The sequence below is a fragment of the Podarcis tiliguerta genome (genome assembly GCF_965153285.1).
Source record: "Podarcis tiliguerta genome assembly, chromosome: 12".
Classification (NCBI taxonomy): domain Eukaryota; kingdom Metazoa; phylum Chordata; class Lepidosauria; order Squamata; family Lacertidae; genus Podarcis; species Podarcis tiliguerta.
The window spans coordinates 14,497,255-14,601,728 of record NC_139545.1 but is presented as its reverse complement, the minus strand read 5'-3'; the positions used below and the strand labels follow the sequence as shown (position 1 = coordinate 14,601,728).

Here is a 104,474-nt window from a genome sequence, read left to right as displayed (position 1 = left end):
TGTCGCCTTATTTAATATGGTGAGCAGCCAGATACTCCTCTGCAAATAACCACTGCCAGTAGTTTTGCTATATTATTTGGCTAGCGAAGTTGAGCTTGTGATAAGAGGCAGGGGGACTAACAGATGTGAGGGGAGGGGGATGAAAGAGAGGGGAATTCAGCATTCTGACCAGCATTGAAAAAATAATAATTCACAAGAAACCAAGTTCTTTTCTATCCAGCAATTTGCAGTCCAGTTGCACAGGGTGGAAGAGAGGAAATCCCCTCTGAAAATGCCACTATGGCCTTTGACTGTGGATTCAGAGATAATGATGCAGTAACCAATATCAAGGGTGGGTGGTGCTGCTAGCTTTTCCAGGGAATTTGTGCCAATTTGCTGCCTTGGGAGAGGATTTATGGGATGTTGCTGACAATGCTCCTCATAAAAGGGGCCAGTCTTTCCTGAGCCACTTTGCGGTTGACGAAGTTGTGCAGATACCTTGTCAACTGGTAAGTGTCTTCATTCATTGCTTGTCAGGGGTTGCTGAAGTTGTTGAGATCAAAACCCCAATTTTTTTAAAGTTACTGTTTTGTCAGAAGACTTTCCTGGGGTGTAGATGTTGAGGTGGCTTCCCCCCCCCCGCCCCCCCTTGACATGATATACTAAAGAAAGACATTACTGACTGCAGATTTTACAGTCCAATTTGAAATGAGAGGTCATGACCGTATGTGATTGCTTCAAAGTGTTCTTAGAAGCTCTGAATGTTTTTAATTGTTCCCATAATTATTTATTCAGTTTACATCCTGTCGTTCCTCCCAAAGGAGCCCAGGCTGTTTTAGAATTTTTAAAATAAGTTTGAAATGTGCTTTTATTTTGTTTAAAATTATACTGTTTTAATGTTGCCTTAATAAATACTCTCTCTTTCTCTCTCAAAACTTAAGCTATTGCATTCTGATATTGGAAACCTTTGTTTTAAGTATGCATAACTACCGGTAACTCTTGTGCCCAATACCTGTGTTCAGTACTTCACTTTGATTTTAAACAAAACAAAAAAGTGCATAGCGTACACTTTTGAATTTGAATCTTAATTCTTCGTTTGTGATGCTGGCAATATTTGCTTTGTGGATAAATATACCATTCTTTTCTAAGTGTGGCATCATTCTGATACCATGCTCATTCCTTTCCTTTCCCTTCTGCGCAGTTCTTGAATATTTCACAAGTGCAGAAAAAAGCATAAATAAAATACATATCCTCCATGGATGTAAGCTATTCACCGCTAAGCACTTTTTAAAATCCTACTGATTTCCTAGGAGATTTAAGCACCTATTTAACTTTCCCTGGATGACATTAGTTTAAAGGTACTAATCTATGACTGCTCAATGTAACAGTAACCGCTGCTTTGTGATCCTCTTATTCTGCAAAATCTTGGGGAGAGGGAAATGAGATTATTGCTGGAACACAACATGACTGTTGACATCCATTGTTTGTTTCTGTACGAATTTTCTTCTAGTACTGAGCATTTTATTACAGATTTGTCTATCGGTTGGTGCATACTGTCAATTCCCCTCAAAATTAAGTCCCACTGAGTCTATTAGGAGTTACTCCCAAGCAGAGACTGCAATTCTGTGCCTCCTTAACCTGAACTAGCCCCATTGAAATCCATGGAACTTCTGCGTAGATTGTGCTGTTAGCCTCTAGTGCAATTTCTTTTAAGTAAAAGCGAGCAAACTAAGCGCACAGCAAAACTTCCCCACTCAGTCTGGAAGTTTGTTTGGGCAAGGTATTCCAACAAAACACACAATTAAAAATACAGATTCCGGACGTATAAGGAATAATGCAGTCGGAAGCAGTGTCTGGGCGGAAATCGCAAACAATGTCCCTGAAATGTCCCATCTCTGCAGTGCTGTTTTTGGCGATTTCCCTTAAAAATAGCTCAAAAGCTTTATTTTTTGTGTGAAATTACCCCAAAATTGGCAACCTTAATTTAGTAGATCACATCACAATTCATTTCTCTCCTCCCCTCTGCAATTATTGCTGTCACTGTGTAATAGAAGCAGAACTTTCACATACAACTATCATCAGAGATTAAATGTGAGCGTCTTAATAGTAAAGTGAAAGCACTTGATTTTCATTTTTTGCTATATATGGTCCATTCAAAAGTAAAACCAACTGAGTTCCTTGGGGCTTACTCCTAGGAACCCGGGCAGTATGCTGCCCTGCATACTGCTATCTCCATATTTTTCCCTGTCAGAGGACTATAAACGCAAGTTCCATTTGGTCCAGCATTCAGTTTTTCACAGTGGTCAGACAGATCACAGTTCTCTCCCACTGAGAAGGACCATCATTCAGTGATAGAGCACACGCTTGCTTTGTAGAAGATCACAAGTTCATTCACCAGCATTTAAAGGTAGGCTTGGGAAGCCCTGCAGAACCTCTGCTAGTCAGTGCTGCTAGATAGATCAAGAGTCTAACATTCTCTGTGCAGTAACTTTCTATATTACAGAGCCAGTGTGGTGTAGTGGTTAAGAGCGGTAGTCTCGTAATCTGGGGAACCAGGTTCGCGTCTCCACTCCTCCACATGCAGCTGAAGTCTCTCTGAAGTCTCTCTGAAGTCTCCCAGCCCCACTCACCTCACAGAGTGTTTGTTGCGGGGGAGGAAGGGAAAGGAGAATGTTAGCCGCTTTGAGACTCCTTCGGGTAGTGATAAAGTGGGATATCAAATCCAAACTCCTCCTCCTCCTCCTCCTCTTCTTCTTCTTCTTCTTCTTCTTCTTCTTCTTCTTCTTCTTCTTCCTCATCCCCACCCCAATTAAACCTGGCAGTCAGAGAAGTTCCTTTTGGCCATTGTGGCTAATCACCATCAATAAGCTCATCCTCCATGAATTTCTCTAATGCTCTGTTAAAACCATCTAAGCTAGTGGACATTTCTACGCATTCATTGCGAGAGTGTACCCTTTTGACTGTCCTGAATGCAGTTCCTGTCAGTTTCTCTGGCTGACACAAGGTTCAAATATTACGGAAGAGGCAGAAAACATTTCCTCCACATCGTGTACAATTTCATAAATCGTTATCATGCCATCCTTTTTAAAATTAAAAAAAAATCCTCAAAACCTTGTTTTAAGGAAATGTGCTAAACCTGCTTGATTTTTTATTATTATTTCCTGTATGTTTTCCAGCTCCGTGATGTGCTTTTGGAGTTGCAGTGACCCAAAATATACAGGTAAGTCTTCTTCCTGCTGCTGTTTTCTAACTCTATAAAATTAGTGGTGGGGTGTGGTGACGAGAAATATATAGGCACTTCTCCTTCATCATTATCTGATGCCTTGTTAGGAAATTGGGTCAGTTTTTTCTGTTTATGACTCCTACTTTATTTATTTAAAGTAATAAATATACCTTGAAGCCAGATGTTGCAGCCAGATGTTCTACCTCTACCACCCAGGCCCCCCTCTCTTTTTCCCCAGCTGAAATTCAATATACTCAATGTTTGTTGGACTGTTTGGTTATTGGGCTTAGCCCTGTCCTTATTGAACTGGAGGGTTTTTTTGCGGGGGTGTAGATAAAATAATAATAAGGAGAAAAATGTGTTTGAGTGGAGAACTTCAGGCCATGTGTCACTGAAGCATCCTTTGCAAGGAGAGACTTTGCCCTCCCGTTTCTAGTGGCCGCCTGCCATCACTAACAAAAAGTAAATGTACTTGTAAGTAGTCACACATGTCTACTGTCAAAAGCCTGGCTCAGTGCCTAACTGCGGGCAGACTTTCTAGGCTAGCCAGGACAGTGTTTCTTGGAATGTAGTCCAGGCAATATCCAGGAGGACAATGCGTGAACTTCTGTAATGACGTTCTGGCTCTGCAGTACGAAGCCCAGAAGATACACCTTGATCGTGGACTCCAGCTGTCTAAAGCACTCCTTGGGTGCTGCAGATTGGGGAGGTTGCCTCGTGAGGAGAGGCAGAGATCGTGAAAGCACTAGCTGTGAAGTCTCTCCATCCCTATGCTTGTCACCTAACACATGGAAGGTGATTGCCTTGGGGAGCCTCTTGTATCTATGAAGGCTCCCCATCGTCTTTAGAACTTAATAATAATAATAATAATAATAATAATAATAATAATAATAATAATAATAATTTATACCCCACCCATCAGTCTGGGTTTCCCCAGCCACTCTGGGCAGCTCCCAACAGAATATTAGTAATAATAATAAAGCGAAAAAACATCAAACATTAAAAACTTCCCTAAACAGGGCTGCCTTCAGATGTCTTCTAAAACCAGCTTCTGCAGTTGTCCCATGACAGGAAATGACAGGAAAGTGGGAGACAACCAAGAGTAGCCGGCAAAGCTGCATAATCTCAGCATGAAGTTATTGGGATAAATGACCGATAAACAGAGAACATCGTATAAACCCATTGCAAGTTCAGTACAAACATGTTAGCATAAATGCTAAAAAATAAAGTACAGTGGATGCTCGGGTTGCAAAAGTGATCCGTGCGGGATGCACATTTGCAACCCGCAGCGTTACGTCTGCGCACGCGCAGGTTGCGATTTGGCATTTCTGCGCATGCGCAAAGCGCGATTTAGCACTTCTGCGCATGCGCGACCTCCGTAACCCGGAAGTAACCCGTTCCAGTACGTCCGGGTTTTGGCGGTCCGTAACCTGATAACCTGATAACCTGGGACGTGGGTGGCGCTGTGGGTTAAACCACAGAGCCTAGGACTTGCTGATCAGAAGGTTGGCAGTTCAAATCCCCACGACGGGGTGAGCTCCCATTGCCCGGTCCCTGCTCCTGCCAACCTAGCAGTTCGAAAGCACATCAACGTGCAAGTAGATAAATAGGTACCACTCCGGCGGGAAGGTAAACGGCCTTTCCATGCACTGCTCTGGTTCGCCAGAAGCAGCTTAGTCATGCTGGCCACATGACCCAGAAGCTGTACACTGGCTCCCTCTGTCAATAGATGAGTGCCGCAACCCCAGAGTCGGTCACGACTAGACCTAATGGTCAGGGTTCCCTTTACCTTTAACCTGATAAAACGCAACCTGAAGCATCTGTAACCCGAGGTATGACTGTAAAAACTGGTCTGCACACTCCTCAAGGTAGCAGCTGCATGACTTTTCACTGGAGGTCTTCATTCTCTCCTGCCAACTTTGCAAACAGCCTATATATCAGTGCCAGAGACCCCTTCTCCAGAAATCAGAAGGAAGCTGAGGTTCCCCCTGGGTCTTTGCCTCTCCTCTTTCTGCTAACACTTGTGACATGGTCACTGGCTTCCGGCCAGCTAGTCAGACCCTCACTGGGTTCAGTGAGTGAGTTGGACTTGAGATGAAAGAAACGTAAGAAGAAAAGTAAGAGAAAGGGCAGAGCACATCTAATTTAATATCCCCTTTCCTATCTACGAGGGACGGGGTGGCGCTGTGAGTTAAACCACAGAGCCTAGGACTTGCTGATCAGAAGGTCGGCAGTTCGAATCCCTACTACGGGTTGAGCTCCCGTTGCTCGGTCCCTGCTCCTGCCAACCTAGCAGTTCGAAAGCACATCAAAGTGCAAGTATATAAATAGGTACCGCTCTGGCGGGAAGGTAAACGGCATTTTCGTGTGCTGCTCTGGTTCGCCAGAAGCAGCTTAGTCACGCTGTATGCCGGCCAATAAAGCAAGATGAGCACCACAACCCCAGAGTCGGTCACGGCTGGACCTAATGGACAGGGGTCCCTTTACCTTTACCTTCCTATCTACAGATTCTCATGTATAGCACAGTGACTTCCATGAGCACAACTGCACCCCCAGGATCTTTGCAAAGAAATAGTTTGAGATGGGTTAATGAGGCACTGAAAGACGGAAGCAGTTTGAAAGAAAGGCTGGGTTTATAAAGATTCAGAAATTCAGAAGGGCAGTCAGTATATTTGCATGCAAAAGTGCCCAGGTCATCCCTGGTATCACTAGGTAGCAATGGCCTCCTGCCTGAAAAGCTAGAGATGCTGCAGTCAGTGTGTAGACAATATTGAGCTAGATGGATGCAATGGTTGGACTCATCGCCATTAGTGTATCCAAGTTATTGGGACCTCTAATGAAAAATATGCATTTGTGGGAACATTTGCTTGTTCTGCAGAGGACTGAGAATTGGCTCTCGCTTGTGGCTTTTGGTTTCAAAGAAATTTGATTACCATTTGGCAAAGGACTTGATCCCTTACATCTGATAAAAACTCCATACTTCAAAACGGATGGACAAAATAAAAGGTTTATGGATGGATTTCAAATGGGGAAAAAATTATGAAACAGCTGTTGGATTTCGAAGCGGGGGGTGGGGAGAGTGGGACTGATTAGCCACACCAGAAGTATGTTAGAGTAAATAAAGATCAATCCTAACATGGGTGAATAAAATAGAGGGCAAGTTTCAATGTGCCAAATTGTGAGAGGAAAGCTGCTTCTCCCATTCTGCACTAATGACCTCATCTTTGTTTAGGTTCATGTCTTTTGTAATAGACAGTGAAAGGAAAAACCAGTACAGTAAAATGATTTCCTACATCGGGCTTTGCATCCAGAAAAAATGCTGGCAACTGTTAAGTTTTGTTTTTAACGTATTTTTTTTTATTAAAGATTTATCGGTTTACAAAAGTACATTAGCGGATTAGCGCTATTAGCGGTTTAGCGGCTATTAGCGGCTATTAAAGGCTTAAGGGATTAGCGGATTAGCTGCTAAAAGGCTATTAGCAGCTTAGTGCCTTAGAAAAAGGGGGTGGGGAGCGGGGAAAAAACCCCAGGAATCGCAAGACATTTTCGTCTTGCAAAGCAAGCCCATAGAGAAATTCATCCTGCGAAGCACCTCCAAAACGGAAAACCCTTTCGTCTAGCGGGTTTTTCGTCTTGCGGGGCACCACTGTATGTGTAATGTCTCTTTTTTCAAGTTACATTTTCTACAGATCAGTTTCAGATTAGTGTTACCACAGGAAGAAAAGGGGGAAAGAGGTGGAAGGGGCCATAGTGAATAGGGGTGGGGTCAGGTGGTGATGTTTCTATTTTACTTAATGTATGTGTGGGGTTTTGTGTCAGCGCCGTTTGTGCGGGTTCTCTTTACTATTCGCTTGTGCTCCTTTGGTGGTGAGAGAAGTTGGGGTTGGCCTAGGGTGTGGTTGCTTGTTTGTGATTGGCCGTAGTGAACTTCGTTTTCGTGTGTGAGTGGGGTGGGTGGATGTTTTTGAATCAGGTTAGCCAGATTGATTTGTATGCTGTTGGTGGATTCTTGTCGTTGTCTTGTTGGGCTGTGTATGGGATAAAAGGGAGCCATACCGGGGTGAAGGCATCTTCTTACATTTGTCCCTGTTTCAGTTTATTAAGCCAGGGTGGGGAAACTTTCTCAGCCGCCAGGTCAGTTCCTTTTCTTGGCATCTTGGCGTCCACATGCCAGTAGTAGGAAGAGCCGAAGGCAAGAGTGTGCAGAGACGTTCTGGCGCCTGAGGGGGAAAGTCCTGCTGCCACCCCAGTGATGAGGGTGTGAGGCTCAGCAAGATCTGTTAAGGATAATGGTTTAATTCCCTGAAATGGGAATGTTTGCTTATGCTGAATTGCTGTTGTAGCCTTATGAGGCATTGCCCTCGGGTGGGAAAAAGATTGCGCCCGGGAAAGGGAAGTGGGAGTCAACAGACACTCAAGGAATAGTTTCAGAGAAAAAGCTTTATTTCTACCATCCATGAACTGGTAGAAGGAGCAAGTGTGATAACTCACAAAAAGCATGCACGAGTTCACAGTCTACCTTTCCTTTCATAAATGCAATGAGGAAATTGCAGGTCGTATGTAACTGGGACGCGGGTGGCGCTGTGGGTAAAACCTCAGCGCCTAGGACTTGCCGATCATCAGGTTGGCGGTTCGAATCCCCGTGGCGGGGTGCGCTCCCGTCGTTCGGTCCCAGTACCTGCCAACCTAGCAGTTCGAAAGCACCCCCGGGTGCAAGTAGATAAATAGGGACCGCTTACTAGCGGGAAGGTAAACGGTGTTTCCGTGTGCTGCACTGGCTCGCCAGATGCAGCTTGTCACGCTGGCTACGTGACCCAGAAGTGTCTGCGGACGTCGCTGGCTCCCGACCTATAGAGTGAGATGAGCGCACAACCCTAGAGTCTGGCAAGACTGGCCCGTACGGCAGGGGTACCTTTACCTTTACCTTGGACTCCTGAATTGAAGAGACTTGGACCAGATGGCCCTTGTGGTCCCTTCCAACTCCATGATTCTGTGACTCCGCTGGGCTTTTTATGGTTTCTTTTTGTCTGCCTGATTAAGTTCATAAAGCCAGAGGGCAAAACAGAGATGTTTAAAAAGGCCAGATATTTCTCTGGCTCCAAGGAATTGCACAATGAGTTCTGCTCGTGTTTCTCAGCTCGCGCCATATGGCAGGCTGCTTTTGAATCAGAGGGGAGCTTCAGAAACAGCTTCTGATATGCATGGAGGCCTAATGTTCGAAGGAGACATTTTTTTAAAATCCCACTGGTCAAGCTCACGCCCTTAGACTTCCTAAAGTGGCTCTTTGGATCTCAGTTACGACGCCTGAGTCACATTAATGGGAACTGGCTCGCATGCTTGGATGTGTGTATTTTTAGTTCCGGAGTTCTCATAAGTTTTTTTGTGTGGTTCAAGGGAGCTCATCCAGTTGAAGAGGGGGTAGGATACTAAAAGCACTCCATCCTCATTTCGGAGGGAGACCAGACCTGGAAGGATCCTTTAAAAAAAGTCCCATATGCTCAGAGACTTTGCTGTTGTTCATTGGGGGATATAGGAAGCCCAGAGCACTTGTTCTTTAGATGTCCCTTTTATGAAGAGGCACATAGTGAGACCATTGATCCCCTGGCTTTCTCCTGTTCCTTTCTTCTTCTTCTTCTGGTCAGGGACTGGACTGAAGAGGGGAAGGAATGGTGGAGATCACACACCGCCTTCTCCTGTAGCTTCCGGGGCGGAGGAAGACAGTCTCGAATCACAGCAGGGCTTTGAGGAAGATAACATCTCAGAGACAGGCGAACAGCCGAGTGATGCTGTGTTGGGAGGAGGAGGAGGAGGGGGGGAGACATGTTGAATGGTCTCTTTAAATTTGAAGGTTCATTATTGTTCTACAAGATGTGTATTTCTTAAAGGGCCGGAGCAAATAATGTGACCTAGTTTTACAGCTGTCAAGCAGTATAGAAGGTGTTGTTAAGGTGTGGTAGTTTAGCTGTTGGGTATAGTATATAAAGAGGAGCACCTAGCTCTCTCAGTACCCTGGTGGGTGGGTTGATGGTTGGGTCATGCTTATTGATATATTTAATGTAAAAGGAGTTTTTGTTTTTGTTATTAAAATCTAGCTAAAGTTATTTTGCGTTCCTTGTAATGTGTGGTCTCCCCAGCAAGCTATCTACAGCGCACCTAATCTGCAAATAGACAACAAGACAGAGCAACTAGCTGACACGTCACTGGATAGCATAACCGACCCCCTTTCTCCCCAAACGCGGCGTTCATTAAGGGTATGAGAACACTGGACACAGAGACAATTGTCCATGGGCAAAAGCCATAGAGGCAGGTGTTGTTGCTAGAACGGAAGGGGAAGGAGCTCAGTGAGAGCAGCACCATCATTGAGGAATGACTGGATTTCTTGTCTTTCATTGTGTTGGCTGAATAAACTCACACGTAAGAACTTTCTTGTTTCCTCCCTGCTTCTTGGGAGGGAGAAAATTGCTCAAGCCTGACACATCTTCTTCATGTTCACCCTTCACCCTTCACCTTTCACCTTTCACTTTTCACTTTTAACCTTTCACCTTTCGCCTTTCGCCTTTTGCCCTTCGCCCTTCGCCCTTCGCCCTTCGCCCTTCACCTTTCACCTTTCACCTTTCACCCTTGACCCTTGTCGCTTGTCCTGTTTCCCATCACCACAAACCTGGATCCATACTATCTTCTTCTGCAGTAGCCCTGAAAGCCTCTTTGTCAGGAACTGTCCCCTACTTCTCCTCATCTAGCCAGTCCCTGACACTGGGTGACCTCAGGCTTGACCCTTGACCCTTTACCTTTCACCCTTCACCCTTGTCGCTTGTCCTGTTTCCCATCACCACAAACCAGGATCCATACTATCTTCTTCTGCACTTGCCCTGAAAGCCTCTTTGTCAGGCAGTGTCCCGTACTTCTCATCTAGCCAGTCCCTGACACTGGGTGACCTGATGCTTGATCCTTCACCTTTGACCTTTCACCCTTGACCTTTCACCCTTTGACCCTTGACCTTTCACCCTTCGACCTTGGCCCTTCCACCCTTCCACCCTTCACCCTTGACCTTTCACCCTTCACCTTTCACCCTTCACATTTCACCCTTCACCCTTCTCCCTTCACCTTTCACCCTTCACCACAAACCTGGATCCATAGTATCTTCTTCTGCACTTGCCCTGAAAGCCTCTTTGTGAGGCACTGTCCCCTACTTCTCCTCATCTAGCCAGTCCCTGACACTGGGCGACCTGAAGCTTGATCCTTGACCCTTGACCTTTCACCTTTCACCTTTCACCTTTCACCTTTCACCCTTGACCTTTCACCTTTGATCTTTCACACTTCACCTTTGCCGTTTCACCCTTGACCTTTGACCCTTCACCTTTCACCCTTCACATTTCACCCTTCACCCTTCACCTTTCACCTTTCACCCTTCGCCCTTCGCTCTTCGCCTTTCGCCTTTCGCCCTTCGCCCTTCACCTTTCACCTTTCACCGTTCACCTTTCACCTTTCACCCTTGACCCTTGTCCTGTTTCCCATCACCAGAAACCTGGATCCATAGTATCTTCTTCTGCACTCACCCTGAAAGCCTCTTTCACTGTCCTCTACTTCTCCTCATCTAGCCAGTCCCTGACACTGGGTGACCTGAGGCTTGATCCTTGATCCTTGACCTTTCACCCTTGACCATTGACCCTTCACGCTTCACCTTTCACCCTTGACCTTTCACCCTTCGCCCTTCGCCTTTCACCTTTCACCCTTGACCTTTCAACATTGACCCTTCACCCTCGACCTTTCACCCTTGACCTTTCACCTTTCACCCTTCATCCTTCACCTTTCAACTTTCACCCTTCACCCTTCACCTTTCACCCTTCACCCTTCACCACAAACCTGGATCCATAGTATCTTCTTCTGCACTCGCCCTGAAAGCCTCTTTGTCAGGCACTGTCCCCTACTTCTCCTCATCTAGCCAGTCCCTGACACTGGGTAACCTGAGGGCTTGATCCTTGACCTTTCACCCTTGACCCTTGACCCTTGACCTTTCACCCTCGACCTTTCACCTTTGGCCCTCGACCTTCCACCCTTGACCTTCAACCTTTGATCTTTCACCCTTGACCTTTGACCTTTCACCCTTGACCTTTCACCTTTGACCTTTCACCTTTCACCCTTGACCCTTGTCCTGTTTCCCATCACCACAAACCTGGATCCATACTATCTTCTTCTGCACTCGCCCTGAAAGCCTCTTTGTCAGGCACTGTCCCCTACTTCTCCTCATCTAGCCAGTCCCTGACACTGGGTCACCTGAGGCTTGATCCTTGACCTTTCACCCTTGACCCTTGACCTTTGACCTTTCACCTTTCACCTTTGACCTTTCACCCTTGACATTTCACCCTCGACCTTTCACCCTTCACCTTTCAGCCTTGACCCTTGACCCTTGTCCTGCTTCCCATCACCACAAACCTGGATCCATACTATCTTCTTCTGCACTCGCCCTGAAAGCCTCTTTGTCAGGCACTGTCCCCTACTTCTCCTCATCTAGCCAGTCCCTGACACTGGGTGACCTGAGGCTTGATCCTTGATCCTTGACCTTTCACCCTTGACCCTTGACCATTGACCCTTCACGCTTCACCTTTCACCTTGAGCTTTCACCCTTCGCCCTTCACCTTTCACCTTTCACCCTTGACCTTTCAACATTGACCCTTCACCCTCGACCTTTCACCCTTGACCTTTCACCCTTCATCCTTCACCTTTCAACTTTCACCCTTCACCTTTCGCCCTTCGCCCTTCACCACAAACCTGGATCCATAGTATCTTCTTCTGCACTCGCCCTGAAAGCCTCTTTGTCAGGCACTGTCCCCTACTTCTCCTCATCTAGCCAGTCCCTGACACTGGGTAACCTGAGGGCTTGATCCTTGACCTTTCACCCTTGACCTTTGACCTTTCACCCTCGACCTTTCACCTTTGACCCTCGACCTTCCACCCTTGACCTTCACCCTTTGACCTTTCACCCTTGACCTTTGACCTTTCACTCTTGACCTTCGACCTTTGACCTTTCACCCTCGACCTTTGACCTTTCACCCTTGACCTTTCAACTTTCACCCTTGACCTTTCACCCTTGACCTTTGAACTTTCACCCTTGACCTTTCACCCTTGACCTTTGAACTTTCACCCTTGAACTTTCACCCTTGACCCTTGACCTTTCACCCCGACCCTTGACCTTTCACCTTTGACTTTTCACCCTTGACCCTTCACCTTTGACCTTTCACCTTTGACCTTTCACCCTTGACATTTCACCCTCGACCTTTCACCCTTCACCTTTCAGCCTTGACCCTTGACCCTTGTCCTGCTTCCCATCACCACAAACCTGGATCCATACTATCTTCTTCTGCACTCGCCCTGAAAGCCTCTTTGTCAGGCACTGTCCCCTACTTCTCCTCATCTAGCCAGTCCCTGACACTGGGTGACCTGAGGCTTGATCCTTGATCCTTGACCTTTCACCCTTGACCCTTGACCTTTCACCATTGACCTTTCAACCTCGACCTTTCACCCTTCACCCTTCACCTTTCACCCTTCACCCTTGACCCTTGTCCTGTTTCCCATCACCACAAACCTGGATCTATACTATCTTCTTCTGCACTCGCCCTGAAAGCCTCTTTGTCAGGCACTGTCCCCTACTTCTCCTCATCTAGCCAGTCCCTGACACTGGGTGACCTGAGGCTTGATCCTTGATCCTTGACCTTTCACCCTTGACCCTTGACCATTGACCCTTCATGCTTCACCTTTCACCCTTGAGCTTTCACCCTTCGCCCTTCACCTTTCACCCTTGACCTTTCAACATTGACCCTTCACCCTCGACCTTTCACCCTTGACCTTTCACCCTTCATCCTTCACCTTTCAACTTTCACCCTTGACCTTTCGCCCTTCGCCCTTCACCACAAACCTGGATCCATAGTATCTTCTTCTGCACTCGCCCTGAAAGCCTCTTTGTCAGGCACTGTCCCCTACTTCTCCTCATCTAGCCAGTCCCTGACACTGGGTGACCTGATGCTTGATCCTTCACCTTTGACCTTTCACCCTTGACCTTTCACCCTTTGACCCTTGACCTTTCACCCTTCGACCTTGGCCCTTCCACCCTTCCACCCTTCACCCTTGACCTTTCACCCTTCACCTTTCACCCTTCACATTTCACCCTTCACCCTTCTCCCTTCACCTTTCACCCTTCACCACAAACCTGGATCCATAGTATCTTCTTCTGCACTTGCCCTGAAAGCCTCTTTGTCAGGCACTGTCCCCTACTTCTCCTCATCTAGCCAGTCCCTGACACTGGGTGACCTGAGGCTTGATCCTTGACCTTTCACCCTTGACCTTTGACCTTTCACCCTTGACCTTTCACCTTTCACCTTTCACCCTTGACCCTTGACCTGTTTCCCATCACCACAAACCTGGATCCATAGTATCTTCTTCTGCACTCGCCCTGAAAGCCTCTTTGTCAGGCACTGTCCCCTACTTCTCCTCATCTAGCCAGTCCCTGACACTGGGTGACCTCAGGCTTGACCCTTGACCCTTGACCCTTCACCCTTCACCTTTCAACCTTGACCTTTCACCTTCACCTTTCACCCTTGAACTTTCAACATTGACCCTTCACCCTTGACCTTTCACCTTTCACCCTTCACCCTTCACCTTTCAACTTTCACCCTTCACCCTTCACCTTTCACCTTTCACCCTTCACCTTTCATCTTCTTCTGCACTCGCCTGAAAGCCTCTTTGTCAGGCACTGTCCCCTACTTCTCCTCATCTAGCCAGTCCCTGACACTGGGTGACCTGAGGCTTGATCCTTGATCCTTGACCTTTCACCCTTCACCCTTGTCGCTTGTCCTGTTTCCCATCACCACAAACCTGGATCCATACTATCTTCTTCTGCAGTAGCCCTGAAAGTCTCTTTGTCAGGCACTGTCCCCTACTTCTCCTCATCTAGCCAGTCCCTGACACTGGGTGACCTGAGGCTTGATCCTTGATCCTTGACCTTTCACCCTCGACCTTTGACCTTTCACCCTTGACCTTTCACCTTTCACCCTTGACCCTTGTCCTGTTTCCCATCACCACAAACCTGGATCCATACTATCTTCTTCTGCACTCGCCCTGAAAGCCTCTTTGTCATGCACTGTCCCCTACTTCTCCTCATCTAGCCATTCCCTGACACTGGGTGACCTCAGGCTGGTCACAGCCTCTCAGCCTAACCACCTTTGCAGAGTTGTTGTGAGGATGGGAGGAGGAGGAGGAGAACCATGAACAACTTACTCCTTAACTTAAAGAAAACAAAAGAGATTATTGTGGACTTAATATAAATTGAATATTCAGCCACGTATTTTTGAGGAGAAGTGTGTGGAACAGGTCTCGGTGTTTCGATTTCTGGGAATGGAGTTGAGAGCTGATCTAACCTGGGGAGAAAACAGCAAAGACCTGATGAAGAGAGCACAGCAGAGGTTCTATTTTCTGAGTATCCTCCGGAAAAATAATCTGTCAAAGGACCTGTTGATGGCATTTTACCATTGTACTGTTGTGAGTGTATTAACTTATGGTCTGTGTGTGTGGTTTGGGAGCTGCATGGTCAAGAAAAAAACAATGTTGTCCAGGGTTGTAAAGACTGCAGAGAGAATAATTGGGTGCACTCTTCCCACCTTGGATCAAATCTATGCTTCCAGGTGCCATAAGAAAGCTGCAGAGATAGTGCAGGATAGTGCACAACCCAGAAATGATCTCTTTCAGCTTCTGCCTTCTGGAAGAAGGTACAGGGTTATAAAGAATAGGACTAGCTGCCTGAGAAACAGTTTCTATTCAAATGCAAGTTTGGTTTTAAATGCCATGTAAGGTAGCTCCTGCCAACCTAGCAGTTCGAAAGCACACCAAAAAGTGCAAGTAGATAAATAGGTACCACTCCGGCGGGAAGGTAAACGGCGTTTCCGTGCACTGCTCGGAAGGTTTGCCAGAAGCAGCTTAGTCATGCTGGCCACATGACCCGGAAGCTGTACGCTGGTTCCCTCGGCCAGTAAAGCGAGATGAGCGCCGCAACCCCAGAGTCGGTCATGACTGGACCTAATGGTCAGGGGTCCCTTTACCTTTTTAAGGTAGTCTCTATGGGAGTATATTGTATTTAATTATGGGGTATCAGAGTTTTTAGGGGGCTAAACAGGCTGGGATAGCAGGCTTGTTGGTTTCTGAATGTCTGATGTAGATTTTCAGTTTCATTGTTCTGTATGGGATAATGACAATAAAGATTATCGTATCGTATCATATCGTATCATATCGTATCTTATTGTACACCACCTAGAACTCCTTGGAGGAAAAATTGGTATCAGTGAAATGAAATGAAATGAAATGAAATGAAATGAATGTGATTATGATGTCTCCCCCACCTCCAGATTTTTTCCTGGCTCATTTGTGCACAGAATGAAGATGTTTCTAATTTTTCTTCTGGTTACTCTCGGAGCACAGACATCTACAGCACAGAGACCTGGTAATTCAGTATCTTTAAAAAAAAATGTAGCATGTCATATTTTGTGATAAGATCAGTGGTTCTAAATAAACACAATTTTCACAATTTTCAATTGTGTCTATTTAAAGACGCTGATAGCATTCAGATAAATTGAATGGTGTAAATAAGTTTTGATGGATGTAACAATGGATTATTGAATGGTTTCGTTAATGCAAAATATGCAGGGATGTATGGTATGCAAAATGAACCATGGAAAAAGAAGGGAAGTCACTGATTTAAGGTTGTCTAAATGGATATTTTGAAATGTAATTTAGAAAATTATATAAATTTTATTAAATTCTCAGTGATCCTTACAGTCTGCTGGCAATTTAGATCATAAGCTCCTTTCAAATAGATATTTGGTAGTAGGTTTGCAGCGGGGGGGGGGGAGAGAGAGAGACGGAGTTCAGGGCCGGCTCACCCATGTGGCAAGGTGAGGTGCCTCGGGCGGCAGGATTCGCAGGGGCAGCAGCAGATCTGGACTCCAAGGAATGCATCATCCGCTGTTGCCACCACCATTGGCAGCAAGGGCCGGATCTGTTGTCTCCTTGGCAGCCCTCCCTCGATGCCATCTCTACAATAGGAGAGAATGCTGGTCTCCTCACACTCATAGGGAGGAAATGGTCGGGTCTGTTGTTCCCTGGGCACTGCACCCCCCGCCTCTTTTTTTTGCCTCAGGTGCCAAAATATATTGAGCCAGATCTGGGATAGCTACATGTGAAACTTTAGAAAACTGCATATGTATAGTTGGCATCATTATTATCCTTAATATTAAATTATTTTTAATGAGACAAGGATTCAGGGGCAGACAACAGCAAGCCAGTTTTGTTTGTGTGTTGTGTAAATTAGGAGGACAACGTGTGACCGCAGTGAAATGTGAGGCATGTTATAACATTTGGTGCACTTATTTCTTCAAGATATTTTTACACTGCCCTTCATTTCTCTAGAGCAATTTACAAGAAAGACTAAAGCAATTTCAGTGTAAATACAAAGTACAATAAATTGAGGATAAAAGTTCACAAGAGCAATAGATATATTGGTATATTTCTGACACCAGAGTATATTAACAAATAAAAGAGAATTCATGATAAACTGTATAATTTTTACATATTCGGGTTCCACTTCTTTTTATTTATTTATACCCTGCAATTGTCCCAGAAAAACCAGGACAACCTATCTTTTCTCATGAGAGGAAAAAATGGTGGCCACTTTGGGTGCCGTGATCTTGCGCAATTTCATGCTGTGATTTCCCACAGGAAAAGCACTTTGAGGGCCACGATCTTGTGTGGTGCCCCAAAAGGCACCCTAAATGGCCGCCGTCCTCTCACAAGAAAGAAAAAATGAGAAGATGGGGTCCTGGAAGATGGGGTCCCGTTTTTTTACCTTCAATTTGTTGGAAGGTATGTTTATTGTCTGTGTAAAGCCCTGATAAGCTTATGCACTAAGTTTTTATTTTCTGCTTTCTCAGCCTCTGAATCTGCAGATATTGTCTTTTTGATCGACAGCTCTGATGCCCTTGGGAGAAGGGCTTTTCCATCTGTGAAATCCTTCGTTAACAGAATCATCAACAGTCTCCCAATTGGCCCAAACAGGTATCGAATTGCACTCGTGCAATACAGCGATGAAGTGAAGGTTGAATTTCAGCTGGACGACTATAAAGCAAAGAACCCCATGCTGAACCAACTCAAAAAGGTTTCGTTCAAAGGTGGACCTTTAAGGACTGGGAATGCCATACGAAGGGTCCACGAGACGTTTTTCAGAAGCCCGAGGAAAGACAGGAACCAGATTGTGGTGGTCACAACTTCAGCGACGTCGGATGATCCCGTGGAAGAAGCGGCAGCCCGATTGAGGCGGGATGGAATAAAAATAATAGCGTTAGGAATCCAGGAGGCCGTGCCTCAAGCGCTGCAGTCAATAGCTACTCCTCCATTCCACTATAAATTTGGTACACCAAGGGATCTCCTAGCGTTTTCTCATAACATGTCTGAAGTTATTGGAAAGGCAGCACAAATGGAGATTTTCATGGCCACGCCAACACCTGCACCTCCAACTGTGACAGAAAGTGTCACAGGAACCGTTGGTCCTATATCTCCAGAAGGTAAAGAAAACAAGGTAGCAGAATTTCAGAAACGTGGGTCAGAAAATCCCAAACTTGGACCACATTCGCACCAAACTTTGGAAGCGCTATGATACCACTTTACATTGCCATGGCTTCTCCCCAAAGAATTCTGGGAGCGGTAGTTTGCTAAGGGTGCTGAGAGTTGTTGGGCGACCTCTGTTCTCCTCACAAAGTTAAAAGTCCCAGCCTTCGCTGGGATGAAGGATCGGTTGTTAAATCACTGCAGGAATTGTAGCTCTGTGATGGAGAATAAGCATCACCTAACGACACTTTGAGCCTTAACAAACCACAGTTCCCAGAAGTCTTGGAGGCGGGGAAACCATGACTGTTGAAAGTGGTGTCATAGTGCTTGAAATGTATGATGTGAATGTTTCCTAGACGATACATTAACTTCACGTATATATCTAATGTGTCATGTTAGTATTTTAAAAAATGATGCTGGGGCGGCAGTGTGAGGGGACATTCATTTGCCAGAGGGAAAAAGAGGCAAGCAATCTATTTCATCTCTGTGGGTCTCCAGCAAGGACAGGATCCTGTAGCGTACTTCAGGGACAAAAAATCAAACAGAGAAACTTAGCTACTGTCTTGGTGAGATCCTGGTCTCTCCCCTGTAATAAGAAGCGTATAACCTCTGTCTCTGGTTTCCATGTTGGAATACATTTTGTTGTTGTTGTTTAGTCGTGTCCGACTCTTCGTGACCCCATGGACCAGAGCATGCCAGGCACTCCTGCCTTCCACTGCCTCCCACAGTTTGGTCAAACTCATGCTGGTAACTTGGAGAACACTGTCCAACCATCTCGTCCTCTGTCATCCCCTTCTCCTTGTGCCCTCCATCTTTCCCAACATCAGGGTCGTTTCCAGGGAGTCTTCTCTTCTCATGAGGTTGCCAAAGTATTGGAGCCTCAGCTTCAAGATCTGTCCTTCCAGTGAGCACTCAGGGCTGATTTCCTTCAGAATGGATCAGTTTGATCTTCTTGCAGTCCATGGGACTCTCAAGAGTCTCCTCCAGCACCATAATTCAAAAGCATCAATTCTTCAACGATCAGCCTTCTTTATGGAATACATAGATGGTCTAAGAATTGTTGGTGGAGATCATCATACATTTTACATTTAAGGGCCATGTGAGCTAGAGTTTCCACCAGGTGGGTATCGCATGGGCAGATCCTATCTCCTTCTGCCATACCCGCAAACCTACCCCAAAGGAGGTTAGAAAGATTAGAATTGAACCTAGCCAGCAAAAAAGCCCTTCTTTCTTGCGGGTTAAACAAAAATTGTAAATAATTAAGGTTAAATTCCTGCGCCCAAAAGAGTCGAAAATAAAGAGGGGAACATGTTTTTTCCGCAGCTGAGATTAGTTCCTGGCTCTCTTCGGCAGCACATATACTAAAATTGGAACAGTACAGAGAAGATTAGCATGGCCCCTGCACAATGCAAAACAAATTAATCCATTCCAGACTTTTAAAAACAACCCCTAAAACAGCAATTTAACATGAATTTTACTATCTAACGAGACTTTTGATCCATAAAATGAAAACTGTGTGGAACCCAGTTCAGCTACTGATTGATTGATTGATTGATTGTGTGACTGAAAAAATGGATTAAAGCCCCCCATCCAAACAATGACTATCATCAGTGCAGATAGAATTTTATATATATATATATATATATATATATATGCAGGTTTTGGTGTCCTCGGGTGTCTTCCCGTGTAAAAGTTGGGGTGTCTAGGCGACGTTTCGACGAGGTCTCACTCGTCATCTTCAGGCTGGTGCTTTCGGCTTCTTGTTACTGGAACAGAGCAGGATCTCAGTGTTTGAGTTCCTATAAATACTGTTGAGGAGGTGTGGTGTATAGCCTCCAATGTTCTGGGCAGAGAGGAGGTTCCCAGGCTAGTGTGCCTTTTCTTCTTTTGTTCCTTAATTACTTGAGGGATATCTTGAGTGATTTCTTGAGTGATTTCCTGAATCCCACTTAGGTGGGTCATTAGGTGTGGATTAGTTGCTAAATAAAATTCAGTTGGAAAACCAAGGGGTCTATGAAATACCCTGCAAAGTCTGCCCAGCCACGTACATTGGACAAACAAACAGACGAATAAATGCACGGATCGCAGAACACAAGAATGCCGTCAAAAAAGAAGAAAAAACTTCCTCTCTTTTCCAACACATGAAAGAAACAGGACACGAAATTAATTTTGCAGATTCCAAATTGCTGCTCTGTTCCAGTAACAAGAAGCCGAAAGCACCAACCTGAAGATGACGAGTGAGACCTCGTCGAAACGTCGCCTAGACACCCCAACTTTTACACGGGAAGACACCCGAGGACACCAAAACCTGCATTCCTGTACCCGTGAAAATCTACGAAAGCATATATATATATATATATATATATATATATAATCTACAATACAGTCTTATTTATTTTATAGCACAGTCTGAGGGGCTTTAATCCATTTTCGCAGTCACACAATCAATCAATCAGTAGCTGAACTGGGTTCACACAGTCACAAAAACAAATGAACCAAAAAAGCCTCAAAAGCAAAAACGCAAAATAAATAGCAAAAATAAAAGTGCTAAACTTAATCCGTTCCGGAAGTCCCTTTGACTTCCAAAATGTTTGAAAACCAAGGCACAGCTTCTGATTGGTGCAGGCGCCCCGGAAACAATAGCTGACAGCCGCATTGTATGTTCGGCTTCCAAAAAGTGTTCAAAAACCAGAACACTTATTTCTGGGTTTTCAGCGTTTGAGAACTAAGGTACCACTTTAGTTCCATTTCAATAAATGAGCATAGCTAAGTTAGGTCCATTAATTTCGATGGGTCTGCTCTTGAAATTTAGCTGGATATCACCCCAGATGGAAATGCACCAACTATTTATTCAAAGCTGCAGGGCAGAAATCTCTGACTTCTAAGAAGAGCAGGAAAAAAGCTTGGCGGAATAATGTCCCGGTTGCTGATTGTCTTGGCCTGAATCGGCGAGACTTTTTGCCAGCACAGCATGTCTAACCCCCTCTCTGTCCCCTCTCTCAGACTTTGCATCCAACAGTGAAAGCATTTTCCTATCAATCATCTCACACTTCCCTTAATGTTTGTCCCTTAAAGAGACATTGCACAACTCACCTGGCTCTTTCTTAGGAGAATGGAACTGGTCTCCCTGATAAGAAATCTGAAAGGTAACTCGGGGGATTTGAACCTTTCAGGCACGCAATTATCCTATTAGCTTGAAAAACAAACTGCAACTGTTTGTTGCCATCAGAATGCTAGCAGAGATGGGGGCAGAGGCAGGAGGGGGGCAGAGGCTGGACACCCACAGCAAAAAAATTGTGGGTCCCCGGATCCCCAGGACCCCCTGGAGATGGTACCAGTGGGGCTGGCTACCCATTTTCTGATATCTTGCTGACCCCTATCCTTCCAAGAGAGAGCAACTTGATTCTCTTCCTGGTGGAGGGAGGGGGGGTTCAGCAAGTCTCTCCCCCCTAATGGCAGGAATGGCTTTGCTAAGCACATTCCCAAAGCAGTTCAGGAGACGGTGAATGCCTAGGACTGCAGAGTATTCTTTGTGCACTTAAGAAACTTTAGCAAACAAACTGTGCGGTGGGGAGGTGGATTACTAACCATAGCTGTCAACTGTCCCTTATTTGACAGGAAACTCCCTTATCCCAGCGCCGTGTCCCGCTGCTGTCCCTTATTGATGATGTCCCTTAAATTTCCTGGGTTTCAAAGGAAGCAGCTCCTCTCCCTCCCTCCCTACCGGCCAGGGAGGAGGGAGGCTCCAACTGTGTTGCTTGGCTGCGTTGCTCACCCAACAAGTAGTCTAAGAACGACTGGGGGGTGGAGCTTGCATGCCTTGTGCTGATCAAATCGGCCGCGTTGCCTCGGGACTCGCCTTTGCTCAGCGCTTCCCAGCAGAGAGGTGACGGTGGTTTTCCTTGCTGCATCCCCTTTGCCAGGTTGCTGCGCTGTGGGAACCACTGCTGGAGGCTTCGTTAGAGTGCTGGCTGGGCTTTCTGCCTTTGGCTTGGAGGGGCTCAGAAGTTTTAGCATACCTGTGCTTGGAAAATCCCTTATTTTGGCTGCTGATCCCTTATTTTCGAGGCTGCTGGTCCCTTATTTTCAAATCTGTAAGTTGACAGCTATGTTACTAACGCTGTGCTATTCCCCCCCCCCCAGCTCTGACGTGCCATGAGGACTCAGTTGCAGACGTCGTATTTATTGTGGATGAGGGTGTTTCACAGGGGAATGCTGAACATATCAGAGAGTTCTTGCAGAACACAGTAAACTCTCTCGACGTGAAGGAAGCATGCATAAGGATGGGCATCGTGACGTACAGCACGGAGGCCAAAGTATTAACTTCTCTGAGAGACGAAACGAAGAAAACGGACATTCTTCAGAAAATTAGGAGCTTTTCCCCTAAAGAAGGGAAATCTCATTTGGGTGCTGCCATTAACATGACCACAAAACGTGTTTTTGGCGACAGGAGAAGGAGTGTAGAGAAGGTAGCCACCATTATCACCCACAGGCCCTCAGATGATGATATAAGAGGGGCGGCTTCTCTCATTAGCAGGGCTGGTGTGACTGTCTTTGCCATCGGCATTGGAAGAGCAGACGCCGCTCAGTTGACTCAGATTGTGTCATATCCGCCAGAACCAAATATTATCGAACTGACAGAATTTTCCGACCTGCCCAGACAGGACAAGACGTTTCACAAGAAACTCTTCAACGAAATAAAACACAGACTCCATGTCGAACCTGAAATGAAAAAACAGCTCCAATCAGGTAAAGACATTGACGCAATCTGGTCCTAGCTTCGGTCTTTCAGCTCTTTGTTTTGAGGTTTCAAATATAATATAATAATAATAATTTATTATTTGTACCCCGCCCATCTGGCTGGGTTTCCCCAGCCACTCTGGGCGGCTTCCACAGAGACCAAAAATACACTAAAATGTCACACATTAAAAACTTCCCTGAACAGGGATGTCTTAAGATGTCTTCTGAATGTCAGGTAGTTGTTTATCTCTTTGACATCTGAAGGGAGGGTGTTCCATAGGGTGGGCGCCACTACAGAGAGGGCCCTCTGTCTGGTTCCCTGTTACCTCACTTCTCGCAATGAGGGAACTGCTAGAAGGCCCTCGGCGCTGGACCTCAGTGTCCGGGCTGAACGATGGAGGTGGAGGCGCTCCTTCAGGTATACAGGACCGAGGCCGTTTAGGGCATTAAAGGTCAACACCAACACTTTGAATTGTGCTCGGAAATGTACTGGGAGCCAATGCAGATCTCTCAGGACCGGTGTTATGTGGTCCCGGCGGCCGCCCCCAGTCACCAGTCTAGCTGCCGCATTCTGGATTGATTGCAGTTTCCGAGTCACCTTCAAAGGTAGCCCCACGTAGAGTGCATTGCAGTAGTCCAAGCGGGAGATAACTGGAGCATGCACCACTCTGGCAAGACTCTGAAAAGACCACTGAACTGTGAAAAACTAACCTGTATAAATGTTTTCTCCTTTCTCCTTTTTTTTTAAATATATATATATATGTATTCTGCCTTCATTTTTTTTAACATTCTGCCTACCATATTTTTGATACCACAGACTCTGTCTGCATTTGGCCTTCTGCCTACATAGCTTTGGATACTATCATGCAAGCCCAATGCTTATCTTTCGGGTCCAAAGTGAGGATGGGGAACTTGTGGCTCTCCGAATATTGCCTAACTACAACTCCCATCATCCTTGTCCACTCACCATGTTGACTGAGGCTTATGGGACTTGGAGTCCAGCAACACTGGAGGGCTGCAGGTCCCCACCCAGACTGTGTTGAATTGACCTCTACTGACATAAAATCTCTCTATATTCTTGTAGGATGTATGGAGACAGAAAGGGCTGATATTTATTTTCTCCTTGATGATTCGTCAAGCATTTCTGTCGATGACTTCAAGGAGATTAAGAATTTTCTGATGGAAGCTATTAAGCTGTTTACTATAGGACCTGATAATGTTCGATTTGGAGTTGTTCAGTATTCAGAAAATACCATCTTACCAATTAGACTTGGTCAGCACACCACCCGCATCAGTTTAGAAAAAGAAATGAATCGTATCAGACACAGAGCACTACCAGAAACAAATACAGGAGCAGCTATAAATTTCACACGGCCATTGTTTAAGGACGCAAGACAACAGTGTCGCGGCAATGTTCCCTGCTATCTCATTGTGCTGACGGATGGGAAAGCACGTGATGACGTGAAGGTAGCTGCTCAGCTGCTGAGACAGGCAAATGTCAACATTTACGCCATTGGAGTGAAAGACGCCATCAAAGAACAGTTGTTTGATATTGCGGGCTCAGCGTCAAGGGTTTACTTTGTGCAACAGTACGAAGCCTTGGAAAAAATAAAAAATGTTGTTTTTCGGGACATATGCAATGAAAAAGGTAAAGAGAAAATCCCTTGGTAATTCTTTCCATAAACAGAATAATAATAATAAAATAATATTTTTTTATTTATACCCCACCCATCTGGCTGGGTTTCCTCAGCCACTCTGGGCAGCTCCCAACAGAGTATTAAAAATACAACAAAACATCAAACATTAAAAACATCCCTAAACAGGGCTGCCTTCAGATGTCTTCTAAAAGTCAGATAGTTGTTTATTTCCTTGACATCTGACAGGAGGGAGTTCCACAGGATGCCACCACTGAGAAGGCCCTCTGCCTGGTTCCCTTTAAGCTCACTTCTCGCAGTGAGGAAACCACCAGAAGGCCCTTGGAGCTAGACCTCAGTGTCCGGGATGAATGATGGGGGTGGAGATGCTCCTTCTGGTATACTGGACCGAGGCCGTTTAGGGTTTTAAAGGTCAGCACAACACTTTGCATTGTGCTCAGAAACGTACTGGGAGCCAATGTAGGTCTTTCAGGACTGGTGTTATATGGTCTCGGTGGCCACCCCCAGTCACCAGTCTAGCTGCTGCATTCTGCAAGGACAGGGAGCCTCTACAGAAAAGGCCCATTCCCATGTTGCCATTCTCGATTAGTTGTAGTTTCCGAGTCAATGCTGTCAAGCAAACCCAAGTCCTTGCATCAATATTTTCATGAACATTTATTGCTTCCCGAACCTATTTTCTGGTTGGAACTACTAGACACTACAGGGTATGCAACTTGTAGGCTGCTTCCGTGACTGCATGCTGTGAAGCAGTTTATTATTATTTGTAAAATAAATTTAAAAAATAAACTCAATTTGGGAAAAGGGGGTGCAATTTCCTGCTCCACCTCAAGCAACAAAATGTCCTCCATCTGCCGTGCTTTAACATGTTTCTTTTCTGCTGAAACCACATAAGCAATGAATTTGGCCTAATTCAAATGTATTTCTTTTAACCTGAGCAATGCTTGCTTTTCCTTCCACAGCCTGTGAGGTGAGGAAGGTTGATGTCATGTTCCTAGTGGACAGCTCTGGTAGCATACACCCTAAGGACTTTGCAAAAATGCAGAACTTCATGGCAGAGTTTGTGAAAAAATCTAACATTGGCCTAGAACAAATGTGTGTTGGTGCTGTGCAGTTCAGTGGCACAACCGAAGAAAATTTTCCCCTCAATAGGTACTTGACAAAGAATGATATCATTGATGCTATTGGGAGTATGTCTCTTATCGGAGCCAACACACTCACTGGAGAAGCACTGGCAAGTATTTCCAAGTATTTTGAGGCTGCCAAAGGGGCACGGCCTGGCGCCCACAAAGTTCTCATCCTGATCACTGATGGGGAAGCACAAGATGAGGTGAAAACTCCAGCCACAGCCCTGAGAGATAAAGGCATCACAATCTACTCAGTTGGCGTTTTTAATGCCAATAAAACTCAGCTCGAAGAGATCAGTGGGAAACCTGAGAGGGTGTTTTACGTGGAGAACTTTGATGTTTTGAATAAGGTACAGAATGAGCTCAGGTTTGGTGTGTGCAACCCTGAAGAGGGTAAGTACTGTTTCTATTGCTCTTGGGTACTTATGCACAGTGTGTGTGTGTGTGTGTGTGAGAGAGAGAGAGAGAAAGAGAGAGAGAGAGAGAGAGTTCTGCAGCAGCAAAATGGCAGTGCTTCAAATGCTATCTTCCAGTAGAAAGATAATCTAAAACTCAGTTTTAGGGCATATAAATCAAATTACATTTCATTATGCCCCCATCACATATTTCTGTGGCAGTTCTGCTAGAGAGGTAGGTGTAATGGTTCTAGGGATTGCTTGTGCGTAAGTTGCCTTTACTCATGGCTAGGTTGCATGGTTGAACCCTTTCTGTCAGGACAGCCTCGATTCTGTGGCTGCCTCAGTCGCTGGCAGAATCCGTCAGTGGGCGTTTCTTAAATCGCTTCCAGCATAGAAGCTGCTTGACGCCCAGTCTCGTCCTCCATTGCCTGCGCGAACGTTTCTGCGCAAGGTGGGTGTGGGCAACGGAGCACTCGTACCCTCTCTGCTGGTCTCCTGCGAAGAGTCCTGGAGCCACCTCTCCGATTCCTCCATCTCCTCCCCTTCTCCACTGGTGTTACCCTGATTACCTTCCCCAGCGGATGGGCTATCCCTCCTCCTACTAGGACCCTCTCCACCATCGTCCGGGAGCCTCCTCTCCGCCTCCCGCTCCGATGGCAGTTCCCTGACAGTAGGGGACGTGAGTGGCACTGTGGTCTAAATCACTGAGCCTCTTGGGCTTACAGATCAGAAGGTCAGCAGTTCAAATCCCTGCGATGAGGTGAGCTCCCGTTGGTCTGTCCCAGTTTCTGCCAACCTAGCAGTTCGAAAGCATACCAGCGCAAGTAGATAAATAGGTACCAGCGTTTCCGTGCGCTCTGGTTTCCATCATGGTGTTCCGTTGTGCCAGAAGTGGTTTAGTCCTGCTGGCCACATGACCCGGAAAGCTGTCTGTGGACAAACGCCAGCTCCCTCGGCCTGAAAGTGAGATGAGCACCGCAGCCCCATAGTTGCTTTTGACTGGACTTAACCGTCCAGGGGTCCTTTTCCTTTCTTTTCTTTTTTGCTAGAGAGGTGTGCCTCTTTCAATACTTTCCCACCTTCAGTTGTTTTGCCTTATGCTGTCTTTTTTAATGTCCTGGATGAAACGCAACGTCAATTTACACTTTTCATCCTGACCATAACTTTGTAAAGTAGATTGCTTGTATTTCACTTTTACTGCTGAGGCTGTTTGATACAGGAAACTGGCCCAAATCCCGCAAAATGTCTGTGTTGAGCTTTCACCGATTCAGCTATAATACATTTCTAACTGCATTGTGTTTCTTCACTTGTCATACCAGGATCCTCCATGCATCATTTACTGCACTGAAATGATAGTTTACAAATAGACTTAATGCTATCATGTACCACTTCAATGATTCTTAAATAGGGGTCTTGAATCTTCTCTATAACGGGTCTGTAAAGAAATACAGATATTTTATGGCTAAAGATAGAATTGTTATGTACACAGCAATTTTCTAAAGTTGCAAATATTGGAGTGCAATGTTGCTAACTGTGCTACAAATTCTGACTTTTTGTTGCCACAAATTCGCTGGGTGGTTTTGGCAAGCGCATCTTTCCATCTCAGGTGACCCACCTGCTTGCACACACATCCAACTCATCTCACAATGTTGCACACTTCATGCACTCTGGGTAAATATAAAATATAACATTGGCACCATCGCGATGAACTCATTCATAATTGCAATAAAGAGAAATATTGCATTCTTTACTTTGCCATGTGCAATGAACTTTCATTTCTAAGAGTAGCAAGGTGTTTGAATATGACTAATGAATATTGATGGTATCTTCTCTCATTTGCTTTCCAGAGTGCAAAAGGCTAGACCGTTTGGATATAGTATTTGTAATTGATAGTTCTGGCAGCATTGGTCCTAAGAACTATAATCTCATGAAAAACTTCATGATTGGCATTGTGAATAAATCTGATGTTGGCAAGGAGCTTGTTCAGTTCGGAGCCCTCAAATATTCAGATGATCCACACATTCTGTTTGATCTCGATGACCACAGTACACAATCAGCAGTCATTGATGCTATCAGGAGTGACACACATTTAGGGGGCAATACATACACAGCTGAGGCTCTTGAACAATCAAAAGCTCTTTTCACTGAGGCACGGGGCAGCCGCAAACACAGGGGCGTTTCCCAAATTCTTATGGTCATAACCGATGGTGAATCCCACGATACAGAAAGACTTGAGGAAGTGTCTAAAAAACTCCGGGATGATAAAATTACTATCTTGGCCATTGGGATAAAAGAAGCCAAACTTCATGAACTTTTGACTATGGCTGGATCAGAAGAAAACCAGTATTTTGTGGACACATTCGAAGGACTGCAAAACATATCCAAGAAATTATCAGATAATCTATGCAGCAATTCAAGGCCAGGTAAGGTGCAGTCTTACTCTTTTGTTGTGTTTACGTGTTGTCGCTTTTCAGTAGTAGGGGTGAAACAGCCTATCCTCATATATGTAGCGTGGTTAAAGTTGGTGTTTCCAGAGACATTTGGGAAATGGAAAAGTTTTTCATGGCAATTCCCCAGTTGCCCATTTCCTTTCAAAAGGTTGCTGTGTCAGTTATAAGATAATGGACTTGTGATAATTTCACTTCACCCATTTGTAATTACATTATATTTTAGTCCTTCCTTTAGCCATTATTATTATTATTATCATTTAAAATGTACACACTGCCCATGATCTGTAGATTTCAGGGCAGCTCATGAGCGTTGAGCTTTGGTCATCAGGACCTCAACTTTTTAATCATGTCCTGTTCTACTCTGTTAAAATAACTTTGAGGAAACATGACTTTCCTACATTAGATTTCATGCCGAATATTCTTTTTCTCACCTTTTACTCCCAGTCAACTTTGATAGAAGGACTGTACATGGTGTGTGTGTGTGTGTGTGTGTGTGTGGACAAGTCTAAATCTGTGGATTCCTTTGAAGCCCAGGAAATGCAACCCCATCACAGAATAATGAAAACACGACTGAGCACAGCAGTCATCTACACATGCAAAGTAAAACCGCAGAACACCTCTTTTACCAAACTAGGAAATAATTCCCCACTAGCCTTCCTGTGGCATCTTCATCAAGACCCACTGAAATGCAATAGAGATCCATTTTTGTCTGCCGGTTTGCCTCAGAAATCTCACAGAAGACCACCAAACGAGATATTGTATGGAGGTTACCTGCATCTTCTTGATGCAGGTTGAAAGAACAGCTCAGAGATGTGTCAAGTTTTCAGCTGGAAAACAGCAGAGGTTTCAAAGTTTAAGGGGGGGCCCCCCTTACCTTCACTTTTTCTATTTTGACTAGAAACTTGTCGTGGTTGGTTCTGTCAGTGGCGTAGCGTGGGGGGTGCAGGGGGGGGGCCGGCCGCACTGGGCGCAACATCGGGGGGGGGCGCACTCGCACTCGCAGCTCTCTGCCCCTACCTGGCTCACTCACTCTCTCTCACTGCAGTGCTGGCTGTGCAAATCCGATCCGAGCCGCCAGGTCGCCGCCCACTGTGGAGGGGGGGTGCCAGGCATGCGGTGCGGTGCGGAGAGAGAGCGAGGGACTATCTGGGGGAGGGACAGTGCAGCGGGGGGCACAAATTACTTGCCTTGCCCCGGGTGCTGACAACCCACGCAACGCCACTGGGTTCTGTTGTTGTTCCTTAAGTGAGGGAGGGAGGGGGGGGAATAGCATTTAGTTTGGTTTTCAGTATACAGCAGAAGGTGGCACAATTCATTCTAAACCCCCAACCCTTTTGGGGGGGCTGAACAAGCATTATCCTTATATCTGAGTACCCAGATAGGAAGCAAGGAGAGGGAGAGCAGATTTGGACTGTGATGCTGCAGAATACAGGTGTGGAATCCCATGTTATTAATAATCACAATCATAATCATAATAAACCTTCTGCACATAGAAGATGCCAAGAAAACTAACATAGAATCCACCACTCTAAGACTTTGTATACCCCACGCATTTAAAGCACATTTATCCCAAAGACTCCTAAGGGATTCACATAAACCAAGACAAGGCAGTTGTACCGTACGGTTTTAAAGTCTTACTGTGGCTACTGACATCTCTTTTTAATAGACAGCTCTTGGTGGACTGGAGTTGATAACCTTCATGGAATAAGTTATTCCATGTGACTGTTATTTTCACCTTTTTTTGCAGTACTAATACAAAAATCTTGGTTTACATTGTTTCCCCCCTTGCAGAATGTGAGATCCAAGCTGATCTTGTTTTCCTGATTGATGGTTCCAGAAGTATACACCCAAAAGACTTCGAGAGGATGAAGGTCTTCCTGAAAAACCTGCTTGATTTAATTGATTATAATAACAACGTGCGAGTTGGTATGGCCCAATTTGCTGACCGATATGAAGAAGAATTTGGTCTGGGCGCTTATCAGAACAAACCAGAACTTCAAGAAAAAATTATTAGCGTTACAATGATGAAAGGTGATAATACATTCATTGGAGAGGCTCTCAAAGAAGTGAAGGCCTTCTTCAACTCCACAAGACGCAGAATACCTAGACACATCGTGCCCAAATTGCTGCTAATCACAGATGGAGTCTCCGATGACCCTGTTGCTGACAGTGCAAGAGCCCTGGCTGCCGATGGTGTCGAGATTCACGCTATTGGAGTGGGAGAGGTTGACCGGTCAAAACTCATGGAGATAACTGATGACTCTGACAGGATATACTCTGTGGCGAATTTCACAGATCTGCCAAGTATTCTAACTCGCGTAACTAAAGAAGTGTGTCAAGATAAAAGTGAAGCAAGTAAGCTCCGTTCAAAAACAACATTTTAGATCTCCTTTCATTATTTATGTAAAAATAGATTTATATTTTCATAAAGGGCAAGGACTTTTTTTCAGCCAGAACTCACCGGAACTCAGTTCCGGTCCCTCTTAGGTGGGCGCCATTGCCGTTACAGTGGTACCTCAGGTTACATACGCTTCAGGTTACATAGGCTTCAGGTTACATACGCTTCAGGTTACAGACTCCGCTAACCCAGAAATAGTACCTCAGGTTAAGAACTTTGCTTCAGGTTGAGAACAGAAATCATGCTCCAGTGGTGCAGCGGCAACAGGAGGCCCCATTAGCTAAAGTAGTGCTTCAGGTTAAGAACAGTTTCAGGTTAAGTACAGATCTCCAGAACGAATTAAGTACTTAACCCAAGGTACCACTGTATAAGAGAGCAAAGAAAGTGTTCATAGTGAGTTCCGGCACCTCTTTTTCTTGAAAAATAGCATTGCACATGGCTAATGCAATATAAAAAGGAATTGTGCGTGTGTAAATTAATTCCCCCAAGAGTTTGTTCCCTTCTCCTTAGAAAACCACTTTTTGTTTTTATGTTGTCCTTATTTACTGTCACACTTGAGGGCCCTTCATTACTTCATTCTTGACACTTGAAGCCCATTGGTGATAATCCACAAAATACAGTGGTGCCTCGCAAGACGAAAAGAATCCGTTCCGCGAGTCTCTTCGTCTAGCGGTTTTTTCGTCTTGCGAAGCAACCCTATTAGCGGATTAGCGCTATTAGCGATTTAGCGGCTATTGGCGGCTATTAAAGGCTTAAGGGATTAGCGGATTAGCTGCTAAAAGGCTATTAGCAGCTTAGTGCCTTAGAAAAAGGGGGTGGGGAGCGAAAAAAAATCGCAAGAATCGCAAGACATTTTCGTCTTGCAAAGCAAGCCCATAGAGAAATTTGTCCTGCGAAGCGCATTGAAAAACGGAAAACCCTTTCGTCTAGCAGGTTTTCCGTCTTGCGAGGCATTCGTCTTGCGGGGCACCACTGTAATGGGACTAGCTTTGCCTGCTAAGAAGGACCTTGATCCGCTTCTTCCCCCCTCTATAACGTTCTTCTGCTAAGTAAGAATGCTAATGTGAAAATTAATTGACATTAGCATTCTAAAAATATTTGATATTAGAGGTGGAACTTTACGTCAGATATGTGTTGAATTTTATTATTCAGATATTAATTTTGTATAAGGAATATTCAAAATAAGATAAGCTGTTTTAGATTTTAAACAAACTCAAAAACAGGGTTGAAACTGCTTTAACTGATGCTAAAGACTGATCAAAAAATCTTAAGGCAGATATTTATCTAGATATCACCTGAGATGCCTAGAAGTAACCATATTTTTCGCCCTATAAGACGCACCAGACCACAAGACACACCTAGTTTTTGGAGGAGGAAAACAAGAAAAAAAGTATTCTGAATCTCAGAAGCCAGAACAGCAAGAGGGATCGCTGTGCAGTGAAAGCAGCAATCTCTCTTGCTGTTCTGGCTTCTGGGATAGCTGTGCAGCCTGCATTCGCTCCATAAGACGCACACACATTTCCCCTTACTTTTTAGGAGGGAAAAAGTGAGTCTTATAGAGCAAAAAATACGGTAAATGGTTCAAGTTTGTTAGAATACAGTTCTGCACTGCTCTTTCTGTATCTATCTTCTTCCAGGGTTTACTTTTAAAATTAATTTGTGATTTATTTATTTATTAATCTTTGTGTTTCCCTAAAACAGTATGTTTTATGGATGTCGTTATTGGATTCGATATCTCATCTCTGAAAGCAGGAGACCATATTTTCAATGAGCAGCAGCTTTTGGAGACTTATCTCCCTGATATTTTAAAAGACTTTACATCTTATGGGGCTGTGAGTTGTAACAAAGGGACAAAAACACAGTTCAGTGTGGCAAATCTAATAGAAAATACAGACACGCCTTTCCTGCGGACACTCCAAGTTGACCATGAAAAAATCCTAGAGGATCTCCGGAAAGTTAGGCTGAACGGCCCATCATATCTCAATGTCGAATTCCTAGACAACCTTTGGAATGTATTTGAAAATGTATCTGGTAATCACATGCGAAGCCAGGTAATTTAGTCTCATGCTCAACAGATGGTACTTAAATACTCCATAAGCAGTATTTTTTATCACATACCTGCCAACTAACCCTTTGGAATAATCCAAATCTCCATCACTGTATCTGCTTTGTAGTCGCCTGTCAGTCTTAACTAAGAAGGAACAAATTTTCTTAGATTCTCCTTTTTCCTATCTTAAATTCAGTTAATCACATTTCTGCATCACTTCAAAAAAAAATAAATTCAAAAGATCTGGATGAAAGTTTGTAATTTAGAGCACATTCTCCTAACAATATTTTTGGATGCAGTTCTTCCTAAAATATGCATTTTTGGAATCATTTTCCCCTAATGAATGTTGGTATATTATTTTCACTAATATATGCGTGGCATATATACATTTTGTACATATTTTGATTGAGGAACCAAATCACAAAATTCAGAAAAGTGCAGCTTTCAAAAGACATTTGGATTATGTACTTAAATGCGCATTTGGATTATGTATTTAAATGCGCACTGAATGAAAGTTCTCCTCCATCCCTAGTTCTGCTTTATCTATAAAAAAAAATCCATTCCCCAGATGTGCGATTATTCTTTCAGTCTAGCTAGCCATTAGACTATTTGATGAATGAAGTTGCACCATACTTTCATATATTTTGTTGCTCTTGGGGTATATACAGTTGCTGTTTCAGTCTTTCCTTTCTAATACTTTTTAGGTTTTGCTTGTTTTCTCCGATGGCTTGGATGCTGACAAAGAAGTACTTAAAAAGAAATCGGAAGAACTCCGAAAAAAAGGTACGTTACATAAAATCAGAATATAATTGTTTTAGCGCAGATAAGTTATAGCTATAACAATAAGGTGTTGTGCAAGGTGACATATGTAAGGCACTAGAGCCAGTGTGGTGTAGTGGTTAAGAGCGGTAGTCTCGTAATCTGGTGAACCGGGTTCGCGTCTCCGCTCCTCCACATGCAGCTGCTGGGTGACCTTGGGCCAGTCACACTTCTTTGAAGTCTCTCAGCCCCACTCACCTCACAGAGTGTTTGAGACTCCTTAAAGGGAGTGAAAAGCGGGATATCAAATCCAAACTCTTCTTCTTCTTCTTCTTCACTAAGAACATACGAAGAGCCTATTGGATGAGGTCAATGGTCCATTTAGTCTAGCATACACTTTTCACTAGTCGCCTGTAGGAAGTTCACCAGCAGAACTTACTCGGGAAGTCTGCTGTCCTGGCACTATCCAAACTCAACCCCACGTAACTTCAGCAAGATTTCTGTGTCATGTGTCTTCAGTTCATCCCCAGAGTAGCAGAACTATTCATATCAAAAGACTGGAGGGAGGAATTCCTTGACATTCAAGGGATAGAAAATGGGGACTCTTCAAGGTAATAAATGACCGAGCGGTATATACAATTTTTGTTGCATTAATCTATAATAACATTCTTATTCCTGCCCTGTGGAACGCCCTCCCACCAGATGTCAAAGAGAAAAAGAACTACCAAACTTTTAGAAGACATTTGAAGGCAGCCCTGTTTAGGGAAGCTTTTAATGTTTAATAGGTGATTGTATTTTAGTGTTTTGTTGGAAGCCGCCCAGAGTGGTTGGGGAAACCCAGCCAGATGGGTGGGGTATACATAATAAATTATTATTATTATTATTATTATTCAGCGTCAAGGGCTGGTCTGAATCGGGAGATGGGGGTGCAATCACAGGAAGATCGGATCCTAACTGGAGAGGAGGGGGAATATTCGCCTACCCTTGCTTCCAGCATCTCCAGAAGCAGGGAGACACAGAATAATAATATATAATAATAATAATTTATTATTTGTACCCCGCCCGTCTGGCTGGGTTTCCCCAGCCACTCTGGGCGGCTTCCAACAAAGATGAAAAATACACTAAAATGTCACATATTAAAAACTTCCCTGACACAGAAGCTGCACAGTTAAGAAAGGAGCTGCCCAGCTATGATATAGTAGCTAAGCAACCAGAAGGGAGGGAGCAGCTGGGCGATACATCAATCGAGAGTGGGGGGGAATCGCTTCCCTTCTGCCAAACTCAGAGATCTAAGCGTGTCAGAGAACAAAGGAGACGCAGGGTGAGAACTTCCATCTGGAACACTCCTTGCTGCAGAAATTGCAAGGAGGAGTCAGAGTAGGCAGCTAATATCCTTGCGGAGAGTTGCCTGTTTGTGCTCATAACAGAATGCTATAATAAAAAGACTATAAATCTACCAAATGCTCATTAATTCTTATCGGTGAGCCACCGGAAGGGAGAGGGGAACTCCCGTACATGACATTCAGGATGTGCACAGCACATCTCGAGCATGAGTTCAGCATTGGACTACTCTGGTTCAGTGTTGCAGTTATGTACCTCTGCAATATACAACGAGCACTGTAGTCCATGTGTTTGTAGCCTTAAGGCTGGGTTACTGCAATGTGCTCGATGTGGGGCTGCCTTTGAGCCTGGTTCGGAAGCTCCAACTGGTAAAACATGTGACACCACAGTCTGCCCATATACCTTATATCCCAGCTTGATCACTGAGCTCATCTGCTGGAGTGTTGCTGGTTGTTCCCTGTGTTGGAAAGCCTCATCTGACAAAAAGAAAGTAAGCCTTAGGGCAGGGGTCGGCAAGGTTTACCTTGCCTGGGCCAGTTCACTCCAGCGGAGATCCCTCTGTGGGCCAGACCGCGCCTGCGCCCTAAGTTTCTCGCATGTGCAGACATGATTTCCCGCATCACGAAAGTGAGTCCCCATGCCACACCACTTTAGCACTGCATGCAGGGACTCACTGAGTGGGTGGCTTGGTTTGGGGGCAGCTCGTGGGGTGGTTAAATGACCCCTGTGAGTCGCTTGTGACCCATGGGCCTTAGGCTGCCAACCCCTGCCTTAGGGTCACCAGCCCAGTATTGTGTGCCTTCTTGTTTAACTTTTAAATACCTGCTGAAAACTTTTCTATTCCGTCAGGCAATTAAGAATGCATCTTTCCATTATAGGTGATTTCCAATTTTAACATTTTTATATGTTTTTAGTGTGTGGTTTCATATATAATTGTTAAAAACCGCTCTGATGTTGTTTATGATTACAGTCGTACCTTGGTTTTTAAACAGCTTAGTTCTCAAACGTATTGGCTCCCGAATGCCGCAAACCCAGAAGTGACTGTTCTGGTTTGCGAACTATTTTTGGAAGCCGAATGTCCGGCGGGGCTTGCGCGGCTTCCAGTTGGCTGTAGGAGCTTCCTGCAGCCAATCAGAAGCTGGGCTTCGGTTTCCAAATGTTTTGGAAGTCGAACCGACTTCTGGAATGGATTCCATTCTATTTCCAAGGTACGACAATAGCTGTAAATAATTATAGATCCCATTTGTTGCATCCATGAGAACTATTTTGGGTGCTAAGATGTTCGAACAAATTCAGAAAGTTAGAGGATTACTTTGCTTCTTTGGTCTGCTGCTAAGTGGTGTCCCAGCCAGAGTTGTAAAAACGAAATGTGAAAAAGGATATATTCTTCACTCTCCTCGTTTTAGTTACCATATCATACATTAGCATGCGAGTTAATCCTTCAGGATAAGGATTTGAAAAATAAGAGGTCAAATAATAGTCTGGGAAATAGATACATTTGACATATTTTTAACAACCAATGTTTCAAATAGGACTGGATGGAATAATAACAGTTGCTCTGGAAGGAGTTACCAACTTTGCAGATCTTCTGGATATTGAATTTGGAAAGGGATTTGGATACAACAAGCAATTAAGCATGGGTACACAAAATATTGCCAGCAGGCTGTTTGCCTTTGTGGTAAGTTTATAAGACATTTAAAGGCTTAAGGGTCCATTCCTTTATGCTCCTTGTCAGCTAGCCAGCTCCATGCGTTGCTGCACTTAGCAGAGAAACACACAATCGCCATAAATTCCTTTCTTTATTGCTTTCTGACAAGATTACATGCAGAATAAACAAAGCGACCCGTCTCTCATGACGCGTTGCTCTAACTACTTTCTCTTTTCCCTCTCCCTCGAGACCAACAGAGCCAACGGCTCAGCCCCTTCCTTCTTTCCCTGTGACGTGGATCCCCCTCTCTCTGAAGCACCCCTTCCTCCCCAGACTCACTGCTCTCTTCTCGGTCTTCTGAGGAGGACTCAGTACTGACCAGTGGAGACCGCTCCCTATATCCCCTAATTCTTTCCTCCCTCGCTGCCTGCAGTTCCCTGACACTCCTCATACCAGAAAATAAACAGGGATGTGGGCGGTGCTATGGTTGAAACCACTGAGCCTCTTGGGCTTACCGATCGGAAGGTGGGCAGTTCAAATCCATGCTGCAGGGTGAGCTCCCGTTGCTCTGTCCCAGCTCCTGCCAATATGGCAGTTCAAAAGCATGCCAGTGCAAATAAAAAATAGGTACCACTGTGGCAGGAAGGTAAGCAGCATTTCCGTGCGCACTGGTTTCCGTCATGGTGTTCCGTTGCACCGGAAGCGGTTTAGTCCTGCTGGCCACATGACCGGGAAAGCTGTCTGAGGACAAACGCCGGCTCCCTTGGCCTAAAGCAGGATGAGCGCCGCAACTCCATAGTCGCCTTTGACTGGACTTAACCGTCCAGGGGTCCTTTACCTTTTACCTTTGACCAGAAAATAAGTGATTGGTATGGGGTGCAGCGATTTCAATTCTCATCACGTTTAAAGCTACAGGAATACGCTAAGAATATATGTTTCATCTGTGACAATTTCCTCTTTTCAAGACACAAATTGCTGAGAGAACATGCTGCTGCAAATTCTGTACGTGTATGCCAGAGGAAGGGCCCCGTGGACCAAAAGGGAAAATTGGATCACAGGTATGGATGTCTGTGCATAATTTAATTTACTACAACCATCTGTGTATGTTGACTCCTTTCCACATGCAGTATCTTTCATGTGGAAGCGTTTACCATTTTCATCATTTGAACATTCAAGGAGTTAATATGCCACTGATAAAATAACTTACATTTTAAATCTAATATTTGGCTTGTAGAAACTTGCCGAATGCTAATCAAGGAAAACAGAAATGCTTGGATTTTATTGTTTATTAATTCTGCAAGTTAAGATTTGATATTTCAAACTACAGTCATACTTTGGCTCTCGAATGCCTTGGCTCCCAAACAATTGAAACCCAGAAGTGAATGTTCCGGTTTTCGAACGTTCTTTTGGAAGCTGAATGTCCGATGGGGCTTCCGCGGCTTCTGATTGGCTGCAGGAGCTTCCTGCAGCCAATCAGAAGCCACACTTTGGTTTCCGAACGTTTCAGAAGTCAAACGGACTTCTGGAATGGATTCCGTTCGACTTCCAAGGTACAACTGTATAGGAAATGAAGGCAGCCTTCCATGCAGTGGTAATGTTTTAGTGAATAATAGTAAAAATAATAATTTATTATTTATACCCCACCCATCTGACTGGGTCTCCCCAACCACTCTGGGCGGCTTCCGACCAAATATCAAAAACAATACAACGCTTTGTGCATCCCAGATAAACACTTGTAATGTGTTGAAATAAACGACAGACGAGTGACAAGTGTCATACGGGAGGCATCTCTCGAGCATGTCTCAGAGAGTCCCTCTTATTGAATATTACAGCATTGCCACCTATGTGCTTGTTGCTGATTGGTTAACACAAAGACAAAGCAAGGGTTGCATATAGGCTGCATATAGGCATTAATCATCAATAGATTAAAGGTTGGGAAAGGAACACAGAGTTAGACAGGTATGAAAACTTCTTATTAAACTATCACGAATGATTGATATACTCCTTTATTAAACTAATGATTGATATAGCAAAACTTAAAAGGATATAACCATTGCATTCATAGATGTGGTCAACCAAGCATTAAGAACAGGAACAGGTCACGGTACGATGTTTCATGAACTTAATATGAACTGAACATTCTAGGCAGAAGCAAAACTTCCTATCAGTAATGTACGAGGTCCCTTCAATTTTAGAAAAAGTAAAAGAGCTTCCAACTTGCATGCAAATATTCTACACTCTAGTATACTGAAGTTGCATTTATTAGACTGCACCTTTTCCTAAATATCGAGCCACTCTTAGAGAAAGCACTTCATCTGAATCCTCCCCAAATTTCAGTATTGACCTTCTTTATTAAAATTTTATTTTCAGGGATCTACTGGTTTGCCGGGCCATCAGGGATATACAGGAGAGGATGGAGAGCCAGTAAGTTATATCAAGGTTGAAATAATTTTTCAGTTCATAGTAGGGTCCTTGTTTCCACTGACGTCGTCTTTCTCTTTTAGGGTTCCAGAGGATTCCCTGGGCCAGAGGGACCCCAAGGCTACAGGGGAGACCCAGGCAGTCGAGGAATGAAGGTAGGAATACACTTAAGCAATTAAAGTAATAATCAAAAGACGGATTTTGTAATGTTTTGTTTTGTCATTTAATGAACACCTGTTTTGTTTTGCTTTCAATATTTCAGGGGCTACAAGGCCGAACTGGAAGAAAGGTGCAGTAAGAAAATGTTGTCTGTGCTGTCTTATGTCTGCAAAAACATAGTGATTGTGTGAAAAATTTATAAACCTATTCCAGGAATAATAATGAGAATGATGACGACAACGACAGTGGACGAGCTACTTATTACATGAAATGAGTGTGAAGAAGCACCATTTATTTATTAAATGAGGAGCAGCCTCAAGAGACACAGATTTTGAGTTAGGGTGTGACAACATAAAGTCCCCCACAAACTGCATTTTCTTCTCAAAATCCCTGCATATGCTTTCCTCCACATAGAGTTCCAGGTGCACACTTACTATCATAGATATAAATATGAAAACTACAGGGGAAAGGGAGAGGCGAATTTGAAGAAGAAGAAGAAGAAGAAGAGTTTGGATTTGATATCCCGCCTTTCACTCCCTTTAAGGAGTCTCAAAGCGGCTCACATTCTCCTTTCCCTTCCTCCCCCACAACAAACACTCTGTGAGGTGAGTGGGGCTGAGAGACTGTGACTGGCCCAAGGCCACCCAGCAGCTGCATGTGGAGGAGCGGAGACGCGAACCCGGTTACCCAGATTACGTGACTACCGCTCTTAACCACTACACCACACTGGAACTGGAACCCACTCACTTGTTAGATATCGGATATCAGAAAAGATTTTGCCTTCTCAAAGGCAAAGGTGGGTTCCCAATCAGTGAGGCAAAGCCCTGCATTAGTGTTGGGAAGTCTTCAGCCTGGGGACTTCAACTGGTCCACCAGGCCCTCTCTGGCCAGCCCACCAGGCCTTTCCCAACATGTCACAGCCACAGTTGGCCATTGGCCATCACACCCCAATCACCAGTCCCTGCTCTGCACTGTTTCCCCTTCTGTTAGCTCTGCAACCCGAGAATAAGTAGCAAATTATGGACTATGAATCTAGGATTCACATCTATAGTAATGGCATAGGAAGATGCAATTCAAAACCTTCTGGTCTCTGTTTTGTATAAGGTTGCCTGAAGTGAGTTATTTCCCTCCCCTAACTGGAAGTTTTTTTTATGACTAGTGCTTAACAAAACAGAATTTTTTCTGCTATGGGCAAAGTAAATGAATGTAAACAACTGGCTCAGTTGCATATTTTATATTTCTTAGTTCTGGGCTGAGGTTAGGGCTTTAGAAAAGGTGGGAAAGGATGTGAAACTAGAGACAGATAACATTGCAGATTTTGGAGTGGATCATAGAGAGACACTGGGTCAAGGGGGGGGGGGCAAAAATTGTTAGAATTCCTGCTCCATGATTGCAGTCATGGGATTTTTGTCTATCACATGACGGTGTATGTTTTGACACCACAAAACGGAGACAGGAGACAGGATGTTTGTGCTACTGTGTTCCGTGAAGTGGGCCTATTGTCCTTTGTTCTTTCTCTTTGCTGTCTGATGCTAGAGAGAGAGGGAGCCATGTTGCAGTGCTCCGTGTGTGTTTATATGTAAATAAAGTAGATTAGCCAAAATGCTGAGTTGCTGAGGTCTGTTACGCGAGCTGCGAAGATTCTGCGGATCCCTAAGTGTGCCAATGTCTGTTGGTATCGGTCACTGTGATGTTCAGGCAGAAGAAAGCTTTTGAAGCTCCCAAACTATTGACCAGGAGGGAGAGAACATGCCAGTCAGGCATGTGCCTCTGCCAGGGTCCTACTTGAGTTTAGGATGAGCTCCTGTCACTATTCATAAAAATCCTTATTAGGCTTTGGTCAGGTGCTGGAGTTGACAAAGATTCTACTTTTCTTGGACTGTTTATGCAGGCTGGTTATTCTGAGTAGCAGTGTAACTCATGGCCTGGTTTTGTTCTCTTAGGGAGAGGAAGGGGATGATGGACATGATGGATTTCTGGGAGAAGAGGTAAGTTATTTTCCATCTCCTTGTGTCACAGTCTTTTTTTTAACTCTGGAAATAATTTAATTTTCAAAATCTTCTTCAAGGGATCACATGGACTCCCAGGACAAAAAGGAGAAAAGGGGGATGCAGGCCTGCAGGTATCTTTTCAAATTCTATCATTGCTTCCAAGTTTGACATTGGGCAGAGTTGGTAAGCCAGTGTGCTGTATAAGTGAGGAACTTTTACATAATTCTCAAAGGAAAGGAATAGGTCTCATATGCACAGACTAGTAAGAAGTTTAGGATAGTTGGGCTTCCTAAGATATTGAAAAAATGTCTATGTCTCATGCATGGGAAGATTGCAATTTAATCCATAAAATGTTGGCACTAAATTTTGACAGGGACACATTGTAGACATTGTGAGCTTTGCGTTTTGCTTGGTGGGCTTCCCAGTTTCCGCATATGATAATCTGGGGGAAATATATATGTCTTTCCTTTTCGGGGGAAAGTTTCTGAACTGCCTGCATTGAGTGGCATCTCCCATCTGGAAAGCTGCTGTACTTTTTGTGACCTTGTAAATATTACAAGGGACGCGGGTGGCGCTGTGGGTTAAACCACAAAGCCTAGGACTTGCCGATCAGAAGGTCGGCGGTTCGAATCCCCGTGACTGGGTGAGCTCCCATTGCTCAGTCCCTGCTCCTGCCAACCTAGCAGTTCGAAAGCACCTCAAAGTGCAAGTAGGTAAATAGGTACCACTCTGGCGGGAAGGTAAACGGCGTTTCCGTGCGCTGCTCTGGTTCACCAGAAGTGGCTTAGTCATGCTGGCCACATGACTCAGAAGCTGTACGCCGGCTCCCTTGGCCAATAAAGTGAGATGAGCGCCGCAACCCCAGAGTCAGTCACGACTGGACCTAATGGTCAGGGGTCCCTTTACCCTTTACTAAATATTACAAAATCTATCAGGTGCCCCAAGCTAACTATCTCTCGCCAAACTGAGCTATTCCACACCAGTTTGATGGCATCTGAAGGCACAAAACCCACAAATGACATTTAAAACAAAACAACAACAAAGAAAAATGTGTTCCACATGGTTTAAAATGGCTTAATTGAGAACAGGATATAATTGTATTAGTTAGCATGTCCCAGCCACCACTGAAAATCATGGCATCCCATAGATAAGAATCAGTCAGCCAAATGTCACCTGAAATAAATGGCTTTAAAAGTACCAACAAAAGGCTGAAATAGAAGAATCTCTGACCTCCACCAGGAGACCATACCATTCCACAGTCTTGAGGGACACTTCAGGGAATGCCCAGCTCCTTACCTTTGATATCTATTTCATGTAATGAATGCATATAGAGCAGTGTGTTACTAGTGGAACAAAGAGATATGGAGGCTCGTGCATGAAGGCATTTAACAGTAAACATCAGCCTCCTGAATTGGGTCCAGAAGCTAGCAGGTACCCAGTGCAGCTGTTGCAAAAGAAGTTGGTTAGGACCTCAGTTCCCAACATTCATTAGCAGTAGCATTTTGTACCACCTGCAGATTCCAGGTCATATTTCAGTGCAGCCGTATATCAAGTGTTGGGATACTGCCAGGGAGACAAAGTCCATCGTGACTCCATGTCGTCTCCGGACATCCATCGATCTCCCGTAGACACGCAGTATCAGCAATTAGCGACACGAGCTCCAGAAATAACTTCCCACATTCCAGAGCCGTGCACGCTCTATCAGCAGATAACGCACAGCGAAAGATGCACTCAGGAGAGCATTATTTACAAGTTTATTTCTGCGTTGATCAGAACAAAGAAAAAACATGACTGCCTGCTTCAATGTCTCCGGCAGAGAGAGAGAGACAAAAACAAAGACACAACAGAAACATCCTGTGAAAACAGGAAATATGCAGACTCTGTGACTCAAAGCCTGCTCCCTTTTAAGGTGGAACGGAAATATCCTAACATGAAGCACATCAGAAAAGTCAATTGTGAAGGTTACAAAGGGCAGCCTCACCGTACAGGAAAGGGTAGCAAGGTCCCAACTCTCTCGGTTTTGAAATAGCCACAAATCCAAACAGACAATCTGGGAGGTTTTCAAATAATTATTTTACATCTCCAGGGCAGCCCAGGACCAATTGGACTTCCTGGTGATGACGGTCAGAAAGGCTTCCAGGGAGATCCTGTAAGTATTCTCCACACTCCATGAACATACTACTACACCATACATCTGGTTGCAGTTTCTGATTGTGTTCATAATGCACTAAAATATATATCAACAGCCCCTCTTAGGGCTCGCCCAGTCTTGTGTTTGTTCTCTGCCTAGAAACCAAGGGTCCAAGCAGTTTCCTACTTGTCCCATGTTTTCCAGGCATGGGTCCAGCTCAAGTGGTTTTGCCCTTGCTCCGCCGCTTTCTTCTGGAAAATCCACTCTTTAGTGATAAATCGGAACAAATGTCAATCCAGGAAAAAAAAACACCTGATTGACATTTGCTCCAATTCAGCAGTAATATGAAAGGGCATTACAATATTCTTGTTATATATAAAGAAAATGCATGCTTCTCAACTAATTAAAAACCTTAAGGGTGGATATATCTCATACCTTGATTACACAACGAACGGCAACTTTTGTGTTACTCTGTGTATTATTCAACACTTTGGTTTTGTCTTCATGAAAGTAAACCTCAGCTTATTTTTTTATTTATTTAGGGAGATTCTGGAGTGAATAATGATGTAAAAGGAGCAAAAGGTTACCAAGGATCACAAGGGAGCAGGGTAACTATTGATAATTATAGCTTTGCTTATATCTTTTTTGTTTCTGAACACTTGAAAGTTCAATCCTTACTATAAGGTATTGATGAATAAATAAAGATGACTACAAGCAAAATGGATAAATTGATTTGATGAATAATTTGATTCATTAATCACAGCTTTAGATAAGAACTTTCAATTCATTTAATTGGAAGAATTTAATTGGTAGCATCACTGTTTCTCTTCTGCTACAGTTCACCTTCCGCCAAAAACTATTGTATTTGTCTCACTACCCACCATGGCAATATTGCATAACTTACATAACTTATGTCATTTACATAATTAATTGAGTAAATTACAAAAATTGTGTTGTGATTATATTATTCTACCCCGTTAATTCAGATGCAAAGGAAGTGAAATGTACATGGGGACAGGGAACAACCAGTTACTTCTCATTTGGGTACTGAATGCAATAGAAACCACAAATGGATTGATTTCTGTACTGGACATGGGACAAATAAGCAAAAATCAGCAATTACTGCTCACGTTTCTATTTTCATCGGAATTCTCTGACAACCCTAGTGGTAAATAATAAAAATTTATTTTTGGTGCCCCAGCCACTCTGTGTGGTTTCCAACAGAATATACAAAAATACAACAGAACACCACACATTAAAAGCTTCCCGGTAATCTTCATATATATCAATTGTTCAACCATTGGTACAAGAACCAGCACAGAGTATCACTTTACATGGATTCTGGGTAGGGGGCTTGTGGGGGTGAGTTGAGAAATCCAGAAACAAAGATAGATGGATTAAATTACACGCAATCAGCTGGAGATGTTTTTATCAAGTAGCAAGCTTGTCACTTGACCCAGTTGGACCATTAAGAAGAAGAAGAAGAGTTTGGATTTGATATCCCGCCTTTCACTCCCCTTCAGGCGTCTCAAAGCGGCTAACATTCTCCTTTCCCTTCCTCCCCCACAACAAACACTCTGTGAGGTGAGTGGGGCTGAGAGACTTCAAAGAAGTGTGACTGGCCCAAGGTCACCCAGCAGCTGCATGTGGAGGAGCGGAGACGCGAACCGGGTTCCCCAGATTACGAGACTACCGCTCTTAACCACTACACCACACTGGCTCTCAAGGGTGTAAGAGTTGCTATTTTTCCATCAGTGACCATTTGATAGTAGCACTGTAGTCCTCCTGCAACAATTGACTCTTGGTCTTCCCTATTTATGTTTTTTATTCCTACTACATCAGGCACGTATACGAACATTACGTTTCCCCACCAAGGTGAACTGTGTGCCTGCTCTTTCTGTGTCTGTCACAACAGAACTGCAAAGTGTGAAAAGCTGAAAGATTAAGAGCCACAATAATTGCTGCAGAAACCGTGATGTAAAGTTAAATTCTCTATCCACAGGGAGAAAAAGGATCGCAAGGTATTAGGGGCGAGAATGGATCTCCAGGAAACAGTGTAAGGACTAATGTAGCTCACCTGGGTTTTCTTAGTAAATAAAAGATTAAGCAAATTCCAAACTAGACCACATCTTCGGTATCCGAAGCAATTGAGAACTTACTTTACGGTCCCTGTTTGTGAAATGTCACATAAATCCTGTCTGAGCATTTATAACAAGCCAACCTCAAAAGGGGCACACACTGGCCTGACTCAGGCTCAAGTACTTCCAGATATTTTGGGTGAGATGGCCACAAGACTGCCTGCACTGCTGCTGTGGTTTGCCATAGCAGCTGAAAAGGCTTTTTAAACTTAGAGTTTATAAAAATAATGAACGCAGAATGCCTGACTTGGCGGGAAGAATGGCCTCCTTGGCGCTTTCTCAAAGCCCATGCAAGGTGAGGCAGAGAGGAGATATGGGCCTAGGACCCTCATACCTACAGGACCTCCTCTCCTGGTATGTCCCATGGAGGATCTTACGGTCTTCAAATAAAAACATCTTGGAGGTCCCGGACCACAGGGAGGTTAAGCCGGCCTCAACCAGCCAGGGCCTTTTCGGCCGTGGCCCCGATCTGGTGGAACGCTCTGTTACAAGAGGCTAGGGCCCTGCAGGACTTGACATCTTTCTGCAGGGCCTGCAAGACGGAGCTGTTCCACCAGGCCTTTGGCCAAGGCACAGTCTGACCCCCTCTCTCCTTCTGTAATTCTCATAGAACTCTAGCCCAATGGTTGCCATTAATTTGATTCTGAATTGATTTTAGAATGTATTTTAATTAATTGACTGTGTGATTTTATGCACACTGTGCTATTTATTTATTTTTTGTTAGCCCCTCTGAGCCCAGATTTGGCCAGGGCAGGATATAAATAAATTATTATTATTATTATTATTATTATTATTATTATTATTAAGAGGCCACAGCTATTGCAATGATACGAAATGTTACCAAAAAAGGGGGATGGGAAGAGAACTGTATGAGGAAGAAGAGGAGGAATAGGGAGGAATGGGGGAGAAGGATAGTGGTCTTGCAAAGTTGGAGGAAGGGGTGGTGGAGGGAAGAAAAGGATGTTGATGGTGCCAAGCCTGTGTTGCTTGGTGGCAGCAGTGTGGAACAGGCCAAGGGCTCCATGAGCTGCTCACTCGTCAAAAAGCAGGCCTGTGAATGTTTGTAGCATCAAGTTAGGACCTTTAAAGTAACAAATATTCCTTTTGTCGTAGGGACCAGAGGGACGAATAGGACTTCCAGGCCCACCGGTATGTCTTTCTTAAATTTACCAGTTTCAGTAAGTATGCTATGAGACATAACCACAGGAACTCATGACTACCCAGGTCAGTATGGAGAAACTGGTTGGAGAGAGAAGAGTAGATTGGTGGGAGATGGAGCTATCTGGCATTTTCATGCCCCCCCCCCCCAATCCTGTCTGAAAGTGTAGAAATTAGGAAATGGGTGGGTGGGGGTGGGATTATATTTGGTTCACACTAGAAGGCAAACCTCCCTAATTTGCACTTGGGTACCGAAACACCAACCGAAACACAGCCATCTTATGAAAATCGGGTCCTCCTTTAAAGAGGGCACATATTGCGGTGAGACCTGGACGACCGACACCGTGTGTTGTGGGTGGGTACAATTGGTCAGCCACAACGCCCGATTGGTAGGTCCCTCGAAGCTGGGTGTAATCTGGCCAATGGGACGCAGTCCAAACAGTTCGAGGGACCTATTTATGCCCATGCACGTGACCCAGAGCTTCCTCTTTCGGCGCGCGCATTTGGAATACCTGCCCACCTCTCTTTATTTTTAGGGCTTGTGCTCTTGACCTTGCTATGCTATCGTGTGTCGTCTGTCATTGGGACAGGGGCATGGCAGGAATTTTCCCCACTTGGCTGATTGGCTGTTGCCATTTGCCGTGTAGCAAAATTTCACAACTTGTAAGGTTGCGGATAGGCTCTGGTTCAGGTGATAGGGATGGGAGAACGCTCTCGCCATCCCTATGTGAAGGGTATTCCGTTAAAGGAATCCAGGGACTCGATGGTTTGGTCAACCCCTGTGAGGGCGTTGTGCCTGTGCCTGAGTCCAGGGGCACATTTGGGTGGCGGAGTTATCCTGCTCCTGGCTTTCCGCTCATCCAGGTGTTCCCCCTTGGCTGACCTATGCTGGAACCCTGGGTCAGCGCTACCTGCATGGCAGGGACCTAGTCGAACCAGAGCCTATGCAACCAGTCACTTTTTGTAATCAATAAAGTTGTGGCTTAAATTCTGCCAAAAACCAAAACCAAAATTTGAATCATGTGTGAACTTATTTGGGGGGGGGGGTTCTGGGTCTGAACACGCAATTAGCAATTCTCTGAATTTTGCGATGCAGTTGTGCAGCCAAGTAATGTTCACCAAAAAATGCATATTCTAATGAAGAGAAATGTACAAAAATGCATTATATTAGGGGAAAGAGCTTTGCAAAAATTTGCATGTTGGACAACATTGCACATGCAACAGTGTATATTAGGAGACAGCCACACTAAAATGTTGCTGAATTTTCATGTTGACTTTAAATATATATATATATTCAGATTTATATGGAAATGTGGGGCACAAGACCGGAAAAGTAAGAAACTGAGAGAAATTGAAATTGACAGTTAAGCCCAACCCTAGATGGGCTCAGAGTTGGCTGGAGGAGGAAGAGTCTAATGAAGGAAGTGTGAGTGTCTGCCTTCTAGACAGAGTCAAATAGAAGAAATTCAAAGGACGCTTGTCCAAACAAAACAAGAGACGCTTTTTAATCTCTCTTCTACATTTTTCACTGGTTGTAAGAAGGCTAATCTTCTCCCTGCTGGTTAACAGGCAGCATGATGAGGTGTTGGGGAGAATAACGGACAAAGTGGACATTTACTAGATATGTAGCATGCAGCTGCAAGTCGAGACTTTTTCTTCTCACTTAATCACAGGCTTGTGATTAATCACAGGCTTGTGATTAAGTGATCAAGGACGATCCTTGTACAAAAGGCAGCACACAGGGCTCCAGCCACATTTGGAATAGAAATCACTCCCAGCAACGTATCTACATATCTAGCAAACATCTAGTCTGACTCTTGGAAGCCTGTGTGCATTTCCCTTATTTCCACCTTGTGGGAATGTTCAGGAGAGGATATATTGTTTATTAATATCCTTCCTAACTTACTTAGCAGAGTTTACATTGCCCTTTACACAGCAGAAAACTAGTTGCAAACTCATGTGAGCTTCTCAAGACAATACGCAATTCAATCTGGCTTGTTCAGATTGAAATGTGTTCTAATATTTTCCTGGTAAGATCCCCTGGTTGGGACGTGGGTGGTGCTGTGGGTTAAACCACAGAGCCTAGGACTTGCTGATCAGGAGGTCAGTGGTTCGAAGCCCCGCAACGGGGTGAGCTCCCTTGCTCGGTCCCTGCTCCTGCCAACCTAGCAGTTTGAAAGCACATCAAAGTGCAAGTAGAGAAATAGGTACCACTCTGGTGGGAAGGTAAACGGCGTTTCCGTGCGCTGCTCTGGTTCGCCAGAAGTGGCTTAGTCATGCTGACCACATTCCCAGAAGCTGTACGCCGGCTCCCTCAGCCAATAAAGCGAGATGAGCGCTGCAACCCCAGAGTCAGTCACGACTAGACCTAATGGTCAGGGGTCCCTTTACCTTTACCATAAGACCCCCTTGAATCCCTCCTAAAAGAATAAAGACACCACAGTCTTATCCATAAGTAACAAAAAGAATTTTTACTCACGATCAGGCAGTGTGATCTCTGAAGGCAGGCTTTAGGTTTGAAGTTTCAAACATATACAAACAGGTTTACCCCATAAGGGAGATTTACCCAGTGACTGCAGGCTAGCAGTCCAGCAGTTCACAGGACAAAAGGAAGATGGAAAAGAGAGAGAGAGAGACAGCATGCCTTGGTCTTTTACCAGGTCTGGAAAGGTCTCGCCCACCCACTAGTCACATGCAAGGAAGCATGCTCCAGGCCAGGAGGAAAAGGAAGTTTCGACTGGCTGGACCAAACATTCCCTTGCTTGTCTGCTCTAGGAAAACAAGGAATGCTGTACTTGACTGCTCCCAGTGGATTACATCCCACACATTTACCCCTTCCTTCTGCATGTTTTTCATGAGCACAAATAGGTGGAAAGCATGCACTGGATAGAAACATGGAAGGCACAGACTCTCCATTTTTGCTGATATCAAGGCCAGTGAACATGCCTATGTGCCAATGTGCGGACATGAGATGGAGGAAAGCACAGCTCTGTGGGGCCCTGTTAAAATCCCCCACATGAAATTTGCGTCCAACATTATTGAATCTAAATGACATTACTGTGTAGCATGAAAAATTGTCGTGGTTTTTTTAAGTCATAGAAACTAAGATGGGGAGGAAGTAAGATCGTTATCATACTCACTGGGGAAAACCAAAGCCAACAAGAATGTTCTTCTTTCAGGGGACAAAAGGAAGCCCTGGCCCCACAGGTCTGGAAGGAAAACAAGGCTTCGAAGGTCAACAGGTGGGTATTAGCACTATTTAATGTATGTGTGTGTTGAGGGAAAGGGTGTAAATAAATGGAAAATCACATAGTTTGAATGCAGATGATCCCAGGTTCAATTGTTCCTGTCAGCTGCTGTTGTGGTTGCTCGAGAGTAACCAGGCAGGACTCCGACCCATCTTTTACAGGCTTTATTTTGGTGCAAACTATTTACAGTGAAGAGTGCCAAAAGTTCATGTCTGGCTCAATCGCTGGCAGAATCCGGGAGTGGTCTGTTCTTGTCCCTCTCCCAACATAAAAGTTTCGTCACCCCCAGCCTTTTCCGCCCCTCCTTGCGCCTCAAACTACTGCGCATGACGGCCGACGGCCAGGGTGTGCTTCCCTCCTCTCTGGCTTGCTCAGTTGCGGTGTTAAGGCTCTTTCTAGCATCCTCTGGTCCCTTCACCTCTTCCCCACTAGAGGTGGGGCTTTCCTCCTCGCCGGAAGAAGAACTGCTTCGCAAGATTTTCAGAGGCTCCCTGTAACACAACTCCCCCTCTATCTGTCGCCTCTGAGCTGATAGCAGTTCCCTGAGAGTTCCCATTAAATAGATCAGGTAGCTGTGGGTATCATAAGTTGCTGAGAGTGACATTTGCAATACAGCGGTGCCTCGCAAGACGAAATTAATTCGTTCTGCGAGATTTTTCGTCTTGTGAATTTTTTTGTCTTGCGAAGCACCACTGTGTATTGACGGTTTCCCATAGGAATGCATTGGCAGTTTTTTTTAAAAAGGCGCAAGACATTTTCGTCTTGCGAAGCAAGCCCATAGGGAAATCCATCTTGCGAAGCAACTCAAAAAACGAAAAACTCTTTCGTCTTGCGAGGCATTCGTCTTGCGAGGTACCACTGTATATCAGTTTGCACTCTACCTTCTCTGTGGGTAAAAAAAATTGTGCCTGCAATTGTTAGGGATTCTGCTTGTCTCCTAAATCAACAGTATATTAAACACACACAGAGAATAACATTGCACAAAGCTCACAGAATAATTGCCCGCCTAAAAACACAGGTGTGTATAGAAACCTTGAGAATTTGCCATGAGAGCTTTTTAAAGGGCAAGTGGTACCAGTGTATACCGTTCTTAAGATATTTGCTCTTTAATTATCCTGCCTTTCCTCACCAAGACACTGAGAGCAGCAAGCACTTAATCAAATATTTAAAATATCTAAACACATTCAAAAACTTCTTTAAAAAGAGTGTCCCCATGCCAAATCACTTTAAAACTTGAGCCAGAGAAAACTTAAGGAACATCATCTATGTGTGTACAGGGATAAGTGTATTTGGAAAGACTTAACCTTGAAATAAATTTGATTCTGTGCCCATCTGCCTGGACTGTGTCAAAAACAACATATAATAGATTCTGGAACTAGCATGGATATATATATATATATATATATATATATATATATGAATGAAATACAAATCTGTCTGCTTATGCTGATTGCAAAAAAGCCTTCCCATCCTGGTTTCCCAGTTTTCAAATTCATATATGTTTCTTTCTTTCTTTTTCCAATTTTTTAAAATTGATTTTCACATTTATCACAGAGAAAAAAGAAAAACATTACAAAACACAGAACAGAGAAAAAAGACAGAGAAAAAGAATTATTACTTCAAATCCCTAATTTCATTACATTGATAACTGACTTCCTCGAGTCCCCTCTAACTGAATTTCATTATATCACCTGTTTAACAGTTCTCCAAACTCATATTTCTAATAATATTAACTCCTTTCATTTACTAACCTCTTCTCCTTTATTAATGTTCTAATCCTTAATATTCACAAGCACATATTCTTATTCTATCCCTAAGCCTATTAATATCTTCCAAGAATTTTCTATTTATCTTATACTACAATATTTAGCTAAATATTCTTTAAATTTCTTCCAATCCTCTTGTATCTCCTCTTCCTTCTGGTCGTGGATTCTTCCAGTCAGGTCGGCCAGCAAACAAAAAGTCCAACATCTTCATCTGCCATTCTTCTGTTGTTGGTATCTCTTACAATTTCCAGTTCTTGGCTAATAAAAGTCTTGCCACTGTAGTGGCATACAAAAACAGTCTAACATCTTTTTTGGGCAATTGCAATCCTATTATTCTAAGTAGAAAGGCTTCTGGTTTCTTAATGAATGTATTTTTCAACATTTTTTCAACTCATTATAAATCTTTTCCCAGAAGTCTTTCACCTTAGGACACGTCCACCACATGCGATAAAAACAAATTCATATATGTTTCTGTTTAGTAGCATAAAGTTAATAAGCTTTCAGTTATACATTTGGGTGAATTTACCAGACTTCATAGATGTAATTTGTTTTCCAGGGGACAAGTGGAATTCCTGGTGAGAAAGGAGAGAAAGGACATTCAGGAAACAAAGGTCTTCCGGTAAAATGGCCTCATGCATATTTCAATGAGATTCATCTTTCTTAATACAGTGCTTTTCAAGCATTCTGAAGCGAGACCCGTCTGTGATTTCGAAAACTCAGCTGTTTGGGATGCACTTATAAACAAACTCTTCCTTTAGAGGATGACCTTTTTTCTCTACAAACAAAAAGAATATTACATCAGTAGTTAACAATGAATACATTTTGTATTGTATTTTTCACTATTCATGTTGATATCTCTTTATATAATAAAAACGTAAGGATGTCATCACACAGCCCCGATTGAGGGATTTGCATGAAGTCAGGGTGGGGGCAGGGAAGCAAAATTGAAGGTAGGTTGTACAACAGCAATGGCCAAGGCATGGAAGTGAGAAGGGAGTGATTCTGCCATTGTTTAAAATTGCTACTTCTTTCCCCTTGTAAATCTATATAGGAAGTATGTACATGAGTAGACTTAACTGTGCCGTACATGGAGAGAGGTGTCTCTTAAAAGAGTCAGCAGTGGTGTATGGTTGGCCTGATGGAACAAAGAATTCCCTGAGAATGGGGTTTGGAGGCCTTTGTGTGCAGTTTTCTCAGGAACATGTCAGGCTGGCTTGAGACATTTTGTTCCTTGTAGCAAAGGACAAGATGGAGCCTCCCGTTCCATGGATTGAATCTGACTAGACTTGCAAGTGAATCTGATTTCAGCACTGGCAATGGAATATCCTCTGCTGTGCCTGAAGCCAGCAGGCTCCCTCAGGAGGAGCAGAGCAGACTAGTTTTAGGGAATAGGGGTATTGCCGCCAATCCCTGGCATCTGCCACCTGACTCACTCTGCCTAATGGTAGGGCTGGCCCTGGCCAGGATGCATTTGTGGGTTGTAATGGACGTGGGTGGTGCTGAGGTCTAAACCACTGAGCCTAGGGCTTGCCAATCAGAAAGTCGGTGGTTCGAATCCCCGCAACGGGGTGAGCTTCTGTTGCTCGGTCCCTGCTCCCGCCAACCTAGCAGTTTGAAAGCATGTCAAAGTGCAAGTAGATAAATAGGTACCACTCCGGCGGGAAGGTAAACAGCATTTCCGTGCACTGCTCTGGTTCGCCAGAAGTGGTTTAGTCATGCTGGCCACATGACCCGGAAGCTGTCTGTGGACAAACACTGGCTTCCTCGGCCAGTAAAGCGTGATGAGTGCTACAACCCCAGAGTTGTTCAGAACTAGACCTAACGGTCAGGGGTCCCTTTACCTTTAATACACAGTACCGGAGGCACTGACTTCGTAACCAATGGCAGCGGGTGCTACAGAGATAAAGCAAAGCAATGAGTATTATCGAAAGGTTCCACACATTACAGAAGATAAGAGTTTTCTTCTTTCTTTCTTTCTTTCTTTCTTTCTTTCTTTCTTTCTTTCCTTCGTTCTTTCGTTCTTTCATTCTTTCTTTCTCTTTCTCTTTCTCTCTTTCTCTTTCTCTTTCTTTCTTGTTCTTTCTCTCTCTCTCTCTCTCTCTCTTTCTTTCCTTCTTTCTCTTTCTCTTTCTCTTTCTTTCTTGTTCTTTTTCTATTTCTTTCTTTCTTTTTCTCTTTCTTTCTTTCTGGTCAAACTTTAAAAGCTTGATATAATGTTTGTTTTGTTTTCAGGGAAACTTGGGAATCCCAGGCCCTAAAGGAAATCAAGGGAAACCTGGACTAAGAGGAAATGAAGTATGTTTTCAAATGTCTGCTATTCATTTTTCTACACAAAGTGTAAAGTCTGCCCATACAGTCTATACATCAGGTGTGACGAATGTGCAGCCCTCCAAATGCTGTTGGATTATAACTCCCATCATCTCTAAACACTGCTTGTATTGACTGGGCCTGATGGGAGTTGGAGTCCAACAACAGTCCAAAGACCACATGTTAGCCACCCTGCTATAAATGATAAGGAGACAATTTCCCAATGCAGATTCTCCAAAATCTTTTTTCTCTCTCTGTGGGGAAAAAAACCTCTTAGCATTTAAATTAGGTTTGCTAACTATTACTTCTTTTTTGACAGGAGCTTTTTGCCATTATGTGTTGCATGACAAAAGACAAGCAGGCATTGTTTTTTCCTGTAATCAGGAAAAATTGTGCCTGTCAATGCTTTCCTTCTATGCTGCTGTAAAAGGCACAGAGCTTCTGCTCCTAAAACGGCAATATTTAATTTGCCTTTATTCAAATAAATAGTCAAAACAGACTTTACATAGACGGTGGCTGAGCCAGTCCCTGTTCAAGGCAAAGTTTGTGCAAACGTGTATTTCATAGTGCACATGTTTTTTTATTAGGTGACTTATGAACTGAACAAACAAACAACGAAAGAAACGAGTATTTGTTAACAGTGAAAGAATGTCTGTGAATTCGAGTCTCTAACTGATAAATCCCAAATTACCTTAACTAAGGAAAGGTTTTTTGTTTTTTGGAAATCAAGCAAATGTCCTGGAAAACTGTCAACAGAGATTAAATCGTGTAGAACATTCCTTAAAAAAAGCTTTGGTTCCCCTAAAAAAAAGAGAAAAGCACAACAACTCTGTCTTGATTTTCACTTTTGGAGCTATTGTAACCCTACCAGTAACTATTTCTCAGTTTGCTACATATCTCATTCTCTGTTCTGATTTTGATTCAGCAACTTTCCATTTTGGTTCACACCTTTGGTTCTCATATGATGTTGTACTCATTTGCCTAACAGGGAGAACCTGGGGACCCTGGAATGAAAGGACCAGCAGGCCCCCGTGGGCCACAAGGAATGAGGGTTTGTTATTTATGTTCATCTTACTCAAAGGGCCTGACTGAAAACCAAAAGTGTCTTGGGCTCAAAGGGTGATGTGAACTGCCCCCATGTATATGACAGTAGGGAAGAAATGGAGGCAGTGAGAGATTTTACTTTCTTGGGCTCCCTGATCACTGCAGATGGTGACAGCAGTCACGAAATTAAAAGACGCCTGCTTCTCGGGAGAAAAGCAATGACAAACCTAGACGGCATCTTAAAAAGCAGAGACATCGCCTTGCCAACAAAGGTCCGTATAGTTAAAGCTATGGTTTTCCCAGTAGTGATGTATGGAAGTGAGATCTGGACCATAAAGAAGGCTGATCGCCGAAGAATTAATGCTTTTGAAATATGGTGCTGGATGAGACTCTTGAGAGACCCATGGACTGCAAGAAGATCAAACCTATCCATTCTGAAGGAAATCAGCCCTGAGTGCTTGCTGGAAGGACAGATCCTGAAGCTGAGGCTCCAATACTTTGGCCACCTCATGAGAAAAGAAGACTCCCTGGAAAAGACCCTGATGTTGGGAAAGATGGAGGGCACAAGGAGAAGGGGACGACAGAGGACGAGATGGCTGGATGGTGCTCTCGAAGCTACCAGCATGAGTTTGACCAAGCTGCGGGAGGCAGTGGAAGACAGGAGTGCCTGGCGTGCTCTGGTCTATGGGGTCACAAAGAGTCGGACATGACTAAATAACTAAACAACAACAATATGACGGTAACCAACATGGTGCCTTTGTTGACCTCTAACTGCCATTAGCATCAGCCAACATGGCCAAAAGTCAGGGGCAAAGGAGGTTGTAATCCAGAAACATCTGTCCCTGGTATGTACGATGTGGTGTCAGAAATCAAAATACCTTACCACAGAAAGTCAAATTTGTGACTTCCACAACAGCCCTGCCCCAAGTTCACGACAGAACAAATATGTTTCATACACACTTTTTTAATATATTCCCTCAGGAATTGACCACCCACTTTTAAACATATCTCTTGCTTGTCTGCCCTAGGGGGATGAGGGAATTCCTGGATATGGTGAAGAAGGAAAGAAAGGATCAAAGGTAATTACTTTTTTTAAATTAAAAAAACCTGTAGATGAAATTTTGAACTTGTTTTTATGCAGTTTGGAATTACTCCCAATTAATTACTGTGGATTCCCTCACATGAGTGCAAATGTCATTATCATCAGTGGAACCTACAGAGTGCATAGCTTTGCGAAAGGAATACTGCCTGGTGTTAAATTGCTGCATTAAATTCTTGTTTTGATATGACTGGGGAATCCTAATCCAAAGGGGTGCACTTCTGAGTCCCACGGTTTTCACAATGAGCATATAAGGATCAGATATTTAGTTGCTGGCTGAAATCTAAAGGGGTTCTTTACATGCAAGAAAAGGAAACACATAAGCAATTTTAATAGGTGTTGTTTTTATATATATATATATATATAAAGTTGGGAACTAATTTTTACTTTGTGAATGTTGAATGTTAAACTGTGATCTACAAAAGTTGTGCATGAATGAACTATGCTTGCTTGGAATAGACTAGAATCTCTTTGTCACTACAAAAACCATCCCCATTTTTTTTTTATTAGCTTTTTGCTCATATCTCGAAGTGATAGCCTTTTCCTGTTACGTTTCGTGATTGTTTCCTTCTCTACCTTACGTTTACACCTATCCTCAGTTTTGTTAACACTTTCTTGATTAAAAAAATAGCAAAAGAAACATCCGTCTGGGAATTTTTAGAATGTTAATTATAAAATATATATTTAAATTATAGGGAGAAGAAGGCTTCCCAGGAGACGTTGGAGAGGAGGTACCCATGTACATATATTCTGAGGGCCAAATCCTGACAAGGGATTCAATCCTAATGCAGTCATTATTAGCATTTCTGGTAATAAATTGAACTGACTGTATGCACTCTGCTTCCCAGTTCAGTGGCCATTGTGATGTCTATCATGGGAAGCCGAATAAGCAGGATATCTTACATTTTGATTTTTCCTTTCTTTGCTAGGACAGACATTTTTACCTTCTTTGTTTTCTATTCAATTCAACAGGGTGAACGTGGAGACCCAGGCCTTCCTGGGGAACCAGGACGAAAAGGCGTTAGTGGAAGAATGGTATGGTGAACAGCAATTTGAGGGTGTCTTTTTAAATAGTATTATTGGTTAGTTTGGTTCTTACATGCCCTTCCTGTAGTACCTATATTTCAGCTTCTGGGAAGATGGGATTAACAGACCCTCCAAGTGTCCCTATTTTCCAGGGACGTCCCTGATTTAGAGAAGCCGTCCTGGTTTCTGATTTGATACTGGAAAGGCCAACTTCCCCTTAAAGGTAAAGGGACCCCTGACCATTAGGTCCAGTCATGACTGACTCTGGGGTGGCGGCGCTCATCTCGCTTTATTGGCTGAGGGAGCCGGAGTACAGCTTCCGGGTCATGTGGCCAGCATGACTAAGCCGCTTCTGGCGAATCAGAGCAGTGCACGGAAACGCCGTTTACCTTCCCACTGGAGCGGTACCTATTTATCTACTTGCACTGGTGTGCTTTCAAACTGCTAGGTTGGCAGGAGCAGGGACCGAGCAACGGGAGCTCATCCCGTCGAGGGGATTCGAACCGCCGACCTTCTGATCGGCAAGTCCTAGGCTCAGTGGTTTAACCCACAGCGCCACCCACGTCCCTCTTTGTGCCATGTGTAGAAACATCTAAAATCCCCCCACTATTCAGCCCTAGCAAAGAGCTGGCTATGACCAAGGAAAGCATCCAGATTTAGCATTTGTTTCCAAAAGTGTGCCACAATGGCTCTCTCTGTGTATATATTAGTAATTGTTCAGCTGCTTTTCTGACGAGCTTTCCCTCCTTAATATAATACTAATTGGGTGTCGTTTCTGATGACGGGAGGTTCCTTGTCTTCTGTTATTTTTGCTGAATATGCAAACGTACCATCTTTTTGATGTTGTACTTGAAACAGATTGTCTATGTAACATTTCTAGGGTACTCCAGGATTAAAAGGTGAACCAGGCGGCCGAGGAGCCTGGGGTCCTCCAGGACGTCCGGTATGTTTTGTTCTATAAACATATGCTGCTTTATATGCATCAGAAACAAGTCTAATTCTCTGAGTTGCTAGATTTCTAAGGCGCTCATCTTCTCAGGCCTATGAAGGGATCTGAGTTTTAGTAAAGTCATGCTCCCATCTGCAGCCAACTGGGGCTCCTTAATGCCACAATTCCCATGATGCTGGTGAAACGCTTAGCAACCTTGATTTCATCAGTCCTATAGAAGCACCTGTGCGCTTTCAGAATCGGCGGCATTCTTGTCTAATAGTTCTTTTCTGAAGCGTCAGACCACTTTCAAAAGGCCTTGTTTGGGAATTTTTATTCTGTCCCATGACATCTACGGTGTGGAATGCCATGGGACTCAACTGCCGCTCACTTCCTGCTACTTAACATTAATACAAAAGCAATAGCAGAAACTGGGGAGAGAGTATTTTTATACCAGCCAAATGGTTTTAAACATTTTATATCAGTCAGTCAAGTAAATGCATAAGCTGTTGCTTTAAACCAGGGTTAGTAAAGGTAAAGGTAAAGGTACCCCTGCCCATACGGGCCAGTCTTGACAGACTCTAGGGTTGTGCGCTCATCTCACTCTAGAGGCCGAGAGCCGGCACTGTCCGCAGACACTTCCGGGTCACGTGGCCAGTGTGACAAAGCTGCTCTGGCGAACCAGCACCAGAGCAGCACACAGAAACGCCGTTTACCTTCCCGCCAGTAAGTGGTCCCTATTTATCTACTTGCACCCGGGGGTGCTTTCGAACTGCTAGGTTGGCAGGCGCTGGGACCGAGCGACGGGAGCGCACCCTGCCGCGGGGATTCGAACCGCCAACCTTTCGATCGGCAAGTCCTAGGCGCTGAGGCTTTTACCCACAGCGCCACCCGCATCCCTATTAAACCAGGGTTAGAAGGCATTAAAACAAACCATGGCTAATGTTCACCTTAGGGTAGGCATAAAGTTGTGTTGTGGTGAATGCTGTAGAAGGAAAGGAGAGATTTGCATCCGTTAGAGAAGGTGGGAAAGATGGGTATGGCTGAGCAGTTAACCATGGTTAAGAGATCAGAAAACGTTGCGCTTGCTCTTGGCTTATAACATTGATGGCATGGGCACCAACAAGACTCTTCTATCAGAAAAATACCACCAGCTGACCTTCGGTTCAACGTATAGTTCTCTGATCCCAACCTTATTCTTCTAGGGTCCAAAAGGCGAGAAGGGCCTGCCCTCATTTTCGGTACGTATACCTGGAATGCAGTATTTATGATGTGTGGATGTTTTCCCCTTCCAGCCTTGAAATGTAGGTCTCTTTGCAACCATAAGGGATTGCAGGATCCACTTTTGTTGCTCACCTGTCACGCCCCACACCGCAGGGATATGATTTCAAAGTGAAGAAACGTGCATAAATATTAAAGACTATTCCAAAAGAAAGTCAATGTGAGCAATAATTAGGAACATAAGAAGAGCCTGCAGGATCAGGCCAATGGCTCGTTTAGTCCAGCTGGTCAGCCATCATGGTTAAGTAGTGTAATGGTTCTAGGGGTTGCTCGTGCGTAAGCCGGTGCAAACACCTGGCTGGATTGCCTGAGTGAACCTTTTCTGTCCGGGCAGCCACTCACCCGTGGCTGTCTCAATCGCTGGCAGAATCCGTCAATGGGCATTTCTTAAACTTATTCCAGCAAAGAAGCTCTTTGACGCCAAGTCTTCTCCTACTCTCTCTGCGCGAAAGCCTTCTGCGCAAGGAGGGCGTAGGCAGCAGAGGACCTCTACTCTCCCCGCTGGTCCCCAGCAAGGAGTCATGGGACCGCCTCGCCGCTTCCCCCATCTGCCCCCCTTCTCCACTGGTGCTACGCTGATTCTCTTCCCCAGAAGATGGGCTGCCTCTCTCAATCCCGGGACGCTCTCCGGAATCCCTCTGGATTTTGCTCTCTCCCTCCGGCACTGATGCCAGTTCCCTGACAAGTAGCTATGATAGTCTTATCCTCTGTGAATTTGTCTAATCCTCTATTAAATCAAGTTGATGCCCCTCACTTTCTGTAATAGGAGTGAATCCAATAGGTTAGCTGTGTGAAGAAAGGCTTTTGTTTATCTGTCCTGAATCTTTAATAATAAATAAATAAAATAAAATAAAATAAAATAAAATAAAATAAAATAAAATAAAATAAAATAAAATAAAAATTTATACCCCGCCCATCTGGCTGAGTTTCCCCAGCCACTCTGGGTGGTTCCCAATCGAGTGTTAGAAACAACACAGCATTAAATATTAAAAACTTCCCTTTGGGAAATTCAGCTTCCTTGAATTTCCCAAAACTCTAGCCAGGGCTGGATTTAGGTTTGATGAAGCCCTAAGCTACTGAAGGTAATGTGGCCCTTTATATGTCCAGCCGTCCTTTTCGCTGTTTTCTGTGTTGAATATATGCTATATGGTAATTTATGGACCTAATAGGTATCTAAAGCCATTTGCACATAACAAAATATGTATTTTATCAAATTTGTTTGTTTTCTATCTTATATTTTGGAAATGTACATCCAGGTTTTTTCCTTTAATTTTTTTGGGGGCCCCCAAGGGAGTGGGGCCCTAAGCTATAGCTTGTTTAGCTTATACGTAAATCCGGCACTGGCTCTAGCGTTGTGAGAAAGGCAGAACAACCATTCCTCTGTTGACTTTCTCAATGCCATGCCTAAACAATTTATACCATTTGTGACCAGAAAGAGCACTCCACAGGACACACCCACATAATGTGCCTTAAATAGGCATTATCAGCATCGCAGCACCACATGTATGAGATACGATAGCCTGAGTGATGATAGCTACCTTGGGCTTACACAATGAGCATCCTTACTGGGAGGGATTTAAACTTGGGTTTTCCCTGATTCAACACCCTAATAATTACATATTGGCTCTCAACTTGCACTTCCTGCTTAGAAATCAGATATTTCTTCTGCTAACAACATATCTCTTTTCATTTTCATTCCCGTGCCACCCCAGCCTTGTGAACTCACTGAGTATCTGCGTGAACACAGCCGTAAGTACTGCCCGATTTTGAATTTTGATACTGAAAGGAGGAAGAACATGCTATACAGAGCCTGGTTAATATATTGACCACTTGCCTGCAATTACAATAAATAGTGGGGCTGAAAACCCTGGTTGGTTGGTTCAGCGTCTCCCAGCTGAAGAGGTTGCACATGATGAGGCCTGAATCCTGATTGGAAGGTGTAATGGTTCTAGGGGTTGCTTGTGCGTAAGTTGCCGTTACTCCTGGCTAGGTTGCCTGGTTGAAGCCTTTCTGTCTGGACAGCCTCAAGTTCCGTGGCTGCCTTAGTTGCTGGCAGAATCCGTCAGTGGGCGTTTCTTGAACCTCTTCCAGCATAGAAGCTGTTTGACGCCCAGTCTCCTCCTACTCTGCCTGCGCGGAAGTTTTCTGCGCAAAGTGGGTGTGGGCAACGGAGTACTCGTGCCCTCTCCGCTGGTCTCCGGCGAGGAGTCCTGGAGCCACCTCTCCGATTCCCCCATCTGCCCACCTTCTCCACTGGTGTTACGCTGATTTCCTTCCCCAGCGGATGGGCTATCTCTCTCCCTACTGGGACCCTCTCCGCCATCCCTCTGGAGCCTCCTCTCCGCCTCCAGCTCCCATGGCAGTTCCCTGACAGAAGGGATCCAAATGCAATCTTTACCTATTGTTGAAAATTAGGGATTAATTTATTTTATGATTTAAATTAAGCTTATTATCCAAATACATAGCCCTCCGGATGGAGGCAGTTTAGGGAAAGTGTGCCATTAATATCTGTGCTTTTCTCTCTTTTAAAGTTTTCAAGGGAATCTAATTTGGAACCATATCTTTTTCTCTCCTCTTTCTGTTTAGCTTGTTGGACGGGTGAGTATCACACCAGTTGTTGTTGTTGCTCCACTTCCAAACTAGTGCTTTTTAAGCATTGCTCCACATGGCAGAATTTGCAGTGGCACAATTCACCTGTTATCATTTCTAGGTAGTAATAATAACAAATAATAATAATTTATTATTTATACCCTGCCCATCTGGCTGGGTTTCCCCAGCCACTCTGGGCAGCTCCCTACAGAATATTAACAACACAATAAAACATCAAACACAAAAAATGTCCCTAAACAAGGCTGGCTTCAGATGTCTTCTAAAAGTCAGATAGTTGCTTATTTCCTTGACATCTGATGGGAGGGCGTTCCACAGGGCAGGTGCCACCACTGAGAAGGCTCTCTGCCTGCTTCCCTGTAACCTCACTTCTCGTGGTAAGGGAACCGCCAGAAGGCCCTCGCAGCTGGACCTCCGAGGCTGAATGATGGGGTGGAGACGCTCCTGTTTAGAGCTTTAAAGGTCAGCACCAACACTTTTAATTGTGCTTGGAAACGTAGGTAGTGTGTGATCCAGGCTGAATTAAGCCCATTTTAATCCCTAATGATTTTAATAGAACAGCTAAACACTTGCTTACATCTCTCTCATTAAAACAAATGGCGTTTCTCAAAAGTATTGATATTTGATTGGCTGGTGCCCTACCTCAATGCAAACATTTAGGGCATCGTTCAGCCAAAATGCATACGTTTTTTGCTTTCAAAATTATTTTTAACATGCTAAAGGTAAAGGTACCCCTGCCCGTACAGGCCAGTCTTGACAGACTCTAGGGTTGTGCGCCCATCTCACTCAAGAGGCCGGGGGCCAGCGCTGTCCGGAGACACTTCCATGTCACGTGGCCAGCGTGACATCGCTGCTCTGGCAAGCCAGAGCCGCACATGGAAACGCCGTTTACCTTCCCGCTAGTAAGCGGTCCCTAATTATCTACTTGCACCCGGGAGTGCTTTCGAACTGCTAGGTTGGCAGGCGCTGGGACCGAACAACGGGAGCGCACCCTGCCACGGGGATTCGAACCGCCGACCTTTCGATCGGCAAGCCCTAGGCACTGAGGCTTTTACCCACAGCGCCACCCGTGTCCACATGCTACTCAATACCTTATTTTGCATTCTAGGAACATTGGAGTGCCCGGTATATCCGACAGACTTAGTATTTGCCTTGGATGTATCTCAAGATACTACACCCCAGATATTTGAGCAGATGAGAGAGATGGTCATAGCAGTTGTGAACAATACCCAAATAAGAGAAAGCAACTGCCCAGTGGGAGCCAGAGTCGCCGTCGTGTGCTACAACTCCGATACCCACTATCTGATCCGCTTCTCGGACTTCCACAACAAACAACGTTTGCTGCAGGAGATAGCTAACCTTTCTTACCAGAGGTCAACCACCAGACGTGACACTGGCGCATCCATGAGGTTTGTGGCCAGGAATGTTTTCAAGAGAACTCTCCCAGGTGCTAACGTGAGAAAAGTTGCTGTCTTCTTCAGCAACGGCCCATCAGACAATGGAGATTCTCTCAGCACAGCAGTCCTGGAGTTCAGCGCCTTTGACATCCACCCAGCGGTCATTGCTTTTAAAAATATCCCTAGCATCCATCGTGCTTTTACGGTAAGAAACTGTTGCCTCTTTCTTCCTTGCATTCGGAACTGTCTCAAGGACTTTAAACCTTTTAAACCTTGAGGAAGTTTTACAGTGGTACCTCGGGTTACATACACTTCAGGTTACATATGCTTCAGGTTACAGACTCCGCTAACCCAGAAATACGTTAGTACCTCAGGTTAAGAACTTTGCTTCTGGATGAGAACAGAAATCGCGCAGCAGTGGCAACAGGAGGCCCCATTAGCTAAAGTGGTACCTCAGGTTAAGAACAGTTTCAGGTTAAGAACGGACCTCCGGAACGAATTAAGTACTTAACCCGAGGTACCACTGTACATGTTGGACTGTTGCGATGAGTGCTGCCCTTTGTTTTTGTAAAACTCCCCACCTGGCACCTCCATACAAGCGTCCGTTTGTTTTGTCGCTCTTTTACTGGTGCGAGAAAATCTCTGTGAAATTTCTTGGGAGGATGCTGGGATTTAAAAGGGCTGCACTGGCATGTTTCTCAGCTACCTGTACCATCCAATAAGCCCATTAGAGGATATCATCAATACCTTACTGTTGTTGAATTCTACTCAATATCGATCCAGAGTAGATTCCAATGTATAGTTAGCAGAGTAAAAACGTAAACACATTGCAGGATTCCCTCAAAATAGACCAGAGGCAATTGTATTTCATTCCAGTAGAGCTTTACTGCTACTGAAGGCAAATGAGCATAATGGTCACAAATCCAATATATTCAGGATTGGCACTGTCCATAAGAAAACCAGTTGCAGTACACTTAAGTTAAACTTACAATAACTTATAATGCGGCTAAAACTTAACACTAAACATACAGTGGTACCTCGGGTTACATACGCTTCAGGTTACATACGCTTCAGGTTACAGACTCCGCTAACCCAGAAATAGTGCTTCAGGTTAAGAACTTTGCTTCAGGATGAGAACAGAAATCGTGCTCTGGCGGCGCGGCGGCAGCAGGAGGCCCCATTAGCTAAAGTGGTGCTTCAGGTTAAGAAGAGTTTCAGGTTAAGAATGGACCACCGGAACGAATTAAGTACTTAACCTGAGGTACCACTGTACTATGTACAGAACACCACACCTGAAGGAAGAGAGATAGAAAGAGAAAGTGAAACCCAGGCTCCTTCTGGCCTTATTATTATAGTCAGCATGACCTTGACAGAAGAGATAAGAGAACCAGTTTAAGCCAGCTATACTCAGCTTCTCTGAAGGAATAACCCAAACATCATGAACCATCTGCTAGTTTCTTTCATGCAGAGAAGCTTCCGGAACCCTCTTGAATTAATTAGAATAGGAAAGATCTCTACACATCAGATCAATACTTCCTGCACTAAGAAATGCAAACTGACAGTTTCATCCTCCTGGGAGCTTTCTGGGAAGCATGGGTGAGAAAGGGGGACTGATGTGGACAGGATCACAACTCTCACCATCTGCCTGATAAGTTATCTATTTAAATCTCATATTCTTTCAGATGGATGACACAAGACTGTTTCAAGTTATTCAACCTGGGAGAGATTATACTCCGGCCTTACAAAGACTTCAGTCGTGTGTACTTTGCTATGGTGAGAGCACATGAAAACAGCATGCGAACCAGACTTCCACCCACAGTTTCTCTTCTCCCTGCACATATTGTATTATTAAAACGACTGTGTTTCCATTTCCAGACAAATGCAAACCAGATAGCTCTTGCTTCCGCGCTGAAACCCCCCGTGCTCGGGGCTATGTGGACGCCGCTTTCATTTTGGAAAATTCAAGGAAAATAAGCCCGGTGGAATTTCAGAAACTGAAAGATTTTCTAAGCGCAGCGCTCGACAGCTTTGACATCTCTGCTGAACCAGAGACCTCTTTGACAGGGGACAGGGTGGCTGTGCTGAGCCATGCTCCTCCAGAATTCAGGCCCCGCACCCAGAGGAGTCCAGTACAGATCGAGTTTGACTTTTTGACTTACGACAGTAAAATACGAATGAAGAGACACATCCAGGAGTCTATCCAGCAGCTAAATGGAGCGGCTGCTCTCGGCCATGCCATACAGTGGACCGTTAGCAACATCTTTTCTGAAGCACCCAACCAGAGAAAATACAAGGCTATCTTTGTTGTTTCTGTTGGAGAAACAAGTCGATGGGACAAGGAAGTGCTCAGGGATGCAGCTCTGAGAGCCAAGTGCCTGGGCTACGCACTCTTTGTGCTTTCATTAGGAGATGAATATGACGACGTGGAAATTGAAGAACTAGCAAGCCTGCCCCTGGAACATCATGTGGTGCAGCTTGGACGAATTCACAAGGCTGAACTTGGATATGCAGTGAAGTTTCTGAAGCCATTTCTACGCCTCCTTAAGAGTAAGTCAGTCTACTGTTGCTGACTTTGCTTTCTATAGAGAGAGAGCTTTGTGTTTACAAGGGAATCCCCTAAATGCTTCCAGATGACAAGGAACCAATTCAGTCCAGCATTTATTCCTAGTGTTTACTGAGGCATCCGGAAGAATCATACATTCTTAGAAATAAAAATTGTGTAATTGAATATTGGGCGAATGAGTGATCTGATGTTGAATTGCAGTTGGCTTTTCAGACCTTTGGCCTAAGTAAGCTTTCCTAGTGACAACAGCTATTATTTAAGGTTGTTACAGCCTGAATGGTTTGTCTGAATATGATTCCCAGGCCAAACAATGCTGAACGGGGGACTTTCAAAGTTTGCCAACAGCATTTCTGCCACTCCCAGTGGAGTCAGAGCTGTGCTGTTCACGAAACCCTTCAGTGAATGAGCCCATTTTTATTTTAAAAAAATAAGAGCTAAATTTAAAGCCACCAATGTTTTAACTTGTTTCCTCCCATCTTGCACCATAATGATGATGAAAAAGAGAAATATAAAGTATCAAGGACATATCCAGGTCACAGGCTCGCTTGAGTTTGGCAGGCCTCGAGATTGTGCTTGCCAAATTTTGGTAAGCCTGTGATCAAAACACATTATAGATTACACAGCCTGTTGAATGCCCCCAGCTTTGTGAGCATTTTACAACGCCAAAGGAAAAGCAATTGTGCAAGTCCCCGACAGATGGTTCGTTTCATTTTGGTTCCAGATGCTGTGTAATCATTTGGGAAATTATTACGGTTAGACATAGCAGTTAGTGGTACAGAACATGCTTTGCATATAGAAAATTCAGACTCTTTCATCTCCATTGAAAGGATCTCCATTAAGGAACTCAGGCAGCAAAGGGCGGGGAAAATCTGTACTGTACTTGAGACCTTGGAGAGTCACTGTCTTTTGGAGCCAATAGTGCTCAGTGAGATAAGCCAGTACAAAAAGATGCTTATACAAAAAGATGGGAGCCAGTGTGGTGTAGTGGTTAAGAGCGGTAGTCTCGTAATCTGGGGAACCGGGTTTGCGTCTCCGCTCCTCCACATGCAGCTGCTGGGTGACCTTGGGCCAGTCACACTTCCTTGAAGTCTCTCAGCCTCACTCACCTCACAGAGTGTGTGTTGTGGGGGAAGAAGGGAAAGGAGAATGTTAGCCGCTTTGAGACTCCTTAAAGGGAGTGAAAGGCGGGATATCAAATCCAAACTCTTCTTCTTCTTCTTATATCTGAGCAGGGGCTGAGCAGGTGTCCCTGCAACAATGAAGGCTGCTTCACACAACTCAACTGTCCCGAATTAAGCAGGACATCATGGATTTGCAGAAGCTGCCGCAGCTTCTGTTTGAAGTCTGTGATGTCTAGCTACTGCCCCCTCGTCTCTTCTTCCTCCTCTGGGACAGCCTCCGCCATAGGCTTCACTGCCATTGTGGCCAACCACCACCGCCATATTCCCAGAAGCAGGTGAAGTGCATCTAGGAGAACACTTCTGGAAGCAGGCGTACCACTTCTGGTGCCTGCGGCGAGGCTGAGTAGGCCGCAAAAATAAGCGGCAAGTAGGTCAAGGCCTAGCTGTGGTGGTGGCAGAGGAGGAGGAGGAGCTGGTAAAGGGAAGGCTGTGGCGGGAGGGGGCAGCTGGGGTGCAAAGATTGGGAGGGGTTGGTGGGAGAAAGAGGGCACGAATTGGGCAGTGTGTGTGTACAAAAAGAGTACACAGACTGGGTGGGGTGTGGCAGAAAGTGTGTACAGATGTCCCCCAAAGTTGGACTGTTTGCTGCTTCCTTTGGCAGGGTGTTATGTACTGAAGTTTTCACCCTGGCCAGCAGGGGGATACTGTAGTTTTCACTCAGGTCCACATATGCAAATAAGGGGTTGAAAATGACATTCAGTGATTGGATAGTTACAGAAAGTGGTTACTGTTGCGTTGTAGTGGAGTTCTATATAAGCAGGCTGGCTGAACCCTTCAGTTCAGTTCTGTTCTGGCCTGTGAATAAACAAGAGCTGTTTGTGTCGTCTGATATGTTCACCCACAACGTAACACAGAGGATGGAAGACTTCACTCAACCTTGTTTGCTAAGTGTTTGTGTGAAAAGGACTGCAGTTCATTTCCCGCATCATAGCTCTGCTTATCATTTCCCACCTATTGTGCCATATGTCTTGACAGGTGAAATGAACAAGTATCCGCAAGCACAGCTCAAGAGAAAATGTACAAGCATTAGTGCACAAAGGCCTCTGTATGGTCCACCCAAACGCACGTGAGTTTGTTTCCAGACATTACTTTTCCACTTTGATATATATCCACTCGTATATCCATGACCTACACTCTTATGGGAGCTGTGCTGGCCTTCAACTAAGTCTAAATGAGTAGCAAGTCTGACTCACATAAGATCGCGTTTGCTTTGTGTGTATTGTTGCACCAGGAAACAACGGCTGATCGTGGCTGTTGGTTTTGCTACACAGAAATGACCGCTCTCCACATTGCCATCTCTTGCCAATTGTGCAGGAGAAACAGAGAAGGATCAATATAGTAGCGCTGGCAGCTGTACTGCAAGGCTTGGAGATGAGCTTCAGCTCTCATGCAACAGCTCTGATCCTGTACCCGTCAGCACCTTACCCTGTATACCCCATTGAAAAAGAAGGGGGATATAACAATTGGCCGCTAGTAATGACCGCTCGGGACGCGGGTGGCGCTGTGGGTAAAAGCCTCAGTGCCTAGGGCTTGCCGATCGAAAGGTCGGCGGTTCGAATCCCCGCGGCGGGGTGCGCTCCCGTTGTTCGGTCCCAGCGCCTGCCAACCTAGCAGTTCGAAAGCACTCCCGGGTGCAAGTAGATAAATAGGGACCGCTTACTAGCGGGAAGGTAAACGGCGTTTGCGTGTGCGGCTCTGGCTCGCCAGAGCAGCGATGTCACGCTGGCCACGTGACCCGGAAGTGTCTGCAGACAGCGCTGGCCCCCGGCCTCTTGAGTGAGATGGGCACACAACCCTAGAGTCTGTCAAGACTGGCCCGTACGGGCAGGGGTACCTTTACCTTTTACCTTTAATGACCGCTCCCCACATTAAACGGGGGGCACACTTTGCGTGGATGCGCGCAGCCCCTGGACCCGATGCGTCTCCATCAGCATAGGCTTGGCTTCGCCTCCCCCTCCCCTGGTGGGATACCTGGAGGTCTCCGCCTACCTCAGTCAGTTGTCCAATCCCAGCTGGTGGAAGCGTTGCCAAGGAGACCAGGCCAGGTAGGGGAGGGACTACCTGCCCACACAATAGAGGGACGATCTTACCTGGGAATCCTCAGTTGACTCCAGAGCTTCTCCCACCCTACCCACCCTCAGTTAAGTCTTATTTTGCAGGTTAACCTTTTCTTCACAGGTATGCAGGCACTGCTACGTCAAGGTCGCTGTTGAAGGGCCGGAAAGGAATTCCCCTGCATTGGCAGGTTTTGCCTTTCCTGTAGCAAAACGTCACAACTTTGGCGGTATCAGGCCTTGGGCGGAATCCTTTAGTCTATCTTCCTGAATGGGAGAGGCGTGTAGCGGTGACCCACACCCCCTTCCTCTTTGCAGCAGTGATATCAGGGTTCCACGTTAAAGGGGTTTTTGAGGGGAGTCTTTGGCCGTACACCAAGAGGTCGTCATTGCTCTCCCCTGCAACGGCGGCGTAATGGGGGCGGCTATCTCTGCTTGAACATATGTTGTCCAGAGCCGGCCCATCTCCCCCAAACACTGGATAACCCTGATGTTCCCTAGATCCCCAGCTGGGGACTGGGGAGGGATAACGCCCAATGCCTGAGCCAAGGTCTACCCACATCTGAAATGTAAGAAAGTTGTGGCCAATTTAATCCCATAACATGTTGTCTTGAGTCGTTATTCCACATGGGTTTGGGGGATTCCGCCTGTCCAAGCAAAATGTTGGATGGAGACGGGAAAAGAGTAGCTTTACTTCAAAGCAATTCTGTGCTAATCCTCTGCATTACATTAGAACCTTTGCACACACATTGATCCCAGACTCTGTTTCCTTGTTGCATACCTAGTTTTGCTGTTGACAACACTATGTCAAATGGAGCTATGCTTCTAGATGCTGGATCTGCTTTTCTGGAGCCCACACCATATGATTTCGTGACCCCTGGAAATCCCTTCAGCAGTGGACAGCAGATCATTGTAAGTAGACTTTCTTTGTCCCATAAAGATGCTTTAAAAAAACAAAACAAATAGAATTATTCTTGCCGTTCCATGTAGCACTGACTGATGACTTGCCCTTTTGGTCAGCCCCCATTCCATGTGCAGAGAGCTTTTTTAAAAATATAATTTTTATTTGATTTTTACAAATTCATTCACAGAGGTAGTATGATTACAAATAATAAAGCTTACACAAGATTCTTCCGAATCTCAAGACTTCCCTCCTTCCCTCCGTCGGTTCTTTAAATAACTTTTTTGTTTTAACTGCATATTATAAGTCCATCTAACTTACACTCCTCCATTGTATCCAAAATCTATGTATCATTGCAAGATTTATGTAAAGCCTGCCAAAGAGTTCAAGTGTTTACAATGGTCTTTAAAATACAATATATTTTTGTCCCATTCCTTGTTGCAGTTCTGATCCTCCTGATTTTCCTGGTCAATCTTGCCATCTCTGCATAGTCCAATAGTTTCATCTCCCAGTCTTCCCTAGTAGTTACCGTATTTTTTGCACCATAACACTCACTTTTTTCCTCCTAGAAAGTAAGGGGAAATGTCTGTGCGTGTTATGGAGGAAATGCCTATGGGTGGCATGCCTACGGATTTTCCTCCTCTAAAAACTACGTGCATGTTATGGTCGGGTGCGTGTTATAGAGCGAAAAATACGGTATATTGTCGTCTTTCCAACCCTGGGTAAGAAGTATCCTTGCAGCTGTTGTAGCGTACATAAACAGTCTTTTCAGTTCTTTTGGAATCTCTGCACCTACAATTCCTAACGAAAAGGCTTCTAGTTTTTTTTTACAAAAGTTATTTTATTTATTTTTAAAATTCATTGCGTATCATGTTCCTTTATCACTTTGCAGTTCCACCACATATGATAGAAGGTGCCTTCCTTTTCCTTACATTTCCAACAAACATTTCCATGGGTAGAGAGCTTTACCTGCTGAGCATCAACTGCATCATGCCTAAAAGTTCAGCAGGTAACATTATTCTCCTTCCCTTTTCAGGTACCTGGAAATTAGCAACGTGTTGGAAACTACCGTTATGCCTCTGCAGCAACTTGTGAAGTACTGCACTTCCATTTCTATTGCCGTCGTCGTTGCTAATGACTTTGCTCATTGATTCATTTGTTCAGGAACTGGAAACAAATCTCTATTAAAAACAAAGACAAATTGAAGACAATTTTGGGAGGGTGCAAAGTGATGGTTCTGACAAGACAGGCTGAAGAATGAAGTATGTTTTCTTGTACATTAGAAGGTTTTCATCTGTGAATCCACCTCCTGCTTGTTTTGAATTTCCTTTAGGAAAGTGAAAATTATGGAGCGTAGAAGCCACAATTCCTTTGTTGTTTCCAGAGGTTTTCTGGCTTTTAGCCTAATCAACGCACAAACTGTAGTTGGGAACTTGCTAACCTATCGAGCACTGTTGAGTTTGCTATATGGAATATGTCCATACTTGCAAGTGTCTCTTAGCGATGACATCATCAGTGATAGTTCCCTCGTTCCCACTTGCTCAGACCTGAACCATTTTTAATAACTCTTCTTAAAAGTTTGTTTTGTTTCCTAATTGTGTTTGTTAGTGTCCTTGGATAGCTGTGCTCTCTGAAGACAGTCCAGCCAAAAAAATATATTGAATGCCAATCTGATGTTGTCATGCAATAGCAGTGGAAGTTTGCATTTTTGGACGGCTGATTCTTTAATTTTGTGCTAATTTTGTACATGGGATGATATGATGTTGTGTGAGGATTTACTCATTTCACTGTGACCCTCGTTTCTAATCTGCACTTTGGACTTGAGGTAACGGGAAACGCATGCCGTGCAAGTAAGAGCTGTTTGACAGTGGAATTTGCTGCCAAGGAGTGTGGTGGAGTCTCCTTCTTTGGAGGTCTTTAAGCAGAGGCTTGACAACCATATGTCAGGAGTGCTCTGATGGTGTTTCCTGCTTGGCAGGGGGTTGGACTCGAGGGCCCTTGTGGTCTCTTCCAACTCTATGATTCTATGATTCTAAGAGTCAAATGGGCTGAGTCAGCACACTGAAACCTTGTCCCCCATCAGGGATGCCTCTTTCACTCTATCCCAGATAGCTCAGAGGTTGTGGATTATAAAGGGGCTACAAATCGATGCAAGAATGTGTGCAAATAAAAGTTGATCTCGGAATCAAAACGGGTGAAATTATGCTTTGTGTACCTGAGCCACTTCTGTGTCTTCAGTCCTATAAGAAGGGACAGCTTGATAGTTAGAACTACCGGCAACAGAAAGTACTTCCGGATGGGCTTTGTGGTGGGATGAGTGTTCCTCATGGTGCTATGTGATAACACGTATCTATTATCTTGTTTTAAAAGAAATAAAACACAACCCAAATACAAAGAGAGATGCCCTTCTTGCAATTCATTGGGATCAACACAGGAACTCCCTGTGCCAATACAAGCTGCACTGTCTGAAGGGCCATAGCTTCCCCCACACCAAAATAAGAGAACACCATAAATGGAATTTTTTTTCTCACCACTGCCAATGCCATATTTTGTGACAGTAGACTTGGGCGGTTGGGGAAGGGGGCAAAGGCGACCTTTTGGAAATTGGGCTGAAAAAGGGCAGGGGATGGTTTCAAACAAGTGGATTGTCTTTTTTAAAAAAACAAAACAAAACACTAATTCTGGAATTTAAACAAGATCATGTGGCTATAAACATGCCACAGGGTCTCCTCCCTCCCCATCATTCTACATGATTTTATTAGATGCGAAATTTAAACTCATACATCTGTTAACATGTCAAACTGGGATATACTTGCTTAAGGGCTCCACCTTGGGATTGTAAAAATCCCTTGAATAAACCAAATAAATCACTGTATCGTTCTGAAGCGTGAAGTGTAAAAAAAAAAAGTTGAGCGGAAGAAGGGTGTTTAATTCCAAAGATATTCACACAAAAGATTTTTTTGCTTCAAACGGCCCAACCGTTCCAGCTCACCCAACTCATCCGAAAGTTTTATTGGACGCCCTCCACCCCTCAATCCCACATCCTCCACTTGATAAACATCCTTATGTATGTAATTGTGCCTTAGCAGGTCACTTTTTATGTGGGTTGGATTTCCACGCCAGATTATAATGTTTGTAGACAGAAACCACACGGATCCAGCAATTGTGAGGAGTACATGGGATTTAAAATATGCTAGGGTTGGTATATTGTGAATGAATGTTTCGCAGAGGATGCTGCTTGTGCAGTCTGCCACACAGCTTTGGCACACAGGAATGATCCAAACTCTTTTTATTTTTTCATTATTAGGTATACAGGGATTTGAATATACATGAACAAAAGTGCAACCATTTTATCGTTCTTTCTCATTCGCTCAAGTAAATAAAAAAACAAAGTCAGTTTACATAAATATTGTTGATGTAACAGATTTCTTCATGTGATAATAAACCATCTTTTAGACTTCCAAAGATAACATGGTCAGAAGTTAAGCGTGATGTCTCCATTTTAAACTGCATTTGCTTGGTTGTTTCATAAAAACGCTGCATGAGTCACTCTACTTTAATACAATGGCAGGTTCTGAAAGGACCACTGGTCACCGTCATGAGCTTTACAATCCATCATTTTATGTTCTCGAAGCAATTCTTCAAAAGATACTCAATCCTGTCCTGTTTCTCTTTATTACCTGTATTTACAGTTCCTATAGGTCAGTGCAACTTTTACTTCCACACTTTGACAATGCCATCTCGTGATGCAGTAACTATAAATCCTTGAGTGGTCTGAAAAGTAGCAATGTCTGTGATAATGTCATGATGCCCAACTGGTAGAGACTCGGGACCCCTTCGAGGGGTTTCATCCGTGGGACCCACCTTCTGCTTGTTTTGAATTTCCTGTTGAAAAGGGAAAATGGTGAAACGTTGATGACTAAATCCTTTCGGTTTCAGGTGCTTTCCTGTTTTGCGTCGTATTTAACTGTTTTTATTGAAAGGTAAAGGTAAAGGGACCCCTGACCAATAGGTCCAGTTGCGGACGATTCTGGGGTTGCGGTGCTCACTTAGCTTTATTGGCCAAGGGAGCTGGCGTACAGCTTCCGGGTCAGGTGGCCAGCATGACTAAGCCGCTTCTGGCGAAACAGAGCAGTGCACAGAAACGCCGTTTACCTTCCCGCCGGAGCGGTACCTATTTATCTACTTGCACTTTGACATGCTTTCGAACTGCTAGGTTGGCAGGAGCAGGGACCGAGCAACGGGAGCTCACCCCATCACGGGGATTCGAACCGCCGACCTTCTGATCGGCAAGTCCTAGGCTCTGTGGTTTAACCCACAGCGCCACCCACGTCCCTGAAAGGTGCTTTCCTGTTTTAAGCCCAACAAGTGCATACTGGATACACTCTTTATTTTGTTACATGCATATCTGACAGTGAATCCAGAGCTGTTGAGTTTGCTATGGGGAATATGAATGTGCTCACAGATAGCTACTGCCTGCAGTGACAGTGGAGCAATTCCCACTTTCCCAGGTCTGGGAATTAGACTTGCGAGCAACTATACCTGAACAACTTCTGTGCCTTCAATGATCTTCCTATAATAAGACACAGATGGGCTGCTTGAACTTCCAGCAACAATGTAGGACCTCTCAGGGTATGCTAAATCCCAGAACCTGCAAAGAACAAAGGCGACAATATAAAACCTAAAATCTTTGACCAGAATCCTTCCAGCCTTTAAAACAGCATTGCAGCTATCATAAGGAAAGCGGTATAGGGTCACATTACAGGCCCGTCTACCCTGACATCAGGTGACTAGAAAATTTTATTCTATAAGGCACTTGTGGTATATTTCTATTTCAAAGCCTTACAGTTTGGTGTTAAGCAGGTTTACACAAAAGTGAGAAGTTTATGTCCCATCTAACAGAATGGCTGAACACACACTAAATCTGGTAGGTTTCCTCCTCCCACCAACCAGTTTGAATCAATATGTTAGTCAAAGAAATTCTGCACCTCACAAGTTTGGTTGGTTGTTTTTTTTTTTACTTCATATGGGATTTTTATGCAGAAAAGGAAACTCTAGCTTCTGTGGTGGTGAGATATCATAATTTCTTAGATTTTACCTTATCTTCATGTCTGAACCTGCTGTCAGTAATATAGGATTTCCATCTGCTGGGCTGCAGTATATTCCATGAACACTATGAGGTGAAGGCTAAAGGGTGGGAAAATAGGTGTGTTTTTTTTCAACAACTGGTGTTAAAGTATGCTAACTTTTAAAAACTGAGTTATCTTAATTAACAATCATGTCATTAAGGAACTAATCCTGAACACCTTCACATAGCTGTAGCTTCTAATGAAAGACATTAAACTTCAAATTACAACTATAAACAATTGCTTTTTTGTTTTCTTTTAAAAAAATCAAATTAATCATTTTAAATTTTGTATCCACACATTTACATTTGATTATTTACTTAATACCAAAGACAATTTACAAGTTATGAAATAAATTGAAATCTCAGGATAGAAAACAATACGAGGAGAATAAAAACAGCTGTTGAGCATTTAGCAAAAGAAAAATATTCAAACAGTAGTAGATAAAAAGTCTAAGGCTGCAACCCTGCATTTATTCACAAGTATGTAAGTCCCACTGGTCCCCATAGGTCTTACACCTGGGTAGACGTGCATAGGTTTGAATGGCTGCAATCTTATGCACACTTTCTCAAGAGTAAGCCCCAATGAGGACAGTGGTACTTACTTCCAAGTAAGCTAGGGTTGCTGCCATATGTCAGGATTTCCCCAATGATTTGGCTGATTTCCCCTCGGACACTGCTTGCAACTGCAGTATTCTAGATCTGTCTGGGAAATTCGGGACATATGGCAAGTCTAAAGCAAGCAAATAGGGGCTAGAACAGAGACAGGTCAGAGTCATAGCCAGGCTTTTATGTTTCAAAATGGGGCTCAGCAACTGCCTCTTCATCCAAGAATCCTATGTGTAATTCAGTGCCTGCAAGCATATAATTCAGCCTCCAATCTAAAAGATTTAGTCTGTAATCTACATCTTCAGACAGAGTCTGAATGCAAACCTTAAGGTTATTTTTTTTAATCCCCTCTGCATCATCTCCCCAGCTCCTGCTTCGTGTTATTATCTTGCCTAATGAAGAGTTCTGAGAAACTGAAAGCTTACATCATTTTGTTTGGTACCACTATCTGGGCTTATTACACTTGCCCTAAGCTACACAGGGCTTTATAAGTTAAAATCAGTGCTTTGAATTGCACCCGGACGTACACAGGAAGCACTTTCAGAATTAGCAAAATGTATACTGCTTAACCCCGTATAGATAATGCATCTCTTCTCAACTGAAAACAGAAAACTTTGGCATGATGGGCATTTAATATCCACCAAAGGACTAAAAACTACATAGGCCTGCTTTATTCTGCTCAAAACTTTACAATCAGAAAGCCAAACCTGATGTTCTGAAAGAGGTGGGGCATTGCTGGCCCATAACGTGAAGCGTCTGTCGCCTGTTTCCATATCCCACATGGAGACTTCATTATTGCCTTGAACAGCTACGGAAAAGCCATGGACAACAGTTATAAACCAAAAGTGCAGGAATGGGGGAAGACTTACATCTTAGGGGTTTTTTCTTGCATTATAGTCTAGCAATATAAAAGGGATGAGGAAAACGAGTTACTTGGCTGCTGACAGCACTCATTAAAATAAATGCTTGTGAAGACTGTCCCTTAGCAACCGCTGGAGAATGCCCTCACTTATTCCGACTAAACCTAAGGAAGAACTTACAGTACAGTGGAACAGAATCCCATAAGAACCTTCCCTGGAGGTTTTTAAGCAGAGGTTAGATGGCCATCTGCCATTTTGCTAGTGCTCTGACAGAGAGAGAAAGAGAGTGAGCTGTACCTGCAATCACCCATGACTGGGAGAGGGGATGCATAAGCAGGCGTCTGATCCGTGCTCTGGAAGGATGGGAATGGCTAGAGATGGGTAACTGAAATCTCATGTCCCAGCATGCCATGGTACCACTGCTTGTACCTTGTAAAGAAAAAGAGACTATCAGCAGCAATCCTAGCCCTACTGACCAAGGAGTAAGCCCCATTAAATTCAATATTTACTTCCGAGTAGACATGTAGGGATGCGGGTGGCGCTGTGGGTTAAACCACAGGGCCTAGGACTTGCCGATCAGAAGGTCGGCAGTTCGAATCCCCACAATGACGGGGTGAGCTCCCGTTGCTCGGACCCTGCTCCTGCCAACCTAGCAGTTTGAAAGCACATCAAAGTGCAAGTAGATAAATAGGTACCGCTCTGGCGGGAAGGTAAATGGCATTTCTGTGCGCTGCTCTGGTTTGCCAGAAGCGGCTTAGTCATGCTGGCCACGTGACCCGGAAGCTGTACGCCGGCTCCTTCGGCCAATAAAGCGAGATGAGCGCCGCAACCCCAGAGTCGGTCACGACTGGACCTGATGGTCAGGGGTCCCTTTACCTTTACCTTTAGACATGGTTAAGACTGAAGTTAACGACATTTTATGCAATGTCCACTGGCCCTGATTATACATATACTGTACCAGTATGCCTAAGGTTCAAAGACATCTTTGCTTTCCGCTAATCACTTACACTTTTTATCTTCTGCAAAGAGATTTAGTGCACTTGCCCCTTGTAACAGCCCTGCATAGCAACTTACTGGGAAACCAAGAAGGAGAGGACATGATTTGCCCAGATTAAATCCGTAACAGAAAATGGAGTTGAAGTCAAATCCACCCATCTCTCCGGCAACCTAACTAAACTGCCCCTCTTGAAAGCAAACATGTTGCAGTCATTCCCCACAAGACCTGCACAAAGATCAATTTTATTTATACAGTGATTCTAAATACATATAATTATTAAATGGGGGAAACACAAAATGCATCTTACCGATACAAAGCCAGCATTGATGTATGTCTACAGCAAATGAGGTTATAAGTCCCAACCGTAAATCATGCTTCAATGTCCAGGCATTATTAGAAGATCTCAGGTCCCATCCCACTAAGGAACCATTCACAGTGGCGTAAGCCAACACTGACTGGGCTCCTGAATTGAAGTGATGCATGTCGACGACACAGCCATCGTCCCTCTGATCTAAAAACCTGAGTAAAGAAGATGACAAGATGGGTATAATTCATTGAAATGTCACAGGACTTCAAATTGTCCACACCTTTGCTTCTTTTGCCTATAGGCTTCCACTCTCCTTTCGTTTTGGTGATGCATATTTGGCTGGAACTACTAATTCTGGATCTGAATGGAGATTCTGTACCTAGTTATAGCAGATACTTGTTTTATCATTCATGCCCCAAGTATTCATTCAGCCCTCTCACAAATCTTGGAAAAGAATGACCTCCCTGGCAGGAAAAATGAGAGGGCAGTGTAACACCAGCAAAATGTTCTCTGCATGTCTCTATCTTCCCCAGTGCCCACAATAAACTCAATATCTGAATGAAGGAACTCAGGTGTAGCAGAGGTGTAGCCAGTGTCAGATTTACGTATAAGCTGAACAAGCTATAGCTTAGGGCTCCACTCTCCTGGGAACCCCCAAAAAAATTAAAGGGGAAAAAACTGGATGTACATTTCCAAAATATAAGATAAGTTCAACAATTACTTTGATAAAATACATATTTTGTTATGTGCAAATGGCTTTAGATGCCTATTAGGTCCATAAATTACAGCATATATTCAACACACAAAAACAGCGACAATTTGTTGTTGACAAAGGACAGCTGAACATATAAAGGGCCCCATTACCTTCAAGTAGCTTAGGGCCTCATCAAACCTAAATCCGGCCCTGGGTGTAGTACCTACACACATTCAGGAGAATGAGGTGGCAAGAGTAGACTATACCATTTCAGGCTTCTAATATGAGCCTGCTAGTGAGCACAGCAGATACCCAAAGGGATGCATCAAAGGATTGGTAAAAACCTGCTTTGTATTGGATGGATCTTAGGAGACTTGGGTAGTTTTGAAGCTTCAATCCCAAGAAGTTGAATAGCTCCGTTATCTGAAGCTACAGCCAGGTAATGAGAACCCTGGCAAAATGTAAGCGTCATCACACGCCCTCCAATCCGGGAATATGTCAAGATTGACCTGTCGTAGAAAGCAGAAAGGACATAGTTCAAAGACTGCTAGATTCTAAAAATCCACACAAATTGAACAGTAAGGCCCAATGAAATATCAAATAGACAACTAAATTTAAAACATCTCTCCTATCATGACGTGTTCTACAGAATCCTGGGAATTTGCAGGAAATGAGCATTTTCTGTTAAGAGATCCCCTTTTCCATCAACTTGGGAGAGAAATTACAAGTTGGGTCACCTGATATAATATCAGCTGAGTTATGATTGGATAGGAATATATTTATTATTTGAATTGGGGGAGGGAGACACGAACAGTGACACAGCAAGTACGTTTTACATAGTAAGCAATCAACGAGTTGTATTTTCCATTCAGTGAAGTTGTTTGTCTTAACCCAACTGGTCCCTGCATGTGTTCAGTAGTCCTTCATACGGTTAGGAGAATAAGTGACTACTATTTTCTGGAATTTTTGTTTCTTTTTCCTTTTTAATCTGGAAGGGATGGGTATGTGAAACAGCTACAGAGTCCCTATATCTGAACATCCCACTTTGCAGCTCCTTAATTTATGTTGCTGCTGGAGAGGAACAGCATTCCAAAGCCTGGGAGTAAAGATTCACCTACTTCCTGGGCAAGGATTGTGACCCATCCCACTTAACTCTTCAGCACCTCTTTAACAATAGACATTTAGCATTTCTGCAGAAAGCATTATTCTATGATATATATTTTTAATGGTTGCTTTGGCTGTGGTATGAACAACTCACTTTAAAAAAACAGATTTTGTTTTGCCCCGACTCAGTCTATCCCCCAGACCATTTAATTCCTGAGATTGTGAAACTTTAGGGAACAGAGCTATTGGTGTATAAACACAGTGCTATAAGCCACGCTGAGCCCATGTGATATTTATTTTACTTCAGCTCTTCATTCACTGTTTAAACACTGAAGAGTCGAAGTGGATAGAGATAGAGCAAGATAAGTAATACATATAAATGAATAAAGGGATGGTGTAAGTCAAAGGAAGTGTAATTTTAAAATGTTGGATTCTGTTATTTTAGTAACACATCTGAACAGTAACATCCAAGAGGATTTCAAACACCATTGCCGATGAATAAAAAATAGTGAGCATGTGTTCTTAACCTTATATCCCAGACGGTAGCAAAATACTTGTGTTGGTGCAAAAGTTTTTATTTTATTTATTTATTATTTATCCTGCCATCCTGTGGTGTTACGCATTACCTAGTAGTCGTCGTCTTGCCCTCCATTTTCTGACTGTTCCATATTTTCACTGTTCCGTCATTTGAACATGTGGCAAAAATTGAATGTTCATCAGAAACTCTAATGCGGTTCACGGCAGATTTATGCTCATGAAGGTGAGCAACCAGAAGTCCTTTAGGATGCCATCCTAAGGAAAACAACAGATTTCCCCCCCATTAATATCAGCAGTGAAGCAAACACATGCAGGAGTTCCTTTTGCAAAATGCCTCACACATGGGACTCTAGACTGTGACAACTGTATATATCAGCAATTACTACATCAGGATAAACATGTAATATATTTGAAAGTGAACAGGAAATGCAAGATTTACTTTTCAAATTGTTTTATAATGCTTTGTCTTTTCGACAAAGTTAGCATCGTTACTTTTGAATGGACAGGAGCTTGTTTAAATATTTCAGAAATGTGCAAAGAATTAGAATGCATTTGGCCAAGAAATTTAACTAGACTCTCAAACCAGTAAACATCTTGCATGTTGTTTGCTTCTAGGAATGTCAGATGCTACATGGAGACTAATGAGTTATAGGATTAGGATTACATGTCATATATCACTTACAAAGTACATGAAGGATAAATGTTGCCATGTTTCTGGCTCTCTTTTCTCACAGATGGAAAACTAAAATATATCTTAGCAGTTTTACAATGTAGATGCACTTCAATTCCAAATTCATCACAGAGTAGAGACAACTATTCAAAGGCCTTATTTTATGTACTGGGCAGCATACAGAATTATTCATTTAGCACGCTCTTGTTTGGCTGTCAGGTGGCAATGAAAAACAACTGCTTCCACAAGCTTCTGATGATTGCAATGTCTGCTGTTTTATGACAGTGTTTAAGTTTTGTAAACGGGTGTGACACCCCATTATGATGGAAAGGTATGGTGTGAATATTTTAAGCAAATTAATACAAAACTAATTGTGTGTAAAGTAATTCAAAAGTGTCCACACAAGTAGATATTTTGCACCTGCAAAGGACCAGGACACATACTTGTAGATATACTATTATGTTACGTAGGATGTTCTCTTTTAAACAAGATTGCAAGTTTCCTGCTTGGCTCTGCCTGCTCCAGTTGACAGAGCTACCTTAATTTTTGTTTGTTTGTTTCTTCACATGCCACCTAACAAAGCTAAGTTCCAAACTACATTCAGACAGCACTGGTTCAGCAGCTCTGTAGCAACAACATGCAAGTAATGTTTGACAAACTATAGTAGTAGTAGTAATAATTTTTTTATTATTTATACCCTGCCCATCTGGCCAGGTTTCCCCAGCCACTCTGGGCAGCTTCCAACAAAATATTAAAATACAGTAGTGCGTCAAACATTAAAAGCTTCCCTAAACAAGGCTGACTTCAGGTGTTTTTTATAAAAGTCTGGTAGTTGTTCTTCTCTTTGACATCTGGTGGGAGGGCGTTCCATAGGGCGGGTGCCACTACCGAGAAGGCCCTCTGTTTGGTTCCTTGTAACTTGGCTTCTCGCAGGGAGGGAACCACCAGAAGGCTCTCGGCGCTGGACCTCAGTGTCCGGGCTGATCAATGGGGGTGGAGACGCTCCTTCAGGTACACTGGACAGAGGCCGTTTAGGGCTTTGAAGGTCAGCACCAACACTTTGAATTGTGCCCGGAAACATACTGGGAGCCAATGTAGGTCTTTCAAGACTGGTGTTATGTGGTCTTGGCGACCGCTCCCAGTCACCAGTCTAGCTGCCGCATTCTGGATTAGTTGTAGTTTCCGGGTCACCTTCAAAGGTAGCCCCACATAGAGCGCATTGCAGTAGTCCAAGCGAGAGATAACTAGAGCATGCACCACTCTGGCAAGACGGTCCACGAGCAGATAGGGTCTCAGCCTGCGTACCAGATGGAGCTGGTAAACAGCTGCCCTGGACACAGAATTGGCCTGTGCCTCCATGGACAGCTGCGAGTCCAAAATAACTCCCAGGCTGCACACCTGCTCCTTCAGGGGCACAGTTACCCCATTCAGGACCAGGGAGTCCTCCACACCTGCCTGCCTCCTGTCCCCCAAAAACAGTACTTCTGTCTTGTCAGGATTCAACCTCAATCTGTTAGCCGCCATCCATCCTCCAACCACCTGCAGACACTCACAAAGGACCCTCACCGCCTTCACTGGTTCTGATTTGAAAGAGAGGTAGAGCTGGGTATCATCAGCGTACTGATCAACACCCAGCCCAAACCCCCTTATGATCTCTCCCAGCGGGTGCATATAGATGTTGAAAAGCATGGGGGAGAGGACGGAACCCTGAGGCACCCCATAAGTGAGAGCCCAGGGGTCTGAATACTCATCCCCCACCACCACTTTCTGAACACGGCCCAGGAGGAAGGAGTGGAACTACTGTATAACAGTGCCCCCAGCTCCCAGCCCCTCAAACTACAAGCCACTAAAACCCCATTCAGGCATTACACTCATAAGTAGAGCAGAACATCAGGAACAAGTGCACTACCTCCACTCCCACCAAGCTGGAGGCTGACCTGTCCGCAAGCAGGGAGCCTCCTCCACTTGCGAAGTCTCCCCCTGTAATACAGAGCCCTGGTTTCCTGCTAACATGTTCTATTTCTTTGCAAGCAGACCAGCCAAATTGGACTTCAGCGGACACAATAAATAGAAATACAACCCCATGCCAGTAGACCTTGGTATTTGCAGGGCTAAAAGGAGACAGTTTGGTGCTACCCTCATAGCAGCTCTGGCCATCTGCCAAGAGTATAGCAAGTATTACCTGGAGGCGGTGGCTTGCTCTCCCATTCTGCATTCTCCATCATCTGCTTGGCAATTCTTTCCGCGTTGCACTGTTCACGTTTCTGCTGTATCAGCTGCTGAAGTTCCGTTTTACAAGTAGTAATGCGCAGCTGGTACGTGGAAGGCGAAGCTATATTGCTTAACACTTGTATGGTTGGTTTTCTGGCTTGGACAACAGTTCCATCTGCTGCCTGAAAGGAATAAGCCCAGTTGTGTAGTCACGTTTAGAAAATGCGATCCGTGTTTTATGTTTCGAAGGAAAGGGCGACATCCTCTCTTCTATAATTCAAAACCAACTTCTGCATCAGAAATCAACTTTACAGGCAGCAGCCATTTTGCATGGGGTTTCCATTCCCGATCCCCACATGTGTCGGCAGAGCATGCGAAAGCCCACCCCACCCCATATTTGGGCCACTTCCAGGTGTGCGCGATCACACATCAAGCAGATGCACATGAAATGGCCCCTGCCTGTACTCCAAACTACCATTTTACTAATTTATTGCTTGTTTAATTTTATTTATTTATATCCCGGCTTTTTCCCAGTCAGAGCTCAAGCAACCCACAAGCCCAGGTAAACAAGACAGATTTTGCCTGACTCCTTAAAGACAGAAAAGTTGGTGCAAAGTGAGGCACAGGTGGACCGCAACCACAGAAAACTGCCTCCCCAGTAGGCAAAGCTCAGGTGCTGAGGGCGCCCTGAAAAAGGTCTCTACGGATGATCTCAAATGTAACTTCCAGGAGGATAGCTGTGTTAGTCTGCTGTAGCAAAACCAGCAGAGAGTCTTGTGGTACCTTAAATGCCAACACTTTTATAATGAGAAAAGCTTTTGTGAACTACTTTATCAGATGCATGAAATGTGTGTGTGTGTGTGTGTATGTGTACGCGCGCGCACACACACACACACACACTTGTCAATTCAGCATTACATGGGGTAGGGGGGACAACAAAAAGAAGTCTATTCAGGGGGAAATGAAACATAAAAACAACGGATGCCAATGATAACCTAATGCAAAAATATTTTGACTGTTTGAGAAGCTGTCTGAGCTGCTCTATGGAGCCATAAACTTCACCAAGCAGGGATGAGACCACTGATCCCACTCACAGGTTCATTTAGCCCGAGACACAGGTCAGTCAAGAGTTCTGTATCTTACTAGTGGGTTGTTAGCTTCCCAATTTGCTTCAACATCTGATTCACCCCACAACCTCCAAATCAAAGGCTGATCTGAATTCAGCAGTTGTAGTTTCAGGACTATTAATCTTGTTTAAAAATATTATTTATTCATTATTAATTAAATTTATAAACCGCCTTTCAGCTGGAGATCACAGGGCAGTTTATAGTATAAAAAATAGACCCAGAGTCTTGTTTTGTTCAAAGAAATGATTGAGTGTTGAGAATAAAAATAAATTCCTCTATGTTAAAAACGATTGGCAGCTCTTCTAATTCTATGGTAAAACACACCAATTTTAAAATCCCCAGAAGTACCTGTGGTGAGGATGACAGAGGAGCACAAATGCCAGCGGAAGACTCTGACCGAAGAGATTTCCCACTCTGAATGGCTTCTTGATCTGTGGCTTGGTTGTGGCCTTTGCTAATTGGCTGAGGCATGTTAGAAGGTTCCAGAGAGCCAAACATGCTCTTCCATTCCTCATTTACATTTGAATCTTGTTTTACGTGTTTTCTAGCTGAGGTCAGCAAGACCCAAAAGAAGGATCACAGTAAGATTTTGTTTATAACAAAACAACCAAAATGTACAGGATTCTAGCTGTATAAGCAGAGTTTTGAGTTACTTGATTTATTGTGGCATAATGTTAAACTGAGTGCTGGATCATATAAATCAGCTGCTACATGACTTGGGCAAAGGTTTCAATCCATCACCAGATGAAATAAACTTGGAATGCTTAGCCTAATTTCTGCAGATGACCCATGTCATCTGTATTTATACAGATCGGTGAATGAACCTTGTGGTTTTTTGCAGGGTTATGCTGGCCTTAGCATTAAGGAAGTAATTGTTCTAGAATGCCAAGTTTGTGGTGGTGGTGGTAGGGAAAGAATCATATATCTCCAAGATGGTTTTTCAGGCCGTTATGTAAACACATCTAAAAGTTAGAACAGACACAGCCATTCATATCTGAAAAGTTGGACAAATAGGCCAAAATACACAGAAACTTCATTTCAATATATTGTGCTCTGGGGTTGCGTGCTCATCTTGCTCCCTTGTCCGCAAGACGGCTTTCGGGTCATGTGGCCAGCATGACTAAGCTGCTTCTTGCAAACCAGAGCAGCGCACGGAAACGCCGTTTACCTTCCCACCAGAGCAGTACCTATTTATCTACTTGCACTTTGATGTGCTTTCGAACTGCTAGGTTGGCAGGAGCTGGGACCGAGTAACGGGAGATCACCCCGTTGCGGGGATTCGAACCGCCGACCTTCTGATCGGCAAGTCCTAGGCTCTGTGGTTTAACCCACAGCACCACCCGCGTCCCCTAAGTTAAACTATACAAAGCTATAAAAACCTGCCCATTTTCCTATTTTACATATATTTGAGTAGTTTAGCAGGAAACTAGACTGACAATTGGAGAAACATGACTGGAAGCCGTGAGAGAATATCTTGTAGTCAAGCTTGGTACAGAACCTCCATCTTCATATGTTATACTAATTCACACAGGCCTATAGATCACTCAATAAGCCAGCACAATCACTTGTTATATGTGAATTGCTTCCTTTAAGAAAACATTGAGTTTCACATGAAAGCTTGATGGCCCACTCAAATCTGCAATGTTTCATCCACTAAACGATAAAGACGTATGTGAACTCAAGATGTTAAATTTCAGTCTGAAAAGTTCAATGTAAGCAGATAGTCTAGATGTGGATGGAATGTGTTGATAGTGGACTCTTCCACGTCTACTATAAGCATTTTAAATCCTCCAATATAAAATTATAAACAAGCAACAATGCAAATTACAAGACCATACTAACCGCGTTTATCATCAGACTCCTGCTTAGTTTTAACAAGATCAACTTGTCTCCCGGTTATACCCAGAGCTGCCAAGTCTATCACTCCTTTCTGGGTGCTGTCATGAAGGTGGCTCTGGTCCACTATGTTGGCCTTCGCTTTGTTGGACTTCAGCATGAAGTCTCTTAAGGCTAACAGCTTGTCTTCTTCTTCCTCAGTCATTCCCTATCCCAAAAGAAAACAAAAAGTAGACAGTTCATCAAGAGAGAGCAAAGATTTTCAGTTTTTAACATGTGGCAATTGGGCTCAAGAGGGTTCAGGATATAAAAGTTAGATTTACACTGTAACTAAAGAAATGTGTGGCTTTGGCTGCCACAATATGACAGGGCACCTTTTTTAAATAGGGACATTGGAAACTACCTTATACAGACTATGGCTACATAGTCTTTTACTGGCTGGCGCCTGGCTCTGCAGGTGTCTCTTTAGACAAATGGCACTCCAAGGCCTATGTAAACATCCCAGGACCTGAATGTGGGGCATGCAAAACAGATACTGTGGCACTGAGCTATGGCTCTTCCCCAAATAATGGTCAGAATGTTGGAAGGTCTGTTGTGGGCTGCCCAGATACGAAAACATTTGGGAAATCAAGTCAATATGAGTTCTGTGCAAGTTCTTATGCTGAGAGAGCTCTTACTCAACAGGAATCAATAATAAAACAGAATAATCTGGGGCAAAGACCAACCACATAGTTTTGGTGACTATCTGATAAGCTTCCTACAGCCATGGGTTCCTAAACAGAACTTCCATTTAAGCAAAAGCCCCGCTGAAATGTAAAAGGACACCATTGCTGTTTCATAACTCAGATTCATTTCAACGGGGCTTGTGCCGGAGAAATTGCCAGCGCTGCTGGCAAAGTACTACTTTGATGTAGTACAGATGCTGAAACAATACATGTCCTTGCTTTATTGTGGATTCTCAGCACTACCATTATAGCAGTAAGAATATACTTGAGAAAGTAGCTTCTTTAGCAGCTGCACAATTGCTGGATCTTCGGGGGGAGGGCAGTCGGGAAGAGCGCCATTCCTTTTCTTCTGACGAAGTTGCAGAGTTCTGAAAAGGCTTCCTATGTCCTTGGAACGCAGAGCGTAATCAAATATAGAACGGCTTACAGGCTCTTTGAGGACGCTCAGTAGGACTATTTCTTTATCTATCTGTAATTCAGGACAGGGAACAAGGAAGTAATCAGATGGCTACAGAAATGCAACTGAGGATTTTTTCTTCTTGAGGGAATGAGCAGGAGGTCAGGCCTATACACTGACCTCAGTGGTAGGTTTTGAAAGAAAGGGGACGGACTGGTACGAGTACTTTAAAAAACTTTGCAAATATCTATTTCTTTTATGTCAGACTATTTTGAGCTAGCTATTTTGGATAATATTAAGCTACTTTTTGTTATTTGTGCAGCACTTTTTATTAAATTACTTTTTCTTATTTGTGCAACGCTTTTTAACATGTAAAGGGCTGCACAATTCATACTGTGGTTTCCTTCGCAACAATCATCCGAGGAATGAAAACCACACTTTGCATTTAATACAGGAAAGAGGAATCTGTGGCCCTCCATATGTTGTTGGACTCCAGCTCCCATCAGCCCCAACCAGCATGGTCAGTGAACAAGGATGGTGGGAGCTGGAGTCCCATAACAAATGGAGGGTCACAGGTGCCCCATCCCTGAAATGAAAGCTGAGAGCTAATCAGGATTTGCCCGGGGCCTGTTTGAACTATCTGGGCTATTTTATTAAAATGCTCCTCAGACCTGGCATGCATTTTGGCATGACTTTGTTTGTTCCTGCTAACAGTTTGTTACACAACAGAACCTAGGTAGGATGGGTTTGTATGCATGATGAGCTGGGTCACACGTTGCACTGGCTGGTGTTTTGCATGAGTGGGGGGAAGCATCCAAGTCACAAATCCCCCCTGTCCCTACTGAAATAATATACCGTATTTTTCGCTCTATAAGACGCACCAGACCACAAGACGCACCTAGTTTTTGGAGGAGGAAAACAAGAAAAAAAATATTCTGAAATCTCAGAAGCCAGAACAGCAAGAGGGATCGCTGTGCAGTGAAAGCAGCAATCCCTCTTGCTGTTCTGGCTTCTGGGATAGCTGCACAGCCTGCATTCGCTCCATAAGACGCACACACATTTCCCCTTACTTTTTAGGAGGGAAAAAGTGAGTCTTATAGAGCAAAAAATACGGTATTTGAGTACTGAAAATGCATTAAAGGTGAAGGGACCCCTGACCATTAGGTCCAGTCGTGGCCGACTCCGGGGTTGCGGCGCTCATCTCACTTTATTGGCTGAGGGAGCTGGTGTACAGCTTCTGGGTCATGTGGCCAGCATGACTAAGCCACTTTTGGCGAACCAGAGCAGCACACGGAAACGCCGTTTACCTTCCCGCCGAAGTGGTACCTATTTATCTACTTGCACTTTGACGCGCTTTCGAACTGCTAGGTGGGCAGGAGCAGGGACCGAGCAATGGGAGCTCACCCCATCGCGGGGATTTGAACCGCCGACCTTCTGATTGGCAAGTCCTAGGCTCTGTGGTTTAACCCACAGTGCCACCCATGTCCCTTATGCATTAGGGATCACCATATTCCAAGTTTTCTCACCTCCACCAGCAGTAGCCAATGAAATTGGGCTGGGACAGCAAAACTCACATGATGCTGTTGCATCACATGGCAGCAGAGGTAGGGAGGGTTCACCACTGAGATGCTGGCATTCGCAGCACCTTCTTGATCAGCCTAATATCTAACGAAGCTTTCAGAGTCAGGGCATGAGGATATTAAGCTAAATTATTTTCAAGCCCTTCATATGCTGCAAATGAAGGAAAGCTGCTTATCTAGTTGATTCCTTACCTGTATTATTGGCTGAGTGATAAAAGGATGCAGGTAAGGCATGAGTTTGCAATAAACATCAGCAATATTCAAATGTTGGGCTACAACAGTTATAAATCCTACTGCTCCATAGCGTATCCAAAGATTAGGGTGGCACAGGAATGGTGCTGGAGAAGGAAATGAACAAAAAGAGAGGAACCTATTTTAATTGATATAAGTCATGCAATTAAAATTCTAAAAACAGGAACAAGTTCACACTCACACACATACTTCAGACTAAATTCCAAAGGGGATCCAACATAAAATAACACAAAATCAAGTTCACATTATGATCTTGCCTCATGGCAGACACCTACCCTGGCAGAAACCTACCCTGGACGTTTGTTCCATTCTGACCTGCAACTGTATTATTACAGTTAAAATAAATCAAACCATCCATGAATTTTGTTGTGTAATGGCTCATTATGTGGGCTAGATTTCAATATATTTTTCCAACTAAATGTGTCTCACAGACCACTTCCTTCAGGAAACCTTGTTCCTATAACTGGCACCTGTCAATTCCCCGATTTGTTCAGTCTCTCTCCCATGGGGCTGCTCCATGCTTTTCTTCTCCAAGCCCATGAGACCAGACCTCTTCAGTCTTGCAGTAACTAACCATCTTGCTAGTCTGTGACATTCCATTTGGCACTTCAGGCTAAAAAGCCATTTTTAGTTGCCTTGCCAACCAGCATTTGGGCACTGTAAATAAACATTATTCTATTCAAATCCAAGTTGAGACTCGGTTGTCTTTGTTAATTTCCTCAGGTTATTAAATTGTGGGTAAGTCCTTGGCATTTAATGGACTCAGGATTTCTATGGTTTGTGTAACATGTGAACTAGAAGATGTGTAGAACTGGCAACTAAGACTTATCAGCTTTCTAAGGCTGCAGTCCTAAACATAGTCACTTTGAAATAAGCCCTAACATTCCTGAGTAAAAATGCATAAGGTAAGGCCAAGAACACAATACACACTGAATGACAACTGCTTAAATGTCATTCTGATTAGAAGTTCACAACTAAGTGATGCCATATGCTGGATAATGAAGTTGGCAATATAAACGGCATGCTAGACAAAAGATTGTTAAAAGTAGAAAATTGCTGCTAGGGGAGCAGGCTTACCGATATCACAGGCAAACTCATAGATATGTGGTTTCTGCAAAAGTCCTAATTGGCACATACAGGTAAGGGCATTGAGGGCCTTATATATGACAAATTCTTCTGCATCGCTGAGCCCTTGCTGGAGCAGAGGCTTTAGAATTGAAGAGCTTTGCCAGCCAACATAAGCAGCAACACCTGTAATCATGGCAGAATAAAAACAAATTACAATTCCTAAAAGCTAACGCAAGTAGAAATATCACATGCAAAGCAGGGTTAACTCATGCAATCCTGAAGAAGGGAAAAACCCAAATAAGTAGGGTTCAATTTGAGCTACCCATGAGCTTCAGTGCTTTTCATCATCAGGTCTCATCTTAAATCTATTTTCCACCATTAAATACAGTGTTATCTTGGTTCTCGAACTCAATCCGTTCTGGAAGTCCATTCGACGTACAAAACATTTGCAAACCATGGCGTGACTTCTGATTGGCCCCAGAAACAATGCCAACAGCCGAAACGGACATTCGGCTTCCGAAAAACGTTCACAAACCGGAACACTTACTTCCAGGTTTTCGGCATTTGGGAGCCGGTTGGTTCGTCAACTACCGTATTTTTCGTCCCATAGGACGCTCCGTCCCATAGGACGCACCTAGTTTTTTGGGGGGGAAATAAAGGAAAATTTTTTTCCTTTATTTCCCCCCCAAAAGCAGGTCGGGGAAACCGAACCAGGTCGAGGAACAGCGGGGTGGCGGCGCTGCGCCTCCCTGCTGTCCCCCAAGCTTGTGGGGCTGGCCAATGTCTGTCCGGCGCGTGGGGCACTCTGCTTCAGGGCGCCCCACCCGCCGGGTGGCAGGCTGCTATCCGCAGCGTGGGGAGCCCTGCGGGGAACTCCTGGAGGGCTCCCGACGCTGCAGATGTATGCCTGGCGTGAGGGGCACTCTGCTTCAGGGCGCCCCACCCGCCGGGCGGCAGGCTGCTATCCGCAGCGCGGGGAGCGCTACAGGGAAAACCTGGAGGGCTCCGGACGCTGCGGATGTCTGCCTGGCGCGAGGGGCGCTGTGCTTCAGGGCGCCCTACCCGCCGGGCGGCAGGCTGCTATCCGCAGCGTGGGGAGCGCTGCGGGGAACTCCTGGAGGGCTCCCCACGCTGCGGGTGTCTGCCCGGCGCGAGGGGCGCTCTGCTTCAGGGCGCCCTACCTGCCGGGCGGCAGGCTGCTATCCGCAGCGTGGGGAGCGCTGCGGGGAACTCCTGGAGGGCTCCCGACGCTGCGGGTGTCTGCCCGGTGCGAGGGGCGCCCTGAAGCAGAGCGCCCCTCGCACCAGGCAGCAGGCTGCTATCCGCAGCGTGGGGAGCGCTGTGGGGAACTCCTGGAGGGCTCCCCACGCTGCAGGTGTCTGCCCGGCGCGAGGGGCGCTCTGCTTCAGGGCGCCCCACCCGCCGGGCGGCAGCCTGCTATCCGCAGCGTGGGGAGCGCTGCGGGGAACTCCTGGAGGGCTCCCCACGCTGCGGGTGTCTGCCCAGCGCGAGGGGCGCTCTGCTTCAGGGCGCCCCGCCCACCGGGCAGCAGCCTGCTATCCGCAGCGCGGGGAGCGCTACAGGGAAAACCTGGAGGGCTCCGGATGCTGCGGATGTCTGCCTGGCGCGAGGGGCGCTGTGCTTCAGGGCGCCCTACCCGCCGGGCGGCAGGCTGCTATCCGCAGCGTGGGGAGCGCTGCGGGGAACTCCTGGAGGGCTCCCCACGCTGCGGGTGTCTGCCCGGCGCGAGGGGCGCTCTGTTTCAGGGCACCCCACCCGCCGGGCGGCAGGCTGCTATCCGCAGCGTGGGGAGCCCTGCGGGGACCTCCCGCAGGGCTGCCTAGGGTGCGGATGTGTTCCCGAAGCGCCGGCCGCTCTGCTTTCAGGGCGCCCGACGCTCCGGGAAGCAGGCTGCTATCCGCAGCCTAGACATCCCTGCGGGAGCTCCCGCACGGATGCCTAGGGTGCGGAGGTGTTCCCGAAGCGGCGGGCGCTCTGCTTTCAGGGCGCCCGACGCTCCGGGAAGCAGGCTGCTATCCGCAGCTTAGACATCCCTGTGGGAGCTCCTGCAGGGATGCCTAGGGTGCGGATGTGTTCCGGAAGCGCCGGGCGCTCTGTTTTCAGGGCGCCCGACGCTCCAGGAAGCAGGCTGCTATCCGCAGCCTAGACATCCCTGCGGGACCTCCCGCAGGGCTGCCTAGGCTGCGGATGTCTTCCTGAAGCCTGGAGAGCGAGAGGGGTCGGTGCGCACCGACCCCTCTCGCTCTCCACGCTTCAGCGAAACCCTGCATTCGCCCCATAGGACGCACCCAGATTTCCCCTTCATTTTTGGAGGGGAAAAAGTGCGTCCTATAGGGCAAAAAATACGGTAAGCCGTTCGGGAACCAATGTACCACTGTAATGGATTCCAATGCCACAAGATAATATTATGGCCACTAGCATAGATGACTTTAAGATTGCCATATAGTCATGCCAGATAGATGTATGAGTTGTAAGAGTGAAGAATGGGACTTAACGTATTTCTGATTAAAACATGCGAGAGATAAACATCAAGAGATGGCATGTGACTATATTATCTCCCTTGTGAGCTGCTAGGGAGCATCCAACTGGGTACAGAGAACTGCACTAGATATACTGTTGGTCATATCCACCAGGGTAATTCATATGTATTTATTATTGTTACTCAAACATAAGATGATTCAGCTATTATTGCCACACTTTAGGCCAGGCATGGCCAAACTCGGTCCTCCAGATGTTTTGTGACTACAACTCCCATCGTCCCTAGCTAACAGGACCAGTGGTCAGGGATGATGGGAATTGTAGTCCCGAAACATCTGGAGGGCCAAGTTTGGCCATGCCTGCCTTAGGCTTAGTCCTTAGTCAACCTGTGCCCTGCAGATGTTTTGGGTGTTTCATCAGCCCTGACTACTGGCCTTGCTGGCTGGGGCTGGTGGGAGTTGTAGTCCAAAACATCTGCAGGGAACCAGGTTGGGGAGCACTGTCACTCAAACACAGACAATTAGTCATACAGTCATACAAGACGAATGCCTCGCAAGGCAAAAAAACTCACTAGACGAAAGGGTTTTTCGTTTTTTGAGTTGCTTCACAAGACGAATTTCCCTATGGGCTTGCTTCGCAAGACGAAAACGTCTTGCGCCTTTTTTTTTTAAACCGCCAATGCATTCCTATGAGAAACCGTCAATACACATTGGTGCTTCGCAAGACGAAAAAACTTGTAGAACGAAAAAACTCGCAGAACGAATTAATTTCGTCTTGCGGGGCACCACTGTATAAGCAACTGAAACCTTCTTAATCACCCAATTAAAAACTAACAGACCCTCATTTCATACACTGAAAATCTGCTTATAAAAAGCAAAAGGTAGCTGTACTAGTCCCCAAGAAAAAACTATGAATTCCACAGTTGGAAAATACCTTTATGAGGATCAACCAATAAGTTTACAAAAATGTGGCAAATTTTCAAATTTTCTGAAAGTTTTCATCAGACAAGGTAGTATACAAAACCAGAGGTGTGGGGGAAGATGGATATCTGTAAAGACAATTCCTACCCAAGGCGTCTAAACTAAGGTCACCACTGTGCCCAAAACATAGTATAAAACATGCCTGCCTCCTTCACCGTACATGTTGCTTCGACACTTGGGGTGACCTTGCCTGCAGTAATAGGCTGATGCAACTAGTCTTCCATAGATTAACTAGGTTTATTTACTTAAAATACCACCCCGTCTCTTCCTAAAACCTCTCCTAAATGTTGGCTTTGAGGTTAAAGTGTCTTCTGTGACAGGCTTGAGGGACTGTGTTCTTTCCTTGTGCTAATTCATTCTATCAATCTGCACATAAAAGGAATCCTGCACGCACTACCCCTTGATTTGTATAACGTCTCATCTGAAGAACAGTTCTGGAAAACTTGAAAGCTTACCACATTTCTGTGACTTTGGGGGTTGGTCCTAATAAAGCTATCAGCCCAAATGTGACCTCAGGATAAAAAGCTGGCATTTGTTGTCAAGCACATACCCACTATGCTGTCAAAAAACGCTCCTCGTAAATGCCAGTCATTCTTATCGTTGAGAAAGGTGATCATATGGGAGAGGAGAACGTCGTTGGCTTTTTGACGACCAAAAAAGACACAAAGGCGAGTTATTCCATTTTCCATCAGCGTCTGCTTCACAATGTTTTCAGGGTCGCTCAGCAAAGTGACAACTTTCTGTTGGACCATTTCATGCAAGGCCTGAAGCTCTACAAAGAAGACCATAGAAAAAGGTTAAGGAAAAACCAGGTGTGACTGTGTTATCATCCTTGTGATGTATTATTTGCACTCAGGAATTCTGCCTTTTGTTGGTCATTATTTTTGTATAATTTAATATATATTTTTAAAACACACACACACTCATATATATATAACGGCATTAGGCCATGGGTGGTCAAAGGCCATGGGTTGAGCCCACAGCATACACATCAGGGCGCAGTCACAGCCCTACATGAACTGCAACACTCGCATTGAGTTTCTATGCTTCCTTGTTCTAAACTGGTTGAGGTTATGGTATCCAATTCGCTGCACTGACAATGTCACTGCTTCTAAAGGAATCATGTATGCCAGGCATGTCCAAATTTCAAGAGACTGAGATCTACTCCCACTATAAAAAACTGGCAGTGATCTACCAGAGTTGTTGAACTTTTTTTAGGGAGCCAAAGTTTATTTTTGGGGGGGGGAGCACTCCGTGATCTACTTCGATCTACCATGGACCCCCCGCAATCTGCCAGTGGCTCGCAATCTACCTGTTGGATGTATGTGGTTATGTGTGTAAGTAGATCAGCAAATATGCAGAAAAAGCACTATGTTAACAACACCCAAGAAATTCAATTTTCTGGCCATTCCTATAACTTCAAAGGTTACTCTAGGCCTGCTGCGGCTTGAGGAGCACAAGGATAAAAGACTGCCCTTCAGATGGCAGGGGAAGGGATGGTGAATAGAACAGAGAAAGAGAGAATGAGCAGAAGCAGGACCAGCACGCAATTGTGGGTAGAAAAACATTTTGATCAGGAGACGAACCTCTTGTGGGTAGCTTTGTGTAGCCTTGGAGTGAGAGGTTTAGAGTAGATGTGCAGCACTGAAAGTGAAAGAACAACTAAAAGTCTCCCTGATTATTTGCTCAATGAAATACCTTAGATTTTAGAAACTAAGAAGCAACTCTTCTTTAGAGGTACAGTGATACCTTAGGTTAAGTACTTAATTCGTTCTGGAGGTCTGTTCTTAACCTGAAACTGTTCTTAACCTGAAGCACCACTTTAGCTAATGTGGCCTCCTGCTGCACGATTTCTGTTCTCATCCTGAAGCAAAGTTCTTAACCCGAGGTACTATTTCTGGGTTAGCGGAGTCTGTAACCTGAAGCGTATGTAACCCGAGGTACCACTGTACTTGCTGCACAAAACCTAAAGTTCACTCTGCAAACATTACTTTCCTCATGCACTTCAGTGTTGAGGATATACCTGTGCACTTACACCCATTGGAGTGATCTCCTTAACACTACAGTGGTACCTCGGGTTAAGAACTTAATTCGTTCTGGAGGTCTGTTCTTAACCTGAAACTGTTCTTAACCTGAAGCACCACTTTAGCTAATGTGGCCTCCTGCTGCACGATTTCTGTTCTCATCCTGAAGCAAAGTTCTTAACCCGAGGTACTATTTCTGGGTTAGCGGAGTCTGTAACCTGAAGCGTATGTAACCTGAAGCGTATGTAACCTGAGGTACCACTGTATAGGGAATATGGAAGGCTCTACTTTAGGCATGAAGAACTTCTTTCAGCCAGAAGATTACATTACCTCATGAGCAACCTTCCAGGGATGCATGCCAGTGGTGGATAAGGCCAGAGGCAAAGGTTGATGGAAAAACTGATATGACTCTTAACTTTGTACAGTAGGCTATATTCCAGACACACAAGTGCTGGAGATTTCTACCTAGCCATCCAAGCAAACAAGCGGGATTATCACAGATAAAGGTCACTCTGCCACTCTGATCAGGGCACAAAGCAGGGCAATGGGAGTGGTGTTGCCTGGGGAGAGTCCAAAGGCCAGTGAGAAAGGCCTGGATTGCTAAATCCGCCCCCTGTGCCTCATGTTCCCCACTTCTGCTTTATGTGCAAAACTCTATTTATTCAAAATATTTTATCTTCTTTGAGCAGCTATTTTTAGGCTGCCTTGTAGGACAATGTTTTCTCTGTGCTCTGTCAAGTTCCGCAGAGCTTTAAAATGCCAAGAAGGGTGATGGCTATCCTTAAGTCATAATTTCTTCCTAGGATGATCACCAGTCTGATTTCCTGAAGGACTGGATAAAGGTATCGCGGCTTGACTGTGGCACTGGTCTTTTGGTGCCTCTTTCTCATTAGGAATTGGGAGATTATCTTAAATCCCTACTGTAGCTCTCAAGAAGCGGAAGTTCTCAGCTTCCTTCTGGAATCTGAACCATAAAGATGAAAAAATTAACAGTCTCTTGAGTCTATGCATGTTCATTTGGACACAACAACCACTACATCCAATTGGGCTTACTCCCCAATAAGTATTCATATGAGCATGCTGTAAGTAAAGGAAAGTGAAAGATACATTACCAGTATCATAATTTTCGCTTGGATGTGTTGCATCATCCATTTCTTCACTATTTGGTTCATTCTCCATGTTCAAGTTTTTCAACTGGACAAGTTCTAGGAATCTCAGAGCAGTTTCTGCCAACAGTGCTATGTTTTCTGCAAATATCAGAGCAGGATGTAAGAGACAGATAATCCAAGTTTTTTTTTAAAAAAAAAAAAGATTAACAACAACAGCAACAGTGGCAATAGTTTTAAGCACAGGTGATATGTGATTAAAATGTGAAGTGTCTCAGAATAACAGCATCTTATACTGGCTTACCCCAGACATAGAAAACCAAGCTTGAACTTTGAGAAATTGCTTCCTTTACCAGTTTTTGGGAGGCAGGGCATGGGCAAGAGCCACCAATGATGCCCATTTCATGTCTGTGCCATATGGACCTCAGCACTACCATCATATTCTGTGTGTGGGTTCCAAGAGACCCCTCACATACTGGCAAAAACAGAATGCAGGTCTAGACAAATTTGTTTCAGACCCAAAGAAACCAATGATCATTCTGGCATTCTTGTGTCAGAAGCACAAGTAGTAGGGCACACTCCTGGTTGGTTTGTTATTTTTAGAGCAGTAAGACAGACAGATGGTAGGACCCAAACATGTTTTTGCCATTGACATTCTGGCCTATTTATTTAATTTAGACACAACAAGTCATTCTGATAATTTCTTTTTTTCATCCCCCAAATTCTCATACAAGGAAAAATAAATTCAGCACTAAATAAAAGTCTACATTTGCAGACACTTCCCTCTTTATTCCAGTTGTGATTTTAAAAAAGAAATGCAATGACATCAAAGAAAACCTTCCCCAAAGCCCCCCATCTCCCCTCTTACCAGCATAAGCCAGTCGGACAATAGTGGCTTCATCTTGGGCCAAATGTGCAATACCTGGCAAGATGTACTCTGGGTAGATATTGATATCATTACGTGGTACTTCTTTGACCAGAGCAAGAACTTTAGTGAGTGTCCGAACGGCTTCTGCCCTTACTCTGGGCACAGAGTCATTGCTGAAATGCAAGAGATAAGGCGTGATACGATCCAGCAGAATTTCCACACTTAACCTGGGTGCCAACTGGAGAATCAGTTCTAAAGCAGCCAGCTTTGAATCACAGTATTTGAGGGTCTGAAGGCAGGACGTTATCACCGACACCAAAATGACCAGCCCATTTTCCTTTGTCTCTCCTTCAGCTTTTTCGGTTTGGTCATGCCCACAGAGATTATGGATAATGTTGTCCAGATCTTTACGTATAACGAGAATGCGCTCATCTGCAGATACAAAGGTTTCCTTGGCAAACTGTGCCATGTAAGGCTGGAGGAAAGTATAAAATATTTCAGGAAATGCGTTGTTTCGTTGTTGTTTCAAGTAGTCTTCAGCCGCTAAACGTTTTTCTGGTTCACAGTGGATCATCTGGGTAACCTTCAGATAAAAGAGAGCAAAAAGAGCAAGGTGAAGGCAATGCTTTATTATTAAAGTAGGTATGGAAAATGCAATAAGCCACTGTAAATAGAATGGAATTAGTTACCAGTTCTCTAATACTCCGGTCTTCAATTTTATTCAGGACTTGTTCAGGGGAAAAGAGGCCATTTCTATACGCCAAAAGCTGTGACAAGTCAAACAGAGGTACACCTTCTGTAAAGAGCTCAGCTATTACGCAACCTGGAAAATACAGAACAGCTTCCTGAGAATTATTTGGTAGACTTCTCTTGTTTCGCCTGCTCATAACCAAAGACTATAAAAGATGGAGATGATGTCACTTTCCAATTGGCCACACATTCCTTTTCAAGTTCGAGCATTTAAGAAGACATCACTTCTCTCCACCTCTATAGTTCATTCAACTTCCAGCCCTCAGTGCTCTAGTTACCAATATAGAATCATAATCCTGCACTCCAAAAACTGACATCAGGAGGCTGATGAAGACTTCAGCCTGCAGCACAGGAACTTGCTTTTTCTAACTCTGTTGCTATAATAAATACTACTACTACTAATAATAATAATAGTAAATTAGTAGTACAGTGGTACCTAGGGTTAAGAACTTAATTCGTTCTGGAGGTCCGTTCTTAACCTGAAACTGTTCTTAACCTGAAGCACCACTTTAGCTAATGGGGCCTCCCGCTGCCGCCAGAGCACGATTTCTGTTCTCATCCTGAAGCAAAATTCTTAACCCGAGGTACTATTTCTGGGTTAGTGGAGTCTGTAACCTGAAGCGTATGTAACCTGAAGCGTATGTAACCTGAAGTACCACTGTAGTAGTACCTTGCCCATCTGACTGCGTTGCCCCAGCCACTCTGGGCGGCTTCCAGCATATATTAGAAACATAGTAAAACATTAAATCTTAAAAAGCTTCCCTATACAGGGCTTCCCTCAGATGTTTCCTAAATGTTATATAATTACTCATCTCCTTAACATCTGATGGGAGGGCATTCTATTTCTTTTAAAAGAAATAGAAACCCCATCAAATTGGGGTGTGTGGGAAAAGCATATCAACCACATCCTTTCCCCCCCCCCCCTCTGGTGTTCAAATGATCTTGGAAACCATCACTGAGAACCAGTAAGAATACGTGCAGGCCTGAAGATGTTTTACACACCCACACATCCGCAAGAGATGATTAGTGGCCCAAAACAATATGACTAGGGCTGCAATGTAGACAGAACCCCATGTGGAGTTCAAAATTGTAGATTAACCTTTACAGCCTGGAGAAAAGGAGCATTCAGCACCTGTTGGCATCCATATTTCCTGCTATTGAATGAGCGAGACTATATACTACCAGTTGACTGCATTCAGAATACAATATGAACCCACATCATACACTGACAGCTAGGCAGAAAAGCTCCCACCAAATACTGTTTATTGAAAAAGGAAAGGAAGTATGAAAATAAGCTGTTCTTCTCTAGATGTGCCTGGAGTTAGTTTCTCTGTCCTTCAATTGACTGTAGGATTTCTCAACCAAGGTACCGTATTTTTTGCTCTATAAGACTCACTTTTTCCCTCCTAAAAAGTAAGGGGAAATGTGTGTGCATCTTATGGAGCGGATGCAGGCTGCACAGCTATCCCAGAAGCCAGAACAGCAAGAGGGATTGCTGCTTTTGCTGCGCAGTGATCCCTCTTGCTGTTCTGGCTTCTGGGATTCAGAATATTTTTTTTCTTGTTTTCCTCCTCTAAAAACTAGGTGCGTCTTGTCATCTGGTGCGTCTTATAGAGCAAAAAATACGGTAACTACCATTGCTTACTGAAGCAGAAACAATCAAGGGCTACCCAACATGATGAAGCCCCCAAACCTGCATGTAGATTCACATCACTTAGGAAGAATGACAGAAGTGCAAATTAACTGTCAGCACCAGGGCAAGATGTCCGGCCTCTAAATAGTAAGAAGACATTGATGCCAACAAAAAAATATTGTGGATCATGAAATTATAAGGTTTCTTGTGAGCATGTTTTACAATTTCACTAATGTATCTGGGGCTAACTCATGTGACCAATCCTCCCACTACAACCCACAGGCTTAATGCAGAGACCCCAGTGGAACAAAAGTAGCCACATGGATTTGACACCAGGAAGTGCTTTCAGATTGCTTCCAGACAGGTGTTTATGGGGGAATGGTGTTCATTATGCATTCGATACAATGCTATTGACATCAAAATACCGCTCCATATTTCCTCCCCCCACCTTTCATCAGGATTTTCCAGAAAAGGGAAAATCCAGCAAGTTACAATGCCCTATTTGCAATGTCTCAATAGCCTTTTTGTAATATTAAGCCCACATCTGGAAGCACCCTCAGAGGCATAGAAATTAGCCCAGTATGAATCACCATTAAAATACAGAGATGCTACTGTTATTCAGTGTACTTCGCAACTACAGAAATTAGAGTATGTTTCCTGGGACAGTACCATTTCAGAACGCAGATGAGAGAATGGCATGCTTGCTTGTTTGTTTTTAAAAATACAAGGAAGCAAATAAACAACAACACCATTCTAAATGGGAAAAACTAGCATACTGGGAAGAAGGCTAAGCTAGGACCCTTCATACTTACTTGCTAGCTTTCTATGTGCGATGATTTTATTATGATTTTTACACGGAGCTTTCAACGATGCATTTTCCCATTACATTCTGAAGTGGTATGATTACAGGAGAGATGTACTATATGTTATTTTTTTATATATACTTTAGCTGGACAAATGTGGAGCTTAATTGTTTGCAAGCCTCCTGCTAAACATTATACTTTGCTAATCATAGGAAGACTTGAGGATTCACAAGGAATGCTAAGAATTATCATGCAGACTAATGTGACTGTGAAGTGAAACCTGTATGTACAGTGGTAACTTGGTTCTCAAACACCTTGGTACTCAAACAACTTGGAACCCAAACACTGCAAACCTGGAAGTAAGTGTTCCAGGTTGCAAACATTTTTCGGAAGCCGAATTTGCTCCGTTTTGAGTGTTACCCTTCCGATTTGAGTGCCACAATTCGGTTTTGAGTGTTACACTTCCGTTTTGAGTGTTACACTTCCGTTTTGAGTGCCACTTCCCTTTTGAGTGCCACACTTCCGTTTTGAATGTTACACTGAGGTCTGTCTGGTTTTGCTTTTTATTTTGCATTTTTCTTTTTGCGGCTCTTTTTGTTTGTTTTTTTGACTGTGTGGAACCTAGTTCAGCTACTGATTGATTGTGTGACTGAAGTACATTGTTTATTGCTTTCATTTTATGGATCAATGGTCTCATAAGATAGTAAAACTCTTATTAAATTGCTGTTTTAGGGGTTGCTTTTAAAAAACTGGAATGGATTGATCCATTTTGCATTACTTTCTATGGGAAAACACGCCTTGGTTTTGGGATGGACTGCCAGAACAGATTAAGTCTGAGAACCAAAGTACCACTGTAGTTCTATACTGTATCTCATACATTAAATCTGGAAAAGGCAGGTGGTTTTAGTTATCACAAGATTGCACTAAGTTCCCCACTCGCCCCCAGAAATCAGAAAGCAACACTTTCTATGAAGGCACAGCTTATGCCTATCGTTTAATTGATCACTTTAAAGTACCTGCAGAAAAGATGTCCATTGCACGCTTTAGTTCCCCCCTGCTTCGTTGATTACTGTTAGCCAAGTCCACCAGGGGAGTGGAAGGATCTCTCATATTCTCCAGTTCTATTGCAAATATGCTGCCATCAACAAAGCGCTCTGGAGCAATGTAGCAAGTCCTCCTTCTTGACGTATCAAAGAAATAATTGAAATCAGCAGGGTTGTCTTCAGGAAGGTAGGTTGGTTTAAAACTAGCAAAATCTGTTAGAAGGACCCAGTTCCAGCTGGTCACCATGACATTTTCAGTTTTGATGTCTCCATGACGGACCCCAGACCTGTGTGCTTGGTCCACTGCAGTCAAGATCTGGAAGGCTATCCACCGTTTCTCAATGTTGTTCAGGAACGGACGAGTACTAATACGGTCATAGAGATTATCTCGTACATACTGCCTGAAAAGCATGGCTGCTTTTTCAGATAATGTGGCCTTCTGGAAGGGAAGACAGTTTTGCGCAGAATTCAACCTTATTTTCAGCTCCTCCAGCTCCTGCTTGTAGCTAGTTAACGGTAAAGTTGGATCTTGAATGGCAAACACCTTGACGACCACCAGACCTTCTCTGTGCTTGGCTCGGGCAACTTTAAAAAACCGAGTACTGCCCAAGCTTTTGTCATATTCGAAGTCATGGATGTCTGAGAAATAGCTGTCAACGGAGAGGATCTGAGAAGGGGCAATACCAGCCAGCTGGTTCCCCATGGCAGACCTTTAGTTCTTCGTCACAACTCTGCCTAAAAAAGACAAGAGAACGATTTGTTAATCTCAACTGCATTGCTCTTCACAAACGACACACAATACAGGATTTCATTACACACAAATTACTATTAAGTGGCTCTATCTGAAATATTTTATAAATAATAATTTGTATGTTAATGTCTTGTTTTATTAATGTTATTAAACTGAGTCCACACATGTACATATTTGATTTAAAATATCAATTAGAAAGTGTAGAATGGGACGGCAAGTTGATATAGAGCCCAGTTGCTGGAAATCACAAGTGGGAATAGTGCTGTTGCACTCAGATCCTGCTTTTGGGCTTCTTATAGGACTCTGGTTGGCCACTGAAAGAACAGGAATGCTGGACTAGGTGGGTCAAAGGACTGCAGAGTTGGAAGGGACTCAGAGGGTCATCTAGTCCAACCCCCTGCAATGCAGGAATCCTGTCTGCAGTCATCCCTGGATGGGCTCAAAACACCAACCTCAAAACGCCAGACGCACTGACCCCTCGAGTCACCTGAGGCTGTTATGTCCCCGTACGTTCCCATTTTTCACAACGTGTCTGAGATCACAGCATTTAATAACCCAAAAGCTCCCAATTCCCTTAACACAGAATATTTAACAGGGCAGCCTTTTCCAAACCAAGACACTGCTGGACTACAATTCCCATCGCACCTGACCATGGAGCCATGCTCGCTGGGGCTGATGGGAATTGTAGTCAGTCTAAAAATATTTGGACGGACCAGGCTGTGCAAAGGCACTGCTTTCCCAAGCAGCCTTCTAGAAACATTTCCACGGCAAGCCATGGCCAATTTCTACCACAGCATTTCACACTTCTCCCGCCTTTTAACTTTACACCTCTTCCTTCCGTTTCCTTCTAAGATTCATCTTGGAAGATTGTATTATACACACACACACATATTTTATTATACACACATATACAGGGTGAGTCTTTTAAAAGAAACCCCATGGAACGTGTGTACTCTGTATCCACAGGGCCTCTTTTAAAGGACTCACCCTGTATGTATGTGTGTGTTTTTGTGTGTGTGTGTGTGTACACACACACACACACACACACACAGCACTTTTCTCTGGGGAGACGCATACCCCTAAACATTTTGTGAATCTTTGTGCAGTACTTTTGTCCATTTATTTATTTTTCCCAATTTGAAGTATAAAATGGTGATTTTTCTCAAGTCAAAATAGGAGTAGCCGTAAACATTTTTTTTGGGGGGGGGGAGCACTGTACACACACACTCTCTCTCTCTCTCCCCTGGAGCAGTTTCCCAAACTGTTTTTGGACTACAACTCCCATCATCCTTAGCTAGCAGGACCAGTAGTCCAGGGATGATGGGAGTTGTAGTCCTAAAAAAAAAAAAAAACAGCTGGCGACCCAAGTTTGGGAAACCCCGCTTGAGGCGTTTCAGATTCAAGACGAAGCCAAGGCACCATCACGCTGGTCACCATTTCTATTTGCTATGCTATGCCCAGCGGTCGGCCATGAATGAGCCCGTCAGTCAGTCCGTCCGTTCTCCCTCCCTCAGAAAACACCACTTCCTGCTCCTTAACATCCCTTTGCAGTATTGGGGGGAGAGAAAGGGAGGGCTTCATGAAGGGTCCCCCAACAAAAGGGGGCCCGCCATAGCGCTGGGGACCCCTCAAAAGCGAAGTCCCTCTCCTCCCAACAGGGGCGGCGTGTGGGTCCTCCTCGCGCCCTTTTACCTCAGGCGCTTTCCCGCCGCCTGAGGCGAGGCGTGAGGGAGAGAGCGCGAGCCTTCCCGCCGCGCCAACGGCGACTCACCGCCTCTCCTCAGCTGGCCCCGGGGAGTCCCGGGAGGCCAGGGCCGCGCTTGCCCCCAGCGCTCTCGGCTCCTCGGCCGCCGCCGCACGGGAAACCGGTAAGCATTACACAAGAGGAAGGAGGCGGCGCGGCCGCTGAGCTCACATCCTGGCGGGGAGGGAAAAGGAGGAGCCGGCGGAGCCGGAGGCCGGCGCTTGGACGCTGCTGGCCCTCCGGCGGCTTCATCAGGAAGCCAGGCGCTTGCCGCTACTAGACGGCCTCGCTCAGGGGCGGGGAACAAATTATTATTATTATTTTTTATTTATTTATTTGCTGCTCCTAGACGGCCTCTCATAGAGC

At 44.4% G+C, this 104,474-nt stretch overlaps 2 protein-coding genes across 3 annotated transcripts; one reads left to right on the top strand and one right to left on the bottom strand.

Moving 5' to 3' along the window:
* The first annotated feature begins 204 nt into the window (after positions 1-204).
* LOC310660304 (collagen alpha-6(VI) chain-like) lies at positions 205-72,203 on the top strand. Its single transcript, XM_083404634.1, has 39 exons — positions 205-488; positions 3,156-3,199; positions 15,595-15,689; positions 17,176-17,805; positions 21,992-22,597; positions 23,673-24,236; positions 25,203-25,760; positions 27,613-28,188; positions 30,007-30,570; positions 32,315-32,664; positions 33,365-33,443; positions 36,293-36,438; positions 37,374-37,466; positions 38,779-38,832; positions 38,913-38,984; positions 39,092-39,118; positions 40,932-40,976; positions 41,057-41,110; positions 43,066-43,128; positions 43,653-43,718; positions 45,113-45,166; positions 46,362-46,397; positions 49,586-49,648; positions 51,977-52,039; positions 53,653-53,715; positions 54,716-54,778; positions 55,800-55,850; positions 56,566-56,601; positions 56,843-56,905; positions 57,777-57,839; positions 59,030-59,065; positions 60,818-60,854; positions 62,821-63,314; positions 64,792-64,882; positions 64,985-65,656; positions 67,829-67,919; positions 69,693-69,819; positions 70,845-71,658; positions 71,846-72,203. The coding sequence occupies exons 3-38, from the start codon at positions 15,623-15,625 to the stop codon at positions 70,857-70,859; spliced, it is 6,732 nt and encodes a 2,243-aa protein (XP_083260760.1). The 5' UTR covers positions 205-488; positions 3,156-3,199; positions 15,595-15,622; the 3' UTR covers positions 70,860-71,658; positions 71,846-72,203.
* Positions 72,204-73,082: 879 nt separating this feature from the next.
* Positions 73,083-104,250, bottom strand: PIK3R4 (phosphoinositide-3-kinase regulatory subunit 4). 2 transcript variants are annotated; one of them, XM_083404650.1, is made up of 20 exons: positions 104,057-104,250; positions 101,587-102,348; positions 98,074-98,207; positions 97,385-97,967; positions 96,523-96,657; positions 93,937-94,158; positions 89,917-90,090; positions 88,780-88,925; positions 86,876-87,079; positions 85,892-86,093; positions 84,398-84,597; positions 82,894-83,104; positions 80,131-80,296; positions 78,745-78,909; positions 77,707-77,918; positions 76,700-76,831; positions 76,250-76,350; positions 74,907-74,995; positions 74,351-74,459; positions 73,083-73,693 (listed from the first exon to the last, which is right to left on the bottom strand). In XM_083404650.1, the coding sequence occupies exons 2-20, from the start codon at positions 102,314-102,316 to the stop codon at positions 73,523-73,525; spliced, it is 4,086 nt and encodes a 1,361-aa protein (XP_083260776.1). In that variant the 5' UTR covers positions 102,317-102,348; positions 104,057-104,250; the 3' UTR covers positions 73,083-73,522. The 2 variants fall into 2 exon arrangements, with proteins under 2 accessions (XP_083260776.1, XP_083260775.1); XM_083404649.1 differs by having other exon boundaries at positions 104,136-104,250.
* Positions 104,251-104,474: the final 224 nt, after the last annotated feature.

Excerpts from the sequence above, each read along its gene's own strand:
- LOC310660304 (XM_083404634.1), top strand. The coding sequence starts at position 15,623 with ATGAAGATGTTTCTAATTTTTCTTCTGGTTACTCTCGGAGCACAGACA. Across the intron at positions 52,040-53,652 it reads CAGGAAACAAAGGTCTTCCG|GGAAACTTGGGAATCCCAGG; the intron begins GTAAAATGGCCT and ends TTTTGTTTTCAG. Across the intron at positions 59,066-60,817 it reads AGGGCCTGCCCTCATTTTCG|CCTTGTGAACTCACTGAGTA; the intron begins GTACGTATACCT and ends GTGCCACCCCAG.
- PIK3R4 (XM_083404650.1), bottom strand. The coding sequence starts at position 102,316 with ATGGGGAACCAGCTGGCTGGTATTGCCCCTTCTCAGATCCTCTCCGTT. Across the intron at positions 96,658-97,384 it reads TGTCCGACTGGCTTATGCTG|AAAACATAGCACTGTTGGCA; the intron begins GTAAGAGGGGAG and ends TGATATTTGCAG. Across the intron at positions 83,105-84,397 it reads CTCTGTCATCCTCACCACAG|GCAGCAGATGGAACTGTTGT; the intron begins GTACTTCTGGGG and ends TATTCCTTTCAG.